We start from the raw sequence: 144179 nt of genomic DNA, 5'->3' as shown, positions 1-144179 counted from the left end.
GCCAGCCCTGGTACTGTATGCCAAGAGTGACTCCCACTGTGGATCTAGAGCTTCATTGCAGTCCTGTGGTGCTGCTGTAGTAGCAACAAATGGCACTGAGCCTCTAAGAGGCATGCACTGTGCATTTGGAGGTGTACAGTATAGGGTCTCAGAGGGAGAATGCAGAACCCTCCTGGAGATGGTTCTCCAAAGGCAAACGCACAATAATAGAGAAAGAACTTTGCTGAGTTAATCAGCACAAATGTGGATGGGCAAACACTTGAAGTAATTGCTACCTTTGAGTAGCTTTGAAAGGCTACAGGACCATCAGATGCCTTACCTATACTTTGAGAGGTTTGCCACTACAAAACCCAAAACCACAAAGCTCCTTTGTACTAGAAGTTTGCTTTTTCGTCTGTAAATAAAAGGAGGCTTTGAGTATATAGGGGGAGAAGAAGCGGAGAGTACTTTTAAAGCAGAAATGAAGAAATGTCTAGGAAAAACGCAGAGAAGAGCTGTATTCTTTCCTCTGCAAGACAGAAGAGTGAAAGGAGAAAATACACAATGAAGGATGGTTACCCCAGAACAGCTAACTTTACAAAATGAATTGCTAAGGACTCACTGCACCATCATGCTAATACTTCGAGAACATCAGCTGTTACAGTTTCAAACTTCACATATTTAATGATGGAGAAACCTCACCTTGCTGTCTTTTTATCCCCACGTAGGATAAATCATATTAAATCCCAGAGATCTTCCTATGACCAAGAAAGAGGGCACCAAAGTGATATCTTGAATTATATCTTCACTGTTATTCCAAGCAGTTTTCACTACAGTTTCGTGCATGGAAAGAGAGGAAGGGCTCAGGAGGTTGGTCTCTTTACTCTGAGCCTCACCAGGTTGGGTTCTCCTGGTGCTCTGCCCAGTCTAGCTTGTAAATGTGTTCAGCATATTGAAACTGGATGAAGTGCATCCTATGATGAGTTATCATCCTATGGCAAACATGTTAGCCTCACAGGAGCTTCTTAGCTGTCAGTGCCCACCCTGACAATGCTGCTGGATGTAAGCCACCATCCCCATGCAGCAGTCAGGCATGCAGCAGGAGAAGTGAAATCCCCACACCTAGTGCCAGGAAGTGGCTCCCTTACTGGTGGGCAGAAAGTCTAAAATCTTAAAAATGGTTTCCTGCTTTGGAAAGAATTTCAGGTGTTGGGCCTCGGAACTGGAGGAGACATGCTTGCTGTTACCCTTCGGGTAGAGGAGTACCGGAGGTGAGAGGCAGGAGATCAGGTTGGATGGGGCTTTGAGCAACCTGGTCTAGTGGAAGGTGTCCCTGCCCATGGCAGGGGGTTTGGAACCAAATGGCCTTTAAGTGCCTTCCAACCCAAACCATTTTGTAATTCTATGATTCTTGGGTGCAGCTGCATTTCTTACATGATGGTTTCTTATTTGTTTCTTTGTAGAGAAAGGATTTAAATGGAAGAGAATGTGGTGAGTGACTGCAGGTGTGTTTTGGTTTTATGTGTTTGTTATGTTAGCTGCACTAAAGATGATAAACCTTTTCCTTAAAGGAATTATTTATTTATAAGGTGGGATGCCTGCACTCTTCCTGTCTTACTACATCCATCTTGGCCTTAGCCCAGCTCTTTGACTTCTCCTCGTAATACAGTTATCCAAGAGAAAATAAAGTTATCCGTGATTGGTAGTAAGGAAAGTCATTCAGATCCAGATACCTGAGGAGGTTTGGGGATATTTCTGCTTTAGCCTACTCTCTATTATTCAATCAGGCTGTTCTTTACCATTTACAGCTTCATTCTCAAGAGATTAAGAGATCAGACCAGAGATTCAATATCACCAAGCTGTAGGGAAGCTGAATGGCGTTAGGATATCTACATGTCATATAAGGCAAATACCATTGTTTTTTTCCAAGCCAAAAATGTCAAATGCAAAAGGTCAGCTCAGCCCTAGAAAAAACAATATTATTATGACCTGTGTGTGCATATAGGGATACACTGCATACATTCCTCAGATCCTAGCTGCTAAACTGAGAAGTGAAAAGTGAAGAAAGACAGAGCAGTGGCCCCTGGGGTGCCATGATGCCGTTCCAGCAGCCTCTTGAAAGAGGCTCGATGTTTCAGCTCACCCTGGGTTCAGCTATAACTGGTTACACTTCTTTAGACTGGGTATAGCTAGTTTTCCTGGACAGGTACAATTTCTTTCTTCAACACTAAGTTTTCAAGGGGGAGGTCATGACTGCTGCTGCTGCAGCAATTATAGACTTTGAAATGTCAGAGAGCTCAAATGCCCTGTGGAATTCAATCAAGTTTCTGTGGACCAGGTGCATATCTGAATAAAGAAGATACTGTAATAATTAGAAGAATCTTATGATTATAATCACAAGATGCTAGCAGATAAGAAATGAGTGTGTGCTGGGATGTGATGTCAAGGAACATCTGCTTCTTGGCTGTGGAAAGCCTTATACTCTTGGATGAAACCTCTACCTGTTCACAGATTAAAGAAAAAACAGAAGAGGGAAGAAAGTGAGATGAGTGGGTGCTTTGATGCAAGATGGAAAAGAGAGGAACTGTGTATACAAAGACAGACTTGGCCATTTTCATATAAATTTGCCTCTGGAAGGAAGAAATGTGTAGTGGAAGGCTAGCATTACGCTTTAATATATTTACCCTCATGAAAAGTTCAGTGGGCCTTCCAAGTGTTATTGATGGTAAGACAATAAATCACTGTGATATGCAGAGTTTTGCAGCATTGTCAAAGGAGAAGCAGCATGGCTGGCCAATATTTACAGGGAATTGTCTTTGAAGAGACATGTGGAACGGAGAATGCATGCAAGCATGTGCATGTGTGTGTGTGTGTATGAGTAAGAAGACTGGAGCAGGCTGTTATACTGTGTCTTGACCCTCGCCATGGGCAACACCAGAGGTTGAGAGCTGTCTCTGCATAGAAGGTGAGAGTAGCATGGTCTCACCTACTCCCATGGGACCTGGCACCTTGTTGTCCCCTCTGTAGAGGATAACGGAAGCACAATCACCCAGAAATAGCAGGCTTTACAGGGTGACTTGCAAGGTCATTCAGGTACTCAGTGGTACCCCTGCCATCAGACCACCAAGCATACAGTTTAAGAAGATATTTTCCCTCTGTTCAGGACCTGTGTATTTATGCAGGCTGCAAGTTCAGATGCAACACAGAGTTGCACAGAGTGCAACAAACAGTTTTCCAAGGCTTAGTGATAATGCTTGAAAACTGATCTTTCCCCCCTGTGCTGGTATCACTGATTCCACTTTCTTCCTATCTTTCTTCACCCGTCACTTTCCCTCATCATGGAGGCTGCACCTCGGTGTGTCTGGCAAATTATACTTAAGACCTTTTTTCAAGTGTTAATGAGGTGAGCTGCTTTTCCCGCTATGAAATGCTGGGGTGTTTCTGTATAAGAACCTTTAAGAGCCTCAGCACTTTACCAAGTTGCACAGCATTATTGATTTCTCCCGCTTCTGCTGTGAGGGGTTTGTGGTAAAAAGCAGTGACTCAGCTGATGTGCTCAGTGGAGCTGTTTTACATGCTCAGCCTGTGCTGCTCTTGCTGCTGAGCAGTTAAAAGGAAATCAAAGGCAAGCCTTTAAATTTGTTTGAAGTGCAAGCAACAGAAAGGTTTTCTGGCACCTTTGCAGACTTTATTGCCAATACTTTTAATGGCAGGGCTGAGTGTGGGGATAACCCTACCTGCTTCTGCAGCAAGATCAGGGCTCCAGCTTCCCTCTTAGTCAGAGCACAGTACACCGAAGGTAAAAACAATCCCACCCCACGAGCTGGAGTGTTTGGAAGTGGAGATACCTGGAAATGCTGGCCCATCTGCTGAAACAGTGCTATGAACAGCAGGCTTGTGCTGGTGATACCAGCTCACTACCTGCACCTCTTTACTGCCTGCCTGGCTATGACAGTGATTTACTGAAGCTGATTGCCATTCTTAATGTGTTCCGCAGGAAACCTGCAGATGCAAAATGCTTGCCATCACAAGGCAGAACAAAACTCAGACCTCTCTGAAGTTCTCACAGAGAGGAAATTCAGTAAGTATGCAACTTAAGGAAGGGGAGGGAAAACATATGGCTGTCCTGGGAGGAGAAGTGGGGATTGTTTATCCTTTTCTGAAAGATAAATAAGCTGTTCCTGCCTGTGATCCTGTTTATCGGTAGAGTGGTACTCCTAGAAGCTTTCAAGCCACCCCAGATTCATAGAAGTGTAGGTCAGAAGGCACTCTTTGGAGGTCTCTAGTTCAACCTGCTAAAAGCATGTTTATCAACAGCACTGCATGAAGTTATTTATGGCTTTGTTTAATATTAATACTGAAAACCTCCAAGGGTGGAGATTATACAGCCTCTATGGACAACGTGCTTTGGTGCTGCACTATCACCTCAGTAAAGAGGTCTTCTTCAATGTCTGCCTTGAACATTCCAATAAGTTTGTGGACATTGCCCCTTGTCATATGGTCTGACACTACCAAGAATTTGACTCTATCAATCATCTTTGCAACTGTCTTCTGAGTAGTTGCAGGCTGCTGTTAGATTTGCCCTAGCCTTCCTCTTCGGACTAAACAAGCCCAACCTTTCCTTACAAGACACATCCTCCTCATCTCTCAGTCTTCTGATAACGTTCCACTGGATTGCCCTCGGTTTCTCCATGAGCAAGCAACTTGGAAAGCCTGAAAGCCCCACCAGTGGAGCAGGACCAGGACTTCTGAGTGTCTCTGGATGTGAAGCTGAAGCACTTAGGGTACTCAGGGTAGCAGACTGTGACATGAGACCACAGCTCTCATCTCTAAATGTCTCTCTGGGATTCAGGGGTCTATAGCAAGTAGCCAGGCGTACCAACAGGCACTTAGGCAGTTGCACATAGGAGGCAACGTGGGTGCATTGAAACAGAACTATTTTTTCACCAAGCTTTTATGTTTTGATATCTTAATGTTCTTCTGTTTATTCCAGTAAAACTTCTGAAATCACATGGGATACTTCAGGGGCTGAAGAAAGGACTACTTTGAAGTGCTTTACCCATGCATGCGTTCTGAATTGCTCAATAGCTTTGCCTTGCAAAGCAGAAATGGAAAAAAACAGAGAACAGACTGACCTGAATTCAAAGAGCCTGACAACAAGCCCAGTAGTTGAAAGACTGCAACACAGAAACTCACAGTTGGATCTCTGAAGCAAGGAGACCTAAGATCTTGGGAAAGGAGCATGGACATGCTGACTGTCTGCAGCCTCTCAGGTATTGCCAGGTCCATTGGTTGGCGAGACCTTAATCTGCCGCAAAACGAAAAACATTTTTAGTTGTATGTAAGACTTTTGTACTGGCAAGAAAACTCTCTCACCCTTCTGAGTCCTAGGACAGTTGCTGTGGGAGAACAGCAGAGATGCCTCTCTTTCAGTGCCTGTACTCTCCCTGCATTTATGCATTCAGTGACCTTGGCAGAGGTTCAGAAGAAACCCTTTACCATAGGAACGGATTATTTTTCATTTCTTTCAAGATTAGGCATAAATATACTTTCTCTCATCAGATACATGGATTCTGAAATTCCACTTTTGTCCTCCCTCTTCTATCAAAGGATTTTCAAGTGCAGAGAAAAACCACATACTCCAGCTGTTTGGTTTCTGCTGCTGTCCTACAGCATCCCAAGACAGGAGATAAGAAGCTGTTGGTTTGAATCGTGTCTGAGTCCAGTATTCAAATTGCAACTGAAGTTACTGTCTACATTGGCAATTTTAACTCTCCAGTGATTGAAACCAACTCCTCTGAGCTAGACATGTAAAGATGCAGTATGTGTTCTTTCATCTGAGAATACGCAGGAATGATATTGAGGTACAGATGATGTGGATTTGGAGGATTACCAACTTAAACAGAGGTTTTACTATGCTGGAACAGGTTTCCTATCCCACCCATCTGCCCTCCAATCAGCACTGCTGCATTTGGTCATGGCTGTGATTCATGCGTCTGAGAGAAATTACAAAACCTACCCATAACTGATGTTCCATGCCAACAGTGCAATACTGTAGGTGGAGAGAAGGCGATTTCATTCTGACCTTGGAAAAAATAGCTCAAGCAATGAAGCTGCTGTTACCCAGGCCAATAGATGCTGTAATCACTTTAAAAACCCCATCAATTCTTATGGGAAAAAGAAGCTAATAGTGCCTGTGAAGGCTATAGCACTGTCAAGAAACATCAGAGAGCACTATTACTGATAATCAACCACATTTTGTTTAATTAAATGTATGGACATTTGCATCTTATAGAAATGTGTGTTGTAAGATGCAGATCTTTTTCAAGGATGCTTGACCATTATTCCAGCCCAATGTCTCCACATTTTTTGCTAGAACTACTCCTTGCTGGAGAGCTGCCTGTGGGAAGTACTCTCGTGAGCATAAGGAGATCCATCTCTGGGTACAAGTCCTTTCCCTAGTAACTTCCACCTTGGAATTACTCTAAAACTCCTTGCTGGATTAGCCTGCAGTTATCAAGAATGAGAGAGAACTGCACGTGTTTTCAAAGGAACAGTCACGTAGTTTGCTCTTATCACAATATTAGTGAAAGCAAACAGATTATAAAACCTCGCTTTATCTTCCACTGGTTATTATGGTGAATGGCCACATAAATGTATTCTAGATAACTGTGTTCATTCAACCCCTTAACCTCACCACTTTTCTTTTTAGTCAAGCATTACAGTTACCTGATGAAGCCATTAGAAATTAGGTGATTTTGCCAAGTTTGTCTGGTCTGTATTCACGGCTCTGAAAATGACTTAATTCCTGATAACCCTGAAATTATTATTACTGCACAGTATGTATTGTATGAGCAAGTTCATCAGCTGCAAACCAAAATACTGACATTATCCATTTTAGCAACATCAGTCGTTACTCCTCACCTGCAAGCATGGCTCCTTATACACAGTGGCAGCAACAGCAGCCACTCTAAGAAGGTTTGTTCACAGAAACACGACTGATGCCAAGTATTTGCCCACTTGCAACAGATTTCCTTATTTACCTTTTAGTTAAACAGTGTTTAACTGATGTGATTTTCATTAGCCCCTCTTGAAGGGCTAATCAGCACAATTTACCGTTGCACACATCACACTGAGGGACTTATCAGTAGAGTATTGACATAGAAGAGGAACCAGTGCTACCATTACAACAACACGTATTTACAGGGAAGTTGTGGTATAATAGGCAAACAAGTCAAAGCCTTTCAAATTATTGTATAGCTCTTCTGGCTCTCTTGGTCACTGCTTTTGCATTGCTCTTCCCTGCAAGCAGCATGGCAACATGAAGGCAGAATGAAAACAACCATGGAGAGGGGTTGGACTAGATGACCTTTGAAGGTCACTTCCAACTTGAACTATTCCATGATTCTATGCATCTATATTTCCTGTACATATAAACATTGATGATCTGCAGCTGTTCAGTGGTGCAATTAATTTTTTGTTCCAGGTCTGGCTTCCCTATTTACTATACTCTGGCTATTGCTATACATGGGAGAAGGAAAGCAAATCACAGTGCCAGCAATTTACCCCACCAGCCTGTCCGTGGACAGGCTCATGGGGCTTCACACATACCACCACACCAGCTGAGCTGGCCAGGGTCCAGTTGTGGCTATTCCTCTCCCTGTCTTCGTGTCTGCCATCTTCTCACAAAAGTTTCTGGAAGGCAACAAGCACTAAGGGTCAAAATTCATTGCAGAGATGGTTTTCAGAGAGCAGCATGGTGATCTGAGTCTTCCATTACAACCCAACTGCTGACAAGAAAGGCAGGCATTTGACACAGACCTGGCTTTAGCCATTCTCCCTCTTTTGTGTCTGAAATTGCATTTTCTTTCCTAAAATGCTGCCTCCCCTCCCATTTGGTGAGGGAGAGGAACATAGCAGCCAGTGCCATCAAGGATGTGAGCACAGCTGGGGAGAGACATCCCTGCTCATCTGGGCATGCCAGTCCCTGAGGCTGTCAGCAGGGCACAGAGCTTTGGGCGATGGGTCTTGGAGCTGTCTGCAGAAGGAGAGAAGACTGTCAGTTATAAAGATTGCTAGTCTTAATGTGAGGAGTGGGACTTCCTGCTTACACAGGCTTTTCTGGCAAAGTAGTTCACAGACACTCGTGTATTTATTGTTTCCTTTCCTGACTGGGCCATAAAATAGAATAAACACCAGATAGAGAGACAGAGAAACATGCTGATATTTTGTCTGGCAGCCTTTCACTTTGCAAGCCATATATTGGGCTAGGGCAGCTGCTATTAAATTTTAACTCAAAATTCAGTTGCAGTCGTCTGATAAGAACTGACCTTTTTAAATCTTGTCTTCTGCAGAGGCATCTTTTCCTGAGGAGAAGTATTCCGTAATGCCTTTAAGCCATCCAGAGGCAGACAAGAAAGCAAGGGGAAGGCTTTCCCCCTGAACTGACTGAATGCTCTGCTTCAACCTTGCAGTGTGACACCTGTTCTAAGCTTGCAGAGACACACCATGGTCCACCTCTGTTTAAAACCCCTACATAATGTCTACCCAGTGACAATCTCAGACGTTACATAGGTATGGATGATACTCTGCTATATCTTTTAGCCACTGATGTTCTATCATTCTCTGAACACCTCAGTAAATTAATACTACCTTAGCCTCTTACAGGTAAAACATGGTTCTTCCCATTTCAGATGTAAAGTGCAGAGAAATTAACGGCTTTACAAGCATAAAATAATTTCTGCCACACACCTCAACACTGGACCTAAACTGTTGATGTCCCAGAAACATATCACCTTGGGATAACTGGCTGAATGAAAGGGCACCCAATGCCTCGCTGATTTCACTGGCTGAATGATTCACTGGCTGAATGAAAGGGCACCCAAGAGCCACATCCTGCACCTGCTGCTGAGTGCCATGCACTTAAGTACAGTACATCAGCAAGGGCTGCTCACAGAGATGGCGAGGATTGCTGAAGTGAATATAATCCTTTTCCGGGGCTCAGAACAACTGCAGTAATACCTGTTATTTGCTGCACTAGAGCTGTTCAAGAGTAAAGGGCCCAGAGGTCAAACCCATTAAAAACTGGGAAAAAGGACAACAAAGGACAGGGAAGCACCATTTGCATTCATATTAAGTATCAAGGAGTCTTTAGTTCTTAGGGTTTATACATGCTGAAGAAGCTCTCCAGATCATGTTCCCCCTCCCTTTTAGCAGAAGCACTATTTAAAAATATAATTGAGAGATTAAAAAGACCTCACCTTTCATTTTTTGTATCTCTGTGTTAGGTTGTGACTAACTGAAGCTCTCTCTTAACAAGCATCCTGTTTCCTCCAGCTGATCAGAGGCTTTCTGTGAGCACATTTGACTGGCAGAGCAACGCTCTGTCTTAAGAACTGAAACTTTTCACAGCAGGGTGCTGGCTTCTGTGTGAAGTCTTGCAAGCAGGTTCACAGCTCTGCCACAGAACTTCTGCTCTGAGAGGTTTATGCTAGTTAGCCTGGCCTTGTTTTACAGCAGCCTAGTGGGGCTGGTACTTGTGCTCAAGGCTGACCGCTCTGGGTTTAAGCTGGAGCCCATGCTGGTTTCAGCTGGCCTTGGGGGGGGGGATACTTTTTTTCTAGGAATAAGGCACTATCATCTTCTGTGTCTGCCTCTCTCAAATAACCTTTAGGGAAAGAAGGACTCATCTGCCCTGAGCTGATGATGTTGTGTTTCAGCTGCTGCACTGCGTGAGCTGCACCGACCTGACTGAATGTACCCAGTTCCTAGGGCCAGGCAGCATGCTTCCTCAGTGCGTTTTCACTAGCTGTTTTTCTTCCCAAGACAACTTAGAAGTTTAGTCTGGGACAGGTTAGCAGGGAGAAGTGGGTAAGGGAACTGGAAGAGGACAGAGCTGTGTTGGCATTGCCTTCTGGCAGAGCTCAGCAGGGGAAGCAGTCCATCTCCATCAGTGTCTCAGTCCATCTTCTACCCTGCTGTCTTCACAGCAGATTTGGGAAACTTTCCTGGAGGAGGTCAGAAAGTTTCTTCATGAGAAAAAAATTAAAACATTTAGAAATGTTGCTTCATTCAGATGTACTTTCTTTCTCATTCCCTTCTTCTCTTTCCTGAATGGAATCTGTTGCTTGAACATTCTTGTGCTTTTGTCTCCAGTTCTATTCTGTTTTTACTCGAAGGCAGCAATTTCACTCAAGAGATTTATAGCAATGGAAAACAGAAGAAAAAAGTCTCATTGATATTTCAGACAACAAAGGAAAAACTGAACAAGAAGGTAATTAAAATAAAATTCTGAAAGCTCTTCCTTCTACAAGGTAAAAAAAGTGCCTCTAAATCCCAGTTTAATTTTTCTTGTCATATTGACGATCCAGCTCCAATGAATAGACAAAATGTTCCAGTGTGCCTCCCTTTGTGTACATACTTTCAATTCTTTTTCCTGCACTTATATTACAAAAAGTTGAGAAGCTGGAAGTGGTTTTGTGCACAAAGGAAGGGTATTTGCTCTGCAGTCTGATGCCTATTAGGTTTTAAACCCATTTAAAATCATGAATTGCAAGCTATTGTAATTAAATAGAAAGCATTAATTAACTGAGCATTAATAACAAAGAAAACCAGAAACAGTTTGTAAAGTTTATATTTTCTTTTACAGACATTTCCCTGCATATGAGAACACTGTCTTCGAACCCTCAAGGAGTTCGTGCCAGTCGCAAAAGGTATTTTTCAGTTTCAGATGTGAGAATTGCAGTCCTTTATGCAATGTAATATTATTATATTCTTTGAAGTTCAGAATTATTGTATGAAGAGCTCATGCAAGAATTCTACCAGTAAAAACTGTATTTCTCTCATTGCATATAATTTGCTAGAGATTGAAAAGATGCATATCAGCAGCATCACTGAATTACTGAATACACAGGACATACATCACTTGGTAATCTCAGCCTGAAAAACCAAACCAGAGACTATCAACCTCAGCACTCTGGCATAAGAAGGTTCTTTCTTGCAGAAAGTCTCCACCCAGCAGGGAGTAGTTAGATTTATTAGATGTTGCTCAGATTTTAATTCTTACGAGTTAATTGACTCTGTTCCACACGGCACTTTGAAGGGCAATTGTTGAAAATTGCTTTGGGACAGAAGGTAAGGGAGACCTTAATGAAATCCAAAGGCTTCTTCAGTTTGGAGAAGCACAACATTACACAGTATAGTTATGGTAGCAGATGATTACCAAAGCAAACAACGTCTTTGTTTGCATGCTATTGTGCGTTGCCTATTCCTTTTTTTCTACCCCTCTGTTGCATGGAACCTGCTTGCTATAACATATCACTAAGCTTCAGGATGTAGCTGCCAGCATTCAGCACCCAGAGGTACAAACGCAGATACTACTGCTCTTTCCTAACGCACTCACACTAAATGCAGCTAGTTTCCCAGTGTCCCAAAGCAAATACAATAATCCCTTAAAACTCAGCAGCTGCCGTGCTTTTGAAAGGAAGAATTTGTGAAGGAAAAATGTTCTCTTCTGGGCTCTGAGGGGAGAGAGAACGGCCCCACTGTGCAATGAGGATTTGCCTTGCAGCAGCATCCAAATGCCAGTATTTCACCAGCAACACAAATATTTTCCGCACCTCATGTCAAGCCAGAGATTCATTGCTAAAGTAGATATTTGTATTAGGACAAGTGAGAGCACACAAGAGTACATAGACACTGTAGCTTCTGCCTTGCCCAGAGAGCAGCATCAGCAGTCTCTACCAGGTTGTATGCAGAGTTAGTCCCTCCTTAAGGAGGGTTTTTACAGGCTTTCCTCCCTATGTTAGTGCTAATTCTGCAACTTGTATCAGGAATAAAGCTGGAGGTTAGCTATCCCTTTAGCCCATTGCTTCCCAGCTCCTCAAGAGGCACTCTCAGTAAAAGATAGATAGGTTTAGGTTTATGTCTTTAGCTCGCTGCCCTCCTAAGTGGAAGAGTGTGTTCGCATGGGTTTTGTGTAGCTATCCTTAACCAAACCCCAGTGTTCAACTGGGTTAATCCTCATAACTGTGCACACATAATCCAAACAGCCATTTTCCCTAGTATTTTACTGTCTTCTTTTCTGTTTGCGTAACCCCTGTGAGGTTTGCAGGCTGCATCTAGTTCCCCCAGGGAGGTGGCAAAATCACAGCAAATCAGGCTCTTTGCTCCATAATTTCCCAAAGATCAAAGTTTCGTTATCATTAGAATGTAAATGTCACAATATTATGAAATGGTGCATCAGGACAGAACATATCTTCCTCTTTGAAAGTATTTCTATGCGATGTGACATTTTAGTAACATTTGAAGGGGGACTTTCTTTCCTTTTAATGGTCTTTCTTGGCTTTTTTTTTTTAGCCAGCATAAGTCTGCTGCTCCCACGTGCTAAAACAGCATTTAAAATCAAGTATTTCACAAAGCCTTTTGCTTTTTCAGACTGGGTCTAGCATCTACCTTGTTATTTTATTTAATCTGCTTCCCAAGGCAAGAAAAAAGGGGCTGAGTTAATAAATATTAAGGAAAACATGGCTCCTAATCTGTTTAAAAATATCCCCAAATTACCAATATGCCACAGCAACAGCTGGGCTGCTGGAGTGTATAGGAACAGGGATCCCCTTGAGAAAAACAAGAACAAGAGAGGTTGGGCTAGCAGAGGCTGGGCTGCAAATGGTATCCAGCCTGCCAGCCCATGCTAGGGAGAAAGTAAATGATGTAAAGAAAGAAGTGGTAAGAAGTGTTACAGCATTATAAAATAACATAAGAGGAGGTTTCCCTGAACTTCTGTTGACTGTATTACTCCCAGAAGACATTTTATAGACATGCACGAAACTGAGTGTAGTCCACACACTACAGGGCAGAGGAGGAGAACCTAGGGCAGGGACACAAGTTATACAGCCTGATATAAAGATCAAACAAGACTAGCAACAAAATGCAATGCACTGGCTGTAAAATCATCAAGACAGAGAAACCCCAGTTCCACTGAAACCGGTAGCATAACTTCAGTGACTTTAGAAGAGCCAATGCGTTCCTTGGGATGGGTAGAAGGCACCTCTCTGAACTCAGGCCGGTCAAACACATTTGAAAGAACCTGCATTTCATCATATTTACTTAGAAACAAGCACCACATTGCTCTATAGTGCAAGGTCCCTATAGCACCCTAACTATTCTATGATTCTATGATAATTAGAGGTCACTGAGGTAAATTTCAGACCATTGCTTCCTGATAAATTATACCCTGGTTTAATATTGAAATCTTTAATTGGAGTGTTAGTGGATATTAAGGAGAAATCTATTATAGAGCAGTTCTTGTAAGAAAGAAAACAAGACCAGACTATATTTGTTTTGCACGTTTTGGCTTGGATATGTTAAGGAGTGTTCGCAATCTTAACTAGCTAAAGGGGTTTTGTTGTTGTTTATTATAGTGCAGCCAGAATTACACCCTGTAACAACTCTGATAAGATTTGGAAAGAAAACAAAGATTCAGATGCAGTTTTAACTTGGTTTGCTTTGTTTAAAAACCATTTTTCAGGTTCTGCTCACATTTGTGGTTTCTTTTTTTTTCCTCTGTAGGTAAACACGATCAACTTACACCATCATACACCATTGTTACTGTGCAGCAGGCAACTTAAGTGAAGTCTGGTTTCAGGCCTCGGTAATTATAAACCAGATTCTGGTTTAATATGACTAAATTGGTGTGGAAAGTTATGGAAAGTTGCTTATTATTGCAATGCTGTAATGCATTACACAAGGAGAAGCTAAGTGATAAAGAGCTTAATTAACTGTGATTTATATTGATCTATATGACCATAAAATCACTAGAGTTTGGAACAAACTAATTTGTTTTTAGTAAGTGTTGCCTGAAAGACTGGTAATTACAGTCATAAACCAATTACTGCATTAGAGTGTAGTAAATATAAAACCAAAAGCAGTCACAAGATATTTCATTAGGAAGCCCACTAAGTCAAAACAAAGATTACTTTATGTGTACATGACACTGAAACTGCAATAGCACCTGCAACAGCTGAATTTTCAAGTCTTCTCCCATTTTATGTATTTAGACACATTCTTGAGGTTTCCAGAGACATTTATGTTTTGGCCTAACAGTTGTCAGCAGGGTCCCAAAGCTGTCCTGTTGATTTAAGTGGACACTATTAATATTAGTTCTGTGCTGCGCGGGGGTGAGAAATCCCGAGCACATCCAGAAGTGGGTATATTGCGGTGAGCCCACATGGGAAGAGCTCTGGAGAACAAGTTTGTGGGTTAACAGAGCACGAGTTGCTCCCGGCAAAGCCAGACAGGTAAGAGGCAAAAAAACTAATTTCTCTCTTTCAAGTCAAATAAAGTTCAACAGGAAAAAGCTGACATGCAGACGTCAGGCTGTCTGAGGTGATGGGAGCCCCGTCCACAGTAACCGGATCCTTGTGCGCATATAACACTATGTTTTGTCTTCTTTATATGGAAAATCACTTTTTAAAAAAGCTAATATATTCCCAAGGAACCTCAGAGGAAGTTTAAAATGCGATGGCAAAAGGATAGTGAAGACATAACTAGGCTGACATTTTCGCCACACTTTATGGTGCTCTTTACAAGAGGCAGTTCATAGAGAAGACCTAACCTGAAAGCTTGTGCTCAAGGCACCATGACATTAGGGCTCTGTTTCTGAGGGAACTGAAAAGAAAACTGAAGTATGAGAAGAAAGTAAGTATTTCACTGGTGAGTGGAGACTGATGAACACTTTAGTTGTCCCAAAATGACCTCTGAAGACAACATCAAGTCTTACAGATGCAACTGTTCCCACAAATCATAGAATGGTTTGGATTGGAAAGGACCTTAAAGACCATCTAGTTCCAACTCCCTTGCCATGGGCAGTTGCTCAAAGCTACATCCAACCTGGCCTTGAGCACTTCCAGGCATGAGGCAGCCACAATTCTACCACCAAATGTACCATTAGTGTCCCTCAAAAAAATCTGACCAGGACTTACTGTAGAATAATTCATGGCAAGTGAAACTTCTACAAGATCATGAGCAACAGATCATCAATCTTAAGAATGGCAATTGCTTAAGAACTCTGAAGAAGCATTTGGCTTTTTAACAGATAAAAGAATTAACTAAATCTAAAGATTAAGCAAAATTATTTTGGTTCCTCTGGAGAAAGCAAAGAGGCTGATGAGTGGTGCAGGCTCTCACACAGTAAGGTGGGGGGGGGTGAATGATGAGATTGCCATCAATTAATCCAAGGCCATGCATGTTTGAGGGAGGCCTTGGCTAATACGCAGTTGGGTACTAAGGTTAGGTGTAAACATTTAAGAGAAAGAGGTTCCTAATAAGGACTGTTTAATGGAAACGTGTGCTGAATGGGCAGCCTTGGATAAAGCAAAGGGAAGTTTTGGCTGAGCTTGCACACCATGTCCTGACTGCAGGTGACCCAGTGTAGCTGCCCCCACCACCACTCTCCAACCCCATTCTGTCACCATGATCTGGGTTATCCTTAACACTCCAAACGATGTGTTGCTGTTTTTCTGTTGTTTTCTGGGTTGTTTTCTTAACATGGATCATTGCGACTGAAGTGGGTTACGGAGGGATGGTGTGTGGTGATGCACTGACAGATCTGGGGATACTGCCTTGCCAATGGCAGGAAAAGGCAAGAAGCTCTAGTTGGGCTGCCAGGGGTGACTTCAGACACAGACTGTAAAGCTCAACCATTGCTCCAGCATGTGCAAAGACTGCCCAAACAAGAAATTATCATAAGCACTACCTCAGTGTTGTTATGCATGGATAACAGACCTTCTCATCTTCACTAAGCCAGCCAGTTCTGCTAGAACACCATGGAGCAGGTAGGATGAAAAACTGTTCACCTGAGAGCAGTTTAGTTTGCCCAAGACAAAGTTAAGGGCAAACACAACCACGGTCTCTGCACCTACACAGCAAGCAAAACTGTGGTAGTGGGCTCTTCAGCTTGTCAGGCAGACATACATCAGTAACTCAGGGCTGCTGTTGGAAGCTGGACAAATTCAGACTGCAAAGGAGATTACGATTTATCCAAGCAGGGGGTTATTAGCCACTGAAATGGTTTAGTAAATGCTGTGGTAGGTTCTCCATCACCGCCTTTGTTCAAATCAAAATCGGATTTTTCTATTGAAATACAGTCTGCAATTTGAAGGGGAATTAATTCATGCCTGGTTATAATTGGTGTTATGGAGAAAGTCAGACAAAACATTCCAGTGATCTCATCTGGCCTAAAAATCGATCAGCCTATTTAAAAGAAGAGGAAAAAAAAAACCCAACATAACAAAGCTCACTCAGGAGGAATTAATTGCTGGATTGAGTTTTGCAATGGCATATCACTTTCCACTGACACAACTTCATACCTGGCGTGATAGTGCTGCATTTCTCAAAAACACTGTTTAAGGAGGCAAACTACTTTGTAAAGGAAGCAGTAGTTGTAACTCTTGGGCAAAATCAGAGCCTCGGTGACAGAAATGACAGGAATTTCACTGCTACAGGGGTCAGAAAGTTGCCTGCTCTCTCCTCCTTTCACAGCCATAAGCGCGTCTTATTCTGTAGTGTTTTACAGAAGGATACAGGAGATTTTCTGCTCTGCAAGTTATGGTATTTCTTTGGAGATGAAGAAAACCCAGCACACACTGGCTGAGTGGTTGGCTTTGACCTGATGATGTCTTGAAGTCAGGGATTAGACAAACAGTGAAATGTCACTGATATTTTTCAGTACAGAGTTACACCAGACACTTGCATTCCTCAGTAGAAATAATGTGGTGTTTTTTATAGCCTATCACTGAGAAGCACCCAAAATCAGAGTGAAAATGCAGAGTACATGTGAAGAATCACTGCTACCAGCCCATAAATGTAACTACTGATGAAAAGGAACATGATGAGGTTTTAATACAATGAAAGAAAATAGGTGAAGTGAAAGAGACAATGGATAAAAGCTTCCAAAGCAAAGGAAAGACAACAACCTTCTTCATAGCAAAGTTACAGCAAAGCTACGGAAAAACACGGGGTCCTCAACACCACAAAGCCTGCAGCGCTTTGATACGCTGATGTGTTACTCCAGTGCACATACTGAGTTGTCAGACATTTCCCTCAGTATTAAAGGACATCAGAGGAGCGTCCTGTTCAAATCCTGAGCAGGGCTGACTGCCAAGCTGAAATGCAGCATTTCGATGCTCACGCTCACGTTTTGAGGTGGCACTTCGTTTGAGGAGGCAGTCAATCCAATCCCACCCCTCTGAGGCTGCCTGCATGCAGCTGTCCTGCAACCCAAAGCCTAATCTGGGAAAAGAAAAATCAGTTGCCTCCCTTCATTTAGAGCCTTCAGTGGATTGCATGTGACAAACATGTACATATTTTACATAGACACATTCTTGGTGGTGCGAGCACTCCTGGAGAGCCAAAAGAAGGGAGCAAATAGTTACTTTTCCTAATTATTTTCCAGAGCCTATTCCTAGATTTTGCTACAGAGAACACATCTCCAGGTTTGCAGATTCTTCTTGGAAAAAAAAAAAAATGGAAAAAAAGCGGGATTGTAGCTGCTGCAAATGGCTGTTTGAGTTTGTGGATTAGCCCGAATCAACAGCTGGCAGCTATTCTGACAAAAGCAAGCCTGGCTCAGGAAAGAATCCTCTTCAGAAAAGGCTGAGATCTCAAAATTCAATTTACAAAGAACCTTGAAAGCTCCCAGAGAGCAAAAAGCACCAGTGTTTGTGGTGCAGACAAGCAGGGCCTCAGAGCGCAGTGCTTCCCATCAAGGTGACCTGGCCATGGGACATGTTGATTTTCATGACTATGAGTTCAAGAGCCATCTGGACACAATCCTGAGCAAGGTGCTCCGGGTGAGCGTGCTTGAGCAGGTAGGCTGGATTAGATGACCTCACGTGGTCCCTTCCGACCTCAGCTGTGCTGCGCTGTGATTCTGTGAATTCTCCAGTCTCCAAATATCCACCCAGTTCAGGCACAAGTCACTCCACACCAGATGCACACTGGTACATCAGGGGATACCAGCTGTTTCACTGTCCATCACCAGCTGTGATATCCTATTGTGAAAATACCCCCAAACTGTGCAAAGTATGTGCTTTTATAGACCATGTAAGCAATTTGAGATGGTGCAGGGGCTGCCAAGATGGAGCGAAACATATTCCTAAAGTAACAGGACGTAACCAAATATTGCTGCACCAGGAGAGACACCCATGCAGTTGCTCGTGTTTTCTGAAGAAGACTTGTCTTTTGGAAGCAGGGCAAAGAGAACTTGGTAAAGCAGCAGCCACCTTAAAGCAGTGACTTGTACAAAATACCTACTTGTTTTCAAGACAGAGCTACCTCTGCTTGTGAGCAGCAGCCTTTGAGTGGTGGCTGGGGCAGCAGGGGATGGGCTGCAGGCAGCAGCAGGGCCCTTCTGACCTGAGCTCCTTAGAAACCACAGGTCCCTGGAAGCAGAGATTTACTGCTCTTTCACACCTATCAAACAAACTCTTCACTAGAAGTAATGCAGAAGTGCTTCAGCTGAATTATTTGAAGTTCCTCTAACTTGAAGGAAGCTGCTTTTTATTTCCCCTGTGCCACGGAAAATTTCCTCAACGTCACTCTTATTATGCGCTTTTGAAAAATAAACAGGGTTCACAATGAGTTATTTCTTATGGGAAAACGGTCTGCTGGGAGCACATTACACATCCCATTTACTTAATCAGAATCTTCTGATAATTTTTACTGTGCATTGCAAATGCAGGCAGCTCGCGTTACATCTGCAGGGCTCAGATAGACTGGAACCGCTCCAAACTGCTTCTCAAAAGTTTAGTTCTAAAATTTCCCATGCATTTACTGCTCCTTCATCATGGTCGCTAATGCATATTTATCCAACCGGATAAATACATGCATACAAATAGCTTAGTAGAGTTACATGTACCATAGTGTTAGCAAATAATAGCTTGTATTTCAAAGTACACAGAAACCATTGCTTACAGAAATAAATGCTTCAAACTGAGGGAACTCAAAACCTGAAAATATCAAGGAATAAAGATAAATGGCATCAGCTTACAGGAAGAAAAAGCACCAGGAAAACCCAAATTTTAGTGATACTGTTCAGGAAGGAGTTTCATGTGGCTGGTCATAAATGGAGACCCAGGTTGTTTCACAAAAATTTCAAGGATGAGCCAAGCTGCAAACAGCTACAGATCTGATTTCTGGCTTTACCACTCAACATCAGCACGATGAGGTCCGGCAGAAAGGATCTTCGGCTCTTGAGTAGCTGATGCAAAAACATGGGTCTGGGAGAGAAGTAGCAGTGGTGAAGCACAGAGGAAACACTGAGGCAAGAAGCCTTGCTCTGCAGAAGTACACCTTCCTGCAGCTCGGTGGGAAGGAACATGTGAGGACACAGCTCTTGTGCCATTTCCACCACCCCCCCCCCACTAAATCACTGTAGAAAACTGCTTATTTACAGCAACAAAAATATTGGAGGTGTCATGCAGGGCAGGACTGAAAAGAGTGGCAATTTGTTTTCAGAAGCTCTGAGGGAGCCTGGGATCAGCATCTTGCTCAAAGAGGCCAGTAATCCCTTTCCCAAATGTTTTAAAGATGCAGCTCCTCCTCTGCTATTGCACATCAGTGCCTCCCCTAGATGGGTGGTGTCTGAAGGGAACCAGCAGAGGACCATTTCCTGGACTCCTGGACCTTTTGTATCACTCTCATCTCTGCTGTGTCTCACCGCTGAGAGTACAAAGACCTCCAGTGTTCTTATCTTGGCATTCCCCACTTAAGGGAATGAGAGAAGCATTACAAGTGACTCTGTGGGGATGTATTGTGAGAGCAGCAATAAAAGCTGAAGAGCCGGCACTGGGGGCAGTGGTCGGTCAGATGTTTTGGGAGCACTGAGCGGTGAAGCTGTCCCACATCCCTGCACTGAAAAGCTTGTTCATTTAAACACTTTGCTCCTGAGGAAGGTCACACCGCCATGGCTAACAGCATTTTCAGCTCACATTTCTGCTTCCCCCTTCTGTTCTCCTGCAGGCCACGTGCTAAAGCAGCAGTGCCCCCCTCACTGTCCCCCCGCACCAGGCAGGACATGGGCAGGATACAGTAACATCAAGGTTGCTCTAAAAAGTCATGCTCTCTCCTGCTTCCTTGTTTATTGGTTGCAAAGACAGCAAGTCTATAACATTTTTTGGAGCTTAAAAACTTGTAGCTGTTGGGAAAGCCATGCTATAGTCAGCATCAGTCAGGAACAACTTCAGTATGTTTTGGTTTTAATTAGTTGAATTTATTCCTAATATCTAATCTAAGTCTAGTTTGGAGCTGTACTTGGCACAACCTTTTCAGACAGGGGAGAGGGGCCCTGTGGCACTGACATGGTATCTACGGACTGATTTTTGCCCTGTATCTACCAATCCTGAGTGCTCTGCCATGATTTCCACCATTGTGAAATGCTGGTTTTCATTCAGTGGAACACATCACCAGGAAGCCCCTTTCCATACACTTTTAACCCATTCTCAATCTCACAGTGTTACACATCCGCTCCCCCAGCAGCCCCCTGAAAACCCAGCGTGTCCCTGAGCAGCAGATCTGTGTTGGTACTTGCGTGGCAATGAGCCCATTAGAGAAATGTCTAATTCCACACCACAGCTGCCTTTGGGTATTAAACCAAGCCAAGTTTTAAACGATATTAAACCCGGAGCCTTGACAGCACAGGAATCTCTCGTCCATGGTGAGGATTTGACAGAATAGGGCCCCAAAGTGCTCCCCTTGCTCCCTCTTCCGTAGCAGAGGAAGTAGGATAACCAGAGAAGTATAAACCTATCAGTGGTGACCTCCAAGGAGCAGGGTCTGTTCTGAACAGCTCAGAAATGATCTCTTGAATAAATGACCTCTCATGAAGAATTTTGATACCGCATCTGACCACTTTGCAGTTTATTACTTAAATCTAGTTTGGAATAGGATGAACTTGTTTTAAAATAACACCAGTCATACGTTGCTCCTGAAACACCTCACTGATGTTTAGAGATGAGTGAAAGGGCACTCATAAGGCTTGATACGAATATTCTTGATGGCTCATTCGTTTCCAGGTCTTCCATAAGATGCTCATTAGCAGTTCAGTAAAAATCCAGAGAACGAATTACAATGTGCACTACCTGTGTGTAAAGAGATACACCCTGTGCTGGGCAGGTAGGTCCGGAGCTTCTCCTCATACCAGTAATAGTATTTTGTGTTTCCCCAAACCTCTTCTTTGCCTCAGGTCACAGATCTACACCCTGCAGAAAAAATGTTTTGCATTAAGATAGTTCAGCGCAGAACACTGCACAGCTCTTCAGGGGGTAAACACAGCAAAGGTAATTGAAAACTTAGTGATGAGATAGTGACCTTGCAGCTGCTTCCCTGTTTAGATCAGAGCCAGGTCCTCTGGCACCCGTTTCAGCAAGGTCTCAAAGGTCTGAAACAGCCTCTTTCGGTGATTAACTTCACCAGACACAATCTTGGTGAGACCAATGCACTTCTGAAAGTGCGAGTCTACCATGGGACACACCGGCAAGCCAGGAAGATAAATAAGGTCAGAGAAATGCTGTCTTTTAACCCCTGAACCAAGCCAGGCTGCAAACATGGGATGTTCCAGCCATGCTGCTGTGGGTGTCTGAAAGCAAGGAGAGATCTCTGCACACCTGCGTGAGGTTTCACTGCTCCCAAGGCTCCTGCCTGCGGTGCCTGGAGAGATTTCCCCCTTGTGTTGCCTGAGACAGAAGAATAGGTCAGGAAGCAGTAGAAAACTAAGGCATGAGATCTACAACACGTTAAAAAGCCTTACCACAAATAAAGTATTAAGCTCTGACAGTTGTGTGAAATCCTGCCTGCCCCACTCAAAATTTTCCCTTGGCCTGTAGGAGAGGGTTTGAGAAGTCTCCTTGGCTAAATACGCCAGAAACAAACCTGAAGGAAATGGAAAGCATTACGACAGCTATTTGTTCAGAGTCCTTCCACACAAAAGAATCACAGAATCACCAAATTGTTTAGCTTAGAAAAGACCTTTAAGATCATCCAGTCCTACCATTACCCCAGCACGGCCAAGTCCACCACTAAACCATGTCCCTAAGTGCCACATCTACAAGTCTTTTATATACCTTCAGGGACGGGGACTCCACCACTGCCCTGGGCAGCCTGATCCACGCCTGACAACCCTTTTGGTGAAGAAATTTTTCTTAATATCCAATCTAACCCCCCCCTGCCCCATGCAACTTGAGGCCATTTCCTCTTGTCCCATTGCTTATCACTTGGGGGAACAAAGCAACTCACCTCGCTCCAACCTCCCTTCAACTGTATGAAGTACAGGCAACTGTAGAGTGACAAGGTCTCCCCTGAGCCCCCTTTTCTCCAGGCTGAACAACCCTAGTTCCCTCAGCTGCTCATGAGAGTTGTTCTCCAGACCCTGCACCAGCTTCGTTGCTCTTCTCTGGACCCACTCCAGCACCTCAATATCTCTCTTGTAGAAAATTCAGCAGATGCATTCAAACCCATAAGCTCACAGAAAGTGTTTTCAGATGGGACGAGTGAGATTTGTGCCAGATACATGTAAGCTGATACGCTCCAAGATATACAAAATATTAAGAAAATCAAGCCTTTGCCAAAACCCAACACTGTAATTTTCATGCAGTCAGACACATTAACGGAACCTGTACTTCCCAGTCTTATTTGCAGGCCAACACTAACAAATAAGACTATGTTAATTTTCTGTTGCTCCCCCTCCATACCCAGAATAAAGAACAAGCCCACCATCCTCCAGAACTTTACTGAAATAAAGCTCACGTTCAGCCAAGCACCCTTTTATCCTACTACTTAAGCCACTCCCAATCACTGCCAGTACGTTCCTAAATGCTCTGTACTGAGAGTAGCAAAGCTTTTACAGTTCAGAATGGCACGACTGAATGCATGAAATATTAATATACTTGAAAAGCAGGTAATTTATTACAAGATCTTTTAAAAAGCAAAACTATCCACCCACCTCCGCATCTTGTCTGAAAGCATTTGCACACACAGCTGTTCTCAAAGTTCCAACCCTGTTCTTTTTCCCCCCCTTATTCTTCATTTATAAAGCTCTGAATAGCAGGTATTTACTAAACAGCAGCATGCTTCCCCAGGTGCCCTCTGCTTCCACATACAGATCTTTCCCATCTCGCAGGTGAACGTGTGGATACTTCCCCATGCGCAGGGTTGAGGTGTCAGACCCTCATCCCCAAGGCTGCATTAGTCTGAGGGATTTTAGCTTCTAAACCTGCTCTTCCCTTAGCACAGATGTAAGTCTCCCACAATAGCTGGGTGAGGACGGACTTTGTCTCTTCTGGACCTCCCACTGTCATCTTGTTCCATGGTCTTTTTAGGCAGCCTACATAAGTCTCTTCAGCCGGCTGCCTGGGGACTGAGCATGCAGTGGAAGTGGCTTGGATGCCACAGGTGTAAGACACAATAGTACTGTGTTACCAAACAGCAGAAAGCAAAACAGTAACTATTGCTTAGATAGAGGTCCTCTATCGTTCTCTTCACTGGAAATTTTATCACCTCTGCACACTGCAGTCCTCAAGCCTGCACATTATATGGAGCCAAAGAAGCAGCAAGAGTATGCACTGAGCAAGATAAAGCAGCAAAAGACAGACAAGCAATTTTGGATCAAGAGGTTGATATTTCTAGATATATTTGGCATCTTGCTCTTCACAAGTGTTTTCAATCACTGCTTCTTCCTGAAGAACCACCTCTTGCTGTTCCATCTTGCCTGCAAATAGCATGGCACACCAGGAAATTAAAAACTAATCCATTAAATAGATTACCTGTTCAGGACATGGCAGCTCAACTGCAGCCAGAGTTACTCTCTTGGAAACAGGCTGCCACGAATACAGGGGTTGTAAAAGGCTAAGCTGGGCGAAAGTTTCCTTGGGATTCAGAGGCATTAATGCAACTAAGGGAGGAGGCTGCTTAAGAAAGGAAGCTAAGAGGAGAATATGATGACCTTGGTCATACACTTCAAAGGAAAGATGATGAAAAAGCCAGACAAGACAAGGAAGGGACATGCAGGAAGGAAGAATGGAAGATGGAAGAACTCAGGATAGGAAAGTCATCAAGAAGGTGGAGAAGACTTGCTGTGCTAAAAGCAAGAAACTATAATAGCACAGACACTAGCACTCTTGTCATAAAACCATCATGAAAATTATTTTAAATTTAGAAGAATGACATTTAGGAGACTAGTTTTGTTACATAAATGATTGTTTGTCATGAAAAAGAAAGGCACCACTTATTACTGAGTTTTGATGGGCAGCCACAACCAAATTCTTAAGTGATCAAGTACAAAATATGCTTGAGGGTTGTTCATACTACCAGGACCAGGACCAGACAGATAGTGTGCTGCTGGTGTCACCACTTGCGATTTCACTGCACCCCAATGGACAATATCTGAGTGTTTGAGCAGCAACATATTAACTGTAACAAATGCTGGGACGCAGCTGTTGATCACCACTTGGGCTTCCAGGGAGAAAAATAAAAGGTGTTTATGGGTTAATACTTCTGACTGAAATTTGCCTATTTAAAGGTTCACTTAGCAGATGCCATCATCAGATGAAAGTCCTTCCACTGAACAGACAATTTTAATGGCCCTTTCCATTAAGCTATAGGTGATGTATTTCTAAGGGCAGATTATTAGAGTCTTTCTGCTGGCAGCCAGGAATGCCAGATGAATTCAGAATATCAGTGAACATCTAAGCCTTGGTAACAAGGATCTTAATATAGAGTTATATTACAGTTCAGGACAAAACACCTTGACCAATTTATTTTCTTGCACAGCACAAAGGGACATTAGACTGTATCTGCATTTATATTCATTGCCAAAATAAGCAACGGACCCTTACTGTTCATGGGAACAAAGCTCCAGATGCTCTTATATTCTAAACCTAATGTGCTCAGCTACTGATGTGGCACCATCAATCATACGAAATGTGAGTTTTATAGCCTCAGAAAACTGGAACCCCCCAGATTTATTGATTGACTACTCTGCTGAATAAAAAGTTTATGAACAAGTGAGCTCTGAATATAATGCAAGAAACATTATCATCCCATAATCAATAGGTATCAGGAATACTGTTTTTAAGGTTTAGCTCCTCTCCTGTTCTCCCACAGACTGAAATTATTCAGCTCTGCAGTGCAGAGCTCCATTAAGCACTTTGTTTTTCATTGAATGACTGGAATCAAATACGTATGGCCTCCATGGATGGATGAACTGCTGTAAAAAGAGGTAAGTCAGCAATACTGATTGGCTCTGTTTTCTGAGCGTGCCTTTTGATTTCTGAATCTCTGCCAAAAGCATCATCATTCTGTGTTTACCCTTCAAAAGCCCTCGGTCACTCAGATGATGCATACACTCACAGCACAGCACTCTCCCTTGCAGAACAGTATTCACAAAAAGGATAATTTCTGTGCTTGTATCTGTGGAATTCAAATTTGTGGCACAGATCCTGTATCCCTCATCATTCACGACATTGTTACTATATAATATGAAGTGATTAAAAGACCAGTTTTACTTTGCTGCCCCTCTCCTTCACTCAGAGAAATCATTTATCTCTGTGCAAAGCTTTAAAATTGTACTTTGTTGCATCATTTTCCTTTCCCTCCCCTGCAAGTCAAAATAACAGGACCACCACACAAACCTCTGGGTGGTTTCTTTTGTGTGTGTATGCATGTGAATTCGTACTAATTACTGAAAACATACTGTGTTTTTCTTCACTTCTAGGGCCAGGTCTATCCGTACTGGCGTTCACAGGACACACCAGACTTGCCATCTCCCTCCAGAGCTGCTGCTGCAACAAGAGTTGCTGTTTAACTATGAATGCTTGCTGTGCACTTTGCACCTGAGTAAATACCTGCTGGAGACAGCAGGACCATGACCGGAATGGGTCCCTGATGAGGTAGGTGCTTAATTGTTACAACTCCCTGCAAATTCAGCATTTGGCACTCAGGGATTTCTCCTAAGGCAGAGACAAACAGCGGATCCTCTCAGTATGATGGGATTACCTGGACTGCAAAGGCAAAATTGTCATTCCCATTTGAAAACAAAAAGAGATCAGACACCAAAAGATTTGTTTTATATGCAAACATACAGGTAATAGCAAGACTATAAAAAAATAAATCCTACCTGCATAAACTGTAATAAAGTGACGAATGCAATTGTTACCTGCTTGTTCAAAGCCTTGTGGACATTTTGCAATCTTCTGATTTCTATTACTGCAGTCTCACCAGAGTTTCAAGTTCAGCTGACTGTGAAGGTCTGGGTCCTGTAAAAAGTCGTATTCGTGTGCACATTGTAAGCAGCAGGGATAGTGGGGCCAGAGCCTATGCTGTGTCAAAGGTGCTGCTTAAGATCTCAGCTGAGGAAATGCTCTCTTACAGATAGCTCACAAGCCTAAACCTCTTGTGTCATTAAAAGGAAATGAATTTGATTTCTCAAAGAGCCTATGGCTTCCTAACAAACCTTGGGAAACAAGTTCAGAATACCAGCATATGTTCCAATCTATTTTCTAGTTATAAAGGCTTCTTTATTACTGTTTTTGGCTGGCAACAGCTGAGATAGCCTGTTTACCATCATTCTTAAAACACTTGAGAGAGAACAATGTGAGTGCATTTTTATTTCAGTTTTAACTTTTTTATTTCGTTGCTGTACAGCTGCATTACAATTGGCTTTAATCCCTTAAGCATTATTTTCCTTGGCAAAATAGTCACTGAACTGAGTAGAACTTACTATTGGAAAAATATGCTTGAAAAACCAGTGCGATGTCAATGCCAACTGAAACCCATGGAGCTTAAAATGTCACAAATGTGCCTGTAGCTGAAATACATCGCTCCTCATTTTTTTGACTGAACTAGGAATGTTGTAAGTCTTAGGTTGTGAAGCCAACTATAAAAACCATAGAGTAGCCTCCTGAAACTGACTGTGTGCTTTTTTTTCCCCCCATGAACAATCATTTGGAAAACAATTATATGAAACTTGAAGTAGGATAATTCCTACTGTGCGGATCTGCTTCCATTCTCAGCTGCATTAACTGTGGCTATCGGTAAGAAGTTGGGCTACAAGCTTCTCAGAGAAAAGATAGAACCCGACTTTGTAAAACATCTTTAATATTCAAATATATAAATAAGCACTACTGAAGAATAATTCAGAAGACTGCGGTGATTCATTATGAACAAATGCTATAAAGGGGAACAGTAACATTGCTAGGTAAGGATGAAGCAAGCTATTTTAGGAGTCTTGAAAATCTCTTCTAGTTCTTCAGACAGATCATGCTGCTATAGTTACTTTATAAAAAATTATATTCTGAAAAGCACTTTAGTGAAAGAAACCTTTTACTGGAACTATTATTTAACCAAGACCTTCTACAGCACTAAAACACACTGCAATTGAGTTCCTGATATAGTTTTAAGAATGGGAAGGGTAAAAAAAAAAAGAACAAAAACCCTACCATACCTGCACCAGTAGCTATTTATTAGCATAACACTCTTCCTTTTAAAGATTTCGTAACAACTGAAGTATATACAAAGTCTTACAGCATTTACACAATAAAAAAAGTTTCCTATTAGCTGATGAAGTATAACGTAGTGCTGCAGTTTACTTCAAAGCATGTATACAATAATAATGAAGCAGACCACTGTACTTTCAACTTCTCCGCTACCACACCACCACTGCCAGTTGAAAAGACAGCTAATTAAACCACTGGGAAGACACAGATTGTCAAAAGATCTGTAACAGGTTGATCTGCAGCACTAACCATCATAAGGAGGAAAAAACGAAGGAAAGAATAAAAGCTACATACTGTCATGTTTCTACACTTTCCTAGAGCTGTAACAAACTTTCACAGCCTTAGATATAACATATGCAAGACAACATAATCACAATTTTTCAGATATAGTTCAGCTACTGAGTGTATTTACTTCTGAATAGGAGGCGTTATATTGATATGGCTGTGTGTTTCCATTTTTGTTCAATAACTGTTCCAATAGGTCTACAAAAAAATTTAAAGACAGCATGGAGTTTGTAGTCATGATGTGTTTGACTAGTAAAGGCATTCAATATCAGCTATAGGATCTAATCATTCCTGTCAAAAGTTTAAGACCAGGAATCTTGAAGTAAAAAAAATCAAACCCACAAAATCCCACACCTCCGCTGTTTTCATCTGTTGACTCCAACCTTCTTTAAGCTTTTCCAAAGGGGTAACACAAAATAATTACAATGCTTACACCAACCCAAATGCAAGCGTCATTTAGTTTATAAGAGGTCAAGCAGATTCACTAGACTACTTCTGCTGTAAAACTGAGTAAGCTTATCTAGAAAAAAGAAACCTTTACTGAACAGTCCCTTACTACAAGCAGGGATATACAGTTTAACAATGATACATAATTTAAGAACTTAGCATTCTTTGCCTTTTAGAAACAGTTTTACATGTGCCAATAATGCACTTTCTACAAGAGATAAGGCTGCTTTGCCTACTGTCGTCTGCCTAAACCTCTTATTTTGGCCAATTCTGCTTTTCTTTTCCCCAAAGGGTTTCTGTTTCAACTTAGAAACTAGTAACGTCAGTTGACAGTATCTGTATTAAGACAAAAAGTGACATATATAAAATCCACAAGGAACCACATAAATACCAAAGAAGTCATATAACCTTTCCATGTAAACACTTTGATTATACTGAAGCCCTAATTAGATTCTTGTCTTAAACTTTTGGCAGATAATGTGTATGCTCAGCCAGGCTTTGTAGTTAGTTACTGTTCAAGTGGAAGCCAGGTCAGCTCACATGTTGACAGGCATGCAACTTGGAAACATTGCACAACAAGCAACACAAAGAGATTTGAGAAGGGTACAAGACTTCAAGTAGACTTCACAACCCTTCACAACTGAATATTCACAGACAAAGATACAGTCCTTGCTTTTTCTACGGTGGATTTTTTTCTCACACATGGGACACTTTCTGTGACTCTCTAGCTTGCTTGATGCTATACAACCACTTGATGATTCTGGCATTCCTTTCAATGGCAGAAATGCCGTATGGCACGCGGTCATTGGCACTGTCATCGTTTCTAAGGTCACTGTTGCTGTCCTGAGACTGTTCACAGTCTGAGCTAATCATGCTTGCGCTGCGAAAGTTGAGGGATATAATATCAGAGTTAGCCCTTGCAAAGTTTTCCATCCCGAGGTTTTCAAGCTCTTCAGGATCCAGTCCGCAGTAGTTAAAGAACCGTTCAACATCTGCATCAACACGAAAGTATCTGTCGCTTAAGTCTGATTTTGATCGCTGTAGGGAGGGTCTTCTGCTAATTCCGCATCCAGACTCGACTGCCTCAATCTCTGGGGATTTCAGGGTGGCGATGGCAGCGATTTTGGGCTTCGGAGGCAAAGGAGGGGCTGAGCTACTGCAGGGTATTGCTTTTAAGGGCTTTGCACTAGTTACTTTCCTAATGTCTGAGGAGCTGTGAGAGACATGCAAGAAAGTCTCTGCTGACTGATCTAGGAGCCTTCTGCTGACGTTGGAGCTGCTCTCCTGTGGGCTGCTACGGCCCTGCGTGGGGTAAACCTTCAAAGATTCAGCAAATGAGTGTCGGTTCAGCTCTGTCGAATCAGCTCTGTGGGGTGGCCAGTTTCGGGGACCGTGCTTATGCCCTGAACCCGAGCTGGAGCCTTCAGAGCTGTTGATGATGTTCTTCAGAATCTCAAGCTTCAGATTTTCCCTCTGGACGCCACTCTCGGTCTTTGCATTGTTGCTGAAGACTTTCAAGGTGGGGCTCCCCAGTGCTCTTTTGGCTGCGGGACAGACCGGCGGCTTTGCCAGCACTGCTGGCTTCACAGGCTCCTGCTTGGCATTGATGACCTCTTGGCTCTTGACATATTTTGCCTTGTCGGCTTCCAGCCTCTCCACTGCGCTCAGTCTTTTTGGATTAGGCTCCGCCTGCCTGCGAAAATAGTCGGGTCCTTTGTTCAGGATGCGGAGAGGAACGGCGGAGGTGAAAGTCACGGCAGGGCTGACCGGCTTCACCATGCTACCTGTCGGTAGTGTTTCTGTAGGCATGTTTGGTGGTCTTTCCCCCGCAGCCGTTTTGGATTCTTCTCTGGGATCTCCTAAATGCACGGTGCAGAAACATGTACATTAAGCACAATGAATAGCCAATGAATCCTGGGATCTGAGCGTTAGCAGCAGCGCCTCATCTCACAGCTCATTAAATAACACTGCGTTTCTCTTTTAAAGGCAGCCTTTGTAGGGCAAGGCCACCTGACACAAGTCTGTATTAGTCTGCTCTGCTGACTCCTTTCTTCTCGCTGAAAGAGGTGGGAGTCTCGCCGTTCCCCCTGCACTCCGCTACCGGCAGTGATCTGAAATGCAGAATAACCAACCACACGTTAGTGAGAGCGCCTGACATCAGAGCGATAGCAACAGCCGCCTCCTGGCCCCCCTCTCTCACTGCCGGACGGGATGCAGCCGCCGCTGCTGACAGTGACGCAGGGGAGACGGCATTCAGAGCCCCCTCTCACCCTGCACCCCTGTGCATCTCACAGGAAATGTTTCGCTTATTATCTAATACAATTACACTGGAAAAGAAAACAATTTAAAAATTGAGCCCCACCATGATAGAGCTGTGCATTTCTGGAGGGAGAAAGGGAAGCAAAATGTGACAATCCAGAGACTTAAACCCATTCATCTCCTGAAGATCAGTGAAAGAGCGCTTTCAAGCTAGTATCTTTGCTTTGATTAGTTGATTCCTGTGCATATTTTATATCTAATCCCCAAACATTTTTCTCCTTATAGGCAACATAAATCTAAGAAATGCATTTTCCTTTTTTATTAAATGCTGCAGAAGACTGTCTGGTCTAAAAAGCAGAGAGCACACAGAGCCATATAACATTTTCAGTGCAATGCACAGCCTTCATTGTTCATCTAATATAAAATCAACAATTAAAAAGTAGGAGATCTTACTAAAGCCACTGATTCCAGTTCAAAGTCCTGTGTGAACATTAATCCCCAAAGCACCAGTGCTCCAGCAGTAAAATAAAGCTTTCCAAGTTCTAGTGCTCACCTTACAGGCTCAGCAGAACAACAAAAAAAGGCTTTGTTTTTTGATGAAAGGGTTAGGGAGCACACAAAAACATTCTGACTGGGTCTGAAAGAAATTCGCATTTAAAAATAATCATTTGAGATTTCTACCAAGAACTAACTGCAAATGGAGTTTATGTTCATCTAAATTATTTTAAGATTCTAACACTTAGGATTGTCACAACAGTCTAAAACCCAACACCATGGATGACGTTACAAGTGCTGTAACAATCTTTCCCACACGAGGCACTGAAGGGCACTTATCATGGAAACTACTTTTCAAGCAGTGATTTCACTAATGGGTCTCATTTATTTTATTACTATGCCATTAATCTATGTTGGCCTTTTTAATATCCCATTTCTGTTATCACTGTGTTCTTCAGGGAAAGAAAGAAAAGCAGCTGCTACTTCTTCACTCATCCTAAGGAATGGAGAACAGCATCCTACCCGGGGATGACTTGCTTTCGTGTGTACTGCCATCCTGTGCTCATCCATCAATACCCAACTTACTAATATAGGGTGTGCCATCAGTACATTGCTTACACAAACAAAAACAAACACCCAAACAAAAAAAACCAACAAAAAAGAAAGGAATTCTAGCTAAAGAGACATTAACAATAAAAAGAAAGCAACTGCAAGTATTGATTCCCAGAAATACATGATATGTATATCTACATCGTCCAAGGTCAAAGCAAGCAAATAACATATCCAAGTGCTGTAATGAGATTATAGGAAAAAGCTGAGTTTTCTCCTGAAAGCTCACTGTCACAAGCATTCCTCAAATACAAACTAGCATATTTAGGTGGGTGATAAACCAGACACACATTCAGTGCAATCGAAAGGGTAGTGAAATGTTAATTAAGCTTCCCTTTCAATGTTATTTTATAAATCCTAGCGCTAACTCCTCAGCAGTTTGACTTCCTGAATTTTAACTAAGTCTTTCTGAAAAGAAAAAGCTCACTTTCCTCATTTGAATCAACATATTTATTGGTACTGTTTGGAAATGAAGTATCAGATTTCCAAAAGCACTGAAGCCAATCCCAACAGGCATCTGCACACATACGTTTATCTTCTGTACAGACAATCAAATCTTTCCACTTTGCCAGCTCGAAGCTTGATGGCTAAATGTTGTGTTTTTACATTGTGTGCATATATTTGATACTTGTGTGGAAAAATTAAACTTATGTGAGATTTGGGGGTCTCATCAGGAGGAAGAACCCCCTCCAAGCAACCAAACCCCCAATTCTCTGTACTTAAATACTGTCACTCAATGAATTAATGCCACACGAATAAGTGAGACCACAATCCTCCATTTCCTCCTTGGCCACTGTCATTAAAGGCCACCATGGTCCTGCCCCAGAGGACAGCTGCCAACTCCATTCTCCACCCAGCGAGCAGGACTTGAGGCTGCTTTTGGAAACCTTTCTCCAGCACTTAACAACTTCCTCACTCAGGACAGCCCTGGTGAATGCCAGCAAGAATTGCTTAGGAGGCTAAGCACCTGCGTTGGCTTCAACAACATACTTACAAGGGAAAAAAAGGAGGAAAGAACAATCCCACTGTGCATGCATGTTCATTTGAGGGACTGAGAGCGCTTGTTTGCAAGCACTTATGGGGCCAAGTGCCTGAAGACAATGGAAATATGGTGTGACTGGCAGTGAGCCTCAGGCATGCCTAGAGAGAAAAGCAAAGACCTGGTGAAGAGCCAGGGCAGAAATGTCCACCTCAGCCAGCATAGGGAAGCAGGGGAGTAATAGCCAGGTGGTTAAGTAGCCAGACATGGAGGCTCTGTACCTGTGGGACTGCTGGTATAAACTGAGGTACATGCGGCTATAAAAAAGGATTGGCTATATTTTTGTGTGTTGTTTAACTTGCTCCATTTCACTGGGATGCTGCACTTGAGTATCAAAGGAGATTTTATTCAGTACTCTCATCTCAGAGGGCTAAAAATTATTAACCAGACACTGTTAGAAAAGAAAGTGGTATGAAAGAGAGGTGGATGAATGTAAAGTGCTAATGAAACAACTTCTCCTGCCTGCTCTGGTGAAGGCTACAGCTAATTCTACTGCTAGCTGGGAAAGTGAGCACAATTCCTACCACCCTCTCTGCTGTCCATAAGTACCTGAAACACTGCAGCAACATTAGAGAGCCTTGCTCCTTATTAATTTCACTGGCAATGAAAAACACTGAGCAGCAGCACAGTGTACGCTCAGGAAGACAAAACAGTGCCACTTAGTTTCCAGTTGTGAAAATTATCATAGAAGCAACAGGGGTATAGAAATGGCTTTCTTCTGCCTTATACTTCAAAGAAACTCAGGGCTTAGGCATCTGAATTTCCTGTTGCGTACAGCTCTGATACCACTTTTGCAGTGTAGAAATTTAAGGGCAAATAGGTTTTCTTCATCCACTTGCAGAAAATGTGTGAAATATACTTAGAGGCCTAAGAAATGTTCCTTTTACTCTGTTTACACCCAAATATCTACTCTGTAGGTGTAATTTTCTTATAGATGAAAATGTTTGCCAGGATTCACTCCGGATCTCCATTTTGACTCTTCTGTAAAACAACTGGTAGATTTGATTATTTAAAGAAAAACAAAGCTAAAAGCTTACGCACACGTTCAACCATAGTTCATTTTCATACTATGCATGCATTAATAAAACCTTTCTTAAAGTTCTTACTAACTGAGCTCCTCTAACTGTTCTGTGCCTGTTGCAGACCTGCTGAGCAGAATACAAAACATACAAAGGGGTAGATGGGTTTTGGGCTTTTTAAGCCATATTTTCAGCCAGATACTTAGACTGAGGATTCCTCTGTGACAGAGGCAGAGATCCAAAGCATTTATTAAATCTAGGCATCACGCTCTAATCACTCTTAGATCTGTAATATGTTTGTCAGATATTCACATGTAAATAACACATGCACTATCTGCAGGATTTAGGGGAACGCAACATAGCCTAGAGCAGCTAACATTAACTACAAATAAATCCTTTATAAAATATTCTTTCCTAGATTTAAAGCCAAGACAGTAGGAGAACATAAACTGCGCAGAAACTTTGGAATTACAGTTCCATATAGTCTAAATATGCATTTTTTTTTTTTAAATTTAAAAGAAATTTATGACCTGGCCCCCTTCTGGCAAATATTTATTGCTAGGGCTATTATTGACACAATGTTATGGTACAACACTGAAGTTTATTTTTGATTTCATACCTAAAGCTGCGTTCTAAACACAGACTGAATGACACTAACTGACAGCAAATATTGCACTTTCTTTCCTGTCTCTGTGTTGCCCTGTAGCTCCTACACACTGGCCAAGTTTCAGACAGTTGTTGCCTAAAAGTATCCACAGAAGAGCACTCCATATTTTAACAGTATTCAAACTGCAACAAAGCAGTAAAAAACAACAGTGAAAATGTGGCCCAAATGAAATCAGTAAAATTTCTGCTCCTGACTTTGGCAAGGACTCAGCTTCACCCCAAAAAAGCTAAAATGAAACTCACGGTCTTAATTCATCCCTCTTGGATAAATATAACAAAGGCTGACAGCCTTTACTCTACTTTCCTGGATATTGAAAGGCCTTTGTCAATTTTCTTTTTCAGGTGATAAAATGTAGCTACCACTACCTCAAGATGCACCATAAACATCACATAAATTCCAGCATGAGTAGCCAACAAGTGATCGCAAGACGACTCAAAGAGATCACGAAACAAAATCTGCATAGGAACATAGGAAACAGATGGAAAATATCTGGCTTTGGTAATGACTAGGTACACTTTAGAGCTGCAGGTCCCATAATGGAAATGCTGCTTAGTTAACAGTCCCTGCTAAGCCTATAAATGAGGGTTTCACTGAGGATGACTTGCTACAGGTCTAAATTATACTACTGTGTAGGTCTAAAACTGATACAAGTTCTTCTGTGGATAACTGTCACTCTAAACCTTACATATTTATGTAACTAAGTTTAAAAATACAGGATAAGCCTAAATAAATGAGGCTCAAATTGACATAAGATAATCCACATCCAGAATGGCAGCAGTATTTCACTTCTGAAACCAATTTTAGATAAACATGTGTAAGGCTATAGACTTGGTCTCACATAATATTAACCTGTCAAGATACAGAATGAGGAGACGGAATAATCTTTCAGATCTACCACGACTGAAAGTATTACTGAAATGGCTGATTTTTAACTCTTCTCCCCCCTAAAACATGAAACAGTGAACAGTAAGTGAAGAGCAGTATCTCTTCAAATAGGTGTTTAAGCCTTCAAAAGGACACAAAAAATGTGACCTAAAATCAAGAGTAGCCGAATTATATAGACATGGGAATCTCCACCAAGTGGGAAGGTGACAACTTTGTCAAAGACAGCCACTTTTCACTGTTGATGCATCACTTCCAACCAAAAACCCCAAACTACAGCTAGCATTAACTTCATATTAACTTGCGTAGACAAACGTACAATAGGCTGATATATTTACGCTAATTCTGCTTTGCTCTTACATCACCCTCAAAGTCTTCTAAGACAAAGCTCTCCATAAGCAAAGTACTGCCACCACTTAACACTCTTCCACTGTGCATGTAAAATTACGAGGTTTAATGCAGGATGCTACCATAACTAGAAATGCTAATACTGTTACAGGAAAATAGCTTCTGGGAAAATCCACAGAGGTACAAATGCCTGGAAAGCAGGAAAGTGACTTAGCTATACTTACATACTGCCCTGTAATGTATGCTTAGTGCTCACTGGGAGCTGGATGGAGATGCCTCTCTGAAAGAAAAATCTTTGGGAAGTATTTTGCTCCTTTTTAGTTCTGAAATCCAGCACAGCTACATTTCCTACCAAGTAGCAATAATCCACTCTCAGCAATCCTTGCTTCTGGGTAAATACTGCCTTACAGATGCCTTCCAAACATGAAAACTGGTTTCTTTCGAAAGGCACAAACAGCTGCCCAAATTCACAAGAAAGCTCAGAATGAAACTTCCTTTCATTTCAACTAGACAATGCATAAAAAACGCAAGTCATCTTATTAGAGTGATATTATATGCTGTGTTTGTAAAAGCTGTAATGGAAATCAATTCTGTCTACTTTGGACCTCCATGTTGCTTACACTGTACTGAACTCCTTGGAATAATTTCAGTCTCTCATTTAAAGAAAAAGAATCAGGAAGGGCCTAAAAAAGTCTAAGAAGAAATGTAACTTTATGTTACATGTGTAGCTCTAGCTTTATGTGAATACTTCTAGCTTAGGAAACTGAACTAGGGTTAGGTGGTTCCTAAAGCTTGAGAAGCTTCAGAAAACACCTTTAGGGCTCATTCATCTGCCAGTATCAATGGCCCCAAGTCCAAACAACTTTTATCCTTTTAATTCTGCATTTCTCTATAACCATCATGTTCAAATTTATAGCCTCCTCATTACAACAAGGTCACAATTCCTAGTTTATCCTGTGATCTCGTGGGCCTACATTATTTTCCCAGGATCCTTTCTGTACTTTTAGAAACAAACAGCCCCATTTCAGAGGTTCATCAGACCCTGAGACTGGTCCCTGCTGCACCTCATTCCATCTGTTTTGTCCATGTTATCTGGAGAAAGAGGGATTCTTATTTCTCTGTGCCTTCATCTCCTCCTCCTCAAACAGCTTCCCCACTGCACCATCCTGTTTTTGCATTGCTCTGCTCTGGTGGAAGGGGCAGTGCTACCTGGACTACGCTTTTCCCTTCTTCTCTACCGATAGGAAGAGCCAGTACCTCATCTACTTGCTCCTGTCTTTCACAGCCATGCCTGGATTCCAAAAAACAGAGGAAGGCAGAGCCACAAAATGCTTTTATGGATGAGGCTCAGCAAAAATGTTTTAAATGGAACATTATTAATCTTAGCTTACATCTCAAATCTGTGGCAATTTTTAACAATCCCATCTCAAGAGCAAGATGTATTTTAAGCTACTCAAATCTTTGTGGCAGTAGGCTCAGTAAAAATCATATGCACTAGTGAAGAAGGAAATAAAAATCTCCTATCTGCAAAAATGTGGAGACAGACCTGCAAAGCACCCTCCTTCTAGTGTTACCACAGAGATATGCCGCCTCACTAACAGGATTTGCAGACTCCATGCATCAGAAATCCACATGGCCCCTGACCACGCAGCAAAGTCTGATCCTCTGCCCTGCAGAGAACAACAGAAGCACAAGTGTAATCAGTAATTAGGCAGCTCGGAAAAAGCTCTAACTTTTGCAGCATTCCTCACTGAAAACCTTTCCACTTTGGAACATACATTTTGATGGTAGCATTTTTCACATGCCAGTTCTGGGCCATCTGACACACTGAGATAAATTAAACATAGCCCTAAATCCTTTAAATGTCTGAAACTTTACAAATGTTAGGGCACCCTAATGCAGCATATTTGTCATCACCAGTGCAACTATGGGATCAGACTTGGAGTGAGCCCTAGTGTAAGTTAAGACTAACCCAACTTGGCTTAGGACAACTTCTTCTGCATGCAAGCTTGGAAAAACTAAGAATTCAAGCCAGATTTAAACTGATAAAGTTAAAAGTATAGATTTTCAATATGAAAGTTTGTATTAAATGTGCAGTGTGTCTACCAATACAGCCTTGTATTCAAAGACTTGCAGACCCATAACCAAGTGACATCAGTAGGTGCACCTCCTTTATAGCTACTGCAGCAAGGTGACACGACATCCTTCTGAGATTTGTCATCTTGCTTCATGCAAACCTATAAATGCACCTTCAAGCTGAGCACTCGAAACTAATGAACACTGAAAACCACACAAACCTAAATGGCAAGTTCTGTAGGGAAAGAGTCTCTATGTTCACCATTTAATTAACTGCAGTGTTCATAAAGTTTTGGGACATGAGGGATGCTCAGGGGGAGAGGCCTCTTGCAGACCTCTTCCTACTAACAGGCACGCACACAACTAAGCCTGATGGCCATTTCCAAAGCTGTACAGGAACCAGGGAATTCCTTGCCCATCTTGCTCATTCACACCACTTTATGCAGCAGGGAGGTAGGTACATGCTGGCCCTAAAAATGCAGTCAGGGATGATGAGGCTGCAAAGAAAACACCTTTTCCTCCACTTGGAGCGCAGATGGGAAGCATCCCTTCTGGGCAGATGCTCAAAGTATCAGGCTATAGGTCCTTCCCCAGCATTTCTTTTCAAAGGTTTCCACTTAAAAAAAACCAACAAATAATAAAATTGTATAGATATATATTTGCAAACTTTCTTTAAATTAAGGACGAGTAAAAAAAGCCTACCCAGGGTAACTGGGGAAGAAATGGCAGTACTCACCCTGCCCCAGTGCAATTAAGTACTTTCTAGCAAGTAGGACATTTCAGCTGGAATAGGAAAACCCACTCAATATTTTGCCAACAGGGTTCTTCCTCAGGAGGTGGGAAGTTTTCCCCTGTCTGGGGACTGGGGATTTGATCCAGCCTCCCATTCTCAGAAGAGAGCAGCAATCTCTGATTTTACAGACATAACTGGACCTGCTGCCACTGCCAGCTTGTTTTTATGGGAAAGAAAAAAAATTTACCAGGCTCTTGTAAGAGGCCAAAAGCCCTGAAAATCATGAGTTGCCATGTTCAGACTCTGATTTATTGAGAAGTGTTCTAAAACTGTTTACAATGAAAAATGCATTAAAGGAATATAGTAACATAGCTCTAAACAGATTATATTTGAGGAATAAAAACAATGACAACAGTTGCAGTTAGACATTCCCCTGCAGTTACTAGACCAACAAAACTCCAGAAACTCTACAAATACATAAAGACCAAAAGTAAACACAAATATAGCCCAGAAAAGAGAAAAAAACCACCCGTCTATGTTGTGAGAAAACCAGAAACCATAAAGAGCTATTATAAATGGAAAAAAATAACATACTTAAAATTTTCTTTCCTTTAGCCAGAGATTTAATCAGTAAGAGAAACTTTTAAAACAGTTATTTTCAAAGTTTCAAAACAAAACTTAATAGCATCCTTCTGAAGTTTCTCACCTGTTGTGCAAATACATTTGAAAGAAATGGTGCATAAGTCTACAGAGTATTTCTTACAACATGTACCAGATTTTTACAAGCACGAAACCAGGGAGTCACGTAGATTATATATGTATTTAAAACTTATCTCTCTCCTTTTTTTACAGCTTGCTCTAATCTTGTTATATGGATGGACACAACTGTTTTATCTTTAGAAATAAGTATTAAAATATAGCCAGTGAGCTCCTCTTACTGATATTAAGAACCTACCAGACCACCTTTAACAGGCAGTACAGCAGGCACAATGAAAAATCGAGTATGCTAAAAGCAGTGCCATTAGAAAAATGATAATGTTCAGCCAATGCAGTACAATAGAATGGCCTAATTCTGACAAAGGAGGACTTTGAGCCACTCTTCTGATTAGCTGTGGGGTGTTGTTTGTCAAAACTCTTTGTATTAAACAGCCTGTTCTGTAACATGAGATATTACTGCGGTAAGGTCAGAACGGCTATTCTAAAATAATTTCTATACCATAACTGCCCTGAGTTAACCATTTCCAAGCACTGAAATGTTTTACTTTTCACTTACATGAAATATTGCCCATTTATTTTTTCTTACATAAATGCACTTTAAAAGTTTTGACTATGTAAAAAACAAATCAGGTCTTTTTCAAAGAATTAGTAATAAAAAGACCTGAACAAAACCAAACCAAACATGATTTACAGCAGCCTTCCAGGGCAATGCAACCTTCAGAGCAACTCCACATATGATATCTTTTGACTGGTACAGCTATGTTTTCCTCTAGATAAGAGCACATTTTCCCATACCACTGGACAGTTTATTCCCCTTTTCTTCAGCCTCAAGATACATGTGTTAGAAGTCAAGTAAGAAAATGAAAGGAGTGTGTAACACTATGTCTTGAAGACATGCCTGTATACTTAAGACTTCTTTAAGCAGACAGTTTAAAATACCAGTTTTGGCACCAGAACACAATGCAATACATAGCTGTATAATCTAAGTGCTAAGCTGTATGTGTATGGCATGATTTCAGGTTTGCGTATGTAACCCCTTAGACTATACCAGATTTATTGACTAGAGTTGTTAAGGAGTTAGCTCTCAGAATACACCAAATATATTTTCTTCTTAATTGCTGCATTGGAAATATATGCCCCCACAGTCCACATGTTAAAACTATGGATCTTCGACAAACTGTTCACAGCCTATTTGACTGTATGTAAGTATCTAGTTAGGTACTTGTTAATGAGCATCCAAACTTTTGTTTAATATCCAGGAGAGACGCTCAAAGTGTGTTTTTGTATTACCATTATTTAATGTAATGACTCTTTACTAAATGTTCTTAGAAAGCAGCTTTTAAGAAGTCAGACTGTCAAGACTTTGCACACTGAATGGTTTACCCATATCTGAGGGCCCTGATGAAGTTGTTATGATGATGGAAATTCTTCATGGCCACAACTTTTAAGAAACCATAAAACCCTCACTATCTCAAAGAAAACAAAAGCTGTATTGAGTCATGACCAGTGCATTTAATCAAGCGGAGAGGAAGGCAGAGCAGGGAGGGTTGTGGCATCCCAGCTCCAAAGAAATAAAAAAATAAACCAAACAAACCTGGAACTGGAAGTGTGGGGGCAGACACAAGAACAAGAAATGGCAAGACACAGAGAGACAGAGGAGAAATGCAATTATCAGGAAAAGAGTGGAGAGGAAAAGTTGCTGGGAATAAAGACAGGGGCACCAAAAATGGGTTGTGAAGCAGAAACAGATCACAAGGACAAAGACGGATTAGACGAAAAAGGAAAAGGCATTTCAAGTGCTCTTCCTCATCCCTTGTCCACCAGAGGTAACAGAGTAAAGCTGCAGTGGAGAAAGGTATCACTCAGTGAGGCTCCTCCTGAAGCAAAGCTCCCTCCAACCTAGGCCACTTTTGGGCTGCCGGTGAGAGATACCTCCCCTCTTCCCTCCTTCGGCCTCCATGCCCAGGGCAGACTGTCCACTGAGCCTAGCAGGCTGGAGGCAGAGGAGGTGGCACTGGGGTGGTTGGCAGGAAGAGATTACAGAAGTTACCAGCCTTGGAGCCCCATACATTTTCAAGAGGAAAACAAACAGTGGAGGAAATCTACTCAACCAGAAACACCAGCCAGTCAATCAAACAAGCACTAAGGTTTGCTGTAGACTCCTCTGTAAACCCAGTTCTTCCTTTTGGCATTGCTTCAGCTCCCTTTCATGTGCTCTTTGCGTGCTGAAACACGCAATAGGCTTGTCCCCACAGAGTCCTGAACTCAGGATGCTCTCAACCCTGTCCTCCTTCACAAGTGCCTTTCTTAGAAAAACAGCTTAATTTCTCTGTTCCTACCCCCATCATAGCACCAGACTACTGCACCATTGGTATGTATCCGTGCCTCTCTCAGATCTGTGATACGCAGGCACATTAATAGGTCCCCCCTCTCCTGTAAACAATAGAAAATCTCCAACAGGGAATTAAATGTAGAATTGAGTATGAATGCCCAAAGTAAGACAGAAAATTTCTTCCAAGCCCAGAAATTGGACAGAGGTATCCCAGCAGCTCCTGCTTTACCCCAATAAACTGTTACTTCTTTAGAGACGAATATCAACAAACTTCTTAAGTAGGTGGATCTAGAGAACATGAACCTGAACATCACAGTGCCACGCTGCTTAAAGCCAGACAGATCATGGGATGCAGCAACCAAGGTGCCAAGCCTCAAGTGAGGACATGTGGTGTCCATTTTTTCATCTGCCCATGCCCGTTGCAAAAAGGTAACCTCTTCTGTCCAGCAGTCCTGCCAGCACACCAACCCTGTCACTGCTGGGCAACCGAGTCTCCCCAGTGAAGGATATGTCCCTCACTCACTAGCACCAGCTCATTACTGATCAGGACTGGTTTCAAGATATTCTCTAAAAGCTAATAACCAGGGAGGGCTGGCTGCATCACCCTAGCCAGGACCTAATGTTGCTTTCATCACAAATCACAGATCTGATCTTCCCGACTTACAAAATACTCAATTTATCTCCAACAACAAAAGTACAGGCCTCCTGAAACATCTGTATGAACACCAAAGACTCAATCCATTTTCTAAGAGAGCAGAAATAAATCCTATGCAACATGACATTAGGAAGGTGAAGATATGAAATGTGACTGTGAAATTAGCGTAGGTTAACTTGTGACCGCAAAAACAAACACAGATCCCTTACAAGGCTTTTAATGTTCCTGATGTCAGTCCTTGGCACAGCTAAGACAGTTTTGCTGCTTTTAATTTCATACTGCAATGTATCTGGAATTTCAAGTTCTCAATTTCCTCAGCTGACAGAAATGGCTTCCGAAACGATCTCTACATTCTGGGAACAGATTTTTACCCTGAAATTAGCCATGTGTACTCTCAGACTTAACATTTTTGTCTTGAACTAAAACAGCAGTGATAACTGTTAATTTAAGACCTCACACAATGCAAATTATGTTCTGCAGCCAAATATGGTGATTGGAAACAGATGAACATGAAACACCTTTTACTGAGCAGAATTAAAGCTAAGTATTAGTGAAGCATGTTGCTGATTTGATAATACACGTCAGATATTGATCATTCATTTTCTTTCTTACAAGTCTTTCAAGAATTGTATAATCACTAGTATGAAGTGCCACATGTACAGCTCCTGTCCCCTCCTGTTCTCTTGGGTTTCCGCTGGTTTCCTTGTATTCACCAACAATGAAGTTACTTGATATATAACATTTTTTCCATTATTCCCCAAACTGGATTTCCCCCTTTTGTTTAGGAGCTTTAAAGATGAATAGAAGATTTTAAACTTTAATGTTCATCTCCTGCTCAGACCTTGAAATCAGGCTCAGAGTATTGTGGAAGGGTTCTGAGATGTTTAAGCTTTCTTCTGCGTTTAAACATATTAGTAATAACCAGGGCAATAACAGAAAGCTCTGGAGGACTAAGGCTAGAAATGCTTGCTTGCACTGAAGGTCTCCATTACAAAAAGCTAACGCAATCCTGAATGGAGAGACTGTAACCAAAGAATAGGTTGGGAATAAAGGATGGGAAAAAACCTGGAACTACTGGACTATTTCCAAAATGGATTCTGCCACGTGGACACATAGATCATTGCATGATAGAGGCCAGCAAAATCAAGCCTCAATCTTTCTTAAACAGTACTGAAGAATGTATTTACAACTAATGAATCTGCCACCCAATCTATTAAGAAAGGTCAAGGAAGAGAAATTCACTACCAGGATAGCAGAAAAGGACGTGATAAAGTTCTTCTGGAATTGCTCTCCTTTACCAAACCCCAGGAAAAATGTACATTTTAATTCAAAAAGGTACCTGTAAAAGCACAATGCCAAACTCCTGTCCACGCTCTCATGAGGGGATGTAATGCTCCAGGGGATTCTGAAAAAAAGAGGAAAACAAAATATGAAAAAAGCTATTAAAAACCCACCCAACAGAGCTGTAATGCAGCAGGTGCCTACATGTCGATGCTGCTGTGATGCTGGAGGTCAAGGAAAGCACACACGAAGGCTAGTCCATGCCATGAAAAGGGAGGAAAAGAAACACAAGGCAGCCACAAGAGCAACCAGAACTATTTCACATGAAAGATGAGATAAGTGACGAAATCAACATGGCTGTGCACTGGAAAAGCTATGAGCTGTGTAATAATAACAACTAATTAAAAAGTCATTTGGGAAGCCCCAGAACACAAGCTCACATATGCTGCAGTATCTGAGGTGCGAGACGAGATGCAGCCATGGTGTGGATCAATGTATAACTGCAAACAGGGCCAAACTACAACATGAATTTTTTAATTCACTGCTGAAGGACAACACAAGATCACATTTTAAGTTCTTATTGCAGACAAACAATCCCTTTTGCTCTGGTTTTAGCTATGTCCAGATGAAGAAGAGCTTATAATGTAAAAAACAATCCCAGCACTATTTCCACGATGTAGCTTTAGCAGGGTGTGGAATTTGCTTCAGCTATTTTGCAAGTAACTGAAGGAAAATACCAGCATGTAAATGTTAGTGTTATTTCAGGGCAGTGCTAGTTGATTTTGACATGAAAACATGGAATCTGCAGTGATGAACTGTTTTTAAGTGACCTCTCATATTCAGAGTTAAGGTCAAAGAGCAAAAAGTTTGTGTGCTTAAGGACCCCCCCCCACCTCCCTGCTGGGAACTAGAGAGAGCTGACAGGGTATTTTACAAACTAACAACTCTGCCAAAAATTACTACAGAATTTTAATGCCTTGTAGGAATTAGTTATTTTTTTCAACACCTGTTTGAAGTCATTATTCATGGAAGAATCAGAATGGTTCAACTGCTGGCACAAAACTACTAAAAAACTATTAATTTTGCTTTCTTTTTCTATTAGCCTCTTCCCCTTTTCTAAAGCACTTACACAATGCTTTCTTAAACTATGGCAGTAGTGCATTTACAAAACACTAGTCCTGTCTAACCAATCAATACATCTTTAATTTCATATGGAATATCTTCTCCTTTTTCTCTCCAAAATTATTAGGTACTTTCTTGGTATTCAAACCAGTTATTAATACTGATGCAGATAAAAAATCCAAACATTCCTATTTTGTGGCACCTGCTAAAAATAGTTGTAAAAATCTTCAAAATACAATAGGCTGACAAGAGCACCTAATTTAAAAATTTTGAGATTTTATTCCTGCAATAAAGTATCTGTATACACAATAGTGAAGGTAAAAATAAAACAGTGTATTCATTTGGGAGGAAAACAGCTCTGCTCCAGGACACAGCCTTTCTCCACACATTTTTATGTGCAGGAAGGCACTGATGCAGGAAGGGAAGCAGCAGTTTTCCTAACCCTGCTATGATACTGAGACACTTAGCAAGAACGAAGACTCACCAGCACAATGTCTTTGAAGAGAGCTCCAAAACACAGACATCATGTAAGGGCACATACCGAAAAGTTTCCTTCTTCCTGTATCAACATGTATATACTCTTATCTTTTTTTTTACTGATACAAGTAGATACACATAAAACCTCACGTATATATGGCTTACAATCTCACATATATATGGCTTATTCCAAAACTAGCAATTCAAATGGACTTAAAACTGTTCATAAGGTAGTAGCTAGCTAGAAACAAAAATAAAGCCCTTCAAAACTTTGGCAAGACTAGGAATTTTCTATAATTTCCTCAAGATTTATAACACTTATTTCAGATTGTTATTTCAAAGAGCAAAAAGGATCAACACAATTATGATGTGACTGTCAGTGTGAACTATACAATGGAATATGTTCTTGTTTAGTGAACACCAGTGAAAACTATTTTAAAAGATGTATAGCCTACTGCATCTTCTAAGTGCTAGAAAGAAATCATAGTAATAAAACTGCAAGTATTAGTACTGGAGTAGCTCTCATACAACGGGTTGCCATAATGCTCTGGTTCCACAATAAACATACCGCTCCAGTTCTCATGGGTTTCTCGACAGGGAATGCATTAAACTGTGGAATCAGTAGGAAGGGACAAACAACATAGGCTTCGCTGCGCTTGGATGTGGACCCAGGACCCAGCAATGAGTAAGGGAAGATACACAAACAAAACCCGAATGGATAAACATTCTGTGGAGCTTTTAAGCACATGGCTAGTTTCAGTGTTCATAGAATCATAAAATAGTTAGGGTTGGAAAGGACCTCAAGATCATCTAGTTCCAACCCCCCTGCCATGGACAGGGACATCTCACACTCAACCATCCCACCCAAGGCTTCATCCAACCTGGCCTTGAACACTGCCAGGGATGGAGCACTCACAACCTCCCTGGGCAACCCATTCCAGTGTCTCACCACCCTAACAGGAAAGAATTTCCTCCTTATATCCAATCTAAACTTCCCCTGGTTAAGTTTTAACCCGTTACCCCTTGTCCTGTCACTACAGTCCCTGACGAAGAGTCCCTCCCCAGCATCCCTATAGGCCCCCTTCAGGTACTGGAAGGCTGCTCTGAGGTCTCCACACAGCCTTCTCTTCTCCAGGCTGAACAGCCCCAACTTCCTCAGCCTGTCTTCATACGGGAGGTGCTCCAGTCCCCTGATCATCCTCGTGGCCCTCCTCTGGACTTGTTCCAGCAGTTCCATGTCCTTTTTATGTTGAGGACACCAGAACTGCACACAATACTCCAGGTGAGGTCTCACAAGAGCAGAGTAGAGGGGCAGGATCACCTCCTTCACCCTGCTGGTCACGCTCCTTTTGCTGCAGCCCAGGATACGGTTGGCTTTCTGGGCTGCGAGCGCACACTGAAGCCGGCCCACGTTCATTTTCTCATCAACCAGCACCCCCAAGTCCTTCTCTGCAGGGCCGCTCTGAATCTCTTCTTTGCCCAATCTGCAGCCGTGCCTGGGATTTCTCCAACCCAGGTGTAGGACCTTGCACTTGTCGTGGTTGAACTTCATAAGGTTGGCATCAGCCCACCTCACAAGCGTGTCAAGGTCCCTCTGGATGGCATCCCTTCCCTCCAGTGTATCAACCGGACCACACAGCTTGGTGCCACTGGCAAACTTGCTGAGGGCACACTCAATCCCACTGTCCATGTCAGCGATGAAGATGTTAAACAAGACCGGTCCCAACACCAATCCCTGAGGGACACCACTCGTTACCGGTCTCCAGTCGGACATTGAGCCACCACCAGTAATCCCATTTAGTGTCTGCAAAAGGAGCATGCAGTAACAAAACTGAATGGATAAGGCTGATAGAGTAATATGGAGTCAGACTGAGTACTAGGTTAATTTCTTCAGCCTGACAGCACAATAATCTCCAGTCTATACACCTCATACATAGATGGGGACCAACCATGAAGCACTACCACAGACAACCACCTATGTGAGCTTGGGTGCCTCCACTAACAGGAAAGCAAATGCTCAGGCAGGCAGCACTGGAGTTTGCAGGTGCAAGATGAACAGCCCAAGGCAGAACCACGCATTCATTGCACTGTTTGAAGCGGATAAACCATTCTGGTTACAAATCTCTAGTGGCACTTTATTAGTCCCTTCAGTGCAGTGAAGTGCACCTCAATGCAGTGTCCTTCAGTGACATATTTCAGACAAACTTCAGCATCAACACAATAACCTTAACAGAAGTAAGAGAGAGCAGTACACTACAGTTAGCTTTGTAATTCTTTCTTGGATTGATTTCTGAGCTTGGAGGTCCAGGATTTCACTTCCCTTGCAGATGAAAATACAGCTAGGCATGTTGCCATACAGTTTTACATTGGACTCACAGTAGAGTCTGAAAGCATTTGCAAGCATGTATGATTATTGAGAGCTCACTGCTTCCTCCTCGTGATGCACAGACCTGCTCTCTACAGGCAGGGTACAGCAGGGAAGCTCCACTAGCATGCCTGCCACAGCATACATTGTCAGCTGTGCATGGTTACCATGCCATTTATTTCTTATTGCCACTCTTTCCCAGGTATTTTCTAACCCCTTTAAATAACAAGGCCAGTGCTAGCAGATTCGTATCACTTCAACAGGAAAGACTGGTCTCCACAAAGCTTTCTTCCAGGAACAATAAGTGGTCCCACAGTACTTTTCTTTAAAATCAGTACTAGATATGCTGATATAGTGCCAAAGACATGGTAGCCGAGATCTATGCAAAAAGTTCATCAGTCACTGGCTTTTACTAAATAGGTGCATGGGATATAGCTGAATTCTGGCCTCATCATGAATCATTAAAGCAAGTGTCCTTATCTTTCCAATTCTCTTAAATAAAAAAACAGAGGGAAAAAAAAAAAAGAGAGAAAAAAAAGGAAATACTTTAGAACATCTCGGATCTAAACCAGCACAACAAAAGCTGATGTCAGACTTCTTGAAACCACAAAAATCCATGAAACTGAGCCATGTACACAAGCGAGTTTTACCTTCTGAGCTTCAGCCAGAAGATTTAACCTCCTTTGTTTTAAGGGCAGAAAAGCTCCCAAACCAAGATAAGATAAACTCTGGACTAGATTCAGATTGTTGGAAATATTAATTTCTTCTACATTTTCAAAATCAACTAATTATATGGGTGTGAATGATCACATTTTCCTCTGAACAGACGTTTCTCTATAGCTTTTTTTCTCTATAAAATCCCACAGCCTCATTCAAATTTGTCTCCAAGAGATCCTTCTGGAATGCCCAGAAAAACACTCCACAACGGCTGGGCAGCTGGCATACCTCAATTACTTGTTATCCTAATTTCAACAGTCTCTCTCATCTGCTGATGTAATCAAGGTCAAGTGAAAAACTTAACAGCCACTATGAGGAGATCTGGGGATCTTAACATTAAATTTGTAGCTAAATAAATTCTAAACATTTCTACCATTTTCAGATAACTTCTGTTTTTAACCATTTGGTCAGCTGGGTGCTGACAGGACAGAAGCTCTCCTTCAGTCCGTAGTGCGGGACATTCTAGTAACATGCCACATTTAGAAGGTTCATTAAGTAATACATATCTTCCTAACAGAGTTGAAACCATTAGGATTAAAAGTCACTGAAATTCAAGAGTAACATACAAAAATAGATTTCCTTCTCTTTCTGGTTAGCATCTTTACTTCTTCCTGTGGGTATCTCTAAAGGTACCTGATCCTCTGAGGTCACGTACAGTTCCAATCAGTGGGACCATAAAACTGCTTTGCCCCACCAGTTGTCCCTTTAGTTGGCTGCTGGTCAGTTCAGCATCCTTACAATAAAAAGCACTACGCTATGAGAAAAAAATACTGTGGGGCCCAGAATGCTGACTCTTGTGACTGACATTGCATATTCAAAACTTCAGAATCTCAAGGGAAGGAATGACCAGCATATCTGTCACACAAGCAAGATCCCAGTGAGGATTTTAAATTGGAAAAAGATACAAGTCTAGCATCTGGATTTCTTATTTAAGATACATCTGAAGAATGAAAGAGACATATGGCCCTGGATACTATCAGCAGAAGGACATAACAAATTCCCAAAGGCCCTGCCAAGAACATACTTCTTCAGCATCTCCTAACTGAAGTGCATGATGAGCCTCCATGCCTGCGGTGAGCACACAGGCACTGTGGCGAGGATTCAGGGAGTGTACCTGATTCTTCCCAGCAACTTTTACTTGCTGAAAACCAGGGAGATTGCTTCCTGAGCTTTTCCTCAGATACCCTCCATCTGAGAATCGCCAAAGCTTATCTCTGTTTAGTCTCAAGAGATCTGAATCTTAATGAAGAATAATTAAAACAAAGCCTGTTTGATGATGGAAATCGAAAAAAAATACAACTGGAATGAAATTATTCTAAGACAAGTTTCAAGAGGGCAACATCATGCCAACTCAAAGCATCTTGCAGTCTGCTCTCCTTAAGAAACACTAAAATATTTATACCTAAATATACTTTCCATGGCTGTTCTGCTTTTTGCCTTCATCCAGATTCAGTGAAGCCTTGACCCTGAACATTAAAACCACAGAAATACCGCAACAAGAAAAGTGAAAACCGCACATGCAACTTTATTTGAACTACCTGGATGACAACAAATCTTAATTAGGATACCACATGCTAACACGTGCAGCCACACAGACAGGAATGCTGTGTGCCCAAGGTGGATAGCCTTTAAATGAACAGAGAGGGAGCTCAAAGCTGCAGCCCATGCTCGGCTGAGGAGCACACAATGCATGTAATACAGCAGGTTGTTGGAACCACAAACTGTATGATGTATAACAATTACTGACAACATATTTCCTGTGACTGAAAAAAAAACCTGGAAATTGTGTTAAACACTTCCCAAACATCTTTCTTTGTAAAAATATTAATCTCACTGCTTTTTTGGAAAAAAAAATAAAATAAAATAAAAAAATGACCATAATGGAGGGAAACAAAAAAAAAAAAAAAAAACTCAAACAGCTCAAGACAGTTACTAAGCCACAAATGCTAAATGGAAATTTTTAAGAGAATGAAACTCAAGTAATCACTGAACTTTGCCTGCATGAATCATGAAGAAACTCTTCTGGCTTGATACTGCCACCAAGAAGTGACTTGAAGGTTTGATGCTTTATGTGAAACACATCTGGATGTGCCACATTCTTTTATCACTCAAAAAGTGTATCTGGTATTTTCCCCTATGGAACCCTCCATTTGTCCACTTGCATAGCTGTGTCCTTGTTCTATTTATCTATTTATTTTAAAGGGTCTTGCAATAATTATGATCAACAAAAAATTGCAGGTAACCTCGCTTTTTTAATGATGAACAGATGCCCCAAATATTTAGTTGAATTCAGTTTTGCCTAATCTACCACAAAATAAAACCAGATTCTGAAATGAACCGCTGTAGTTGGAGCAGTCTAACCAGAACACATCAGTTTTTTTTACGTATTACCTATCCCAACAGTTACCATATATGATATAGAAATAAGAACATTTTTATAAATAGCTACATTTTGTATATATTTTTTTGCAAATATGAACTCAGGTACTGAAAGAGGCCCATATTTTTTATGGAAATGGTTAATTATGCCTAAATATAAAGCCTTTGTGCATACTTTCAGGAGGTACTTAGCATCCACAAGTCAAACTGTGATCATGACGAAATAGGTGCTTGGTATCTCTGGAGACCAAAGATAGCAATTCAAACTGATATGTACAAAGTTAAAGGCTATCTTTTGAAATATTAGACCTCATGCATGTTTGCTAAATGAAGAAGGCACCATAAAGGACATAAGGAATATAGTCCATTTCTCCTAATATCCCTGGCCCGTCACCCTTGGCAGAAGATTATATACATCTGTTGCTAACACCTCTTGGTGAAGAGGAGGAGATGAAAATAGGACTCAGCTACATATGTGCTTCTAGTACCAAAAGGGGATTCTTGCTTCCTCTCTGAAAAAAAAAAAAAAAAAAAAAAAAAAAAAAAAGAAAAGCGCACTTTGATTTTTATGCAGTCACCTAATTAAATTTTACTGTGCATAATAAGTTTTCTGATGCCCAGCTGTTTTAAGTTCAGTCAAAAATCAAAAGAATATACACTCATAAATGTCCCTTTCACTAAAAGAAACCAAACATTAATACCAGGTTTGCTGTATGTAAAGAAAATCCCCTGCTTTACTTCAGTTGTTTCCTCAGTTCAACCAAGGAGAAGAGATCATGCACATAACTCCTAACTAGGTCTTTAACTTTACCTTTCCAATGTTTTACTTATGAACCTTGCAAAGGGATGCACATTATGTCAAGTTCCAAAAGGAGCGTCATGCTATGAGCAACAGCTTTTCAAGAATGGATCAATATTGTGTTGTTTTTTCTATATTTTAGGGAAAGACAGATACAATTTCTTCAATCAGTGAGAAATAACAACATAAAATCAAGCTGTCAATCTCTTCACATACTATGTCTTTTAATCTGTAGCTAAATAGTTCATTGATGGATCTAATGGATTATTCCAGAGGAATGCTCAAAAATACCCATAAGAAGAAAACGTGTCTGAAGTCTAAATTAGCCACACAGAATTCATACATACTTTAGGCAACATTTAATGGTCAGCACATCAAAAAAATTTAAAAACCAACTGCTTCATATTATATACTCTGAAAACCATAATGCTTTTAGAATATATACACAGAGTAACAGAATGTGAATTTTCAGTTGGGAGATAATGGATATCTTTAAAAATTACAATAGCATTTATTGGGTGCCTTAGCTCTAAGCTCATTAACCTGGATATTTACAATATGCTTGACCCTGTGTCTTAGGACCTATACAAATGGATGCCTTCTTTCAGGCCAGTACTTGTAACAGGTGATTCACTAAGACTGGGAAATCCTATCATGAATTTTTCTTTTTTTCTCTCCTGGCTAGAAAATGTTGTATATCTATACCACATTCACCAGTGCTGACAAAGAGAAGGGGCTTCACAGAGGTTAAAAGCAGACTGGGCACTGAGCCAGTCTCCAACTGTGCTTTGCCCTCTCTAAACTGTGTTTGGATTTGCTGCAAGAGTATACAGTATCTGTATAAAGGCTCTTGAAATACCAGGGGCAACCTAATCTGGGATGCAGCACAGAAAAAAGAGAGTTCCTCCTGTAGACATGCTGCCTGAAGTGGCGCTGGCTGCCCAGACCTATGTTGACCCATCAGAGCCAATTATGCAGCTGGAACATAGGAGAGGATGAGAACACTGTGTTTGTTGCTCAGCCCTGAAATGAAGGCTACAAGGGGACCTACCACTGCCTGCAACGGCCTGATGGGAGAGGACACAGACTGCCCTCAAAGGTGTGCAGGGCAGGGGAAGCACCGGCGGCTCTCTACAGGGGAAAACGTCTTTTTATTGTCAGGGAGGTGAACACTGGAACACAGGAGCCGAGAGGATCTGCTGGACCTTCAGCCCTGGAGATACTCAAAACTGTGCATGGCCCTGAGCAACCTGATCCAATGGGACCTAATTTGGGCAGCAGGATGGACCAGGTAATCTTTTGAGGCTTCTTCCAAACCTACACGATTCTTTGATCTCATCTTGCTACATCTGTTTCAGTGGTACCAAAAAGTGGTGTCTCTTTGCCTCATCTTCTCCCCAGCAACAAGTGATCCAGACATGGGAGACACATGATAGATATTACAATGTACATATTAAAATTCATCACCATATATATCAATTCCTTTCTATTGCCTTTTTTTTTTTTCATTCTTGAAAGACTGATACTTGCTTCTCAGTACACATTGGGCATTTCCTCTGCTCTTCTAATTTTGCACCTCTCAGTGATTCAGCTGTCAACAGCACACAAAACAGGATGACTTGAGGAAATCGAGAAAACTTGAGGATACAGAACAAGGACTATCTAGAGGGGGAAAAGGGCATGATCTCTCCTTTTTAGCAGTGGGCACCTGTAACATTCAGCAAGGCAGTCAATTAACAGGTAGTGCTGTGCAGGACTTCTTTGCGTACAGCATTTTGGAATCAGTTCAGGAAAGGACTGGGAAGGAGAAGAATCTGCTGATGCTGGTGTTTAACTGTCAGTGGAGGCTAAACAGGGGGATGATGGGCTGTGGCATTCTGTGCAAGTCTGGCTTTCGCACTGTAACACTGAATATGCTATGGGAGACCCAAATACCCTGCACTGGTGACAGATACGCAGGAATACACAGCGACAGACAGGATATAGTGGGGCAGAACTAAGTGGCGGGTATAACACATAACTGCTATTTAGAAACTCTAATCAAAGGGGATTTTCTGATCCCAGAACACACGTACGAAGCAGGGAGATCACTGAATGTCCCAGGTAAAGTTCTGTGGTACATATCACACAGACTGAACAATCTGATAATAAACGATGTGATCTGCTCCTTGCAGCTTATGGAAGATCATGGTTAGGCAGAACCGTGTGAGGATTTTATCAAAAGAAAATAGAAGATATACAAACAATCTTGAGTCAGTCTGGCTCTCCCCAGTGCTTCTGTGGACAGTACAGGCAAGAACATACAAATATTTGTAGTGACAGAACTCAGAAGCAGTATTCCCAGCAGACACAGAGATCACCAAACTCATTTTTTCCCTTCAGTGAAAATAAATAATTGCATTATTAGAAACTGGCAGAGAACAAACAAACTAAAGCAACTCAGCAAACCCACACAGAGACTAGCTAATTAAATAAACTCCCATTTTTCACAGCAAGGATGCCTGGAATCTCAAGACTGTAAAACATGCTCTTCCCCCATTTAATTTTCCTTAAATCAGCTCTTTTTCTTCAGAATCCCAATCAAATGCAAATTACATTTTAAAAACACCCATCTTAATAGACGGGCACAACTCCATAACAAAGCTACTGAAATCAAACCACAACCCTCTGGTACTCTGCGACATGGCTCATAGGAAACACTGCTGGGAGAAGGGAGCCGTTAAAGAAGTGAGTCCTGCTCCATGGCTGTGCATCTTAAAGATGCTCAGTGCAAGATCTCAGGGTCCGGATTCACAGCTATCTTATCTGCTAATTACTGATGCATAGGAACCCTGCAATGGTCATATCAACATGATCATCAATGAACCTCCAAATGGCTTTATGATGCAGATGTTGTCCACATTGTATGCAAGCCATAGTACTACAAATGCAGTCTAAGGTTGGTGAGGTTTCAAACCACTGTCTCTGCTCTGCCAACAATCTCTGTTTCAGTTCATTTTCTCATCACATTGTCTATGCTCTCATTATCCAATGTGATTATCACAATAACATACTGGGAACACACAGAAAAGGAGTACTTGCAAGTGTGGAAATGTTTTACTTTTAATATTTCCTACAAAAGAATAAATGTATATGGCTCCCACCACTGCACCTTTGTTTGCAGGTTCCAAGCATTCTTACCAACTCTTTTGACAAGGAAATTATTATTATGAGTTTACATGATTAGAAGTGATGATAAAGATTAATAACACAATCACTACTTTCATACTGAGAATTTATCAGCATTTATAAGCAATACCTCAGTTACAAAACCAGCACAGCTACCTTCTGCTAGTCACTACAGCCATACTGCTTTCATCCTACAATCCCTCCACCAAAGCTCATGCTAAAGTAAAAGCATGACTAAGGTAAAATGCTTTCCTTCTGAACTGCTGCTTTGTAAGATATGGGAATGCTCCCATAGCATCCACAACATATTGTGTGCAAAGCTCATATACTGAGTTCTCCTCCAGCAAACTGCATACCTGGTGGAGCCAAGCACCAGAGCAGCAATAGGGGAGGGGCGGCCACCAGAAGCAGGGTGTGCTTTCCCAGACATTCCGGCTGTGGATGGCTCACCTGCTAGCTAAAAGCAGCCTAGGGTAGGATTGCCCTGGAAGGTGCTGTGTTTCAACAGCTCTCAGCATGCACACTGGAGCGCTTGCTTTGCAAAGGCTGCTCCTAGAAAGCAGAGCAGAGAGAGGCAGCGCAACCCAGCCCAGCTGAAGTGGTGGGTGCTGTTTGTGCTGCAGGTCAGCTCCCCTTCCCCTGCTTGACAATGGCAAATCTCTTCGTCACTTCGCAGTTCTGGGAACAGAATATCGTCTCGTGAAATTACAATGCTGTTTTAATGCTACCATTATTCGCATTGTCTTCAAACAATAAAATGTTCTGTCGCAGTCGCTGTGGGATAACAGTAGTGAATACACACTGAGTCACCCCACACTAACTTAAATAGCACAACTGTGTGAACACATGTTCTTTAGTTAAATCCACACACATATTCAAAAGTAAAAATAAGCAGATCTCCAAGGAAGAATTCACTTTCTACACAACGCAAAAGCAACCCTCACTGCTGTGCTTCTACAACCTCAAAAACATGTGGCAGAGAGCTTAATATGACTACTCCTATTTTCTGATCTGGTAGTAGGTAAGTACACAAAGCCATCCTCAAAGGGTTATGTCATTAAAAATGTATATGCATAAACCTGGCTTTATTTGGTGACCTCCACTACACAAGAAGAGATGGTACCTGCAAGCAGGCACTCAGCATCACGATGTTGATGTAGGGGTTTCAGTTCCCCTCCTCCCACTTCAAATCCAAACAGCACCTCTCAAGAAGAGAAATAACTCAGATGCTTTCTCACTATACGTAATAACATACCCTCCAGCTACTTTCAATCCTGTTCAGAGTGGGAGATATCCAGAAGATTTCATGTTAGAGCACAGGGAAGATCTACCACCCAGACATTCACTCTTATCACAGGACTTGCTGTGCTGCCAATTCACCATGCACTGCTGATACCAACGGACATTAAAAACAAAGCAAATAACTGCTCTGTGTTCAAACTTGTCCATGTTTATACCCCTTAACTACACCGCCACTAGGAATAGGAACGGCACTTCGAAATGAAACTACAAGAGGCACGGAGGGTTAAAATGAGTACACATTTTTGTATCACACCTGTGAAACCATCCTCCACTATCTTCCTCACACCGAAGCTGCACAGCTGCCTGGAGGCACATTATTTTACACTTCCTAAAACAAAACCTCTTACATCTAATGCTTCTAACAGCCAACCAGCTATTGCCATAATTACAGGATTTCGCTGTCATGCATGCTCACAATATTGGACACTTGAACAACTGTCCTGCCTGATACGGAATGATTCCAGTACAACACGGATTCTATACACGTAATTTGAGGGCAATAGAGTAGTCATACCACCAAACTTAAGATACCTTAATTCCCTTCTTCTATGAGAAGCCCTGGTGTACCTACCTGGAGCTCCTGTCCTCCTTGGGGAAAAATTCCCTTCCTTCCAGTAATTCCTCATGGCAAGAACTAGGTAAACAAGTTGCCAAGCAGTTTTAAGCCCAAGTTAGGCAACTTGAGCAAAAAATACAGCATGCAAAATTGTTCAAGTACAGATCCAGCTATAGTAAAAATTACCACCCCCCCTGCATTTCCCCCCCTATTTGAATCACTATACAAGTTTCTGCAATTGCTTACATGGAACAGCAATGGACAAACAGACAGTTCATTCTGAGGCCGCACAGCAGCCAGCCAGGAGGAGCTGGCAGTTGGCCACCTCGCCAGGGATCAAGGTGACAGGGCACGCTATGCTTAGGAATTGCTCCTATCCTACACTAATTTCCCCTTCTCCTGGCAGGTCTCTTGTGCACCTGTGTTACCTCCACTGGCCCAAATGAGCACTGCACAGCACCCAGCATCCAGCATCCCTCCCAGCAGCCAAGTTACATACAAACTCATACCAACATTGAGTTATTGTCCAAAATGTACATGCCATAGGTTTCATGACTGCTAGGGCTCCCTCAGGTCTGCACAGTGTGGTTTATGTGGTGAGCAGAGACAACACCTTCCCCAAATTCTCTCTTCTTCACCCAACAGCAACCAAATGCCATGGAACACACCCTGTGCATGGAAATAGCCAGGAACAAAAATGTCAATATTCAGAAACCACAACCCACTAAAGAAGGATATAGCATGCTACCGTCACCAACCCCTGACCCACTCGAAGATTATTATGCCTCATGAAGGAAACTAATGCAACTTCAGCCCAGAGAAGAGAAGGCTCTAGGAAGACCTTGTAACAGTCTTCCAATACTTAAAGGGGCCTACAAGAAGGCTGGAGAGGGATGTTTTACAAGAGCATGTAGGGGAAATGTCTTTAAGCTGACAGCAGGTAGATCTAGATTAGCCATTAGGAAGAAATTCTTCTCTGTGAGCATGGGGAGACACTGGCACAGGTTGCCCAGAGAAGCTGTGGATGCCCCATCCCTGGCAGTGATGCTTTAAGCAACCTGGTCCAGTGGAAGGTGTTCCTGCCCGTGGCAGGGGTGTTGGAAGTAGATGAGCATTAAGGTCCCTTCCAACCCAAACTGTGCTTCAACCCTAGAGAAACACGGGAAGGAGAATGGTGGAGAGAAGTTGTAGGTCCCTTCTGCAGGGTCCCTCCTCTCCTGATGTTTATCACTCTTAAAACTATTTCCTTCCAAAGAGGTGGCCACTGAAAGCCCTGTTGGCAGGTCACAGGTGGACTGGCTGTCACCCTTGCATGCGATGTCCCACTCTTTTCAGATCAGATAACAGAGACAGAAACAACAACTCTAGCAATGAACAACCCCAGCATGAAGTGAAAGGATTAAAGTTTCCAAGGTGGTTGTTACAGCTGGCCTTCAAAGCCTTGCATCAAGATCACTTAAAATGGTGAATCAAGCTCACTAATAGCTAACTTGCATTACTCATCGCTGCTTATGTGCAATCAAGACATATTCTCTTAATCAAAGTTACTAACATCACATTCTCATTTTATGCTGCCAAGCTAGTGAATCCTTCAAACAATACTGTACAAAAACTACATAAAACTGCAAAACGTCACGTTGGACCATTTCCTCTCCTGCTTAACCTCAGACCTTTCAAACAAGGAGGTACATGCAGAGCAGAGCAGCAGCCTTCCAGAAAAGGTAGCTTTCTGGGCCTTATAGCTTATCCCTTGTAGCTCATATTGTGTTCTAAGCATGCGAAAATGTTATCACTTATAATTAGTTTCATGCTCAATATTTATGCCATTCTCGCCAGTGCCAAAAGCTCAAGTTGATACTTCAAACTTTACCGTGCAGATTGGAGTCTCCTATTTATGGGCTGTTTCTCTTTCTTCCCCTTTACCTACACCCCCCTCCCCCCCCCTCCAGACATGAGGGTAAGCTTTAGAGTTCTATTCCAAAATTCAAGAACATTGAAATTTTGGTGAAAAAACATCTAAGATGACAAAGTGCTTGAGCATTAAAATATATTGAAACATCAAACTTTATTTCACACATTCAATCCTAGAGTGATTTTTAGTAGCCCACAGAACATTAAAGCATTGTAAAGTCAGATTTACAACAGAACTTCAAACAGCCCCATCTATAACCTATGAAGTGCTGTTATAACACAAACTTTAAGTGTCAAACTTCAGTGAATTATGAAACTCAGCACTTCCCCTCTTTCTTAGCCATAATCTTATATGGAAAGCAGTTATCAGAAAAAGTGCTCGCCCTTGGGCTGTAAAGATTTTATTGTTTTATTTATTTATTTTACAGCTGTTACTAAATTAAAAGTGACAAACCATGTACTAAATCAATGATTTTGTGAATGTTTTTTGAAGCTTGTATATCATTATGAGCGCTGGACCAAACTACGTGGATAAAAGCAAGAAAGGTAAGATAAAACAGGAATGAGCACATTAAAAAAATTATGTATGGTTTATATTTTAAAAGGTATCATAAGCAAAGCAGAACAAAAATCTGTCAAAACCACAAATTTGGGCAGCAATGATAAGAACCTTTAATAAAACTTAAAATGAACAACTGCGTATGTTTCTTTAATTCTTTCTTCATAGTTCCTCTTACATTTCTCTGTATTTGCTCCAGCAAAAACATATAGTATTCTGGGTTGTGGGAGCATGGTCTTTGGATAAACCTGTTCATTTTCTTCCCAGTAGATCAAAGTAAAATTTAACAAGTATAATTTTAGAGCAATTTTCCAAGTGCATAAAGGTGAACAACTACTGGTATTTCTGAAGAAATTCATGTCAGTAAATGCACAAGACCTAAATACGTATGTGTGTTTCTCTTTCAGCATAAAGAAGCACAGCTTGAGGAAAAAAACCAAACCAAACCACAAAACTGTTAAATACATCAATATTTGCTTCATTTTCACAGTCAAGGCACTAGATTTCATTAATGTAGCAGACTCCACTTTTTTCCATGTGATGCTATACATGCATTGGAGGATAAATACACATACCAGGCTGCTAGTGAAAATTTCTGTTAAAGCTCATTATCTTTTTCTTATATTATCTTACTAATCCTTATAAAACATCTTTTTTTTTTTTTTTTTTTTTGTCCTTATTTTACTTCGATTCGTTTATCTTCATTCATCATCAGTAGCTCTGGTAGAAAATGAGTAACTGAAATGTCAAATGTTGCTATTTATGTCAATATTGCATAATAAAACTTAAAACTTGGAAAGCAAAATAAAGCCTTTTCTTCTTTGTATTATATACATATGTGTGTGTATGTATGTTTATAGTACTTATTTATATATATTTACCCTGAACTCCAAAAAAATCACTGCTTTCCTCCCCAGCATACTTTCTAATTCCTGCAGAGGAGGATGAAATTCCTAAGTAAAATGTCATTGTTTATAACATGAAATATTTTATAAAGAGTAAACAGAATTTACCTCATGGCAGGGGGAGATAAGAGTAAGTGACAAATGTCAGAAATACTGCCAGAGAGCAAACCCATTCATTAAAGAAGTTACCTGGTTCATAGAGTCACAGAATGGTTTGGGTTGGAAGGGACCTTAAAGATCACCCAGTTCCAAGCCCCTTGCTATGGGCAGGGACACCTTCCACTAGACCAGGTTGCTCAAAGCCTGGTCCAACCCAACCTTGAAGACTGCCAGGGATGGGGCAGCCACAGCTCCTTTGGGCAACAACTGCAAATATAGTTTGCAGACTAAAATGCAAAGAATAAAGAGACCAGAGGATCAGCATCCCCACAGATTTTGAGAGAGCAGAACAAAACACTTCTAGACTGAAACCACAGGATATCAAATCTGGCCATCAAATTTTGAGAGACTTTTCAATTATTGTTGTGATGAAAATCAGATCTAATTTATCCTCCCCACCCCCACCCCCCCTCAAAAAAAAAAAAAAGAAAAAAAAAGAAAAAAAGAAAAAAACAACCCTTTCTCTTTTAAGACCTTTTCTGGACCAGCTCCAGGGGAAGGGAGAAGCGCAGATGAGCTAAAACAAGTAACCCAACTTATTAAACCCACTGCAAGGTTGGATGCATATGGAAATTAGATCTATTCCCAAGCAGATAGACTAGATATGTCAGTATGTTTCTGCCATCTCTGATATAAAAATAGGTGTCAGCAAAACCCAGTATAAACTCTTGCAAGCCCCTGCAGGAATGCTGCTGTTTTCCTCCGGACTGTTCAACCAGCACAACCACCCAGAAACTTCTCTTAATCAAGGAAAACAAAGGGAGGGGGGAATCCACCCCAAACCCTTGCTTCTGCTGGGCTCAAACCCCCTAACAAAATAAGGGAAACAGTTCTTATTATTGGTTAGATGGACCTTGCAAAAAATACTCCTGGGTCATCACCACAGACACAGGGCCTGTCTCTTATCCAAGAGGGAATGACAGGATCCCTTCCTGGGGTACTGGTGCCATCACTGGCAGTCAGAAAAGAAGAAATCAGGAGCATTTTGTGGCCTGGAAGTAAACCAAAACATACCTGCTTTTAACAGCAAAAGCAAGACGAGGTGTGCTTCTACAGGCTTCATCTTACTATTCCTCAGGAAAATCTCGCTGGCTTCTTCTGTAAGAAGTCGTCATGACTGGAATGTGTGGAGGCTGTTACCAAGTGCTCCTAAAGCTTGCACTCCTGCATCTCAGAGGTGTGTGCCCATGCTCACAGACACGAAAAAGACTGGCAAATTGTAGCAGCCATGACCCGGAGGAAGTGCTGAGCACAGTCGGCTACCCACTGAATCAATTTATGCAGGCTGCAAAGATGCTCTCCAGCATCATGCAGGCAACAGTAAAAGAAACAATAAAAAATGAGCTTTTGTAAAAACAAAGTGAAAAAAGAGAAAGAAATAAAAAATAAATAGAAAAGTTTTGCCTTTAGGCAGCTCTTAGTTTCTCCTCTCACCCAAAAAAAGCTAATGTGTTGCTTTTCTAGCTCCTTATTATTGTCCATATACGTAAATATGGCAATTACATGACTGTTCTAGAAAATGAATGAATTGAAACACCAAATCACACTCCAGTGTACAACCAAAATGCACAGTCTTGTGCTTTGGTCCAGCTTCTCAAGTACAACTTCTCTCCTTCTGTATTTCCTTCTCTCACTTTCTCTATTTCCCTCCATTTTGTTGTAGATTTCCTAACTCCAAATTTTAGTAGATTAAACTGGCGGAAATCTTGCTCCTCACTAAAAGCACTTCTTGGTCTGCAATTGCAGCAGACAGACAGGCTGCAGCCTGAGGATGCAGGATCAGCCACGGAGCACGAAGCATTTAAATTTAGGTCACCCATGCTGCTCCAATCCCAGGGAACAGCGACAGCGTGGTTTTCCACACTTGGCTGCTTTCCTGCTGACCTGCATCTCGAATGAGATGACAGTCCCAACGCAATTTAAAGAACAAAGTCAGCAAATGAGATATTTACTGATAAATACGGCAGGAAAGGGCCGAAGTGATAGGGAAGAAGAATTAACTTTCCCAAAGTTTGCCCTTGGAGGCTGAAGGCGCAAACACTAAAACTGCATGAATGTGCATCCTTTGGCCATATTTGCTGCCTGCATGACCAGTACACAAAGAGGGGACCGATGGCAGGCAGAAACCGTCATCATGTGAGGAAAAGTGGAGCTGAGCCAGCAGCACACATGATAGAGGAGTTCTCTCTGTTGGGGGCTGCTCAGCACTGACAAACACTGGGGGGTGCAGCTAGTGCTGAGGCTGGACCTCGCTAAAGATACATACAGAACCTTGGGCGCTGAGGCTGTCAAACTGGCAGCCTACCCACCTTTCTGCAAATGAGTCGACCCAGCCATCTTTGAGAGGGTAAAGCTCCTTGAGGAAGTAACAGCTTGCTGCTGGAAGGTGAGAATGTAGCTAGGTTCCGTGCTGGTGGAAGGTGAAAGGGGGAAAGCCTCGACTCTCCTCCCTTGGGGCTTTGCTATTCTCTGAAGGTCTGGAGTGGGACCTCCTGAGCACCCAGTCTCCATAGCAGCTGAAGCCATTCCAGAGCAACATGGCAGGGCAAGCTCCGATGGCTCCTCAGCACCCACATGTACACAAACTACTTTCCAGCTGCTAGGCTCAACCATGTGTTCTTTTTATCCCACAGTTCTTAAATAAAAGAAGTAGAATTATACACTTAATGCACCAATGTAAGTAGCATGGTTTTACATCAGAATGGTTCCTACACAACTGCAGTGTTCACCTAGATATATCTTAGATATATAGATATCTTAGCTCAACCCATAATTAGCATAATTAGCATAATTAGCATAGATATCTTAGCTCAACCCATAATTCTTACGTACTGGTTCAAAGCTGCTTGGCTCCCCTGTAGGCATTCCTAAGCACAGGCAGTGCAGGCAATCCAAGGGAAGATGTCTTCTCACAATTTTTGCCCACTGGTTATAGGCTTGGCCAAAGACTAGCAGAGGTAGCACTGGAGAAGCTACATCTACTGAGTATTCACTAGCAACTAAAGCAGACAAGCTTGTCACTGGGCATTGCAAATGGTATACAAATGAGAGAAACAATTTGGATGTTTCACAGTATGAGGAGAAAATTTGTCTTAAGGAGTTGTGAATAAATCCACAGATCAGTAGATGTTTTACTCAGAGGATGAAGCAGTAGTGTGGCCAGCTGGACTAGGGAAGTGACTGCCCCCCTGTGCTTGGCACTGCTGAGGCCATACCTTGAATACTGCGTTCATTTCCGGGCCCCTCACTACAGGATAGACATTTTGCTGCTGGAGCTTGTCCAGAGAAGGGCAATGAAGCTGGTGAGGGGTCTAGAGGGTCTCCCTAAGAGGGGCAGCTGAAGGAACTGTGGTTGTTTAGTCTGGAGAAGAGAAAACTCACAGGGGACCATACTGCTCTCTACAACTACATGAAAGGAGGTTGTAGCAAGGTGGGGGTTGGTCTCTTCTCCCAGGTAATAACTGATGGGAGAAAAGGAAACAGCCTCATTGCACCAGGGGCGGTTTAGACTGGATATTAAGGAAAGTATCTTCACCAAAAGGATTGTCAAGGATTGGAAAAGGCTGCCCAGGGTTGTGGTGAGTCCCCATCCTTTAAAGACATTTGGATGTGGTGTGTAGTTATACAGTTTAGTGATGGACTCGGCAGTGTTAAGTTAATGGCTGGACTGGATGATCTTAAAGACCCTTTCCAACCTATTCGATTCCATGATTTTCAATTTTAGAATAAAGAGTAAGGAGATAATCCAAATGATCTATCAGGATTGATTCAATTTGGGAAGGGGGAAAAACCCCCACTTTATTAAATGGCTATAGGTTACATGAAAAAGCAGAGAATGAAATTCTAAATAGAAGAAAACCCGTCTCTGTATTATGACAACAGAAACCAGATCTGTCATAATAAGTAGAATTCATTTTGTCTAATTTAGTTAATAGGTTTTTAGAGAAACAGCAAAGTTCGTTTATGGGGTACAATTTATTTCTCTGATGAAAGATGTGCAGGAGAGTCAGAGACAGGCAGTCTTATTATAACTTTCACATCTGTAGAAGTCTAATAGGCAATTGCGAATCACAGATGTTAGGAAAAAGAGGTGATCCCTTCTCCAGTCCATTACTCTGCCAACTGAAGATTATTCTCCACCATCTCTTAGCTAATAGCTTGTTAGATCTAGTACTAGAGATGACAAGTGCTAGAGCCTTTTCCCAGATTCTGAGCAGACCATCCCCTGGATTTATGCATCTACAAAATTAGTATTAAAATAAGTTTTGATTATACTTTTTCTGTCAATCCCTGATTCTTATCACATCAGCCATGATACAAATTTCTTTTGTACTTCAAGTTTATTTTGCCTTCAATATTATTTCTTGCATTTGTGCTTTTCTTCCCTAAAATCCTTCAAATAGTGTTGACCTCTTCCAAGGGATATAGCATATGCCAGTGACTGCCTATTCAAGGTGTCCAAACAAGACCAACACAGAGTTGGCTGCAATGCCAACCAACATTATTAGGAATCCTCCACTAAGTTCTGTGGGGTCAGGATCGGACCTTCAGAGCTGCTACTCCCCTGTAGCGCGTGCTCAGTTGGGCATCTTTATACAGCCAATGCCTGTAAGGGTATCTCACAACGTATTTCAGACTACTGCTAGTATTATTCCCTTTTGTTTTAAATGGCATTACCCTTTTTGCAGTCTCTCCATAACATGCAACAGTTTTATCTGGGATTACCTTTTGTAAAGTTAATTACCATTTTGCATTTTGTTTTATGTTCCTGACCTCTTTTGAGCTTTGATTCTTTTGAACTTTAAATATTTGTCCAGACTTGTATTCTCAGCTCTTCCTAATTTGAATGTGGTTCATACTGCATTTGAATCCCCTTCATATAATCAGTTTACAAAGGCTGAAACTAAAGTATTTTTGAGACATGAAGCAGGACAAAGCTTTTGAAGAAACATGCGACAGTTAAATCCTGCTTTATCACACTAGCCATCAGATTACTTTTGCTGATGCAATTTTGACTTCAAGTCCTAAAATATGGGCATAAATGGAATATAACCCATTTTGAAGAAAAATCTCCCACAACCCAGAATTAAAGTTATATAAGCTTGGGATGACTTCTTTAATAAAGCAATAGGAAGCAGCAAACTGAAGAGAAAAACATCAGTAACAGACTCATGGATCAGAGATTGTATTGCCATATTGGAGAAAAATAGACACTTCAAGAGATGCACAGTTACTGGGAATACTAAACACCACAGCTGCTTAAAAAGTAAGGAATAGTAGGAAATAATTCTGTATAAAGTTACAGTTAGGTTACCTTTAGCACATGAGGATTTTTATTTGCTAGTCCAAGACCAAGAGATACAGCAAGCAGGAACCCGGGGGAGAGAAAAAAAACAATCTGCACTGAAGACTTGAGTTTGGAAATGAAAGACGGTTTCCAATAATTTTTCTGTAGTAGACAATGATATAAGACAAAGGTGATGTAGGCACCATATGGTATGTTAATTCCAGTCACAACAACAGCTCTGTTCTCTGTCTATTCCTTTGCTAGACTGTGAGAAAACATGCAACTGACACCAACAGCAAAAAACTGCCTCATCAGGTCTGGCAAATACTGATGCGTAGGTAAAGTAAAAATGGGGACACTGGGAACAACAACTGTGAATGAGTTGCTCTGCAAGCCATCTCTTTCCTGGCAAGGAGCATCACTGGGTGGATAAATTACACAATAACTTCTTCAGGATTGAGGGAAGCTAGGATAAACCAGATGCAAATACATTCTGGAACGAGCGGGATGCATGTTGCTTTTCCAGAAAAACATACACCAAAAATTTATCCAAATAACATGCTTGGAGAAGGTGCCTGGGTCTCTCCTCTATAAATCCAACCAGTCTGTTCTGCACTAGCACATAAAACCAAACCTTTAGTGCCCAACAGGACAATGGCGCAGGGGCTGTGGGTAAGAGCACCCCACCTTTGTGGGATGAGTGATTTGGGTGAGGCACCCAAATCTTCCTTCCAGCTGAAGGGATGGAGAGACGCAAGGTCGAGCTACATGTACCAGCAGTTCACAAACTGGCCCACAAACAGCCTGTATCAGGAGGCTTGTGAGTGGACATTTGGATTTGGGGCATGGAAAGAAACAAAGTCTCTGCGTTCACATTCTGCACTGCAGCAATTCAGCGGGTGGTTGCTTCTACTCAAGGCAGACCTCTGCTTTGCCTTTAGGCATTATTCCTCTTAACTGGCAGGCAGGCAAATACTACACTTAAAGAAAAAATAAAATAGAACAGACAAACGACAAAACACAAAAACAAAAGAAAAAACAACACTCCGCTCCCCAAAACCCCCTGCTATAGGTACTCGCTCTCAGAATAACCCTAATGCCATTTCAAGCTTAGAAAACCTTGCGATACTTGTCGTCTAGCAAGCACAAATGAGAAAAGCCTCTCAAACATCCAAAACCTACATTTAGTAGCAAAGGGAGATGGAATTAGGGAAAAAAAACAGGCTGCTCAGGTAACACACAAGTTCGTCAACTAAATCACTGTTGTCAGAATACATTTTAGATAGGTAAATCCAGATAGGCCTACAATTTCTTTTTTACCTCTAGATAATTCCCAAATGCCATTACTGCTGTTACCAAGTTATAAAGAGTGAAACGTGAAAAAATGAAATTGTTTTGCTAGGTCACGTAATTCCCACTCTAAAGATCTATTTATTTCGCAGGTGGAAGGGAGCAGAGGGCAGCTGGAACACAGTTGGAATGGCTCAGCAACACGTGATCCCCCAACCTTAAAAATCTGCATGTTAATTATTTTATTTAATGTAAGTATCGGCATCTGACACAGCACTGGCTACTCCTTATAAATTCACACCTACACAGCATTAACAGTTATGGGAAAGCTGGAAATCCTGGCCAAACACAGCATCTTATTGTTTTGGTTTGGGGTTTTCCCTTCGACCTGCATAGAAGCATTGCACACATTGCCTCAGTGTTCAGATGACAAGATACAGCAGCCTTCAGACATGAGGTGCAGTCACTCTCCTTCAGAGTCAACACTCTCCAAGCCTGCTATGGTAGATGAAATGTCTCCAAGCTCTAGGTAGTACAGAGACATGTGATATGACTGCTTCAGCTGCATTCTTCTTGACAGTTTAACAGTAATCCTCATGACCCGAGGAGCTGGAAATGCCCTTTTTTCTTTTTTTTTTCCCCTTTAATAAAAGCTCAGAATCTAGAAGAGCCTAGATTTTGGCTAAACTGGTGTTGCAATCTGATCCTAGCTGTTGATTTCCACATCTGTCAATTTAGTACCACTTAGAAGGTAAGACTGAAACCTACCTTTGCTGCAGAAAAAGGTCTTAAGAAATTATCATCAAACAAGAAGTTTACCAAGTCATTACAAAGCAGATTTGGTTAAACATACTTCTGCAAAGGACTGTTACTGTTACTGTCCAGTCAACTCTGGTTTAACTGTATTTCTTGATATTCAAATCTTTCTGTCATTCTTTTCTGGCAAAAGTCTTCTTTAGTTAGACTAACCTAACAAATACTTCTTATTGCCTATGCTAAAATTGGCTTTACTTAACATAACTGAATTAGGCGAAGAAGTGACAAACCCAGTTGTACACACATAGATATCGATATGCAACAGAAAAGCATGGGGTATTTTCTACTCCGATTGAAGAATTGTTGCCAAAAATTGCCTGTGATGAGATCTGGTAAAAAGGCCGTAACTTACCAGGACCCCAGGCATACACATCCCTTGCTAGTCCCGCACAACCACAGTTCTCAGCAACCTCAGCAAGAAATAAGGGCTCCCTGCAGCCTCAGACGGTGTTATGAGACCAGGTTCGAAGAGCTGAGTTTACAAATTACTCTACTGTATAGGAAGCTACCCAAAACAGATGAGTTTGTTTATTTTGGTTTTGTGGGGTTTTTTACAGTAAGATAATGGAAATTGTAAAAGTAGTAAGAAACAGTGACATGGACACATCTCATGGAAACAGGCATTTGCATTCCCAGTGACTACTTCATCCTTCATATTCCTGGCAATTTTCATTTTTTGTTTCTTAAATGAGAATAAATATAATACTAGTTACACAGCATTTCAATAGGACACTTAAATTATCAGCTTTCTTTATTTTTTTCTTTTTGAAATATGCAGAAATAAATGGTAGTAAAACTCCCCACTGTGAATGCAGCTGATATAAATCAATACCATCGGAAAAAAAATCTGTGACCACACACAAGCAAGATGATGCAGAACCTGTTAATATCCAGGACTCAGGAGCAGGAAGCATGTACCTCTAATAACAGCCCCTGTAGCCGGGAGGCTAAGCAGTTGTACCTAGCATGGCTTTCACAACGGGACCCCAAAGGTCCAATTCCATGAAGGAAACAAATTAATAAGAAAACCAGTGCAACAAGATAACTGAATATTAATTTGTTTCTGATCATAGATAATTTTCATAATATAGACAATGAGAATCCTAATAGAAACTGGGGGAAAACAAGTTCACATGCACCTACAGGACTCACCCAAAACATTTATCAGCTACTTTGACAATTAATGTTTTCATGTTTTGATCTAATAGTACAATGTTAATGTTCTCAAAAATAGCCTGAAGGGCTTCTAAATTAGCAAGTCAATGTTACCATGGTAACATAATGTACTACGAAAATGGACCACTTTTTATACAACCGCTATAAACAAGCTAGTGACCAAGAAAGTTATAAAAACTTCTGCTTTTTCAATTTTGGGGTTTGGGGTTTTGTTGGGTTTGATTCTGATTTTTTTTTCCCCCTCTAAACTATTCTTACAGCTTTTTGTTTTAAAATTATTATTAAGATACACACAAGATTTGTTTTGCTTATCATGCAGGAATAGATCCTGTATAAGTAGAAAAAGAATCACCACAAAAAAAGCAGTTCTTAAGATGTGCTAAGTGCCTCTAGTTTCAGTTCCCAGACATACACAGTTTTAACACCCCACCTCTGGTTTTACTTTTGCAGACTGCTTGCAAGCAGAAGACACTCTTTCCTTGTCACAATTACATTTAAAACATTGTGACACCTCACTCAGAGCTTCTTACACACCAAGATCCTGCCCATCATGCTGTCTCAAATACCCTGGGGCACATTAAATGGCACTACATGCCCTAAAAGTCAACCTGCCATTCTTGATCAAACAATCTTCAAACTGAGAATATTCAAGTTAAAAACATTCTCATACAAAGTTCAATGTTCAAAAGACATCATCTTCACGGTCATCACATCCACAAAGGCCAGAGTGTCTGCCCTACATTCACAAAAATTTGATAAAAATATGAGTTTCTCTATATCTTGGAAAAACACAAACCAAACCAAGAACCACCACCACCCTGACAACAAACGTTCTCAATAGAGCCAACCCTCGCCAACCAGCCACACCATGCAGCGCCTTCATACAAGCAATACCATGGAATCCCATGAAGACAGTGGATCTCCATCCATCCCTGCAAGTTTTCGTGCAATGGTCTTTATTCAAATGGCATAAAGGATTTGAATCAAAATCTTTAAGATTTGTATTTGGATATTTTCTATTAAAAGAGTGCATCTCATTGTATATGAGTATGTGTGTCGTAAGTCACCTTTAACAACCTTCTGGGGGTATCTCTCTGGTCTTACCATTCATAAATACCTTTGGAAAAATACTGACATTATATGAAATTTTTCTGACTCTTGCTGTGTTGAAATAAAAAAGTCATTGGTTTCTGGTTGCGTCAGTAAGAGCTAAATGCACTAGCTTATGATATCACTTGCCAATAGCACTAATGTTCTAAGTGGATCACTGAGTTCAATGATTTGTGAAATTAGAATTTTTTATTATGAAAATTAATAGGAATTTTTACTCGCTTTTATTACCAGAAGTATTTGTCAAACATTCAACTTCTCTAATTTTGATCCGGCTGATTAAATTTTATTCTTTTAGGTAATGCTATCATTTATAGTTGAGAGGTAACGCCAAATAATTTTTTGATTTACAGAAACAACTGGCTATAATATGTATTCCTTTCAGAAAGCTGGAGTGAAAGGAGGAAACTGCCCAAAGACACTAGGAAAATCCCGTCAAAAAGACTTACACGAGCACAGGATTCCTCCTTGCTTTTCTCTACCACAGAAAGCAGCAGTGAGCTTAGATCCCTGTTCCCCTCTGCCCTTAGCTTTCAAAAAATTACATCCAGAAGATACCTAAGAGAAGCTGCTCTCCTGGTCAAAAGATCTTCCACCTGGGAAAGTACATTAGTCAAAATATATGCTATCACAGACTGGTTTGGGTTGGAAGGGACCTTAAAGCTATCCAGTTCCAACTCCCCCACCATGGGCAGGGACACTTTCCACTAGAACAGACTGCTCCAAGCCGCATCCAACCTGGCCTTGAACACTGCCAGGGATGGGGCATCCACAGCTTCTCTGGGCACCACCCTCACAGTAAAGAACTCCTTCCTAATACCTAACCTAAATCTCCCCTCTTGTCAGTTTAAAGCCATTCCCAATTGTCCTGATGCTACATACTCTTGTAAAAAGTCCCTCTGCATATTTCCTGTAGCTCTCCTTTAGGTATTGCAAGACTGCTACAAGGTCTCCACAGAGCCTTCTCTTCTCCAGCCTCAACAAGCCCAGCTCTCTCAGCTTGTCTGCATAGGAGAGGACATCCAGCCCTCTGGTCATCTTTGTACCCCCCTCTAGATTCACTCTAACAGGTCCACATCCCTCTTGTGTTGGGCCCCTGAGCTGGGCACAGTACTCAAGGTGTACTCATGAGAGTAGTGCAGAGTAGGACAGCCTGCTGGTTATGCTCCTTTTGACGCAGCTCAGGGTACAATTGGCTTTCTGGACTGCAAGCACACATTGACAGCTCATGTTGAGCTTCTTGTCAACCAACAACCCCAAGTCCTTCTCCTCAGGACTGCTCTCAATCCATTCTCTGCCCAGCTTGTATTTGTGCCTGGGATTGCCCTGACCTATGGGCAGGACCTTGCACTTGAACTTTATGAGGTTTGCCTGGCTCACTTCTTGAGCCTGTCAAGGTCTCTCTGGGTGGCATCCTTTCCCTCCAGGGTGCCAACTGCACCACACAGCTTGGTGTGACATATATGTGTAGCAGCATACATGTACATACACACGCAAACGCTTGCTTTCTCTGTATGCATACACAGCACTGCAATTTAACTCGTATGATTTCCAGTAAGTGGATGCACTTATTTACATACAAGCGACTTTCTGCTGCATGGTTGGAATTTGAAGGAAGAGTACATGATACTCTTTTCAAAAAAACACACTTGCATGAATTGGCCAAAGTGAAATCACGCATAAAGCCCAGATCTAGCAGCGACCATCTTCAGCCTGCTTGACTTTCTAACTTTAAATGGCTGCTTTAGCATAGCCATACAGTCTGCAAAACACTGCGGTGATTTGTATGTATGGCTTTCTCTCCTGCTGATTTAAAAACTCCACAAACTTATCTGTTCACTAAAAAGGCCCTATGTCTGCCAAGTGCTCCAAATGTCACAAGAAAACAGTAAGTTCAAGGGCATTAGCAAATGTATGTTCTCCCATTATGTTATAAAAGATGCAGTGTGAAAAATCCTTTAGGATAATCTTCTCCAAATCATTAATTCTCAATTTACACGAGAAAAGAAACACCGGATCTTTTTTGTAGATTGCCACAAAAATCACAGCCCAGGATACTTCTTGCTGAACTTTGAGGTCTCGCAACCTGATCTTTTTCTATCTGCTCTGAAGGACAGATCCCATTTTGGATTATCCCATTTACAACATTAGGTAAAATAATCCCCCCACACTCTGAAAGTCCTAACAGCTGCATCTTAATTGGAAAGAAAAACTGATAAGGACAAGAACCAACAGTTGTTACTGCTAAGTAGTGGCTCTGAATCCCAAGCAGTTGCCTTTCTGCCAAGCAACGATACATGAGCTGTAAAACTAAGGTGCTCAAAAATAAACACTAAAACTAAACTACTGCTAATAAGGACATTGTATTTTAATGATAAAAATGCAGGAAGCGCCCGTCAGTTTCTCGCTGCACTTAATTTAAACTTATTCCTTAAGTGCAAGTCTTAATTTAAGGGAAATAACTTGAAATACCAACTGTAGTATCCAAGTTAAGAGCTGGCATGCCAACTGCTAAAATGGTTCACAGACTGGGCAGCATGTGAACTGCTGGGAAGATGTAAAAATTAAAGTTATTCTCATTGATGCCCATGCAGAGAACGCACGTGCCCTCTGGGGTGAAGGGCACCAGTGGGTCAATGACAGCAGCTCTCGCTTTATGTCTGCTTGCTGCACGTCTGATTGCTTGTCTTAAAATACCTGAAGAATTTCACTCCTTGTCAGAGAAACATTTAAAATACAGAGTTCTCCTCCTGTTGAGGGCAATATTTACGCACATGGATAAAAAAAAAAGCAATTGCTGTGACAGTATAAAAGAGGTGTGAATTTGCAAGGGGAGCACAGTACAAGTCTGGACCCTTCTCCACCGCCTTGGCAGCAACACGTGGAAGGAAGGACAGTGGCTGCCGGGGAGCCACCCCACCACCCCACCCCACTGTGCTCCTCGCTGCCCCTCTCCTCACCCTGCGACTGCCCTTGCAGGAGGGAGAGGAAGAAAAATACCATTCTGAAGTGGTTTGCAGTTGCTTAGCAACTGCTAGAAAAGCCCAAGAGACTTCAGTGAATGAGTTGGCACATACACCCCTATAAACATGTTGACGGTGACATAAAGTGCACCACCACGCTGTCAGACATCTCAGCCCCAGGATATCCCCAGCCCCAATACCAGCATGTTCCTCTTCACCTTTCAAACCTGCTTCCGGGCTCTGCTTATTCATTCATCCCAAAACTCCCAGAAGCACCAAAAGGCATTGCAAAGCACCCGTGTGCTGGCAACAAGATTATATTTAATTACAAAGAGGCGGGCTACACCTTTCCCTCAGTTACCACACACCTACAAACCAGGACTGCAGTCAGGATTGAAAAGCTGCCTCTGAAGTAGCTCTGCTGTGGTAGAGACTGGGTTCCTTCCCAAGCCACGCAATGTATGGCAGTGACCATTACCAGCTATTCCCATGCCTGTTACCAGTTTCAGTGGGAAGCTATGGCCAAACTGCATAAACATTTTGGCCTCTGCAATCACACAGTATCATCACAGAATCATAGAATACTTGGGGTTGGAAAGGACCTTAAGATCATCACATTCCAACACCCCTGCCATGGGCAGGGACACCTCACACTAAACCGTGTCACCCAAGGCTCTGTCCAACCTGGCCTTGGACACCGCCAGGGATGGAGCATTCACACCTTCCTTGGGCAACCGATTCCAGTGCCTCACCACCCTAACAGGAAAGAATTTCCTTACATACAATCTAAACTTCCCCTGTTTAAATTTTAACCCATTACCCCTTGTCCTGTCACTATAGTCCCTAATGAAAAGTCCCACCCCAGCATCCTTGTAGGCCCCTAAAATCAGATACTGGAAGGCTGCTATGAGGTCTCCATGCAGCCTTCTCTTCTCCAGGCTGAACAGCCCCAACTTTCTCAGCCTGTCTTCATATGGGAGGTGCTCCAGTCCCCTGATCATCCTCGTGGCCCTCCTCTGGACTTGTTCCAGCAGTTCCATGTCCTTTTTATGTTGAGGACACCAGAACTGCACACAATACTCCAGGTGAGGTCTCAGGAGAGCAGAGTAGAGGGGCAGGATCACCTCCTTCGAACTGCTGGTCACGCTCCTTTTGATGCAGCACAAGACACGGTTGGCTTTCTGGGCTGCGAGCACACACTGAAGCCGGTTAAATTACTCACTGACCAACAGCCCCAAGTCCTTCTCCACAGGGCTGCTCTGAATGCCAAGTGTTTTTATCATCATGCCAAGTGTTTCTAGATTTTCAAACCTGATATATACATGTATGCACAGATTCTGACAGGGAACAAGGATTCTTTCACCACTCTTCTGCAAACTGACACTAGGTCCACATCACTTACATAAACCTGAAGAGATGATACAAAGAAGCTATACTTGAAAAAAAAATCTTTTACAGATGTGCCATGTCACAGCAGAATACATATGGGGGAGAAGGCACACCACACTGCAGTGCAACAAATTTTAAATTATCAGTATGGAATATAACCCTAAGGAAAAGTAAAAAATCATGCTGGGAATTAAACCATTTCTAACCACTACTACAGTCTGGTTCAGAAACAGCTTTCCAAGAGTAGCAACACGTCCAGGAAACCACAGCTACATCTGAGCTGTGTACCCCATCCATTCCACAGCCATCAAAGGGAGCACCTCAACCACCTGAGCTGGCTGGAGAAGATGCACCAAACCTACCTGCCTATTTCTCTCCACTGACTGCAAAGGGACTGTGGCAATGGGATTGGCTTAGCATGGCCAAGAGCATCCCACCCTGGGGGTGAGCTGTCCCAGCACAGGGGGTCCAGGGGCAGTTGATGTACCCTTCTTTATCCCAGATTCCCACTCACACCGATGTCGCCATAAAGGGAAACAGCCAGAGTTAGGAATCTGCCTGGACCTGGTAGCTTTGTCCACTTTCTATGAACCTTAACACTACTCATGCATTTCACTCACACATATTACCTTCACTACAAAATAACTTCAAATGCTACCCCTACTGTAAGCCCAGAAGAAATATGTTACCGCATTTCTAGGAAGCAAAAATGCTCAGAGCCACATTTAAGTTTCAAGATGCATCTTGTTTCCTGTGCTTACTTCAATCCTTAAAACAGGAAATTCCTTCATTTTTTAGTCTTTTTCCCTCCCTTCTTTAAACTAGTACCCAGTAGTCTTTCAAAACTTACCTGCTCTAAGCTACTAACAGTGATTTTTACTTATGACAGTGCTGCAGTGGTGGTTCACAAGCACCTCACTTGGCACCTCCAAAGGACCCATTACATTCTTTATTCTCATAATACCCAGTATACCGAAAAGTAATACAAATTCTTAAGAAAGCTACTGTTTGCATATCTCTCATGAATATCTAGTAGCAGTTAACATGCAGAAGTTTTCTTATTTCTTGTTGACACTGTCCCAGAGATTTTAATAGCCATGCATCCTCAAGTGTTTTTATGTGAACACTAGAAATACAGGTAAAGGCTCAAATAATTAGGTTTGGTAGTGTTTGGGGTTTTGGGGGGAAGGGAAGTAGAGGGTTGTTTTCTAATGAAGTGACCACACAGGAGCATTGTCAATTGCTTTTACTGGAGCTAATGAAGGCAGCACGGTTTTGAATAACCTGGCAAACAAAACTGGACTTTCAGGCACCTCTTAAAAAAATCCTAACACCAAACCTGAAAGGACAACAATAAACCTCCCTTAGCTTTCCAGAACGGTATTAAACAGAATTAGTTAATTAATGCTTGGAACCACCAAGCAGGTTGGACCTGGGTCACGCCTGTTTCATGCATGAAGAAAAGCACTTGGTCAGTGGAAGAGAGGTGCAGTAATTATTGGAATTCCTAGTTCCTGAAGGAAGGCTGCTTCCCTTGTGCAAGACCACAACACAATGCTTCAAGTGGTCCTAAATGACATGGATACCTTTGCTCCCACAGCAACCACACATGCACAAATTATTTTATGAAGCTCCAGAAAATACACAGAGTTTGGTTTAGACCTTCAATACCAAATAGCACCATAACAAGTTGTACTTCTTTCTATTATTCTTTAAGCTGTCCTTTCTCTTGTATTAACATTATTCTTTACCTTCCTGCCCAGGACAATAAGCTTTTCTAATTGATGATAATTCTCATTGCATACAAACACACTCACCTAGAAATGCTAATGGACTAGACTTGTTATCTGTAATCAGTGAAGACACCTCAGCAAGTTTCTGTTGTGCTACAAGCTTTTTCCCTACCATCTGTGCAGAAAAATCTTCCCAGCAGATATGATTCTCTAGATGCACTGGTATGAGTACAAATGCAGATCCTCCTTAAAAGACCTTTCTGTATGTCTTAACTGAAAAGTTACCAATATTCATTTTGCACGATTGCCTGGTGATACAAGGTAAATTAAAGTAAGACCGTAAGACAGTGGAGCATGCTGAACTGATTTAACAGTATCAGTTCTTCCCGGGTGGAAAAGATGCAAAACAAAGCAAAGAGATAACTGCTTGAAAGTGTAATGACACGGTGACTTACAATGGCATTCTGGAGACAGGAAACCAGTATTTTGCTAATATATGAGAGATGATAGGTAACACTAGGACATCTTACCAAGACTTTAAGTACTGGGCACAACAGGGAAAAAGGAACCAAGAAAAAGATGTAAAGAGGGGTGATATGATCAAAGCCACAGGCTTGGGAAATGCTCTTTCAAGCAGTATTTAGAACTGATGTTAAGTGGGACAAGACTGCTTTCATCCAGGCCAGAAAAGTGACGGTGCAGTACTTCAGTAGGATGGAAGATTTCACAGGACAGGCAGACAGGGAAGGCTGCATCTTAGACACACCATGCTGGGAAAATCTTCAACATATGTATGGGTTTCTCCTACTTGCAAGGGCCTTGTGGTAGGAAGGACTGGTCAGTTTTTATTCACTGATACTGTATTTTATGACTTTTTTTTTTAATGTGTCTACTTTTCATCATTATTTTAAAAGATTAACAGATTTAAGGCAGGAAGAAAAAGATATATTCTGATTCAAGTGCATTGCAGAATTTTTACCTTAGGGAAAAATTATTAAACTGGTGTAAGTGCCACTTTGTCTGGAAAGATAATCATAAAGGCTCTTTAAGACACATGGCTCTCAGTAGGCTAATTTAACAACAGCACTAGCTATACAAGAAAGTGACCTTTATTGATAAGAAATACTGGGACACTTCAGGGGTTTAAAAGACCCTGAAATTAAATTCAAGATTCCAGCTGAGTAGGGGACAACTCAGAAGAGAGACTAATGCTAGCCCTGGTTTTATGTAGTTAAAAATTACACAGGCAAAAATCACTTTTATACAGAAATAAAGGCTGCAATCTAACCATATCAGAGGCAACACAAGCATTTAAAACTGATGCAGACTACTTACGGACTTAGTTTCAAGGGACAGTACATTTAAAGAAATACAAATCACCTCAGGTAATAGCTCATGTGAAATAAGGATGTTAAGGAAATCCTCCTGGACTCCAAAACTATGCTAAAATCATGCTAGATACAACAGGGACGGAAAAAGAATTACACCCAATACAGTTTTACTCTTTGAGAAAGAAAAATGCAATTATTTTTTTGAGGCTGTATCAGTTCTGCATTGGTAACTGGGCCACCTGACTTCTCCCACAAGTGAAAAAAAATGAAATGAAAACTAACTTTATCAGCCTGTTTCACAGTATTTGCAACTCAGCTCTAAACATGATAACTTCATTTTGAAGACAAAATGAAAATGGGATCCCCATAAGCATCACTGCAGCTGGGATTTTGTCCTCTTTATAAAAAAAAACACAAGAGATTCCAAATTTTTCCATAGCAGAGCAAGAGTGCCGATGCAGTGGTGGAAGGTACAGGAATGTGCTTTGGCTGGTACTTCTGGCTGAGAGAAACTAGTCACTGCAATAACCTCAAGTTGTTGTAACCACCTCAAGTTGTCCCACTGTCCCTCATAAAAGTGCCTTTGTGTAACCTGCAGTCTTTGTTCCAAAATCACTGGGCTTGATGTTATGGAACCTCCAACAGGAAAGTTTCAGGAATAAAGTATCTTATGGGAGGAGCTCATCCAACACCTTCACAGTTAATGAAAAAAATTCCTTTCCAGCTGTCAGGAAAGGAAAGAAACACACACCTTGGTACATGTTGCTTCCAAAAGATGCATATTGCTAGAACCATTGTCAGAAGATCTGACAATAAGTTACTAAAACTCAAAACTCCTCCTTGGGGAACACCATGCTCATTTCCAAGTAGCTGAACAGGAACTCTTGCCAATTCTTCCACCTCTTCCCTGTGGAGTTTGGAAGGGCAAGATCATGCAAAGAAGCAACAGCCACACCAGTGACAACCTACTGCTCGCTCACTGCTGGCAGTGCCAAACGTGTCTCTCACTTGTGAGGCAGCATGACTTACAGGCAGGTCCCACTTTTACTGAGGAACTCCACATCAAACGTTTGCAATGTTTCCACATATATCATGAAAAAGAATGAAAAGCAAAACATGGGACAGGACATTTTCTTCGTGCTTCAGATGGCCAAACAGTGCTTGAAATTGAAATTCACAGCACATGTGACTTGGGGATAAAAGTGGCTGGAGGACAGACAGAGGAAGGGATGGCTTGAAAACACACATGGAGAAAGAGAAAGAAGAGCCAGGAAAGGAGACTTCAAGCTGTCCATACAAACCCATTCTTTCATGCATGACTGCGATACCTTGCAAAACAACCTCTCCACTACAGGTTAACTCTGAAGGATTTTCAAAAGATAATTGCATGGACCAAAGAAAGTTATCTATTCAAGCGTAAAAAAGTGTAAAGCCCAACTGCTAAACTAAAATGAAACAGATGGAGGAGGGGGAATGGTGTAGTTCAGAAGTATTAAGGGATTTATTAATTATTGAAAATTCAACAACAAAAAAAATGCAAAACTTTCTAGCAGCTGTGATTGAAGCTGACATGTTAAGCATGAGACTAAGCAAGTGTTCAGATTGGTTTATTTCATCTTCAATAGAAAATTATTATTTCTGCAAGTGCTTCGTTGTCTTAGAAATGTCCAAATAGCATTTCTAATGTTATGTCAAGAACTGTGAACGAGCAGGAAAAAGTAAATCCCACACCATATTTGAACACAGCACCATAAGAGAAAACATGGCATTGACATGTACTTAAACAGCAAAAATCCAAATGCTTATGGGAACAAAGATAATGGTTTCTGCAACTTCAAATATAAAACTTCAGGTCTGCATGCTCTGCCATTTATCTTGGCCAACATGTAAACAAAGACAACCTATTCAACCCCAAACAATATAATACTAATGATGGCGATCATTTAAACAAGAGGAAAATTGACTTTAATGTGGGCTGAAAAGAAGAAAGAAACCATATTAATGCTATAAGGCAAGATTCCTGCCTCTGAAGGGACATGACAAAGAGATGTGCAAGTGTCCCTTTTTCCGCACAAAGTTATCCAACTGATACTTCAAAGGATGCTCACAGACAGCTGCTTCCAACACTGCCCCTGAGGGTCACTCGGTGCTTCATTTGTATATGCCAAGAGACTAGATGTCATTTTAGCAGTCAGCCTTGTCCAGCTCCCTGGTTTTCAGCAATGCTGTCACACCTACACAGTTACCGTGGGCTGCAGAAGCAGGGCTGAATAGCAGCAGAGTAGTCATTATGCAACGCAGGACTCCAGTAAGTATGTGCATAAATACAAAGTGCCTGTAAAGAGTTTTCAACTCAGGCCAGTTTTTCCATGTTTACCACTTAATTTGGAGCTATGTTTTTGAGAAAGGGGAGTCTAGCTGAGGGCACACCTCCCTCTTCTGACCCAGAGCCTTTTGGTTTCCTCTCTCACAGATCTCCTGCTGGGCAATTTGTACCCACTTAAAATGTAATGTGGACTGCAACAAAGACATAACTAAGTATGAGCTGTGCTCAAGGTAAATCATATAAGAAAAATAAAGCTTTCTTTAAAGCATTTTTTACTATACAGACATAGCATATTATTGTGGAAGGGAAAAATATTTCAATGGCTGCATAACGCACAGAAAACCATATGAAATGCATTTGTATGCATTTAAGAAAAATATAAAAACATTCTCCTCCTCCTTTTTTCATCTCTGATAAGTCTCCAGTTTGTCCTAGCGATCAGGTATCCTTACACAGCAGCCAGAAACAGGTAGGTATATACATTCAGGTGCACATTCATACCTAAGGATAGGTATAAAATGTGAAGTAATTTTAGACAGCAAAACTAATACAGAAAAAATAACTACTTACAAGGCCTGGTTGGTCTGGTATTTGGAGACTTCTAGTCACAGAATCACAGAACAGCTGTGGCTGGAAAGCATCTCTGGAGACTGTCTAGTCCTGTTGAAAGCAGGGCCACCTACAGCAGGTTGCCCAGGATCACATCCCAGTTGGGTTTTGAATACCTCCAAGGATGAAGATTCATCCTCTCTGGGACACAACCTCTGGCAACCTGCATCAGTGTTTGGCCATCCTCAAAGGGGTTTCTTAAGTTTAAATGGAATCTTCTGTATTTCAGTTCGTGCCCACAGCCTCTTGTTCTGTCATGGGATACCAATGAGAAGAGCCTGGCTCCAGATTCTTTCCTCCTCCCTGTTAGGTACTTATATACACTGATAATTCCATACTTAATTTTAGTGAGAAGCAGAAAAAAAGCTCTGTGTAGGATTCTCGTGTTTCCACAGTACTATGTTCCGCAAAAGCCAGAAGCTGCTATAAATGGCAGAGGCACATATTTCTTGGAGATGAGGGAAGCATCAATACAGTTTCAGCAAGCCCCTCCCAAAAAATAAAATCAATGGTAATTCAGCACCAGATGGATTTAGCATTTGTAGATGTCTTCTAAGAATGGATGTGTTTTAAGAGTTAGTTGCAGACTTGCTTTTGCTGCAAATTTAGACTTCAGAGTCATGCTGAAGTAAAAAAATAAGGAAGTGTTAAGTTGCTTTGTAGCTTAAGGAAAGAAAAAAATACTTGCAAAACCTCTGGGTCTTTGGAGAACTAAAAATGACAGTTGATAGTAAAGAAACATCCCAGTTTTCCATACAACTCCTCATCGAGATGCACTAGAGATGAAGAATCCAAACCATGCACTTTAGGACTAGATGGGGCCACGATTCACTTGGTCATTGCTCTGCAAAGACTTAACAAAGGCACTCTGCAAAACCTCCTCCCAGTAGAGAGCCTCTAAGTGCCTCTAAGCCTTTAGGCACCCAGTGCAGCAATTGTGCGAAGGTGATGGCAAAAAGAAGAGTAAAATAAATGACTTTAAGGCAGTCAGCATCTACTCAACTTGGAGCCCCGCAGGCAGCAGTGAAGCTGTCAAGATTCAGGTCAGCCATGTGCCACCACTGCCTGAGACACCTACAAAGAGCAGAAGGGTTAGAAGGAGCTCCTTAGCCCAAGCTCTTACAGAAGTATGGCTGGTGTGGGGTACATGCATGGATGCATGGTGGAAAGGAGCCCTGCCTGCAGAAAGCAGTCAGCAAAGGTCATTAATCACTTTGGAAAGGCCTGATCTAGAGATGACAGGAAGATGAAGGGAGATGCTTGCTTTCAGTAAAGAGGTAACAGGCTGAGATAAAAAAATATCAGATATTTCAGACTCAGAAAGGTCAGAGGTAAGATTTGTATTTGTCAGAATGAGATTTCCAAGCAGCAGCCAAGGACATCTTGCTCCAACAAATAAATAAATAATAACCGGAAAAATACCAAGAATCTTTGGTAAGATAACTTAAATTCTTCACCTGTGTGCTGTCCTCTGCCTCTGCCTACAAGGTATTTTTGTATATACACACATACCCCTGCCCAAAAGGGAGCAATGGCTGCGAAGATGTCAAAGAACACATACATGGTTGAATGGTGGATAGAAGCTGAAGGGCAAAGAAAGACAGACTTTGAAGAGTAATTTGAATGGGAAAATGGGGCAGACAAATTTAGAAAGGAGGCTGCAGCAAGGCAAGACAAGAGAACTGTGGGGAAGAGAAACAGGCAGCGGAACACTGAAGGACAATGACACCATTTTGAGGTCTTGCTCTGTTGCACCCACTGCTGTACCAGCCTTCCACATAAAATTAGCAGCAGTCATATTGCTGCTGCTGGGCTTCACCCAGTCCCTGGGGAGATAGGGACCAAAATAGCAATCTCTGCACTCCACAATACGCTAAGGGTAAGTTGGGTGGGTGGAGGTGGGAGGGGAGGGAGAGCAGGAAGGGGACAGACAGGACAGGACCATGGATTGCAGCAGGGCTGATATTATAGCAAAGGAAGAGGAAGTGATATAATTTATCAAGTCCCTCACACATCTTCTGACTAGACTGCTGCTGTAATGTCATGGTAGAAACACAAAGCTGCACACTCATTTCCACATGACTGCAATGCCCAAAATACACAATGCCAATTATGACTGGGACAGAAGGAAATCATCCTTACCCTGAGAAGTTTGTACTGCAAGTGCTTATATTGACAGGGATCATTATACTGATCTTACAATATTTTTCACTCTTTTTAAAGATATTTGCAGCAATAATGCAGTTTATAATCCTAAAGAACAGGCTGTTCAGCCTACCTTGCAAGCCTACAGTTTGTGATCACATAAAAGATGCCTCTTCTTTATTGGCTCTGTTTCTCTCATCCTCTCCTGCCTTTTTCTGCCTAGATTATACAGGTAAAATCCACTTTGGAACAGGGACTTTATGTGTATTATGAATTTGCATTATAGGCCAACACACCACATCATATTAACATCTTTTCAGTATCGTTACCTACAAAACTCTCTGGAGAGTTGGGGTTGTTCAGCCTGGAGAAGAGGAGGCTGTAGGGAATCCTTCTAGCACTCTTTCAGTACCTAAAGGGGGCCTACAAGAAATCTGGAGAGGGACTTTTTACAAGGTCATGCAGTGATAGGACAAGGGGGAATGACTTCAAGCTGAAATCTACTGTAAATCTAGGGTAAATTTAGGTTAGGTATTAGGAAGAAGCTCTTTACTGGGAGGATGGTGAGGCACTGGAACAGGTTGCCCAGAGTTGTGGCTGCATCATCCCTGGCAGTGTTGAAGGCCAGGTTGGATGGGGCTTTGAGCAACCAGGTCCAGTGGAAGGTGTCCCTGCCTCTGGCAGGGGGGTGGAACTGGATGATCTTTAAGCTCCCTTCGAACACAAATCATTCTATGAAACCCAGCAGCCAAGCCTTAAAAGAACCAGTTATTACCATGGACCCTAAACAGATGCAGGAGCCAAATATTCACAAACTTGTGAAGATGTGCATACTACTGCAAACCGGGATATTCATATTTCTCTCAGTTAAATGGCACTAACCCATGCAAGTTGTATTACACATTGCATAACCTTGCCACAGGATGTGTTTCTACACACTTCCTAATCAGGGAGCAGAATAGCTTAATCTTTGGGCTACTCCACCAACTTCCAAAATGTTAAGCTCCTTTAAAAGAGATGCAAGAATTTTATATCCTTCTTTGCCATTAACTGGGATTCTGTAGTAAACACATTCATATTAGGAAGGTATTAATGGATACAGTAAAATCATTCTACAAGACCCAGCAGATAAGCAGCCAAAAAGATAGATGGCCCTATAATCATCAGCAGTATAAATAATATACAGTTTCAATTAACAAACCAGTATATCACCGAAGTATAAGACAACTGCATGACATGGCTTACAACCAAGTAATACCTGTTATGGAACGGACAATTCTTGTTTAGAAACAACATATTTACAAAGTGAGGATCTGGGCTGGAGATGGTTCAGGTGCTTTGTGGAATGGCTGTAGCAAGTAGTTGTGCCTACAGGTAGCTGTAGTGCATCCATGAAAGGCAACATGAAACAGAGACAGGAATCTTGTTATGAGGATTACGTAGACAAAAGCATCCAGGATTACTATTTGCCAGTTGTATTATACATTAAATCCATCAAGCCACAGTTAATATTGCAGGTAATACATTTAAGAACAATTAAAATTAACTGTAACAGAAGATTAATTGTAAAAAGAAATTAATAATATGCATTTTGTCTTCAATTCGCCATACCACCGCAGGTGAGAAATGCAAGTAGAAGATATTTCATTTCCTGCTCTATAAAACACAACCTTCCTCTAAACATTGTGAATGCTTGACATGCAGATGCCTAGAGCTAGGTATATTTCATCCACTGTTTAAGTTTCTGACTCTGCACAGTCAGTCCCCCAGACTAACTTGTGCCAGTCAGGCAACAGCCCTGCGGGAGGGCAGGCATTCACCACTGCAGCCCCTTGCCTATGCCCAGTCCCTGGGCATGGGAGCACTCATGCCCCAGACTGGGGCTATTGAATGTCTTGACCATTTAAACAGACAGACATTTCATCAGCAAAGTAATAATTGGATTAGGTTCCAAAAACAGTGGAAAAGGAAAAGGTGCTTCAGGGCACAATGTCATTTTCTCATTGTAATGTAAACCTTTACGCATATATATCACTTACTGCTACTCAACTTAAAAACTACAAATACAAATCCTGAAAAACAAACATTGTGGTAATACTTTAAATCCCTGCAACTGTTTTTCAGGAGTCTCTCTTTCATTGCTAACAGACTACCAAAAAAAAAAAAAAAACCAAACAAAAACCATTAACCTTAAGTATCATTTTTCCCCTTCAAACCTGTTACGGTTTTAAAAGTAATGCAAAATTCACTTACATGTGTAGCAGTAAATAGACAATATCTTAACAAAACAGAGCTAGCATAGCACTGTTAATTACAGGCACTTGGTTCACTGCATGTATCCATGCTCAGCTAGCAGCCAAAGCTAGTGTTTCTGAAAACACTACTGTTGAAGGAGTATCCAAGGAGTATATATCTACTGGATTATAATGAGTACTAGTATGACATTAAAAGTGTTAACAACATATTCATTTCTACACTAACATATTTTAGTGATTAGATGGTGTAAGTGATTCATTCTCAGACATATATACATGCACATATATACGAATAAAACACTTGAGACCTTATTTTTTGCACTGTACTTCTGTGCCCTTACCATACATACGCATACTGCATTTCTAATTGGAAAGAAAAGTTTCCCTTCCAGATAACAAAGGACTTGATGGTTTATCTACAGCACAACATACCGGAAAGAAGAACATTTTAAGAGGTGCATAACAAACATGCTATGCTTGCCTCTCCTAACAAAGAGTAATTAAAATGTTTCACATCAAGAAACTCACTGGCAAAGCCTGAATATAAAATCTCATCAACAATAATCTGAAGTGTGCTACATTTCCTGCAGCAATAGGCTAGTTACAGTTAAAACATTTTTACAGCAACAAAGCTGACAACTTTTTTAAAGAGCAATCCACATAAACTGTTGCTTCCATTTGTTTTCTTTGTTTACCCAGAAGAACAATGAGGATGTAACAAAAAGGGAAGCAGTAACAAAGTAGCTTATTCCTTGCTATTGATGCATTGCAAATTAAAATTACACTGCCACCAGTTTGTTTCACGACTGTCATTTTTCCTTGCACAGATCATCACAGCTGGTTTTGGAGACAGAGATGTACACACCATAATACCTGTTGGTGAAGCATTATAGTTTCAGTGGGTGGTAGTATTACCTGTATCCACCACCAAAAAATATGGCAACTTTTATATCATTTTTCCAGCTGTGCTTTATGTTACTTACCAATAACAATAGCTCAATATATGGAATAGAAAATATCAGCCTCTCGCCTCTTGTAAACACGCTGTCTAGATATGGTAAACATATAATTCAGCTGGGGATATTACTTTCTATGTTTCTTTATTACTAACACTGTCATTATTTACTCCTTCATGAGATGCTGTTGCAGAGGTCATAAAGATATAAATATATTAATTTAGGTAAGCTTCTTGTTAAAAAAGGTAGATAGCATAGTTTAACTTAACCCCTTTAAGACACTTCTGGTTGGCAATTTGGAGCAACGAGGGAATATGAAACAGCCCGAGAACAACATGCCTTCACGTCCCGAGTCTTCCCTGTTCTGGCTCAAATATTACCATGCAAAAATTACATTTTCCAAGTCTACACAGAAGAAAACAGCTTTGGAAATAAAACCTAGGTGAATGCAGACACCATGATAACTGGTCTAGTTAACATCAAAAATTCAGTGAAAGTGGCATGTACCAGCTGTGATTAAAGCTCCCAAATATTTTTCCTTTTGAATATGATATCACAATTAAGAAAGAACATGTATCTGTTGTACTCCCAGCCATATGAAGCTAGTAACTGAGTAAATGCTTGCATTTAAGGGTATCTACTTAGGAGGTAACAACACAGCTTCATACCACATACTTTTAAGAGTGAACAACTTAAATTTCTGCTGTGGTTTATACAGAAGGAAAAACGTCTTCCTGGATAAGTGTGGAAGGAAAAGCAAAGACTAATACCAAAATAGCTCCAGTTCCTAACACCTTTCTGATCCTGGCTGAGACAATCTACTCGTACCTCGGACGCATGGTGGCAGCCAGCCAGCCAGATGACTGGTGACTTAATATACAAGTTCATGGGGGCCCTGGAGTCTGACAGAGACAAGGGCATTAACTCTGAAGTCTAAACAGTCAGCTTCAATATTCAAAAGTCATCAAATGAGGCATGACTATATTACGAGAATTTTTTTTAATACTTCACCCTTGCTTCCTTCTGTTCTGAACAGCTTTCGCTGTAAAATGTACTCATTAAATATGCATGCTTTTTATAGTAAAAGTTGTGATCAATTGGTGCGTAGGTCAAGTATGAAAAGAACTTAAATGAGTATGACGCTATGATAAATACTCTAATAGTCTCAGAATCACAGAAGAAATGATTGGTATATATATCTTGTTATACAAGATATATATAAAACAAGGCTTTGGGCCAGAATTCAGCCACTGAGAACAATACAGGTATCTATCTATATGTATAAAATACATTTGTGTGCAAGCAAAGGATATACTGTAATCTATCAGGCAGAATGCCTTTAGCTTAATTATGAAAGCCACTTAAAATAAAACCCAGTAGATGAAACAAAGAATCCACCCAAACATGAAGGCTCCAGCATCTTTGTTGAAAGAACAATAGCATATTACTCCTCATCCCTCTATCTTGTAGCAAGAGAACCATGAAGATAGTTACAGCTGTGATCAAATTAAAGAACACTTCACGGAATCATTATTTAAACTAAACACTATTTATAGAGATTCATCTTCATATGCCAATAATTATAAATGCTCTAATTCAATTGCTCGGCAGAAAACATCCCAATAAAAGAAATATTTCCATTAGCATAACAAAAGGCAACCAGTAAAATCACTCACATGCACAGGCTCAATTTTTCAAATGAAAGCAATATTCCTGTATAAATACACTATTTTTTAACTAAATCCACTCAAATGATATGTTTTGTAATCTGATCGCTTTCCCACCAGAGTACATATGAAATTAATGAAAGCAAAATCAAATTAAACAGATGACATGATTAACAGTATTCATTTCATGCATGACTGTTTTACCGGAGAGATTAAGACCTGAAAGTAATTACCACCAAGTAAAACTCCTTCACTGACCTCTGGGCTTGCAGCTAGCAGTCCTTAAGTCCTGATGTTTTGCAACAAAGACCAGTGCCTTTCATCTGTGGGCTTTCTTTTATGCTACAAGTTGAGCACCTCTCCCGTTGCATGCACACAGTACCTCTGTATCTATGTCTGTAATGCAGCATAAAGATTACTGGGGAAACCTATCAAACCGGCAGGCAGCAACCTCGCCCGCCAATGAGCGCGAGGCACATGCAGAATCCAGCACATGCTCGCTGAGGCTCGCAGCCTGTCACCACTGCTTAGCTGGCTGCTAATCTAATTATAGCCCTTCACCGTAGCACAGGGCTGCTAAGGCACCGCGCACGAGATGAGAGCTGGACAGATTATTACACCTTTTTAGTCCAAAGCATCGACATTTGGGACTGGTATTTGTCCGGGTGCATAAAGAAAAAAAGTCACAAAATGGTCTGTGCTGGAAGGGACCTTAAAGCTCATCCAGTTCCAATCCCCATGCCATGGGCAGGGACACCTTCCACTAGACCAGGTTGCTTCAAGCCCCGTGCAACCTGGCCTTTAACACCGCAGGGGATGGGGCAGCCACAGCTTCTCTGGGCAACCTGTTCCAGCTTCTCCCCACCCTCACAGGAAAGAATTTATTCCTAACACCTACTATCAATCTCCCCTCTTTTAGCTTGAAGTCATTCTCCCCTGTCCTATCCCTGCATGCCCTTGTAAAAAGTCCCTCTTCAGATTTCTTGTAGGTCCCCTTCAGGTACTGGGAGGCTGCTAGGCCTCCTCAGAGCCTTCTCTTCTCCAGGCTGAACAAATACTCCTGTTTGGTTTTTGTTGTGTTTATCTTGTTTATTTGTTTTGTTGGGTTTTTTGTTTTTTTTTTTTTTTTTTTTTTTTGCCATTTTTATTGTTTTCCCAAATAATTCACCTAGAGGAAATTTGTCTCAATCTCTGAAAAAAGTGATATATTTAGGAGTGCTCTTTCAGAAGCCAATCACTTGTGGCTTGCTAAGCCAGTCAGAAGGAGACAATAAAATGCACAAGTTTACTCTTGTTTTGAATGTACACATTACCAGCATCATACACAAGGGACATCTCAGATCAGTTTATGTACAGTACTTCACAATCTACAATGCAGTCCTCAGAGCAGCGAGGCACCACATGCACGGTGTCTCAATGCACAGTAACCCTACAGAAGTCAACAGGACCCTCTCTGTCCTTTATGCTTACACGTGGGCAGATACTCAGATGACCCGAGGGCTTCTGTGTGCATTGGCACATGAAGTCCTAACTAAGCTTTCATGAGGCTATGGTAGAAATGCCAAGGAAATTTTTGCCATTATGCAAAACAACTGAACTCATTTGGAAAATACCTAACGTGAGCAAATACTCCTTACAAATACGGGGAACTAACTTAAGGCTTACAGGCATCTTATAAATATGTAAGTCCACAAAACTAAGGAATGTTATGATCTAAGAAACCACTGTGTTTTTGAAACACACTGAGAGCTTTGACAATATCAAATAAATAATCATGAAAAAAAGATACAGGCACCTTTAGTTTAGTCTTCGTGGACAGCATATTTCAATTAATCTTCACTCTGTTTAGCACAAATAGGAAAACAATCTTCCCAAGTTTCCTGTTCCCAAATGTTTCATATTATCACCTAAGCTCTACCCTGACCAAAAGGTTTACAAACGCCATTGACAAGATGGAAGTACACAGCCTGCTTCTCCAAAGTGGCAGTGCCAGCTGTCTCTTGTGAGATACAGTACATTTTTCACCATCGGTATTGCCAAAATATCATGAGGCTACACTATTACACATATACATACTTTATAACATGTTTTTAAGATGTTCCATTAAGATACGCATAAAATGCATCCATAAACACTACACTTAGACGACCCCAAAACCCCTATATGCCCACGCCAGCATTTTCCCTAATTCTGCAGGGAATTGGTATCAGGCACAGCCCAAGTGCAGGATATTAAAGGTTGTTTATAAACGTTTTTAACTATCATACTTACTTCAGTACAAAAAACTGTATCTGCTACTACATAAAATGCTCCTAATGGAACAAGACTTCAATGTGGTAACAGTGCAAGACCATATTTATTGACAATATGTAAACAGCTGTGTCACAGCTTTCTTAATCTGCCAGTGAAAATTGCTCATAAAGAGTTGCTCTGTGCTAGAAGCGGATTTCATTTCTGAACAAAAAATATTCTAAAAGCAATACATGGCTAGAAATAAAAATGAAATGCAGGAATAGTGACATTTTTCTCCTTGATTCAACATTCAGTCAACATTAAGTTTTGTGTTGCAATAAACGGAGGAGGTTGTTTTATTAAGTCTTCCTTTTCAGATTACATCATCTAAGGAACTCATCAATTTTTATAAACTGTGCTTCTTTAAAATACTGTAGAATATTCCAAGTTTCTCAGTAGCACTGCTTGAAGCCAGAAAACTATGTATTCAAGAATAAAGGCAGACAGGCCAGTTACACAACTCTTACAAACTTGAAGAGTTAAAGAGACATGTAAAGAGGTGAGCCAATTATTTGATGATCAGATCCACAATGATTTTTCAAACATTTTTCCAAAGGTAGCAACAGGGGAAGACAACCAACAGTCTTTATTCTAGTCCTCTGATCCAGCTATTGGGAATGCTCATGTTTGTTAAGCAAAGACACCCCCAAAATAATGAAAACCAAAGAGACTTAAATTATTCTAATCCACATTCACAGACCACCACAGCAACTATGACAAGTAACAAAATGACCAAGAATCCTTAAACAGGAATCCTTAAACAGGCATCAGCTGCCATGGAACACTCAGTTTTGGCTGCCTCCCATGCAAGCTGCTAAGCCTATGCATCCCCCATCTCAGCCCAGCAGCTCCCCAAGCCCTCACTGCTCCCTCCTGCCTCCAAACCGCAGAGCTGCTGGCTCCGAGGGCATTTAAAGCCCGTGTCCCCAACATGGGCTGCCATAGCAGCATGCTCTCAGCATACCCCTGCAGCAGGGCTCTAGGAGCTGCTCCCTTTTTTAAAACATCATGATGGCAGCTGTACTTGGGGGAACCCCTGACAACTGCAAAATTGAATTTCAAGAGACACCTACTTGCCTCTGCAACATAATCACCACTCACTAAACCTCTGTCTCAATTTTTAGTCGCTTTTAACCATTGTGATGATGTGCTGGGCAAGGAAAAAGCACTGCAAGTCTGACGTATGGAGCCAGGGATGGTTTGTGAGGGCCCACGTTTGGCAAAAGCAGGTAGCTAAAGCTCCAACTGAGACTAATACAGGGCTCCATAAGCCTGTCACACCGTCCATGGTGACTGCACATGAGTGCCTGGACCATGCACTGGACATGTGACAGGATAGAGCCATGTACAGGCATGCCAGCAACAGAGGTTTCATGAGGACACAGTCACAAAAGACTGAAGTCCCAGCAAGGTGACACAGGTTTCATGAGGACACAGTCACAAGAGACTCCAGCAGGGCTCTGTTGGAAGTGAACGAATTGTGAAAGGTACATGAGTTAGCCAATATTCGTCAGACTTTCATCGAAAGCAAAAGCCTGTCCCTGGCAAAAGCTATCTGCCTGTGCTAAGCTTCCAGTTCCTGTTTCTCCGTATGGAAACAGAAGGTCTCTACAGTGTTTTTAGAAATTAAAAGCAAGTCAGGTTTTCTCTAGCCCTGTTCCTTGACAGAACAGTTTTGATCAAAATTCTCCAAAACCATATGGCCTGAGGCAGATGCCCATCACAGACGGAAGGAGAAAGGAAAGCCTACGGGGCATGAAGAATTCAACATATGACAATGGAACCAGCATCTTACAGTGAAAACTGCCTAGCTAGCACATTAATAAATTTTACACTTCATTTTGGCATATCTAAGTGAACTAACAGATGACTATTTTGGGAACAAATAACTTTTTTACTATGTTATGATCACCTGTGTAAGTACGTATCCATCCAATGGCTTCAATACAAAGATATTTAAAACGAAAAATATCTGATGTGTCTTCAACTAAACAGGTTTCACTCTGGATACAACTTAACCTTTGACTAAAACCATACCCAATATTGCTTGGAATCTGCTACCTCAAGATAATTAGATTTTGCAAAGTACAGTAAACATGTAATGAAAATGAGTTGCGCAAAAAAGTTGGTGAATCAACATGATGCATTTCTAATGGCAATAGGATGCATATTTCTAAGTTGTAGTCTTGAGAGGTTGAACCGAACCAACTACTCTAATGAGTATTTTACTTGGTTTGATGCATTCATTAGACTTTGAGAATTAAGCTAAACCATTCCATCGTTATATATACATAACAAAAACATCATCTTCAGATTTTCATACGGCACTTTTTACATTTACATAAAATAAAAGATGAGGGGATTATTCTATCTTTCAGAAGTTTCCCCCCATTTTAATTTTCCTTCCCAAAGAAATTTTTCAATGTTAAAGCCAGAGATCCTCTGCAGGACTACCCTATGGTTGATTCCTACAGAGTGCTTTTTATAGTATTCACATTCAACTTTTTTCTCAGAATCATAAAAAACAAAATAATCCCCCCACACCCACATTCCAAAGAACATTACCACCCATCACATCCACAGCCTTACATGTTGACAGTATCTTCACTCAAGGCCTAACTGACTGAAATCAACTGCCACCTCAGACAACAAGGAGACGATCAGTTAAGCTATAAGTGATGTGTGTTTCATTCTACCACTGGTGGATGCAGTAAAGAAGTACCTGAAGTAAAGCCTGCAGGAGGCAGGAGGTTTACTACACTGAGCATTTGCACTCTGGCCATACAAAGAGATGTGGAAGAACACAGTTGGTATCCTTAAGAATGTAGAAATCCCAAACTCAAAAGATAGCAATTTAAAAGTCATTTCAAAGACTTCACATTGCCCTGAAACAAGTCTCCCACCACATACCACTCCAACACAACTCCATCCCAATGCTGACCTTTCATTTCTCCTCAAGTTCCTTCCATTTTTCCTTCAGTGCAATGTCTCCTTCCACCTCTATACCATATTTCAACAATCACCTCGAACAAATATCCTTTGTGCCCTCTTGACTTTCCACCATAGATATTTTTTCCTCCACCACCTTTACTCAAAGTTAGCAGCAAAGAATCAGTATGAACTGTCTGTTCCAGAAGGCAACGGCCCTGTCAACACAACTGAGGCCTTAGCAAGACCTCTTAGCAAGAAACGTGTGCCTCCTAGCCACCACTTTCATGACTTCTGGCTGACCAGCTAGGTGTCCACAAAGTTGGTGAACCACAGAAAGGCACAACACTGATTATCTGTAACACAGTAAGCATAAGAAAGAGCGTTAAATAGCACATCCAGGCCACGGACCCCATGTAATGCATGCCAGACACACAAAATCAATGATCAGAAACCTAATGAGTCAAAGATTTTAAAATATATTGTAGAAAAGATAGCCTCTGTTTCCAAAGAGCCAAGACAGAGACATTAGCAGCCCTTAACAGATTTAAGAGAGCAATAAAAGAAAAAACCAAACTAAAACATGACTGATGTTAAGATGTTGACATCCTAAAACAAGGTACGCAAAAGTCAACTGCTCACAAGGACATGGGGGGTTAAAACTACATTGAAACAAGTGACAAAACTGCTTCTTCATACGTGGAGATACATTTTTCGTACTTGATGTGGTGGAAAATAGGGATCCTGAGCGCATTACTGAAGCCAGGAAGCTGACAGACAAGTACAGATTTTCCAGAGTGGAAGAGCAGGAGAAAAAAAAAAAAAAAAAAGTTTGCAATATGATAAGTATACTTCCAGTACCTGCACATTATCAATCTTCATCATCACTACTGGCACTTCCTTCTCTATTTAGTACCATTTTCAGTATGACCACCTTACTGCAACAGGTGACGCTATCTGGTGTCCGTCTATAGGCAATCTATCTGACATGCCTATAGATGGGCCCAGGAAAAATTTAAATGCAGGTCTTCCATCTGAGGACAGGTGTAATTTTTCAAAAATGCTATTCTGAAAAGAACACAAAAGTTGAAGGATAAAGTGTAGCATTCCTGCCTTTGAAGGAAAACCACCATCAGACTTGCTCACTTCTGTAATTAAGAATGTTATTTCCAATTCTGAGTAGAAAGTGCAGCTCCGAGGCTTTCTTTGATCTTGTATGATGACAATGAAGACCCATCAAGCTCTCTAGAGTCCACTGTTTTTTTATTCTTCAAAGACTGTTTTCTGCTCTCTTAAATCTTGAGAAGGTGTTTATGTTGAGCTGCAAGATGCAACTAGAAAGAAAGTCAGGATGCAACTGTTTGAACATGAAGTGGTTCTTCGCAGATGCTAACGCGTACAGGCACTTGCTCAAAACCCACCCTGCTGCCAGCCGGCTCACTGCAAGCTCAGAGGCTGCAAACCTTTGAGACTTCAAGTCTCCAGTCCACACCCACAATTCAGAGTTTCAGAGAAACTCTCAGATCTCATTACTTTACACAGGAGTTGGGGATATTCAGCACAATGAATCCCAGAAGAAAACCATCTTTGAATGCAATGGCTTTGGTTACCATTTCAAGTTTGAAGTTTGAAGACAGCCTACTAAACTTCAAGACCTTTAAGCCAAATGTAAAATAAATTTAGATTTTAATCTCAGAAAGATTGTTAATTTAATGACTAGAAATTGTGTCCATATAAAAACAGCAACTGTGAGTTGCTATACCAGAACCCAGTCTCACGGTCTTCTTACAAGAAACCAGAAGCATTTTGCTGGCACAGATGAAAAGCCTCTCCAGGAAGAGAGGCTTAATTATTAAATACAGCAAGCCAAAAGTGCTTTTATGAGAGAGTCTTCAGGACTCCCATTCCACATAATGTTCCTGAAGAAGAGCATACTTGCATCTCTGGCAGCTTGTAGACCTGGCAGTAACTTCATGGGGCTGATAAGATCCCAGACCCTTCTTCCAGAATGACTTGTGGCTTTTATCCAATCCTCTAATGAAAAATGAGCACACAGGTCACGTAAATAGGGCTACAAAAAATTAGTATAAATGAGGACAGACAAGTGCCCACCCCTCAAGCCTAGAGACTCTCACCCCTTGTTTTCACCCCTTTTCTGACCATTTGAGCAGACATTCCCCTCCCTGCTTAAGCACCCCAACTAGGGTGAGGGCAAGAGTGATCTTACCAAAACTGGCACGGGAGCTAGAGAGTGCTCTGAAGATGGGAAACATGCACCAGAGGAAGTCAGACACATCCCAGGGACAAATTACTTACTGGTCTGCCTTCTCAAACTTTTCTTGGGCAAAACAGCAGGCATTTTCTTCACCTTCATTTTCTAGACCTGGGGCCAAAAAAATGTTACCCAATTTCTCTATAGAACATGTCTGCATGGCATAGTAGCCTCACACAAGCCACCACTTGTAACACTACTGCTGTTAATAACCAGAATTTCTTCATGTGCCCATCCTCACAAAGTGCTGACTGCTTCAGAGACAAATTCCAAATCAGATGGAACCTTATATCCCTTTATCCTAGCTGCAAATCCTGTGTACTTCCAGAACACACTAACAGTTGTAGGTCTGAACTTAGTCTTCACTACGGACTCAAATACATTCTGTGAGCAATATATGCAGCCTCATCTTTTCTAACATCTTTGTACCCTGTGAAGGACAGAGCTTTTTTGAGATCTTTGGTTTTACACTGCATCAAGAAGGTGATATATCAGTGGTGAGTCTTAAAGTCCCAAACATGTCAGAGATGGAATGGGAAATCAGTAACCCTATAACATCATAACCTTAATATCAAAAAATAACCCTTTATTGTCCCTATAGAAATTAGGTACAAATATGTGAAAATAACATCAAAAGGTGAGTACTCAAAGTTAAGTGAAGTCAGAACTGGAGCTTTCATTCTGTCTCAAATATGTGTCTCCTGCATGCTCTACAGTAATGTAGTCTTTAGCAATATGAACAAGAAAGTCTCTCCCTATTCCCCAAACTTCTGCCTTAACCAGGATCTAAAAAAGCTGCTGTGCCAAAGCTAATCAGTAAATAAAACAGACACTGATATTTTCAAAGCAAATTCCATCAGTCTGTAGTCAAAACATAAGCAGCATAACCACAGTAAAAGGGCTGCTACAGAAGGAAAACATGAAGGAGTTTCAAAGTTGCCTAAGTGTTTAACACTGACTTCACTGTATATTTTAAAACAGAAACCACATACCTATGAAAAACTTTGCATAACTTAAAAACCATCATCATTTCTACACTCTGTTAGACTGCAACCACAAGCAATCCACCATATCCCCAAAACTAGCATAAATATTCATATTTGGATGGACTGAGGGCAAGCAATGTAAATAACCCTGCACACAGCACTGAGTTTTCACACCGATCAATTCAGCACACACGCTACAGTGTGTGCATGGCTAACCTGCAAAATCTGTTTCTCTCACCTCAAGTGTTCAAGCTACTCTGAGTAGTTACAACTGCTCCATTCATATAACTCTGTATTTGTTTCATTAAAAACAAATTGAAATAGCTTTGAAATATTGATGTAGAGAATAATTTAGAAGGCTTGTTTTCTCTTTGGGTACTTGGAATATAATCACTTAATGTTAAACTAATACACTACATCAAGAAACAGCAGCTTCTACTATTGTTTTGCATCTCATCAATAAAATTAGACCAAAAAACATCTTGCAGTAGTCACAAAATTTTTTAGGTCTCTGTATACATATTTTTTTCAACTCCCAAAACTAGTGAAAGAAGGGACTGGCATAAAACTAGAGATGCCTTAAAGCCTTCCCAATGACATATATATCTCATGTCTCTTAACCCATGGTATCCCTCCAGCTTTCCTGCAGCTGAAGTACGAGTTAACATTTGGCATAACTTACAGGCAACTTCATCCAGTAAATAAAAATAAAAGAGGTAAAAGTACCAAGGCAAACTAACTGGGGATATATGAGATGGTCTGGAGATTAACAAAAAAAATAAAGCCTAAAATGTGTAGAAGCTGTTTGTGGCAAGAGATGCATGCCTGCACTTGAGAAGTTCACTGTTTGAAAAAGACCAGAGTGAATAAAACCAAAACAAATGAGAAAAGGTACAAGAAAATATATACCTAAGAGGCATTGATACGCAAAGAACTCCAGAAAACGAAGGATGCCTTCCAGCTGGCTCATCAGCTTTCAAAGTCTGCTAGAAGCAGATCTACAAAACTTGGAAGTAAAGAAAAAAACCCCTGTCATTGCTGTATATATTATTTGCATCCTACTACTACAAATCTCAGAGGAACCTACCTGAAACTACTTTACAAACAAAATCACCCGGGCAAGATCTTTCCCAGCAGCAACACAAGCTGCAGTTCATAGCTGCCAACTGCATTTCTTGCAGCATGGGTATCACTTCTTTCACAGATAAATATACTTAATTTACATAGTCTTCAAGGCAGCCAGATGGAAAACAGTACTGATTTCTTGTCTGGGCCCCCTGCAATTTAGCACTTCGATTACGTGAGCTAAAAAGGCAGACACCCCTACCAGTGGTTAAATACTGCAGTCTGCAGCACACAGTGCTTCGTCGGTGGAGGAGGAGAGCAGATAAGGCTGGGGTCATGTCTTGGCAAGGATCAACCACCAAAATGAAAGCTTCACTGGATGAGGTCGCTATCGAGGACAGCCCCACCAGGACAGACCCCATAGCAAGCAGCAGAAAGAAGATGCCCCTTCTTAAAAACAGCATCACCTCCAACTGAAAAGTGCAGCCTGCTGGCAGGTAGGGTTAAGTATTTTGTGTTTGAATGTACTGTGAAAGAAGGTGTAAGACTTATCCTTCATATGCCTCGACCATCAGAAGAGTGAACCTGTGAAGAGCCTGCAGAAGTTGTACTCATGAGAACACTTGGAAACGTTTCCCAGATTGTTTTGGGGTTTTGTTTTTCTAAACATTAATGAAACACTGTAAGTTACAACTAAGAAAATGAAGACAGAAACAAAGATAATAAGATAGAACAAAGCTAAATATAGGTATAGTTACCTGATGCTTCAGATAACTAGTGAGTCATTTGAGGACCAGACTAAAAGCATTCGAACATTAAAGGCTGCTGGTGCGCAATCTGCAAGAGTGGAAGACTATATTACATGCATATCCAGGCTACATCTCACCGATCCTTTTCTTCCTCCTCCTCCCCAAGATTACCTTTATTTTATATGACAAGATGAATCCATTTTGTTCTTTATACAAAGTTCTTTAACACAAGGAGGACTATTAACTTGAAGAGACTCAAAATATTAAGCTAACAAGACATGAAGTTATCATCATTCAGGACTCTATATAATAAACACCTTCTTCTCCTTCTGTTAACATGGAAATTTAAAACATTGTGACTAAAATAGGTGAGTGCAGCAACTTGACATAATCATAAGCAATTGTTCAAGAAAATGTGATCTAATACTTGTAATTTAAAATTATCTTGCAATCTGACTTACAAAAAGAAAACAAAGATATCATTCAGGTGAGTCAACATTTTCATTACAGGCTGCCTATCACTGAAAGCTCAACTGAATGAGCACTGCAGAAGAACATGTTCTTGTAGAAATCATTATCAAGATGTAACTCGAAACAATCACAAAGTAAAGGTGGTCTATGTAAGTTTATTCATTTCTTCAAACCTGTTCTTATTAGAACACAAAGAAAAAACAGATGACAAATAGAAAGCTCTACAAAAGACAAAACCCTACTGGAATAACCCACAGGTAACAGAAAACTTCATTTAGAATTGATGCAAACGTACCAAGTTTGGATATCAGAATGACTGCATTTTAATGCCAAGCAGTTCTGGATAGAGACAACTTAAATCGCACTGAAATAGATGAGTTTATGCATCTTAGTAGTGCTTTGCTTAAGTAGTCCACCACTACGCACTCCTGATCAAATACTGTTCATGTAAGACATGAGAAAATACTCCTCTGAAAGTTTAAAGTACCTAAATTAATATAAATTACAAACTGTGGCTGCAACAGGCAGCAATGAAAGAAACAAAGTACATACATTTTTTTAAACAATATTAAACAGATCTATGCACAAACATGTCTTTCTGGAAAATACCTTACAGATCAGAAAACTATTTAGAAGATGTTGGCACATACAAATCAGGGAAGACTGATTTTGGTTCCAGATTGTGCATTTATCTAGCGTAAGTATTTATACTTATTAAGTCTATTAAGAACCCTATTATTAAGAAGCTTGTTAACTGTTGGTAGTAACAAGCTCTTCTCATGCCATGGTGCCATAGTAGGAGGACTCGGGGACAATGGTGAAAAGATAAAATCAGCCATGAATGAGTTCACTAGAAAATTATTTTCTGTCCTTTGTACTCCTCAGACTTCAATAAATCAGAGAGTCTAGTACTAGTTCCTTGGGGAAAATTAAATAGGGATTCTTTTCATTCAACTCACACTCTAAAAGACAGGCCTGAGTTGAAACATTTGATTTTATCCCATAGCAGGTAAGTCTGGATCAACTAGCATGATAACCATCACAACATTACCCACCCTTATGGAAGTATACGAACTACCTTGAAAAGCTACATTTGGAGGAATGGTGCAACTTCTGGCAAACTGGGAGATGGCCCCAGAAGTCCACTTAAGGCTCAACATATTGTATGTAAAAAAGGGAGTTGCTTCGCTTCACCAAGTGCAGAAAAAAAACATAGCCTTGACCTTCCAAACAGCTCAATATATTACTACTCATCACCACTAAGCAGAACATGCTGGTTTTAGCTGGTGTAGAGTTAATTTACTTCACAGTAGCTAGCATGGGGCTGTATTTTGGATTTGTGCTGAAAACAGTGTTGGTAACAGAAGGATGTTTTAGTTTCTGCTGAGCAGTGCTTACACAGAGCCAAGGCCTTTTCTGATCCTCACCCCATGCCACCAGTGAGTAGGCTGGGAGTGCAAAAGGAATTTTGAGGGGACACTGCAAATACAGCTGACCCCAACTGACCAGAGGGATATTCCATACCATATGGCATCATAATCAGCATGTAAAGCTAGGGGAAGGAAAAGAAAGGGGGGAGTGGAGGCACATTCACAGTGATGGCATGTGTCTTCCCAAGTAACCGTCACATGTGATAAAGCCCTGCTTCCCTAGAGATGGCTGAACACCTGCCTGCCCATGGTAAGGGGTGAATGAATTCCTTGCTTTGCTTAGCTTGGATGCACTGCTTTACCTGTTGAACTGTCTTTATCTCAACTCAAGAGTTTTCTCAGTTTTGCTCTTCTGATTCTCTCCCCCATACAACATAGGGGGCAGTGAGCAAGTAGCTGTGTGGGGCTTAGCTGGCCAGCCGGGGTTAAATCACAGCACCAGGGTTAAGTGAAAACTCCACAGTAGGCAGTTACTGCTCATGATTAGCAGTCAATTGATCCATGTGACCTACTGGCTGCATTTCGTACACCATTTCAAGTCCCTTACGCAACTGTATCTGGTAGATGCAACCAGGGCGTTATTCCACCTGATGCCTTTTTTTTTTTTTATCATTTGGACAGGCCTAAAAAAACTTACTGTTAAACAAAAATCTGAATCACCACAGGAGTTAAATTCTTTTACAATAGAGAGAAGATTCAATATGATCAGAACAGAGAAAATTATCTCTGCTCTGTATTACATGGTTTTGGAATATTCTACTTCATAAATATAAGTTACTCTTAGTTTTAAAGACTTTACAAAAGTCCAGGATTTGGTTGTTGTGGGGTTTTATGGCTCTTCAGAGAAGTAATAAAATCACATACCTAGTATTTTGACAGTGTATTTCTAGCAATTAATGTAGCTGAAAAATTCGTCATCTCTGAAAACATATCCATTAAAGAGACAGCAGGAACACCTAGTATGTTTAATTCTTAGGGCATGGAGGTAGAAGGTCTGTACATCTCCTAGGAGAATAAACTTTACAATTATCACAGCTGAAGGAAACGTTTTCAAAAGAACAAAGCTTGCAACTCAGCCTGGGTCATTTCTGCATATCAACACTGACTAATAGCTGAGAGCTCATCAAACTGTTGGTTGTTCTGGGTTTTTAAGAGTTTAACTATTAAAAAAAAAAAATCAGGAGGAAAAGTAAAGGAAATTCACACACCTCTGCCCCTTAGGTCATCTCCTCCAGCAAAACTGACTGCAGGAATTCAGGTCAGCATGAAACCATGCAAAAAAGCTACCATACTTGTTGCTGGCTTCCAGCAGCGAGCACCCAGAGCCACCTGGGACAGCTCCAGACAGGGACCACAAGGCTCACAACAGCAGTACTTCACTGGACACTGTGTACTCCAGGTGTGAATGCAGCTCTCCTTTTCAGCTGGCAGCCGCCATCTGATCATGACTCTGATCCCTGGACACTCTCATGTGCTCAAAGATTTCTCCTTCCCATCACTATTTTCTTCACCTTGGTTTGGAAAGGACTAGTGAAGGAGGGGGGACCTGTAAGCTTTTTCCTCTCAATGAATGCTCACTTCCTTCCTTCTACTAGGTCAAAACTCCAACACTACATAATGGAAAAGGCAAGACCATGAGGAAAAGACCACAAGGTGATCCTCCTAGCAGTCTAGGGCACCTTAGGGTTTGAAGGCCACATACAATGCAGGCAGAACAGTTCTGGAAGAGACAGTTTATTTCTCTTTCTGTGAGAAAAAAGAAACATTGAGCTGATGTTTATAAAAGCTTACGTAAACTGAAGTCTGAGATTTAAGATGGGCAGAGTTCCCTGGGTATGACTTCAGATACCAATATAATTCACCAATATGGCCGAGCCTGAAATCCTCCAAGAAATGTAAAATGAGCTGACACCAAACAAAAAGGAAGGAGATCACTCCAGCAGTGAAGAAAAAGATTCATCTTATCAGATCTTGCCCCTCCTCCTCTCTTGCAACTCTTCCATTTCTTTGCATGCTGGCTGACCCATTGCAATGGAGGGTTGCCAGTTTTGGCTCATTCATTATGTCAGAAGTGCCCTGTTGGAGACTCATCACTTTTCTCACAAGCCCTCCAGAGGGCTATATCCCTCTTCTTTTCTGCAAGGCTAACCATACTGCAGAAAGCCTCATCTCCCTCACTTACTCGCGCATGCTGTCCAACCCTGGTCCTCCTTCTCTCTAGTTTTGCCTCTACTAGTGCATCTACAAGCTTGTATCTTTCAGCAAAAACCATACTGTCAAGAGAAGGTAGTTTATCCACCAACATTCCTCCTTTGAATCAGCAGGGACACAAACACAACTGTTCAAAATGCATACTGGAGTAAACAATCCTTCATTTTGAGGAACAAGCAGAGGAACAACTACAGCTCACAGAAAACAGACATCAAGCCTATCACACGTAGCATAACGTAGGACGCACTACCTATGGCATAACCAGTAAGGGGACTGTGCACCAATGAATCCATGAATCACTATTCTTTTGCATAGAAGTACAGTCATTTTTGTATTATGTAGCAGAGCTTCAGCACAGTGTAAGAAAAGTTGGTGCCAGTAGAGGGAGGCAGTTGTTCTCCAGGACATTCATCTTCACATTCCTGATGCACAGTAGGAAGCCGAAGAGTTTGTTTTTGTGGAAGTGAACTCACCCCTTAGCCATTGTGTAAATGTGGCTTTAAATCAAGCTGTAATTAGATTTTGCTGTATTTAACAAAACACCTCTTGTTGCTCCTCTCTTCCAGCTCTAGACAGGAAATAAATGTATTTGTGAAAGAAAAAAAAGGAAAGAAGTTTATGCCTCTTCCCAGCACATGGCCGGGCACGCATGCAAAAGTAACTACAAAACACAAAACAATACACTTACAGGACACTCAATATTCACATTACATCGGAACACAAAGGTCTTTCAGCTGGTCCAGTGTTAAGCATCAGCTCACTGTTATCAATAATCAACGCATTAACTTTGTTAAAAGATACTAACAGTTCAATACTTGGTGTCTAGCTTTTCTTCATAAGTTTAATTTACTTGGCAAAATACACAAGTGGAAATTTTGTGCTAAGGATTCAAGTAAATTAAGGCTGCCATGTATTTGTTTTAGGACAGATCTTTTCTTTCCCTCTTATTTTAACTATTTTGGTCACAGCATTCCCATTTTTAACCAGCTTTATCCCTCCCTTCACAGTCTTTGCACAGATATATACCCCTAACATAAAACTGTGTGTGTTTTCTTCAAATCCGCTTTACTGCAATATATATACACCCACATGCAGGATGCTTCAATTCTGCTGAAGTTCTTCATGGACTAAACTGCGTATTTCCACTGCACTTTACATTGCCACCTGAGAAACCGCATAGCAAATGAAGTTGAGTCCACTAAGAACAATTAACAGTTTTGATTGTATTTTGACACCAAAGCTTATAAAAACTTTATTGGCGGTGACAGCTGTGGATACAATGGCAAACTGGTGCTAGGAAGTCAAAGAGGACATGCCCAAAGCCACACCACAAGTTAGCTGCTGACCTAAGAACAAAAAGTTTCTGCTCTTAATCTAGACTTTCTTCCCAGTGAGTCACAACCTACTGATAACTATCTGGTCTTCTAAAAGTTTCGGATTCTTTAGAAGAAAGGAAGAGACCAGCTGATAATTAATTACTTAAATCCTAAGCAAAGGTTGCATGCATGAAGTGACTCACAGAAGGTACTAATTTTTAAGAGTCTGAAAAGAGTACCTTCTCAAAACTAACCTATTTTGAGAACATTCTCTAGTATCCTGATTCCCTACATCCTGATCTATTGCAAGTTTTAAGAAGCCTAAGGCTAGTTTAGACAACTCAAAAGACAACTTTGTCCTGAAGTCTGTTTGCAGGTCAATCTCTAAATGGAAAAGATAAAAAATACCCATTGAAAGTACATTATCCTTCTACACCTGTAGGAGAATTCTTACATTGGTTTTCTTGACACAGCCAATTCTAGTGCTTCCTGAAGGCAAGATAATGAAGCTTGCTTCAGTACCAATCCAAAATGACAATTCAAAAATTCTTATGCGCAGTTTCTCTACAACTGTAGATCACCTGAGCAAAAACTCACAAGCTATGTTGCATCCTAAATAAAATAACTAAACATCCCACATAAAAGAAACCTAAATTTGACAACCAAAGAGACTATCAGGCACATTTATCTTTGCTTGCCTTCTTTTACCTATCAAAACCATGCGGTTTGTAGGGGTATTTTTTCCTGGAAGTCTGGAAATAATGGCTCAGTATAGTCCCATAATCCACAATTGTGTGACACATTTTGAATACTGTCTAACCTAGCCAAAACTTCAGGGGAAAAAAAATGGGGGGGGGGGGGGGGCGAGGGGGGAAGAAATCCCACAAAGTATGTATACAATGGTATGGTGCTGTAACTAGGAAAGAGAAGTTTCTACACTAACTCCTGAAGTGGAAGCAATACAATAGGATTAGCCTTATCTTATTTAAGTTTCTTAACAGCAAGACTGCATCCTCCTGACAGCATTCTTTTTTCAGCAGGACTCAAAGTCCAAGTAAGAGTCATTCTTAAAGTAGCAATAGCTTTGTTTGGCAGAGCTGGAACCATAAGGACAACACAAACAGCCAAAACAGTTTATTCATGTTTCATTCAAGAGGAAAAACTAAATTTCAGGCTAGACAAAAATAAGACACAACATACTTGAAGAAGCTTCCAGACTACCATTTTTAGATCATGGGCTGTACTTTTTCCTGCTTTCCAATTCATACTTAGGAAGGCGAGACCATAAAGTGGCTTCCATTGTGGCATTTCAAAACAGATTATTCTCTACATAATAATTAGTACCTTTCTTCTCATCACTTACAGACTGTTTTGCTAGGCTGAGAATATTATTTATGTTTATTTCTCAGAAACTTTTTTTAATCCCTTTCAAAGTACAAGCATCCTAAGCATAGCTATCTCATGCTCCATGAACTTTAGTGCAAATACCATAAGCATTTCTTTCTTTCTTAACAACTTCATTATAGTGTTTACACAGGAATACAGTGCTACTACTGTAACCATGCAAAGCAAATACGCTGTATTAAATGTAAGCTTTATTCAAAGTATAGCTTTAAAAGTCTTTATGAGATACTGCATCCTGGACTGCTAGTGCTAGTGTAGGGAAAAAGGCAAAAGGAAAACTAAATGACAGAGCTTTCATGCTAAAAAGAATTTTGGAGCAGTCAAACAGAAAACCAATGGGCTAAACATACTGCCAAAATGTGTCAACTGGTTTGCTGAAGTCAAACACTTTTCCATTCCACAGAGATGGTTTGAGTAGAAATGGCTGAATATTGGAAATGCCTCTTCTACAGATGTGTGTGTTGCTCCTTGTAACAACCTTCCCTTTGAAAGCATACTGGGGGCAGTACCTCTGGTAGTCTGATATTCTGCCACACAAGACCAAACTCACAAAATAGCAGCCCAGAAGAAATTCATGACTGGGAAAAACTAAAGATCCAGATTTGTCACTGTGATTAAGGGACACCGATGCTGAGGCATTTCATCCATCTTCAGGAAGCATTTTAGAAACATAAATTTAAGCTGTTCAAAATTTCTTGCCAGTATCTAATATCCCCAAATCTCTACCATATAGTCTAAGTTAGCTGCTACTAGGTAACAGCTGTCCTTAAGTTTACTGGAAACATACTCACACTGCCACTGCATGCTCCCCCACACTACTATCAAAAAATTTTGTAGTAGAATATACATTCCATACATCTTAAAAATTCAATATATATACTATGAATAAAACCACTCAGTAGTTTGAAAATTTACAAAATTAAAGTATGCTTGAAACTGCACTAAAATTCAGGCCTGTAATTCTGACATTTTGACTGTTTTCCTCCAAATAAGCCAAATCATTAACATTTGTAATTTGGATTCATGCCCTTCTCTATTAAGTCTCACACGGCAGCCTTTGCAAAGAAAATAATTCATCTATCAGCAACACTATACATCATCATATTTTATTATTTATCACTTTCTCCATCCTCTTAAGGGAAAACGTAAGTAGTCCAGAAAGTCTCCAACCCCAGACTCTCACACAACTCAAATCCCCTTCTTCCTTGTTGCTATGCCACTGCATCCCGAGCCACCCCTGCAAAAAAGACTTCAATTTTCTACATCATCTTCTCGAGCTATTTGTCTACTGAGAGATTGGTGACTACATGAGAGAGAAAAATGGTTAGGTAATAAAGAAGCCTGGATCAAAGCCACTTGAGAACTGGAAGTAGAAATCCTCTTTAAAATAACGATCAAATGTACTTCTGGCAAGCAAGCAAACCAGCATCAAATCACAATTTTCCTTCTGGTAGAAGCTAGCATGAACAGCACACAGACCACTAGCGAGAGACTTCCCAAGGAAATACAGCACTTGGGGAGAAAAGCAGCGCAAGGAAGAACCATCTTAAGAGGTATTTTAGAAAATAATTTCTGCCAGAAGTAAAGCACTTAAGCAAGACTGAAATCCCATTAACGAAGAAAATAAGAAGAGAGAAACACCATCAGCCTCTTATAGTAGAGTTTAAATAAAGTCAAAGGTATTAGTGGGGGCACAGGGGAATAGAAATGGAAACAAAGGCATAAAAGCTGGTGCACTATGAAAATCTGCACTGTTTCAGTTCTTAAGAAAAAAACAGCAAACCCCCCACAACACAAAACACACAACGTGGTTTTATTTCAAGAACTTTTTTAGATGGAGCCAAAATGCTGCTGCATTTTACCTCCTCTAGCAGGAGAAAAATTCAAAGAACATTTACTGTTCAGAGCTTCTTCTGTACAAAGCGGAAAGTTTTTATGCTAGCCCTTAACACTCCAGTTGAACGAAGGCACGTTTTTTGGTTTTGCAATCATTATATTTGGGTTTTTTGGGAAAAGAAAAAAAAATCTCCACTGAAAGGCACACATGGCATGTGCACAGAGCTGCTTTTGCTGATGTCACTACCACAGGGCAAAGTATTTTAACTCAGGAAATGCAGAAAATAACTGAATAAGAAAAAAAAATCAATCATAAGCAGACTGAACTTGCTATTCCAAAATTCCAATCTAGTATTAATTGCAATAAAGCAGAGAAGATCCATGAATAAAATCCAAAACAATAATGAGTCAGAGATACAGCAATGCCTGAATAAATCAAAATCATCAGTTTTGGTTTCTGGTACAGAAGTTTACATTTGAACACAGCTGGATCACAGTCAACTAGCCAGCTCCCACAGCAGCACCTTTAAACTGTATTGATTTCTACAGAAGAAAAGGCACTGTAAATCTGTTTGAGCAGAATTGCGTCATTCTTTTGGTTGGCTTGAAGAAGTAAATTAAATGTTTTCCATTAGTATGGTGAAGAAGCCATGCAATTTCGTTTTTATTTCGAATGCAGTCTCAAGTTACGGAACACTTTAGCTAACTGTGGCGAAGACTACATGTTTCATGTTTGTAAAGCCAGCAATTCATGCTTATGTGAAACCAGATGTGTATATTGCACAGTTCCCAGGGTTTTGGAGGTTTCCTAAATGTACTGCTGTTGATTAAAAAAAGACCCTGCTTTTCAGTTAAATCATGGAATACACTGAAGCAGAAACAACATACTCTTGCAGGGAACAGGGAAGAAAGGGAGAGCAAAGGGGGAAGGAACAGAATAAAACTTTAAAGGAATAAAAAACACAGAACAGAGTATGAGCAATACTGTAGTGCAACAAAGAGCAGCACAGTTCTGAAGAACCAATAAGCATAACATTACTTGAGGTAACAAGAACTCCTTGATCAATTATTCATGTAATTTACAACAACAGTTACAGCTGCATCAATGAAAAAAGAAAATCTAGGGCAAATATTAAATCTTCACAGCTATGAAGTGCCCTTGATTTTCACCAGAACATTTGGCTGTCTTGTATCATGTGTTTCTGGTTAGCAACACACCCCTACAACAAAGGGAAACAAGAGACAGAAAGGCACAGAGCAAACTGCCTTGCTGGAAGTAGTGACAGCATTCAAGGCTGCATTTCAATCCTGGACACTGCATCTCCAAAACCTGCCAGTACACTACACTGTTGTACTTGAATCCTAACCACAACCACCACCACCACTACCCCACTTCGATACATGCACGCATCCTGTGGGATTATGCAGATATCCTCTTTGAAGTCTTTACTCTCTCAACGCATAAAACTGCACTTTTTAAGTCATGTTCAGAACAGATGCTCTTGTTTTGTTTTTTTGTGTGCCTGGTTATCTCAAGTTGTATTGGTTCATGCACTCCTAAGGCAAATGTAACATAGGGAAACATTAAGAGAAGAAATATCTCTGGACTGTTTTTCCTCCTCCAGTTTGAAATCATTGTATAATCACCATAATTTTTTCTACTCTGCCAAGGTTTCAATACAGTATCCTTTGTTGTTCAAGATGACCTTGCTAGTGGACTGGAGAAACACAGCTGAAACTGAATTCAAAGTGAGAGAGAAATGGAATGGTGTAAGAAAGGAATGAGAGGGCCTAAGCACACTTTTGTGGTCTTACTCACAGGCACATAGAGTAGATCATTTATTAAGATTATGGGTCAAAATGCTGACTGTGCTAATGGGAAAACTCACGCAGATTTTTATTTTACTCTACAGATGGTAGGACAATGAAATTTGGTCTAGTTCACAGCTCTAATTCCAGTCTAAATTTAAAAGTTCAATAAAGGATTAACAAGGAAAATCTACAATTCTTCTCAGATAAATCGAGGAATACATATTTAAGGAACCTTCCAACAATGAACTTAACACCTTAAAAAAAATACAGAAGCTGGCAGACCTTTTTAAAAACTTATATTTAATCTTGAAGAAATCTGTAGAAAATATTTCCACAACTACTCACTTTTTTCAGCCGAGTCTCTACATAAAGTTTGATTAATCTTGCCAGTATGAAGGAGAGATTTTGCATATACTATCACTAACTGCAAGGTCCTACACCTGGGTCAGGGCAATCCCAGGCACAGCTACAGATTGGGCAAAGAAGAGATTCAGAGCAGCCCTGCAGAGAAGGACTTGGGGGTGCTGGTTGATGAGAAAATGAACATGAGCCAGCTTCAGTGTGCGCTCGCAGCCCAGAAAGCCAACCGTATCCTGGGCTGCATCAAAAGGAGCGTGACCAGCAGGTCGAAGGAGGTGATCCTGCCCCTCTACTCTGCTCTCGTGAGACCTCACCTGGAGTATTGTGTGCAGTTCTGGTGTCCTCAACAAAAGGACATGGAACTGCTGGAACAAGTGCAGAGGAGGGCCACGAGGATGATCAGGGGACTGGAGCACCTCCCGGATGAAGATAGGTTGAGGAAGTTGGGGCTGTTCAGCCTGGAGAAGAGAAGGCTGCGTGGAGACCTCATAGCAGCCTTCCAGTATCTGAAGGGGGCCTATAGGGATGCTGGGGAGGGTCTTTTCGTCAGGGACTGTAGTGACAGGACAAGGGGTAACAGGTTAAAACTTAAACAGGGGAAGTTTAGATTGGATATAAGGAGGAAATTCTTTCCTGTTAGGGTGGTGAGGCACTGGAATGGGTTGCCCAGGGAGGTTGTGAGTGCTCCATCCCTGGCAGTGTTCAAGGCCAGGTTGGATGAAGCCTTGTGTGGGATGGTTTAGTGTGAGGTGTCCCTGCCTATGGCAGGGGGTTGGAACTAGATGATCTTGAGGTCCTTTCCAACCCTAACTATTCTATGATTCTATGATTCTATGTTCAAAATCCTGGCTATCTAACAAAACCACAGCGTAGCCGAATCTCCCCAAGTGCTGGGTCTGAGGTGCCAATAGGTTCACAGTTCTTAGGGTCATGTTTCCCTTTCGTCCATCAGTATCTGTCCTTTACAAGCCACTATGAGTTCTGGATGACCATACGAAGAAGTAATTCTAGTACTGGTAAACAGAAATTCATCATATGCAAAACTCATTCTCCTCCCCTTGCTGAAGACATCCGAGAGCGTTTCCATATTTTTGCGGCCACTTGAAGCAAGCTCTGAATACGGCAATTAAAGTGGGATATGATTCTAAAAACAGAGCATGCTGTAGAGCTCTGAAACAGCCTGTTCCCTTGTCAACAAAGGACTGCGGATATATCTTTCTACTAATACCATAAGGAATTACTTCTGGCTCTAACCTACAATGCACTATGTTGTTTTTTTTATCCCCTCCCCAGCATTCTTATGACAACATTTGTATCAGGTAGCAAACAGCAATACACATAAAAGCAGAAGAAAGCTCAGAGATGCATTTGTGTGTTTATTTAGCAAGAAAAGAAATACGTATTTTGAAAATTGTATCAACCACTTTAATTCACTATTAAAAAATTAATCTCTTTACCTTGATATAAGACTTCTGGGCTCCTGCTAAGGCTTGTCTGGCCTATTAGGAGGTCTTCACCTTTAGCAGAGGTCTCCAGACGGAGGCAGGTCTCTTCAACCACAGACTCCCAGAGGCTCCTGCAGCAGTGCAGTGCCTGGAGACACAGGAACAGGGAAAGCACTTAGCTTCATCATCGTGCATCAAAGACGCAGTTTTAGAACAGGCAACAAGTGTCCTTTCAGGTTGAATCTTTCAGCTTAAGCAACATAAATTTCAGTGACCAGAAATGTACATCTTTTGGAGACTGAAAGGCTGCAAAGAGGTGGCTAATGATGCCAGCCGAACACTCAGTCAGCTGTACATTTCTCTAGCACTTGTATTATTAGTCCTAACAGCATAATCTCCAAGCTCCAAAATTCAACAGGCAACTACAAGTATCAGTTCCGGGTTACTCTCATGTCATTATTTTCCACATACTGAAACTGCTTAGAGACACACTTTGAGAATGCTTCATAGTGAAGAGCACAAGTGGCAAGACAACATCTGCCCAGGAGTCAAAAGAGTGCTGTGCCACTGCAGGCAAGAAACCCAGCCGGCAAACCATCTCACCTCCCTGCACATGACCTCCACCCAAGTGACAAAGCAACCCTTGTTAAATATGCACACCAGAACACTTTGTTTTGCTCAGAAAAAATCTGTTCAAGCAATAAATTCAAGAAAACAGTTGTCTCATAGTTAACACACTGAACAGGCAGCAATATTTGTGAGGTATCAGTTACCCTGGGCTTCCCCACTCCAAGCCTCTGGAGAGCCTGCCTGAGTTTGGGTCTTGACACGACTATATCTAAGAACCTAAGATGAGAGTTCATTTATGTTGGGTAGGTGGATGGACCTTCATCTTTGAGACCGGCTGCCTTTGAAACAGCAGTACAACAGAAATGAGCAACAATGGAGGGATTTCAGAGACACGTGGGCACCTTCACGTAAGCGCTTATAAATTCAAAAACTAACAAGAGGAAGATGAAGGCACAGACATATTCAGAGTGACAGAACATTACAGCTACTCACTTATGGGACTGTTGCAGTATCATTATTATGGTATTTGGTAAAAGAAGAAAGAAAAACACCCTAGCATTTTAAAACCATGGGAGGAAAAAACAGGCATGTTTAACAAACTTGCCTTGTTTAGTACAACAAAGCCCAACAACAGATGACCAATGAAAAACACATTTTTGTATTATTACAAATTATTCTATGATTCTATTCTGACATTCCAAATCACTGTATTTTAAGCAGTAACTCTGAACTGATACTCATTTCAGTCTCAGAACTAACACACTTTTGTGAACAAAATTATGGCAACAGCCCATAGTTGAAGGTCCCTGTAAGTTCATATTGAACAAGTCAGTGGGAAAAAAGGGAACACGGCCATTAATTACAGCTAGTAATGCCATGCTTCTTGGCCAGCAGCTTAAACAAGTTCAAATATAAGCAATTTTCTCTCCAAGTTAGGTGATAATTTTTACAGCTGCCAACCGGTCAGAACAGAATACACCTCCAAAACCCCTAGAAGGCTGCTGGATGTACTGCTTGAAATGAAAAACGCATGATACAATACTGTGGAGAAAAAAAAAATTGGGTCTGTGCAGGCAAATATCCAGCTTCACGAATTCCTCCCTTTCTGCGTTGTTGAAATTGGAGTCCCTTGCTCTCCTTTTCTCCACCAAGTTGCTGGTTTAGTCTGCAAAGAATACAGGTTGTAGCTCCCAAATTTACATCTGGTGGTGGTAATGTTGCCAGTCTCCTATGGAAAACACGTAACACTAAGTTGAATATATTCATGTTTACAGCAGAAAGTATGGTATGAGTGTATGCGTGTGTATGCCTATGCACTATATATATACATATATATATTTAAGTGGCTGCACAATTATCAGTCAGCTTCTCTGAGACACTCAGAACTGCACTTTAAAAATATTTTTATGAAACTATTTTGTATTTATAGACTACATCCTGAGTTTCAGCCTTTATCCAACAAGCCAGAGCCTTTTATGACACACGTCGTTTCCTGCTTCGCTGTCCAGTATCAACAAGTCTTTGGACTTTCTTTCTAAAAAGAGTTTTCATCCTCACTTGCTATGTTCTTCCTCTCTTTCATTCTCTTGCTAAATATGAAATCAAAGATTTAGCACTCACAAAAATACACACCTCAAGAGAGGCCACACCTACATCGGAAAGATCCGTGAATGAATCAATGGGCTTATTTCCCAACAGTCCCAAAGGCACCTATCTAAACTTTAAAACCTCACTTGAGCCTACCCTGAGGCTTCAATTATCCAAACTAAAGTCTTTAAAAATGCAGGATTTCTTGACAAAGAAATAAGCTGATACGGAAACTCAGCAGCAAATGATTAAGTGTTTGATAGCTGATGCTTTGATAAGGCGTTACCTTAATCATTGCCACTGGGGAGAAACTGAAGTCAGGAAACTGAAACAATCTAGCTACTCAAGTAAATAAGATATACTTTCTGTGCCAAAAGAGATACGAATGCTTTCTGAAGCCAAACAGACCACAGATCCTGAGAATAAAGTTATTTAACAAAGCAGAAGAGGTATAGGAGATCACAGCTGTACATGTAACTAGAAACAAAGAAATATTAACCAGTGGATATTGGCGGAGGGAGGGGTAGGAATTAGTCTCTTAATACAGTCCCTGAATTTTCATAGGCAGAAGGTTCTGACTCGCTACTCTCACATCTCTACAGCTTTCAGGTAAAAAGCTCACATTCAACATAAATTAGAAGGTGTACTCAATTTACAGAACACAACTTTCAGAAAACTTAATTAGTGTGTTAGGAAGAAGCCACATCCACTAATTCCAACAGTTCCTACTCCTGTAGATAGACATGTTTTCATTAAAAACAACAATAAAACTAAGCCGTAATCTGCTCACTTACCCAGCATTAAACCACTGGGGGAAAAAAAGAAAAAAAAGGAAGAATCAAATTAGAGAAAACCAGAAAAAAATCAAATTAGAGAAAACCAGAAAAATAAGAAGTCAGGCTTCCAGTGTTCACATTTCAGAGTGTTATGGTATACACTGCTCTATACTACCTTTGGTGGCATATAAATGCATAAGTATCTTCAATATTGGAGGTTATACTTCTGAGCTGGAAACCTTAGCTTTCACACTGTCTGACTTTATACACAACTGTTAAACTTCGCCCCAACTTAGACTAAGAATAATAAATTTCATCGTAAAGCAAGGCAACTATGAGAAACTAAATAGAGCCTTACTAACCACAAAGTTTGAAGAAAATGCTGGTAATTTTCCCAACCAAGAGTTACATCAACTCGACAGCTGGAAGGCAGCAATGTCTTTAAAAGTTTCACAGTTTCACTACCACTATTCTTGCAGCTGTAAGCATCCCACTAGGCGGCTCTGGATGAGCACAGCTATCCAGCCACTATATACTGCCAGGGGAGTTACAACACATTTACAGAAGAAGCAGAAGGTACATTCATCTCATAAATGTTAATTATACTGACAGAAAGCTTCCACCAAAGCATATTACCAAAACCCAGCACACTATTTTTTTTTGTTTGCAGGTACATACATATGAACATTTGTAAAATATAAATAAGAGACAAAAAAGCAGAGTTTTCATTTTACCCTCGTTAGCTTTCTGCCCACATTCTCAGATGGTGTCTTTTCTAATCTCCAAGACCGAGGATTTTATTTAAGGTTTGTATCAGTTATGGATTAACTATGCCTATGAAAATACATCAGGTACAGACAAGCTGTCAATTTACAATCTGCATGCACTGCTGTCCCATTTATCAGGAAAACAAAACAGAGTCCTCAAAGCAATCATGTAATTACTTACAATATCAGAGCTTCTGTCCTTCCAGTGTTCCTCACTGGACTCCTCTTAAGTTTATAAAAGTAAATAATAAAATAGGTATTTATCCTAGGAGCATTTTAATGGAGGTCTCACACTTTCCTGGAATAAATCAGTCATGAAAGTATAATAGAAAAACAAAGGAAAAAAAGGAAAACAGAAAAATAGGTTTTCTGGCCAGCATGCTACCTGGTTCTGCAGGATGGGTTTTCTTTTTCTAGATTTAAAAACAAAAAGGATGAAAGTAAGTATAGACATTATGATGGAAATAATTAGGATTTTTACGCATCAGTGGGGAGCCCAGTAAAACAGGGCTCCAAAGATGAGTAAAAAGAGATGGCATGTCTCTTGAGGAAGAAACTGTCTTGGAGGGTAATGAAAGGCAGGGAAATTACAGTATTTGATGGACCTAATGCGTTTCCATTTTGCCACTTTCCTTGTGTGCCTCAGGAACAACAGCTGGATGCCAAGCATATGAATGACAGCAAAAAAAGCAGTCAGATTCAGGTCTGCTGATACAAACAACTAAGATAGGTAGTTATCAAAGAGGATGGACACAACTGTGATGGAGAACCGCCCCTCCAAGAAGCTCCACTGAAAAGCAGCAGATGATTGAAAGTGCTTCCCAGTTGAAAGCACAAACACAATTCAAGAGGTACTAACTAAAAACTGCAACAGCACATTTACGAGCTGAGTATATATGCTAATGTACAATCTTCTAATGTACAGTCTCTGCCCCTCTTGCAAAGGGACTCACAAGAAGAAAGCCTGTATACTTGTGAATGTTTCTAGGTTTGGTGACAATGGCAGAGCTCAGACTTGAAAGAAAAGCTGTGAAACAGTGAGGAAAATAAGGTATATGACAAAAAGCAAGTATAGCAATTCAAGCATGGGGTGCTGTGAGGAGCAGAAAAAGCCTTGACCCTGTGTAAGTACTGCTCAGCAATAACGAAAACATCCCTGTATTACCAACTGTTTTCAGCACAAATCCAAAACATAACCCCATACCAGCTACTGTGAAGAAAATTAACCCTATCCCAGCCAAAATCGGCACAAAGTAATGAGAGAAGATAGGCTTAACAGGAAGCCTGGTACCATGATGAATTTTAAGTAAACATGACTAGGAAATTCAGTCAAAACAATCCAGTTTAAGCTTTCCCTGTGAAAGGAAACAGCAAAATACTACACTGCCTTATTATTACAGACATTACAGAGAACCATAAAATAGGGAACAGAAGTTGAAATTAAGGCAAGAGACTCTTTGTAAGAATTTCTCTAGTAGTCAAAGTCAATTAAGGTCCTACAAAGGGCATCATTAAAGTAATTAACTCATTCAGGGATACCAATGAGACTAATGATTTGGGGGTCCCAAAAGTGAATTAAGGCTTGGACACAACCCTGGATACTTCCATTTATAAAAAAAGCGTGCACTGAGTTTTTAGTGATGATCTAGAGAACATGTCAGCATACACAGTCTTAAAGGTATGTATAGTACAAGGGTTTCTGAATGACAGCCTGGGTGCAGCACCTGAAGTAGACCAAATCCTAAGTCCCCTTTTTTTGAGTTTGCAATTTAGCTTTATTCATTTTTCATAGCCCCTGTGAAAGCATAACCACTTTGTGCATGAGATGCAAGCAGAGTAATTGGTTTGACTTTAGGACAGACATTAGGAGAAACCATACGCTATCACCATCTCTGCCTGATATTTAGGAGAAATCTTAATACAAGACATTCATGAAAATATACATGAGTATAATTATATGCAGCTGCAGAGAGAATTACACGCATTACACCACCCTGTCTGCATTCTCACAACAAACTTTCCGAAGATTAGCAGTACTTAATGGGTAGAGCTGGAATTCAACTAAGCATGAAAGAAAAGCATGGAACTAAAAGCATGAACTATGCATGAGAGATTTTAAACCTGATAAGGGTGACACCTCTCTGGCTTTTAATAGCAACACCATTATGATTTTAAGAAAGATACTCTGGAACACATAGACCCTTTCAAAAGTCTTTGCAACATCAAAGTTACACAAATGTTATTTAATGCCCTTGACAGATTTGGACTCATGACTGTTTTTGTTTCAAATCCAACCACAGTTGGAGAAGTGCGATTTTTACGCAAATTATGAAACAAATTTGCTGTAGCCTCTAATCTTCCCCTCATCTTGCCATATTTGCACAAGACAAGCTGTGCAAGAAACATGGCATTCCTAAGCCTTCTATCCGGGTACTGAACCACCACATGAGATGTGTTAGTTCTCCCCTGGCTATGACCAAGGGACAATGACCCACATTCAAAACAATAAAAGTGATACACAATCCCATCAAATGATCAGATCAAGACAGCTCTCAGGTTTTCAGGACACAAATGCTGAGGTAAAACCTGCCCAAGCAATTCTGCCAAAGATCAATGCCAGGCAACTGCAAGAGTGGTTCTCCAAAGTACCTGAATGACTAGAGGCAGTAGGGGACTTTCACCAGATCTACGGAAGACCGAGAAGTATAAAAGTGCCAGATGGTTACTGAATACTGAGCCATGCACGCATTTTGGAGGAGTTTCAGGTCACCTTCATTTGCTCTCTAGCCAACACAACAGGAATTTATATAATATAAAGTTGAGAACTAGAATAAATATTGAGACATCTGCAAACACACACACAAAAAACACCACACACAACACCCCCCCCCCAGGTTATGTACTTCAGAAGAAATAAGAAACGACTGGCAGGAGGAATAAACTGAGGAACACGATCACTGATTTATCACTTTGTTAGGCATGACTGAAATACAGCTGGATGTTACAGCCTGTAAAGGCAAATTTTCCTCTGTCCTGAAAGACTTTCCAGCCCACACAGGAAAAAAAGCCAGGTGCAAGGGCAATATACAGTAGAACACAGGATATCAATAATCCAACTTTAATGAGGCTGAAACAGGAGTCCTTGCATCACACTCGTGAGGACAAGATGTCTTACCAAAGGCCTTTCTCCCTGGACGACAAGAAGTGAAACCCATCCCTAGGCCATGGGCTCAGCGCTTAGAACAACACAGTAGGTACTTACAAAAGCAGGAATTAAGCACAAGATGTCAACTCTGCAAAGTCTTCCTTCATCAGATGCATTTAATAACATTCTTATGCTGCACACCACAATTTTGAGAGGCAGAGAAGGAAACTGCTTCATAACTGATGCAACTCCAGCTTAGGCTACTTGGGGCAATTCTGGACAAAAGTAAAAAAACATATTTAAGATCCCATGATTGTTCACTTTTCCTTGTTTAAAGCTCGTTATCAAAATCTGGGTACTGGTTAAATGATTTTAATGAAAACAATGTCAGCGCAGCACTACAGCACTTCCACATCCCAGAGAAAGTGAATCCAGGCAACTGATCCTCTCCAAGTAGTAGGAAGCTGGCAAACACAGGCAAGGGGCAAGCAGCCAAACCAACTACTACCACTAAGAGCAGTATAAATCAACAGTTTGAATCAGAAGGTCTTACACTTGCTTTCTGAGGACTTAGCAACTTATTGCTTCTTTTATAAACATTTATCAACCTTGTGTCAGGTTGCTATGGCAAGGCATCAAAGTGGCAACAGCCTGATGTTGATTTGGGCCACTTTTGTCAAATGTCAAATCAGGAGCTTAAGAGACTATATTCTCACACTGTTCTGACAACTCAAACATAGACTTTTGACACTTTTGTCATACCTTATAAATAAAAATACCAAGGCAGGACATCAAGCATTTGTATTGTATCACTACATGCAGGATGAAAGACCAAAACAGCTGATAGGGCTTTTACATGGGTTGTCATGTGCATTATCTTCCTTTGGTAACTCTTATTTAACAGCACTAAGGTCAGGGAGGAAGGAAGGAGCGTCCAGTATTTTAAAAGAAGCTTTCAAAACAGGAACAGAATTCATAAAGAAGACAGTTATTTCACAGCAGCAGTCAGAAAGAAGAGAAAGGATGCATGTGAGGTTGCAACCTGAAAGCTGCATGTCATCAGTCCACAGAGCTAAGCCTCTTCTACCCTGAAGCCAAAAGGCAACTGAGAGATCATCCTACCCTGTCACTCCTTTTGAAACTACCTGGCAATTCTTTTTTAACTAATAAAGATAGATCACTAACACCTGCACTGGGTAATCTTCGGAATTTCAAATGGTCCCACAGCTAAGGAAATAATGCCGCTCACTTGGGTTACAAAAAGATCTCAAAAAATACATGCAACATTTCTGTATATCAGAACATGGTTTTTTTTTCAGCAGAATCCCTCACATATCCCTACCAGTGTGCATTTCAATGATTTCGCCAGACTAATAAAATGTCAATATTCTCCTTTGTAAAAGTTGCTAACATTTGCTGTATCAGATATGCTGATGTTTCTGCAGAAAATTCTGTGCAAGTTAGTACAAAGACAGGCCCCCCCAAACAAGTATTAAACCCCAAACACTGAAGTTGAACATTCTGAATTGTAAGCTCAAATGTATAAGGCATCTAAGAAGGTGCTCATGTAACAAAAAATTAAGCTCCAAGGCACTAAAGACAAAAGAAAAACACACTCAAAATTAAGTCCAACACCTAAAAATATTTCTACCTTAACCTCAATTGCAGTGCTATCATTTCTACTGATACATTTTCGTACTGTGGAAACAAATGAGTTTCCAATTATGTCTGTATGCAAATAAAGGAGGGGAGAAATTTTCAGAAGCATGCCTCCTTAAGACCCTGTTGAAGTGGTTCACATGATGGAATTCAAGCAGAGTATGTTCCAATTCCCTTGCCACAAAATAGGCAATAATTATTTTATTACACTTCAAAGAAGCTATACTGTTCCTGCTGTAGCTGAACCCAAGACAGGTAGTATACCAAAAGTCACTCTTTGGTCACTAGCTATAAAATTTACAATAAAATATGTGGGATGTGAACAGAATTTGATAAGGTATACATAAAATACTTTCACATTTTTCTCTCCCGTGTTTCATGTTTTTAGTGATCTAGATAATCTTTGCTCATTTTACATGCAAAAAAAACATAACTACGCAAATTGAAATTTGCTGGATTAAAAAGAGATTTTCAACATACAACGAATTGCTGGGAACTAGCTCTCTTTGCATTGACAACACTTTAGCACTTACACCACACAGCAATTTATTTGGGATGTTACTATTTAGTCCTGCGTGGGTGTCAACTGAGTTGCTTCGAAGTCTGCTTCACATCTATAGTACTTATTGAATGAGAAGACGCAATTATATTAGTCACACAGGCTGACTACAGTATCTAAGGCTTCTGCGCATCGCACTTTAGGAAGTTACAACCTGCAGCTCCACACACTGGAAAACTTCCCCTGAAAGCGATAAATATAGTATTTATTGTCTTTTGTCAGCACAAACCCAAGTTTTGCAGGCAGACAGGTACCACTGGCAGGTCCTGCACCAGAGGATGGGAGGGTTTCTGACCTCTCTCACATCTACAAGATCTTGGGGAAGAACAGGAGGAAAAGAAGCGTCAGGTTTTTACACTTAAAATGACCTTTTCTTCCTCAAGTTTGCTCTCCTTGACACAGTATTAGACATCAAAATAGAGACCAATTCTCTAAAACTTCACATTGGAAGCAACTGCTCCAGAAACAACTCCAAGATGTCAAGACAGATGGCATCAAACTTACTTAACCTAATTTTTTTGTCAAGTACAGATCCGTAGCTTACAAACAGCACATTTTAGAGAAACCTCTTATCTTGATTTACAGAACTTGCAAACTGCTGGAAAATTCATTACATCTCCTGCGTGTGTAAGTTGTTCCATGTTTAATTATGCTAATTTAACTACCCTTGCCTTTGGTTCTAGGGACACAGAAGCTTAAGGGGAAATTAAAGACTATATAAGAAGTATTTTCTCCAAGTTTGTTTAAAATTTTAATACAGTTGATTACTGCAGCTAAAAGAGCGCCAAGAATTTCCCTGTTCTTCCACTTCACATATTTAACAGTTTTCCCAATTTAACAATTTTCCCAATTTAATAGTTTTCCCAATTTCTCCAGTTTACACATTTAACACCAGGCCAAAGCACTGGTGCTGTGGAGCTAAACACACAGGGAGGTGATTGCAGAGGAAGAGGAATCAGAAAGCTAGACAAGGCCAAGGGAGATACTCCATGTCTTGGTATCCCCCAGTGAACTAAAACAAGAATTGGCAAGATTTTGTATGTATTTATTTATTTAGCTCACAGAAATGTTTTCATGAATAGAAGAAAAGAGTGCTGTGGCAAGAGCAACACCACAAGACCTGCCTTATTTCCTATGGATGATCACATTCCACGCAAATGATCATCATAATTTTAGGCCAAGAGGTTTAGATTGGATATTAGGAAAAAATTTTTCCACCAAAATGGTGCTCAGGCATTGGAACAGGCTGCCCAGGGAAGTGACAGAATCACCATCCCTGGAAGTGTTCAGAAAATGTGTAGATGAGGCTCTCAGTGACATGGTTTAGTGGTGGTCTTGGCAGTCCTGCTGTAACGGTTGGACTTGATAATCTTAAAGATCTTTTCCAACCCAGTTGATTCTGTGATTCTATGACCCACAGTCAGGAGGCCAAAGCAGCACTGGAAGGCTGGGGCCATGGTATGGCACATAGGCTGAACCGTGGACATACACGGGATGGGAGAGAAACACCAACAGTACCCACCCCCAAGCGTGGCCCTATACTGAGAAACACAGAAAGAGCGTGGCCTAGTGAGCTTTTATGGTGGCCGTCACAAACACATGGGGAGAAGGCGAGTGTTTTAACACCCCAATAGAAAGGGAAATGCTCCCACCCATGTCTTAAGTGCAGTGGGTTCCTTTCTCCCCAGGGCTTTACCAGTCCGAAAGCTTTCTAGCCACAGAGATTGTTGAATTTTTGTTGAATCAAGCTTTAAGTAATTAATAAAAATGAAATCTCTTGACCTAGATTTTTCTCCAGCTTAAAAGAAATAAATATATAAAATCTGCACACACACAAACACTAACATATTAGACCCATCCTACACCAGGGCACTTCAAACCAGGTATTTAACAATGAAAACAAAAAAAGGCGTTTTGTGCCCCTCCCTTACCCAGCTTGGTGTAAAAACATGAATACAGATGATGTCTGATTAAAACAGAAACCTGAACACCAGGTTGAACGTATTTACTTTTCAAAAGCATTTTACAATTTGATTTTCTTCTTGCCTGCTGTGATAATTGATGAAAACTACACAGGGATTAAAATGAGCACAGGTGCTTGTCTACACAGTTCAAAGAGATTTGATCCCAAATGAAAATAATGGAAAAAAAAAATAAAGCTTGAGTATATTTAGGAATAGATTTAACACAGCCTAACCAAATAAGCCTAGATTAAAAAGCAGAATTTTAGAGTCCACATTTCATGTTACTGAAATTTAAAATTTGTATTCATTATGTATCAGAAACTTTAGCAAGTGATACCTGATGTAAGCTGGTATTAACAGCCTTCCATATTGTAAGTGTTAGTGGATCCAAAGAAAGAAAAACCATAAACGCACTAAAAGCAGTAAGGAGCATTAAATACAAACAGTCCGTAACAACGGACACTTGGTACTAAATCAACATTATTTTTCAATTTGTGAGAAGTAAAAGGAAAGCCCATGTGCTGAGAATATTAAACTGCCAATATACAAATCTGCACAAAACCTCTGCTTCTTTTCCTTGCCAAATTTATACTGCTACAGCTGGATCACAACATCCCTGCACCCGTGAGGTCAGGAACCGTTTGAAAAGAAATGCATGATACAGCTAATCCTTGTGCCAGCTAATCATACCTAATGCAAAAACTACTATTTTCCCCATTTTTCTGACCCAGGCTCCTTCAGCAAAGCTAACTAGCATGTCGCTAATCCTAAATTTGTTGCGCTACTTTGTTAAACAGACTTAAAAGACAAATACACACAAATCACACAGGATAAAGAATTTATTCTGTGCTCAGGGCTTATTGCTGAGCTTCTATGAGAATTGAAAAAAACAGCCCAGCACTCAATTAAATAGAAAACAAATTTATTTGTCTCCAAGGCAAGCCAACAGAAGACTCCACACTTATGTAGGCATTATTATACAACAGCTATCTTCTTGACTAAAATACCTAAACCACTGCTCCTACAGTAATATATACACATATTCAATATTGGTTTTGAAGCAAAATACAGTATATTTTTTAGGCCTCTGACTAATAACAGTAGGGATTTCCAAATATATGGATCAGAGATGGAAGAATTCCTTTCCTTCCCTCCTCTCCCACAGAGGGGGCAGCTCATGGACACAAGAACTATTTAGTGGTGCCTCCAAACAGGCTTCATTTTCACTTGACTGTCTTTTTGACTAGTGAAAAAAAGGGAGCACCAACAATCATTCTGCAGAAACACACCTGTGAAATTGTCAATACTGAATTTTTCCCAGCAACCCTGTACCTACACTTACCTCCATACATTTTCCTGCATGTCTTACCCTGGATTTATATTTTTGCAGCATCAACTACAGTGGCTGTTATTACAAATCTGAATTAATTCTATCTCCATGCCAAAAATCTTACTGAGAAGTTTTGAAACCTCTGAAGCTTTGACTTTAGATTTTCTAGATTTTCACACCAGCCCTCAGAGGTCTCATAAGGCACCACGCTGAGTCCTTCAATAGACTGGTAAAGAAACTGAAATTAAGACATGAAAATCTGGCAAAAAAATTAACACACCACAAACATATGCTTCTAGGGTTGGTTTTAATTTTTTTTTCTTTAAGCAGAAAGCTATCATATGCCATTACTACACAACTCAAAAACATTTCCTTTAAATTTCTTAGAGCACCAAGAAACTATTTTCCCTACTGCTTAAACCAGTTTGCATGCTAGATAATGCTTTAATTAATGGTGACAGATAAATAGCACCCTGAGTATAAAACTTTTGAAGATAAATACAAGGAACCGTACAAGGAGAAAGCAGTCTTTTACCAGCTTCTTGATCAACTCAACTTATTGGTGAACAAATTTAGTTCCAGGATTTCGTACAGGCCATTATTATATTTTAGATGTGGTTCAATTTGTGCAAGCCACATTTAAAACTGCAGGGATCATAAAAAGTGCAAAAAGTAAGACTACTAAAATAAGTGATCAAAAGATCTTTCACATTTAAAGGTCAGTTCAAGCCCTGAGGAAGACAAAAATTGTGGGATTTTTTATTATAGGATATCATTTTGCACATAAGAAACCATTTATATTTACTGTAAAGTCTAAAAGGAAAAAAGTAGACTAAAGCATTAATCGAAAAAAATTAAGACTTCGGATCCTAAATAATTTAGATACTTTGAAATAAGCTAAAATCATTGTGATTTAGTTTTCATTAACAGATAACAAATTCATTTTCCTGCAAGAGTTTGCATAGTACATGGTTAACTACCACCCTTGGAAGCATCTGGGAACAAAAAAAACCATAGTTCAGTACAATAAAAATTGATACACTATCATTATTGCCTTTCTTTTTGAGAGCAAGTATAAATAAAAACACGCTCTTTAACACACAGGCAACTAAACAGGAATAAGACTATAAAGTGAATCTGCACAGGAAAGCCAGGGGGCTGAAATTCTAATCCTTCTGTCCACAGAGGTAGCAGTCACCAGGCAGCATGCAGTCTGGGCATTCACCTGCAATACACAGGCATAATTTCAAACACTTACAGAAAGATCAAGCTTTGTCTGATAAAAGTTTCTTTTTGGCTTAGGAAGTGTAATATCTGCCTTCCTCAAAAGCAAACAATAGCCACACACATCAGCTCACCGGTGATTCTGACAGAATGACAACTGGATGAGACACTTGCACACTCAACCCATCATTCTTGGGAATGGACTTGACGGCGAGAAAAAAGCTCAAGTTGTTGCAAACATACTAAACAATTCAAGTTGACACAGTCACACCACACCACATCACTACTCTGTGAACTTTGCATTACCTTTCTGTAAATTCCTAGATTAAGTGATGAAGCCTAACCACGCAGTTAAAGGTCTTCACAAAATGAGGAGGGGAGAAGAAATCCTTCAAACACAGTGGCATTTCCATTACAATGAAATAATCTGGTGCTAGTGACTAGTAAAAGAGCAAGGTTCATCTTTAACTACCATCTCCTTTTGTCTCACACCATCTTTTCTGGTACTTTTATACTACAACATGAAACATCCAGCTGGGCTCGGGAGCTCAGGAATTCTGTCTAACTAAGAGCTCTTCTGGTGCACCTGGGAGTTAAACGTACAGCAGTTATTCAGAAGCCTATGGACCCATGTAGTTTCATGGAAAGATAAGGTCACTAATCAAGGGGAGGGGTTTCTAAATACCATGATTACAGGCTTGGCATAGAGTGCAATAAAAAGGGAGAACCACAGCAAACAATATACTTTTCCAGTGCAGCAGCTTTGAGAAGTCTCCATTTTCCACTGAGACTGAAACTACTGCTTCCGTCCTAAGCCATTTTGTCGTAAAAGTTTAAATACCAAAGCAACAAGAGACATTTTGCTTACATTTGGTGCTGTTTCCCTTAAAGCGCAGTAGAATTTGACTTGGTGGCATTTATTCATAAGCTGGGTTCAACTCCTACCTCACTCATTTTTAGCCAACACTGACAAAACCACCATTTAACACTAGCAAACGGAAATGTTTGCGAGCTATTTTCTGACCGTTATGCCTCTAGCGTACATGACAAGCCCATTGCTATCAGGACTGGTTTTACACGACTTCATACTCCACCACTAGGTAGTATTTTTGCCAGAAGTCAACCACAGTCCACCAACAGAAATCACAGAGCAAGGGAGAACTTGTTTCCATACACATGCTTGCTTGTTTGAAACGAAGCCACAGGATCACACTACTAGGCACACAAAGAATCTGACGGCGTTCGTTACTACTTTAAAGCAGTCAGACATCAGCTGCCATATTTGAGCCACGAAGAAACTGTCATGGGCAAGTTAACAAGCTCCAAGAAACTGGCACTCACTCACGCACTCGCTCACCAAAAGATACTTGGAGAAATCACACTTCAGCTTCCAAACTGAAGACTTCCACATAATTAGGATATGCAAACAGGAATAAACGAAAAGCAAAAAACACCATTAAAAAAAATACGACTACACCTACAACCAATTTCCTACTTACAGAGCCACATCCTTGTTTTTCTGCTTAGTAAGAGAAAGGCTCAGATCTTTATTTTGTATCTGGTAATTTATTATTATTAATGTGCTCTTACTGACAATCAAGTACTAATACTAATAGCTGTGTAATTACCCTGAACTTTTAAATAACTTATGCTTTTAAAGAATTTACTATATTAAATGTTAAACAGTTTCATACTGCATAAAAACAAACCAAAATACGCAAGAGCATCTTCACTGGAATTCTCATCTTTTCCTTTGAAAAGCAAACTCATTATGTTCTATAAAGAGAATGAAGTCTCTAAAAGAAGACTAAATTCTTTCTCAAAGCCAGGCTCTGAAGAGATTGCATAAAAAAAGATTTTATACTTGGCTCAAAGAAGAACATTTGGGAATCACTATTTTTGAGCAAGGACTCACCCACTTAAAGGCAGAAGAACTTATTTTGAAAAGCAGCGTGAAATTTCAGGAGAAAAAAAAAAATCCACACATATTTTGCACTTCCTAGCTTTTGGTAGCTCTCCAGATAAGACAAAAATCCCACAATAACTTCTTCCACATATAACTGTTTTCTCACAGATGCTGCCAAGTTATCTTATACCACTAGCAAGAACTTCTGCAAGAAGTAACTACTTCCAGACAAAGCAACTCAGAGGACAGACAGTAAGTGAAAAGTAAAGGCATTTAAGGTATTTGAGGAAAGATACCTGAGAAAGGGGCCTGGGGAATAAAGTTCACTGGGTTCCTACCTCACACTGGTTTGTCACCAGTCTGTTCTATGCCCTTCAGAAGCTATGCTGGAGCAACACTGTAGTTAAGATGACACAGGAGAGCAAGATCATAGCTCAGGACTTGTGGACAACCTCTCCAAAGCCCAGGGCAGGACATGAATTTGAGCCCAGCCCCACCACAAAGGACTACATTCACGGAATAGCTACAGCCCTTGGAGGAGCAACGCTTCTCCTTTGGATGCAGATCATGTACTGTAACTGCTTCCGCAGATCTGGTCCAAAACAGCTGCAGAAGGGAAAGCTCATCTAGATTAGAACAGGTCCCTACAGAAACATTTAGGACTTTAAAACAAAAAAATACTTTTCTGTGCATCTAGACACATGGACACCATCATGTTATGACAAAAATACCAAGGAATGGGGAGGAGGGTTCAGTCTTTTGTCTCCAAGATTACCTGCAGACATGCATAAAGCTTCACATAAATGTTCCCTGTCCCTGCTCTCCCTTTAGTCCTGGCCCATAAGCTCTGCCTTACCCATCCTCAGGCAGAGCTCCATGCACTCCAGGCCACTGATACAGAAGGCAACTCATCTTCCTCTTCTCCCCTGCCTACCCTTCCTAGAAAGCCCAGGTCCTTCCATTCCAACACTCCAGTCACAGGAGCCATTTCATCAAGTCTCCATGATGCCAGTAAGATCCTAGCCCTACAGGCATGCGCACATCTCTAACTCCTCGTTTATTCCCCATGCTATATATGCATAGAGGCATTTAAGCTGGGCCCATGAGGAAGCCGACTTACTGGCTGGAGCAGCTGGAATTCTGCTGTGCAGATTTTCAGGTTCTCTCCTGCTGACCTGTGATTCCTCTCCCAGTATTGGCCATCTACTGCTGGCACTGACATCAAACCGGTAGGAGTAGAATGGATAGAGGTTCCTGTCCCCTGGCAACTTTAGAAATGTTGAGTAATGCTGCATGTTCCATAGGCAGTGGTGCAAATCATAAACCAGATTCCCTGTTAACTCCTCTTTCTTCTCATGCATGCATGTTTTACTGGGGACACTGCTTTGTGTATTCTCACAGCATTTTATCTGAATGTATGACTGCTTGCTTTCTATACACAATGAAAAACCTCAACTACAACCTGTGAGTGCTCTGTACAATTGGGCTCCTGCCATATCAGCCCTTGAATTCAGCTGTGACTCTCCTGTTCACCATCTCTCAAAGAACCAGAGGCAGAGAACACCAGGGGATCTAGGAAGGATGACTACACAGACCCTGTGGTCCAACCCAGAGGCCAGCCATGCCCCAAATCCAGGGAAAGACAGGCCAGGCCACATACTACAGGCTGTAGCAGGAAGCCTGGACATGAGGATTAACAGGAAGCCCCAGCACTTTCTGGAGCTGCCTCTTCTCAACAGCATCAGGGAGCATGGCCATGAGGCACTCCCTGCTGCAAGGACAAGCCCAATGCACATGTATCGTCAAGACCAAATGAAGGACTGGGGAAAGCCCCAAATGAGCACTCAGCTTCTGCTTTGCTGCAGATGTTGTCTCCACAAGCTGCCTTTGAAGCAGGGACAGAAAAAAAAAAGGCATCAGATGGTGAACAGTTTGACAATTGCACTCATTTCACAGGTGTCAGTCTCCAGCTACAGTTACTGTACCAGGCACCAGCTCAGATTCCTGCCTTCCTCTCTCTAGCCCCCATTTTATTTAAGTATTCACACCCTGGAATGTACATACGAATAAATCAAGGCACTTTTATTATATAGGCCAAGTCCTAACCTGTTTGTTTACATACATTAACATAAAGGTAAAAGTACTACAGACAGAAACTCAGCATTAATGGTTAGTTTAAATGCACGTCCTAGAGATTTGGAAGGAAAAGGAAAAAAATAATCTAACTGAAAAAAAAAATCAACAGAAAAGTAACAGTGGAGACAGTAAGGCAGTACTTAATTTGACTTTTTCCCCCAGAGGTTTTTACCTTGTGACTAGCTAGCTGTTTTTGAGCAGACAATCTAGTAAACCAGACATCTTCATCTTACATCACCTTACATTTCACACGTATTCAGGCTGAACACCACCTATGTAATTCAAGATAATGCACATTGTTTAAAAGCACATTTCAAAACCAATCTGAAAAAGTTGTACATAGGTTTTCATGTAGAATACATACCTTTTCACAAAGAATACATCCCTTTTCTTCCCAAGTCAGAAAAGAATTAGGTAAAACAAAATCCATCATGTAACTGAGAACAATTAAGCAGGTACATACTGTACTTTCGCAGCAGGCGAAAGAAGTTCTCCTATTATTGAAGCTGCCACAGGCTGTGAAGCTGTGACCAAAGCCATGATAATATTAAAACTGACAAAAGAGACTCTAGACAGCAACCCAATGGCACACTCCTTCCTTTCTCAGATGCCTTCAGAGGTACAAAGCACAGCAGCCACATTCGAGCACTGCAATTCCCTCCTCCATATTCCTACCAGACTCTGCCTCTTCCTTATCCTTAGAGGATGCTACTAGAGGTGCCAGTCAAGTTTGCAGGGTGGCAACCACAAAGTTTCTTACATTCTCAGTTGTACTTTTATTAATTGTCATGCCAATGAGCTAGCTGATCAGGGATAATAACTGTAAGAGCTGTCTGACTTGATGAACAAGATAAACGAAAGTAAAGTGAGGTGTACCTCACTGACAGAGACCGCAATCTTTGCGGGTATGAAAGAGTTCTGATGTTGACTTTAGAAAAATCCTGAAGTAGGAAGATCAGTGCAGCTCTGTGTAACTCTGCAAAACAGCTATAAATAAAGAAAAATCAACAGCAAAAAAGTTGTATCCACATGACTGTTCTAAGTAAGAACAACAGAATATTTTCTCCACTCCAACAGTTATTCTGATTACACTTACAGTGGATTTTAAGAGTTTGGTGTTCTATATATTGCCTAATAATAGAAAGGTATCAAGGAAACAATGGTAAACCCTCTGCTGCAACTCCAGAACTGTAAAAAAGTCTAAGTGCAGAACTATCTTACTGCTTCTTTCAGCTCAGTATATTACAGTACCAAATTACACTTCACTGAAAGAACTTCACAGGGATTGGTCGCACTCTTCAGTCTGGTTCAAGAACAGCTGACTTCATTTTAAAATACTAGATGGCTTTCAAAATTTGCACTAAGTTGAATTAAATATTCATGAAAACAAATCACACTGATTAAGGAACAGGTTTTGTTCCTCATTAGAAATTCAACTTCAAATTAGTGGAAGTTCTAGGCATGGGAAAGATGTAGCAGAAAGACTGGAACCTTACAGGAGACAATTTTACATTAGGCAGTATCTCTACAGCTGCCATAACATAAACTGCCTCGTTGCCTTCCTGTCCCACTCACAGTACAATTCCTTCAGACTTAAAGTGCAGTAATGGGTGACATACCACTGGCCTGTAGGACTGCAATACTAACCAAGCCCACTCCTAAGGCACAGCACCATTATTCAGGGGAAATACTACCAGGGCTTTGGTGATATCAGGTTTCGTCCATTCAGTCTCCACCTTGGCCCACCTCATGCAACACCTACAGGACACAATTTTCAGGGAAAATGTTTTGACCCTGCAGCAGAATGTGAACAAAGGGTACTGGGAGAGTGAGCATGGATCTACAGGGTGGACAGCTCTTCCACTCCACAGCTCCACCAATCCCCTCTGACTAAAACATGCAACATTATCCTGCTATTCAGCAGCAAAACAAGCCTTATGTCATCAGTAGTATTTGATTAGTATTGACCATAATGATGGTCAATAATGTGCAGGAGGCAAATCTGAACTCTCTGGCTGAGCAGTGCAGTCTGCACCATGAAGTAAAACGTACTTAGGAGGTGGAGCGTGAGGATCTGATTTCATATTGGGGTAGGGAGCCTGATAAAGTCTTTTCAGTAACAGTCATCTAGAAATAATATGGAAATCAAATTAGTTGATTGCAACAATCTAAACAGCATAATTTGATACCTTTACAGCAGTTCCTGGATAATGAGCGTTTAGAAGGAAAAATCCTATCTTTTATTAAACCCAGCATAGCTGAAGGGCAGGGCCTCTCCCTACAGCTTTTACCTATTCCATTTTAGGAATTAATACTGCTTAGCCTGCAAACCATGAGTTAATTCAGCTTCTGTCTCCCCAAAGCCTATAATTCTCTGGTTTAGCCTTCATGAAGAGCACTTAAAATTGTTTCAAATATAAGGTGAACATACATACACTGCATATGCCTCTTTATGAATGGTAAGGATACTGCTCCAGAAGGTACCATGAAGTGCACAGTTTCCCTCCTGGGCACTGAAAGGATTAGCAGCTGTACTTATGAGGTGAGGGTATAATAAGCCAGGGAAATGACATGTGGGCTCATCATCACTCTATGGACAAGCCAGTCATGAGGACACAGCTGTTTCTTGGCCACACAGTATCAAAGCTACAGCAATCCCACAGGCTGCAAACACTGAAGCCCAACATGTGCTGTCCATGTTCACACAGCACAGGCTTTGGGGACAGGAGCAACGTAAGGGACGAAGAAGGACTGCCAAGCAAGGTCCAAGGGCTGCCCAAGATGCATAGAGATACTATGGGAGATACTACTGGGTCCCAGGGAGGTTATCATACTCTAAATTCTCCATATACCGCTTACAAAACTGTCCTCTAGAACAGTCCAGCACCACTGTTTTAGTCCACAGTGTCTGATTTCCTACTCTACAGAAAATAAGCCCTTACCTTCTTGTGTTATGGGAGGCCTCCTTATTTTTTCATTCACATTCAGCATTTGCTTGGAAAAATATTCCTTCATCCTTGATCCCTCCAGCCCACATAATACAGGCGATTGAGGACAGTAGGCCACTGATTTGATTTTGCGTTTTTATTACATTTGGGAGAAAGTCAGCTGCAATAATCTTGTTCTAGCTCATCAGCATTCCTGTTCCTTAGTATATTTTCTGGATAAAGCCCATGCAGACAAATTAGCAGGGTGGCATTTCACATAGTTCTTGGTCTTTATGGTTCATTATCTCACTTAACTCACGTTTGCTATCAGTTGCCAGGTTCCTAGATCAGGAGAGGGCAATTCACACATCTGCCTAGTGTACCAGTATGGATGACTTCACAACTGAAGGCACACCATCAGAACAGCCCAAAGATGTAGAACCAAGAGATTTTTAGGAATGGTTCATTTTTTATATATATAATATTTATTTATGTAACTAAAATCAGGAAGGCTGGCAGATTTTCCCATCACTCTGAACTCTGAAATTTCCCATTTAAAGTTCCACTCCCCACAAAAAACTACCAAAGAAGCTCCAAGAAAGCTACACAGCAATTTTTTGCCCCAAATTCTACCAATTTTACTTTTGCCAAGTGAAAAACCATGACTATTTCTGTGCATTTCTGCAACTGTACTTTTCATTCATTAAAATGAGAAATTGCTTCTTTTATGCAATCTGCTACGATTCCGATAGCAAAACACTGATGTCTGGCAGGCTTGCTGGTTTTGTTAGGTTAGGTTTTGGTTTGGTTTTTTTTTTTTCCTCTCTTCCTGTGAGAGGAAAGCTTTTCCCAAAGGATTTAAGCAATTTCATAAAGCAAACGTAAAAACAAAGACATTTTTGTTTAAGGACTGAAGGTTTTGTTTTGCTTTAAGGGGGATGGAAAGGGAAGGAAAAGAGAAATGACACTGATCATCTTTCAATTAAACTGGGGGGGGGGGGGAGGGGGGAGGGAAAGGAGGTATCTCATTCCTAAAATAGAAACTTTGTGATAGCACAAACTCTCTACAGTAAACAGGCCACCAGGAAAAAAATAAAGATCTGAGATTTTTTTTTTCCCCTAAATAAACAGATGTATTTATTACAGTCACAAGTGAACACCTCAAACCATTACAGCAAAGATCAGAGGAAAAGCACTTGAATTTGGAGATAAAATTACATTACGCATTCCTACATGCTATGCTTCGTTAGTCAGTTTCTCCTCTTCCTCACAGTCTATCACACAGGAAGAAAGAAATACCTGAAATGTGTGCATTTAAATACACAAAGATTTGGGAGGTTCACTTCTGCTAGAACTTCTGAAGCTTAACCTAATATGCATCCCTTCATTTACTGAAATAGGCACCAATACTACAATGGCAGTAACCCCCTGAACTTGCACAGCAAACATTGCAAGATGGGGACAACACAGTAACAATACATAAAGGAAAAACTAATTAAAACATTTGAAATCTTTCAGCGAACATGTGGAAGCCTTGCAGGAAATCCGAATGAGCAGACCTTCACATCTGCAGATGTTCTCCAAGCATTTATACAAATGCAGTCCAGAAATCTCACATGTTGCAGAACTGGGATTCTTGTTTCTCATCAGCAGATATTCATTAATGGAATTAGTTGATTCATCAGTAAGTCCCTACATATTATATCAAGTTTTATTACACAGAGAGAAGTCAGATAGCCACAAGTCATCTTCAGTGAGAAAATAACATCTATCCAAACAGAGCAAAAGCCATCCGATGAAGACCCATTCACACTGCCTAACATTCAGGATTGTCACTGCAATTATCATTCAACATCCAAACTTAACACACTAGGAGAACTCAACAGTTCTATACAGCAATAAACTCCGGTAATATCACAGCTCAGAAAGGAAAAACAACAGAGACTAAAAATCTTGCAATTAAATACAACATGCAAGTGAAATCTATCATACTGTAAGTACTTGTACTTCCATGACTAATTTACAAATGTTAGTATTAAATTTGAATGTTTCTAATTGTAGTCTTGAAGTACATGCATGCATATGGGAAGTGATTTAATTAAGAGTTTAAAAAACTGGTCTAAAACCGTTGGAGGTGGACAGGAAAAATACCAGTCTGTCAAATAGACCACAGCAACATCACTTTTCTAATATAAAAAAGTACTGAAACCATGTGTATTATCATAACTTCAAAAATGTTCTACCCAACCATTACTTTCATGATTCTCCTCCATCCAAGCTTAAGCTTCATATATGCACATATATGCACAAGAAATGGTTTCTAGTGGCCCTCTGACCTCCCAGATGGTAACACACAGAGATTAACTTGTCAAATAGAGAATGACAACATACAAAGGTCATTACAAATCCAAAGGTCTGGGTCCACTCATGATTTTGAGTAGTTATTTAAAAGACTTGTCTAATACTATGTAAAGGCACTGGACAGGAAGGAAAACTGTTTGCTACAGTAACACTCTTTCAGCTCCTATTTGCATGAAAAGCCCATCAGGTGGAAATCTGAAAGTTAAACCACTGGAAGGCTGAAGAACAAACCCTCCTGCTCCATTCTTCTCTCCACAAGTGTTCTCTTTTCCTTTACTTTTGAACTATACAAGACACTGTGTAATTTACAGATACTTACGCCTTTAAAGGTTCCCCCTGCAGTTTAATCTAAGATTCTGCTTTGTTCCTTCCCCGCTGCAACCTCTGTTGATTCAAAAACGTACTTTTCTAAACAGTGCAACTCTGAACAGCTAATAGATACCCCACCATTACTTCACAGTGATGAATAAAATGTGAGCTTTCCAATTTAATTTGAACACAAGTTAACATGCATACTGAGTTCATGTGTAACACAAGTATTTCTCTTTCATTTCCCTGTCCACCAGTTCACTCACACACAGTCTCCACATAATTCTCATTTTCATTATTTTTCTCTTGTATTTTTTCATGTGTGCATGTTCCAGGTTTTACCTCCATCTCCTGTATCACTTGCTCTTTGTTCTAATCCATTTCTCTGCTTCCCAGTCTGACCATGCTTACCAAAAACACGCAGCTCCTCGAGCTATTAACAAGGATATTCCTTTCTATTTGCTTGAGTTGCAGACAGTGCTGGATGCTGTTATCTTCCCTGTCCAATAAAGTCTTAAAACATTTCCTCCCATTTCTTAATGCAGACTTTTCCAAGACCTCAAATTGTAACAGGAAATTGAGTGATTTTGTTTGAAAGAACACAGCACAGCATTAGGAGACAAATGTTCTGCTCTTCGATTTCCTAGAGACTATTTGAATAAAGGTTGAATCTCTCCTTTGTAAGTCTGAAATAACTTTTCCACATCATCCATTAATATTTGGAACTTGAAGGCTGTCAAGTGAAAGATGCTATAGAAATGCAAAGCACAGTCCTAGTCTCATCTTTTTTAATGATACACCCAACACTCTCATAAAAGAGCAACAGGAGTAGATGAAAAATCACAATAAGCGAAAAACCTAATAATACATGCTAAAAGCTACCAAGACAATAAATTCAATTTTCCCTGGGATTGTTAAATTATTCTTTTGATGGTTCAACACAATCTTTTCAGGTTTATTTCCTACGGGGAATGCTGACATATTAAGCTCCTCACACAGCTCCTCTTTAAAGAAAGACACACACATGCGCTGAAAGCAAACACCTAAAATTTAATAGCTCAGATTTTTAATAAACTATGCTGGAAAGGAGTTTGCAACTGAAATATTTATAAGAAAGACACCAGCCTTACAAACTCAAAGTAAATAGACAAAAAGCGGTATCAAGAGACTGACCCTGCTTTCATGAACAAACACACTCAAAATGACTTATTCTTTCAATGATTCTTCTCAACATCTGTCCACGCAGATGACTACATTCTTCTTCCTTTTTGAAGAGTCATCTCTAAATGTCCAGAAGTTTAACTGAGCATACAAGTGCCAGATACAGTAGCTTATAAATGGACAGACCTCAGTGTTATAGCAAAGGTCAAATTAAGTCAACATGTTGTAGCCTTCAAACCACATACACCATCATTACCCTTTCTATGCAGCATACGCCTCTTCAGTGTAATACCAGACAAGTCTTCAACAGTCAGCAGAGGAAGTGCCTAAACTGGCATATCTCATAACTCCATTTGTTCTGGGCAGTTAGGTTGTATTGGCCTTTGTAAAGCTCAGCACCAGCACCTAGATCAGGTATTACACCTGCAAAACGAAGCACACGTCTTCACATTCGGGAGCATCAACACTGGGTCTTCACAAGTCCTGCACTTCACCTACTGTGAAAGGCTCTGTCCAAAGTCCTCCCCAGGCAATGCCTCCCCATTCCTCAAATAAGAGGATGAAGCCAGTGCCACAGAGCACTCATAAGACCAGAGAGCATTAAATCAAGCAGAGGACAGATACAGTCACACACTCAACAGGAGAATATATTTATTTATTTATGGGTTCAAGTCAGCCTCCTAACCTCCAGCCTGCACATCCATTTATGCATTTTTCTGTCCCACATATATTAATTTGTGGTTATCTTTAATATTTTATGAGTTATACTCGATTCCACTCCATTATACCCTAGAAAGGTAAGAAAAAATGAGCAGCTACTAATGCCACAGATGGGGGATTCTAGTTGTTATAGATTCCATCCACTATGAAGTGACTGGACAACATATCCTCCCCAAAGTATTTCTGTTCATCACACCTCCTTTACATGAGTGTTTTCTATTTCTGTTAATTAGCAGCAAAGACCAAGGCATAAAATCTATTGTAGCTTGAGTTACCTGAACTACCCATTTCCTTAACCGTCAAATACAAACTTCAACACTACACTGGGACTTGAGAGACGTACAGCTGGGAGGGCATCCAAAATCTGACAGTTAGGAAACTCGTTTTGAATTCCCTGTGTATAATATTCCAACATTCATTCAACGAGCCATCAGATCATCCTCCTGTACATCAAGATTTTAATACAAAGTTACAGGTGAGAGTTCAGTTTATGACCCTTCCTTGTCTCCAAGAATTTGCTCCAGGGAATTTATAAGCAGTTGTTATCTCCCCTGTTTCCCATTACCAAGCTAGAAAAGACAGCAAAGCTTAAGTATTGGTCTCCCATCTAACTCCAGACTGTTGACACACCGTCATCTTTGCAGCCTGGATGCCCCTGTACATGTTCCACTGGAATTTAATATATTCTGTACTCCAGTGACCAGAACTACATACAGTATTTGATATGAAGTCTCCCTAATGACTTCCATAATAACTTGCCTGTCTTCACTGAAAAGCTCTCACTGAAGATCACATCTGCTTTCATTTCATGCTCACCATCAAATAGTCATCCCTGTTTCAGTACAGCACTCAGGTCTTTTCCTCCAGGCCTGTTTCAAGAGATAACCTGCCAGTGACAGCACATGTGTTCTTAACGATCACTCACAGATAACTCCACTTTTAGAGTTTTTAACTTCCTCTCATTCCTATTGCTTCAGTCATCACAGGCATTAAGTTCTTCCTGTGCAACAATCCAACTCTGCTTGGTGCTGACTACGCTTCCTAACTTTGCCTCTTCAGCAATCGTCCTTTGCATACAGTTATGTCAACCATCATGGTGAAGTAAAACGACCAGCCCGCCACTAACACCAATCCAGAGCATTAATTCCTTTATTCATGCAGACAGTCACAATTTCTCCTTCAGAAGACATCTCACCATTCTTTAGCCAAGCCCCACACTTCCAATTCAGTCATTTTTGGCATTGCACCTGCTATGGTGTATACACATCAAACTGAAGACTTCTGCTCCTTTTGTCTAGAACATTTAATATTTAACCAGTAATAACACAACTTTAGTCTTCCATGACCTAATTGTCGCAAATCCATGATGCTTTTTATCCTGTTTTCCACTTATTTTTGTATACTTAATTGGTTTTTTCATTCCAAATTTGTTCTAAGTCCTTGAATACTATCTAGACCAGGGAAAAACATGTGAATATTTCCATTTCTTCTCCTTTCAAAAATAAATACAAGTATATTTCTTTTGCTGTATTGCTATCACAACTGCTGCATTCAACTTGACAGCTAAAAATCAATCCTTTTTTTTTTTTTTTTAACCTGGTTCCAGCATCCTGCACCAACTGTTTCAGAGACCCAAAGCAGAGAACCTTTGCTTCCTTAGTCTGAATGCGTTAAATCTGGAAGCAGGCATAAAACATTCATTCCGGTCATTTCTGTCTGGCAGCCTATCTTTCCCCATGTTTGAATCCTCATCCCTATCTAAAGCTGGTTACAACTGGTACTTTGGAGACATTAGACATGTTTTTTGACTATAGCCTGGTCCTCACATTAACATAGCCAAGTCCTCTTCTCCTCTTGTTGTTTTTTTTCCTTATCACCTTAAATTTCTCCATGCTCTACCTTTTGGCAATTCATGTGCTATCCCTGCAGTTTCTGCTCCCCGATGATCAATCTCCAACTTCATTCCTTACAGGTTTTCCGGTAACATGCAGTATCTTATTCTCATAGCAAGGTCCACAGCCCCACTTGGCAAGCTTTTCCTCCTCCTTAAAATGCAGTTTCCAAGCAGCTATTGTACCTTCCACTTAAAACAGTCCAAGCCTTTTCTTTTCTTTTTCTTCCTGTTTTTTTTAAACCTCCAACTCCTACATGTCTTTATCCCTGTGGACTTCACAAACTAGTTCTTCTAACTTCTCAGAACCTGCCCTGCTAAAATAAAACTTCCTTGAAACAAAAACACTTTGTAGCTGACATATACTTATCCTTCAGTTTAATTTAAAATTATTAAATTGCGGCTAATCAACACATATGCTTGAGGCGTTGCGGATCAGACCCGTAATCCAGCAGGAGAAAGCAAGACCCAGTGTCAGCCCGGGAGAGACCAGAGACATTCCTTACCCAGAGTTCAAAGATACGCCCTCTAGTTTCAGGCTGGCTGCAAACATGAGCCTTCATTTACTCTGCATTCCACTACAATTAATGCCAAAATCTACCCTAGGATACTTCACTGTATTGATTTCCAATCTAACTCTGTCACCACTGGGAAACATACTTACAAAAGCACATTTGAGAAACACCTTCCTTTTATAACACTTAGCACAGCATCTCAAAAACGCTCTGCAGCTCTAAGTAAACAGAACACATTTACAAGGCTATGGTCTATAATGTGACTCAGTTTTGCCTCACTAAATCAGTGTTAGCCCCCTAGATTTTGGAGCATAATGTGAACCTTTAGGAGAAAGCCACCTCCTGTTCACTGGAAGACTGTACCATATTAAGTGCCTCCAGCAACAATTCTGAGATCTGATGCCTCCAGCATGCGCACCACAAGCCTGTGAGGACCAGGGAAGGAGGCCCTAATGGCCAAGTGCTACAGCAGGACAAAGAACCACTCTGGCAAAGTGAGAGCAAATGATCTCCATATGAATCTGAAAACACCATTTCCATCTTAATTTTAGCTTGTGATACAATTTTCTTAACATAGACAAGCCTTCTGTGTAACAGAGTGAACTTGCTGGCATAGGCTATCAGTTCCATCAAGGCAGTAAATCATACTAACCACAACATTCCTGGTATACCTGCATCTCCAACACCATGTGTAGGCACCTGCCTGCTACCTCCTGCTTAGAGAGACTGAAACCCAGAGAGAAGAAACTCAGTACTGCAGCATGAAATGTCAACTGACATGGTAAGGGACTTTTTACAAGCGCATGTAGGAATAGGACAAAGAAGAATGGCTTTAAACCGAAAGAGGGGAGATTTAGATTAAATATTAGGAAAAAATTCTTCACTACAAGGGTGGCAAGGCACTGGCACAGGTTGTGCAGAGAAGCTGTGGCTGCCCCATCCCTGGCAGTGTTTAAGACCAGGTCAGACGGGGCTTTGAGCAACCCGGTCTAGTGGAAGGTGTCCCTGCCCATGGCAGGAGGTTGGAACTGGAGGAGCTTTAAGGTCCCTTCCAATCCAAACTGCTCTATGATGATTAACTTACTAACCCACATAAAATGGGGCCCCCTGCACACATACGGCTCTGTCAGCTCCATCAGCTCCTCATCCTGGCAAGGACTGCCAGCTGCCCTGGAAGGGACTGATGGTGGTCTCTGCACCCACCTCCATCAGCCACCATCACCAACAGGCACCTCTCCCCGGGGAGCAAATTCACGCTGCTGGCATTCTGCTCTCACGACCAGTCTCACTAGCCCAAACCAAATCTCTGCAGCAGCACAGTGTTCAGGCACCCTCCAAAATGAGGAGCATGGCACTGGACACCTCAAAAAAGCAACTCATTGTTAGTTGAAAAGAAGGACGCAGCATGCCACCTTTTACTCCAGAAGTGCTTAAAAGTGTTTTATCTTATTAATTCTAGGTCAGTTGAGCGCACATGTGGTATGGATTACACTGACCCTTTTAGAGCTCTCAACATTTTTAAATAAGTAGGACGCTTAACAGTAAGCAGATGCAAGCCAAGCTGCACTCTGTACACCACACACCAAGACCAAACAGCGGGCTTTACAGGCAGAACCAAGGACAAGTGGCTTTACAAAGCATGGCCCTTACGGCACATAATGTTAAGTAAATCATAAATGCCAAACCTGACCCAGTATCATATTAGATCAACACAGGCATTTTATAAAAAAATTAAGTTGAACTAAAGTGACCTTTGCAAAACCACCCAAATCAGTGTCAGATTTAAAAACAATTCAAGTATTTACAGGTAAGTGATAAAAAGGTTTGCAAAGTAAAAGTTGTCTTGCTGCTTATGAAACACAACAGCATTGTCGTTTTAAGCACAAAGGGGATGTTTCATCCTTAAATATCTGAACACAGTAACTGCAGACTTTAAACACAAGCAAGGATCAACACGCAAACGACCATAAAATTCAGGTTAAAAAAGTTGATACTATGATTCACTGGATATGTTAATTTGCCAGTGCAGGTCTCTGAAAGTCAACCTTCTTCTCTGCCCTATGAGCTGCCATATACATTGACCCCGCAGACACAAATCATTCCAGTGCTTTCCGTCCTTTTCAGTGATGCCTTGTCCGAGTACGGGAAGAAGGAGGAACGAAAACCCGTATTTAAGTAAATTACCTTTCGGACAAGCCTCCTCCCCTCTCCCAGCTGAAGTTTTCCTTAGGTCAGGGTAGCACTCTGAAGCGGCAGGCCCGGTTTCGGGCGGTGTTGTGACAGATGCGGAGCAGAGCCAGGGCAGAGCGAGCGCCCACCCGGGGCGGCAGCCATACGCTCGGCCCCCACCCCCGAAAAGGCACCCAGGGGAGGAAGTTCACACTCCGCGCCGACTCGGGGACATAACTCGGAGGAGTTCAAACCTATCACTTCCAGCCGCTTTCTCCTGGGCCATCTGTTTTCCCCCTGACATTAGCGAGCTACTTCAGAGCAGCCGAACCGCTCCGCCCGCCCCGGACCCGCTCGCAGGCAGGCGGCCGGAACCCGCCGTCCCCTGAGGCAGGGGACGAAGCCGGCACGGCCGCGCTTCCGCGCGGGACACCCGCCAGCGCACCGAGCCCGCGGGGGCTGCTCTCTGTCACCGGAGGAGCCGCCCGCCGACCCCCGGCAGCTGGGCAGGGCAGGGCTGGGCAGGGGAGGGCGGCTCCTGCCGCAGCGCCCGGCGGGCCGAGCCCCCCGCCCGGCCCCGGGGCAGCGCGGCGGCGCCAGCCCCGCACCCCAGGCCCCTCCGCCGGCGCTGGGGGGGGGGGGGGGGTCACGCCCGCTCCTATCGCCAGGGCCGCCCCCAGCAAGCGGGGAAACGGGCTGCGGGACGGCGCCGCGCCCGGAGCGCCGGCCCGGCCCGGCCCAGCGCAGCGCCTCGCCCTTACCGTCCTCGCCAGCGCGGCGCGGGAGCCTCCCGGAGAGGAGAGGAGCGGGGAGCCGGGGCCGAGAAAGCCACCTCCGCCGCGAGGAGGTGGAGGAGGAGGCGAGGGCGGAGGATCGGCGGTGGAGGGGCGGAGCCTGGCGGCGGGGGAGCCGGGCGGCTGGCAGCCTCCCGCCCGCCGCGCAGCCGGCGCTTCCTCCCGAGCCGCCGCTGAGCGGAGCCGGGCTGGGGCTGGGGCCGGGGCGCGGGGCCCGCCCAGTGCCGGCGGGGCGGGGAGCCCGGGGCAAACGGGCGGGATCGCCCCTGCCCGCGCGGCGCAAACGGGCCCCGGCGCCGCCGCCTTTGTTCGGCGCTTCTCCCACCCGGGGTTGTTCCTCCGGCCCTGGGGGGACACCGCGTAACTTCACTGAGGTGAATCCGGGTCTGCGGTGAAAACCCCTCCACCTGTGCCAAACGCCGCTCGGCATCGGCGTTGAAGGCAGTGCTGCAGTTGCCTGTTCATGCCCCAGGAGCTGCATGGTGACTCGCGATAAATTGAGGTGGGTTTTTGCCTTTTATTGCAGAGAGTAGATGAGCTCATGCTCATCTTTGCTTTCTGCGCTTGGCAGCCACCAAAAAACTAGTAAACGAATTTCAGATACGCTCCTCCATTGTCTGTGGTAGTTCAGATTTTCTTCCAAACGTTGCCACTCATCTGCGCATCAGTTGCTCACTGATCTTTGAGGTGCCTTTTGAAAGCACATTCGTTTTCTTCCCACAGTACTCCACTGCTCATCCTGTAAACCTCCTCCAACCTTCCTGATTTCAGTTCCTCAGTTCGGGTACCGGAGTCAAGGCATGTAGCACTGTCACACCAGTTAAAATAGTAAAGAGGGGAGAATTTCCTCTCATTCATGTCTCACTTAGTAGAGACTAGCAGACTCACAAATGTATGAGGCCTTCTCTGAAGGGCAGGTAGATTTCAGTTTTTTGTATGGAGGTGGGACAAAGAAAATAACTACAGGACCATCTGCCTACAAGTGACCTTTTAAGAAGGCAATGACAAAACTAGAGCATCCTGCGATAAACTGAGAAGATTGTTGACTAAGCAGCCTCCCTTAAAACCTTTACCCCCCCCCCCCCCCCCCCCCCCCATGCTCATTAAGTCTCAGCAGTTATAAGGTCCCACCTGGGCGCTCTCACTGTTTGCCCAGAGCTCTGCCCTCTAGGCTGTAAGACATAGGGTAGCTCAAGGCTGCTGGTGCTAAACCAGCTCCATGAGTTTAGTACTAGACTAAGCTGCTTTGGTGTGCTCTTTAAGTGTGTTATCAGTTCCTCGAGCTATTGCCTAGGAATTGTCTGTGAGACCCATGTAGTACCTGCTGCAAAGCATAGGTGTGAGGAAGGAGGGGATTATGCAGTACTTGAGCTCTTCCACATCATTAACAAGCACCTCCTGTACCCTGCACATATTAGCATAGCTGCAATAAAGAATGGGAAAGAAAAGTATGTGATTTAAATATCAGCTCCTGTAGCTATGCTGGGGGGAGGAGGGGACTGGATAAATTTTTTCTTTTATTTTAAAATTAGGGAAGGAAAGGTAATTGATATCCTCCTGTTGTTGGAAAAAAATAAAAAAGTCTGAAAATGCAAAACAATGTAATAAATGTGGAGAAGCCTGCCTAAGCCATCAGGCAGCCTTAAGTAAAGCCAATGTGCTAGAGGCATAAGCTACATCATATATCCTAGGTACTGCCAAGACCTGCTTGCTGCATTATTCACTGGGGTTAGAAGCCAACCATCAGTCCCATAGCCTATGCTAAAAGGGAGCACATCACACAGTGGGGTGTTTGTTTGTCACATGTTCAATATACAAGCACCCCAGTTCCTGTGACAGCCTTTTACAGGAGGTGCATTTTGCCTTTCATTCATTAGGCTGGATGACTGTACTTGGGGGAGGAGTAAGCAAATGCAGCTCATCTTCTTTTATGTGAAAAATTAGATAGCCTGTTCTGGCCAGATCCATTCCTGATCAGAACAGAGGCTTACCAATATCTCAATTCCAGATCAATATACAAACATTTGTTAGAGCCTAGGCATGTGTATAGCAGTTCTATTGTGCCCTTACTGATAAAACAGGAACTATGGAGTTGTTTCTTATGCTGCTAAGTTTTTCACACCCAGGCATCACCTGATGGCTTTATTAAATTATGGCACACTGTGCAGCTGCTGCGTCTGGGAAGAAGTATGGAACAATACAATTTAATGCCTCGCCTTTTAACATAGCTACTAAAATACGATCTTTATTCTCACCATCAGGACCATAGACAGCCTAGCCTGTTCCTCAGGTAGATGACCAACTCGTTGAAGCAGTGGCCAGAGATACCACAGCAAGGCAAGCTGCTGACCTGAGCTGGTCATGAACGCCTATTGACTTCATGATGTTCCAGATCCCTCCAATGGAGCCAGCATCCTGGCCCCAGGATAAGGTTTGAGGGTACCTTAAATGAGAACTCTACATGATGAGATGCCATAACCCCTGATTTATAAATAATTTCTAAGGCAAGAAAGTAATTCTATAAACATGCATATACCTGATTAAACTAATCTAATTCAATAAAACCATTTAATAAGAGTAAAATAAAAGGTACATGAGAAATTGTGTTGTCTGGAACTAAGCTGAGAACCTCTGGAAATGGACGTAAAATTACCCCATTCCAGACTTATTTCTTCTTTACACATTCCTAAGAACAGTTTATTATAAACTTGTCAGTCTATTAAAATACTTCACAACTTTCAAAAGGTTTTGAGGTACAAAAATGCAAAACCCTACCTATTGATCATAACAGTCTTCCTAAGTCCATGTTTCTACAAAACTGAGAATAAAGCATTTGTTGCTCTAGTCAGAAACATCTGACACTACTTAAAATAGTGTTAACTAACACAGGTTCTCAAGATCCTGTCCTAATGCAGCTCAACACAATGGTAAAGACAAGCTCTGTCCACCTGAAACAATGTGTTATTGTTCATGCTTCTTGAATCTGCCATTAACAATAAGTCTCAATCTCACAGCTGCTTCTAAACCTAAGGCCTGCTTGCATTCAAAGAGAATTTCAGTTGTATTTAGGCATTGCACATGCTATTCACAAAGTCATCTCTAACTGTGAGTAAGAACAAAGCAGCTCATCTCTCTCCATTTAGCTCCAGAGCCCTGGCTGCAGAATGTTTGGGGTTTGAATCTGTTCTGCTTGTGCTAGAAAAGATCAAAATACATTTCAAAACGCAGACTGCTGCCTGAAGTACTGTGGCACTCAAGCTGAATTAGCCACAACAAGTCAAGCACTGAACGTATAGCTTTCCTCACTACCCCTACATCTGTATGACACCCTCCAGTCTAATGACAGGAGGTTTGAACCGAGATCAACAACAGCCTGCGTTAGCCGCCCAAGCTGTAACCTACAACATCTACACTACCACCAAGTGTTTTAGTGTACTTGTCCTTGGTTAACTCCATGAGTGAGGCATGTGCATGGTTTCTGATGGTCAGCCTGGTCTTGCCTGCTCAGCCCATGCAACCATCACCTCAGCCATGCCTGCCTGCCACGGCCTGAGATGGCTGGAGAAAAGCACCTCTTTTAGTTGTGACAGCTGGGTCAGCCCATGCCTGCGCATCACTGAGTGGTGTCTGCACATTCAGTGAAGCTTACTGAGCAGTATTTCGCACAAAAAGGCTGATTCCTGCTTCCCCACCCCTCATGTACATCCAGCTTCTTGCATAAACAAGGACACTCTAGTCCTGTATTTGTGCACTGGGACATTTGTGGGGGAGAGGGGGACTGGTCTGGTTTTTTACTTTAATAATCAGCTCTGTAGAAAATGTGTGAGCAACATCTTAGTGGAGGTTGTAAATGGGACAGGTATTTAGGAGTGCTGGGAAAAGTGTTTTTTTCAGTGTTGTTGGAATATGCAGGGGGCTCATGACAGCAGAGAGCTGTGAGAATCATGCTGACCCAGTCTTCTGGTGCTCAAATGCCACAACAAGCCAGAATCCCCCTTTTAAGCTCCTTGAAGGCCTCAGCACTACATAGGAGGAATTGCAGTAGTTTTCCCTCAGTCACTCTATTCTTCCCATCAGCTTGAAGTTATCTATATTTAGGGTCCAGCACAAGGCATTGGTTTTGGTCCTGTTTTTCTCTACTGTAACAATGGGCTTTACTTACAGGTTGTTGCAGTTGTGTTTACTTTCTGGTTTCAGAAAGTGTGGGGAGGTAACCCCAGCTGAAACTGGGAAACTGAAAGGTGTGAAGCCACAACTACATCATTTGACATTCTGCCTCAACCCATGCAAGC

General features: G+C 41.3%; 1 protein-coding gene across 9 annotated transcripts; it reads right to left on the bottom strand.

The window, feature by feature from the left end:
* Window positions 1-27109: 27109 nt before the first annotated feature.
* On the bottom strand, window positions 27110-139988 carry FAM110B (family with sequence similarity 110 member B). 9 transcript variants are annotated; one of them, XM_065668324.1, is made up of 6 exons: window positions 116380-116510; window positions 109430-109565; window positions 94377-94443; window positions 43427-43492; window positions 37174-37244; window positions 30075-30367 (listed from the first exon to the last, which is right to left on the bottom strand). In XM_065668324.1, the coding sequence occupies exons 1-6, from the start codon at window positions 116497-116499 to the stop codon at window positions 30354-30356; spliced, it is 474 nt and encodes a 157-aa protein (XP_065524396.1). In that variant the 5' UTR covers window positions 116500-116510; the 3' UTR covers window positions 30075-30353. The 9 variants fall into 9 exon arrangements, with proteins under 9 accessions (XP_065524392.1, XP_065524390.1, XP_065524391.1 ...); XM_065668320.1 differs by lacking the exons at window positions 37174-37244; window positions 116380-116510 and adding an exon at window positions 139855-139988 and having other exon boundaries at window positions 27110-30367; XM_065668318.1 differs by lacking the exons at window positions 94377-94443; window positions 116380-116510 and adding an exon at window positions 139855-139988 and having other exon boundaries at window positions 27110-30367; window positions 37121-37244.
* Window positions 139989-144179: the final 4191 nt, after the last annotated feature.

Source organism: Lathamus discolor, chromosome 2, assembly GCF_037157495.1.
Source record: "Lathamus discolor isolate bLatDis1 chromosome 2, bLatDis1.hap1, whole genome shotgun sequence".
Taxonomy (NCBI): Eukaryota; Metazoa; Chordata; class Aves; order Psittaciformes; family Psittacidae; genus Lathamus; species Lathamus discolor.
The sequence above is the reverse complement of the archived record's forward strand: the minus strand, read 5'-3'. Positions and strand labels throughout refer to the sequence as shown.

Bases quoted from the DNA above. Each gene is read 5' to 3' on its own strand.
- FAM110B (XM_065668320.1), bottom strand. From the start codon at position 30,065: ATGCCTACAGAAACACTACCGACAGGTAGCATGGTGAAGCCGGTCAGC.